The sequence below is a fragment of the Panthera tigris genome, chromosome F3 (genome assembly GCF_018350195.1).
Source record: "Panthera tigris isolate Pti1 chromosome F3, P.tigris_Pti1_mat1.1, whole genome shotgun sequence".
Classification (NCBI taxonomy): domain Eukaryota; kingdom Metazoa; phylum Chordata; class Mammalia; order Carnivora; family Felidae; genus Panthera; species Panthera tigris.
The window spans coordinates 13,275,720-13,419,898 of NC_056678.1; the positions used below are offsets into that span (position 1 = coordinate 13,275,720).

Genomic DNA, 144,179 nt, shown 5'->3' on the forward strand with positions numbered 1-144,179 from the left:
ATAACTTCTGTTACAGTACATTCTAAGAATGATGATTTATTGCCCTAATAACTGACAAATACCTTAGTAATTATGGTAGGCAGAATAATGGTCCCCAAAAGATGTCTATGTCCTAATCCCTGGAACCTACAATATGTGACCTTACATTGCACAAGAACTTTTGCAGAGGTGATAATGTTAAGAATCTTGACAGGGGGAGATTACTCTGGATTAGACCAGGTGGTCTTTTTTTTTTTTTAGTCCTTTTTTAGTAGAAGAGGCATGCAGGAGAGTCAGAGTTAGAAACAGATTTGAAGATGTTATGTTTCTAAATTTGATGATGGAGAAAGTGGCCATAAGCCAAAGAATGCAGGTAACCTCTAAAAGCTGGAAAGGGCAAAGAAACAGATTCTCCCCTAGAGCCTCTAAAAGGAATGCAGCCCTGTCAACATTCTGATATTAGCCTAGTGAGGGACTCTTGCTGAACTTGTGACCTACAGGTGTAGGATAATGAATTTGCATGTTTAAAGTCACTAAGTTAGTGGCAACTTGTTACGGAAGCAATAGGAAATTCATACAATAACATTACACGTATATTCTGAGTGATACATGCTCACTGTAGAAAATTTAAAAGATTTTTTTAATGTTTGATATAAACATCAAACTTCCCCAGCCATGACAGAACAACTAGTACCTGCCTTGCCTTCCTGTCATAAACTGCTAGGAAACTGGAAAAAATGTAAGAAATATAAAAAGCAACACTTTTTCAGACACAGGGCTGTACTCTCTACAAGAAATAAGGAAAATAAAGTGAGCTCTGCAATCCCTTAGCTTTCTTCCTGAAAACTTTTGAGACCACATTTGAATTCCAATCTTTTAGAATGGAGAGAGACCTTTCTGAACACCCACAGCATGGAGTAGAGACTCAAGAAAGATTGCACCTTAGTTGCAGGACTAGACTAACTCAAGACTTCCACTAAAGAAGCCTTAAAAAAAAAAAGCTGGGTGCGCCTGGGTGGCTCAGTCGGTTAAGCCTCTGACCTGTGATTTTGGCTCAGGTCATGATCTCACCATTCATGAGATCAAGCCTCATGTCAGGCTCTGCACTGACAGTGCAGTGCCTGCTTGGGATTCTCTCTTTCCCCCTCTCTGTCTGCCCCTCCCCTGCTCATGCTCTCTCTCTTCCTCTCTTTCCCTCTCTCCGATTAAATAAATAAACGTTTTATGTTTAAAGCCTGAAAGAATTAAGCTGAATCACAATCTAAATCTAACTAGCACTCAAAACAAAATGCAACATCCTTTAAAAAAAAGAAAACAAAATGCACAGATTCATCAAAGTAATAGTCACCATGTCCATCAACCAATCAAAAAAGGACTAGAGAAGCAAAGAGGTTTGGAAATATAACCCGTAAGTCAAAGAAAAATGAATCAATAGAAACAGATGTAGAAATAATGGAGATGGTAGAATTAGCAGACAAGAATATTAAAACAACTCTTATAAATATAATTGTGAATTTAAATTAAAACATAAGGACAAAAAAAGTAGAACCTGTAAAAAAATCAGATTGAACTGTAGAGATGAAGTTCCTCTCTAGAGTTTCACTCGATGGGAATAACCTCAGATTAGACATTCGATAAGAAAAGATCAGTGAGGAGTGCACGGGGGCTCAGGTGGTTGAGTGTGCAATCAGTTCAGGTTGTGATCTTTCAGTCGTGAGATGGATTCCCACATCAGGCTCCACACTCAGGACAGAGCTGCTTAAGATTTTCTCTCTCTCTCTCCTTCTGTCCCTCTCCCCCACTCATGCTTTCTCTCTCTCTAAAAAAAATTTAAAAATTAAGATCAGTGAACTTGAAAACCTATCAAGAGAGACTGTTTAGATTCTAGAACACCAGGAAAAAATGGCTTAAGAAAAAGAGAAGACTTAGTGACTTGTGGGACAACATCATCCCCTTAACATACATATATAAATGGATTCCCGTGGAAAAACTATTTGAAGACATAAAAGCAGAAATTTTCCCAAACTTGATAAAAGGTATAACCCATACGTCCAAGAAGCCTACATAGTCAATAAGCAAAAGAAAAACCATAGGAAAGTATATCATTATTAAGCAGTCAGAGAAAAAGCCCCATTACATACAGGGGAATAAATGACTAATGACTTTTCACTAGAAATAACAAAGCAAGGAGACAATGGAATAGTCACTTTGAAGTGACTAATATAAAATATGTTCATCTAGAATTTGATAGTTGAGAAAAAATAAATTTCAAGCATGGGGGTAAATGAAAACCTTTAAATATAAACAAAAGCTGAGAGAAGTTGTCACTAGCAAACATCTACTAAAAGAAATATTGAAGGATGTACTTCAGGCTAAAGGAAACCAGATGGAAACCTGGATCTGTATAAAAAAACCTTTTTTAAAGCTGGAAATGGCATACATAGATAAATATACAAGATCTCCATTTACTTGCCATTTACTTTGTTTTTTAAAAATCAACTGTTTAGAGTAATAACAACGTACTTGAAGACTTATAATATGTGTAGCAATACAATCTATGACAATATTAGCATAAAGTGTAGGGCACAGCAAATGGAAGTATATGTACCGTGGTAAGGATGTTGTTTTACACGTGAAGTAGTATCATGTTATTTAAAGGCAAACCTTAAGAAGTTAAAGACATGGGCACAGTTTCCATTCAGGTCATGGTCTCATGGTTTCGGGGGTTGAAGCCCTGTGTCAGGCTCTGTGCTGACAGTGCAGAGCCTGCTTGGGATTTTCTCTCTCTCTCCCTCTCTCTGCTTCTCCCCCACTGCCACTGTCTCTGTCTCTCTCGAAAATGAATTAAAAAAAAAAAACAAAAAAAGAAGTTAAAGATGTACACTGTAAACCTTTGAGTAATCACTTAAGAGAAAAAAAGAGATATAGCTTGCTGTCTCAGTTAAAAGGCAGAAATTCCACTGGATAAAAAAGCAAGACAAAACTATATACTGCCTAAAATAAATGCATTTTAAATATAAAGACAGAAATAGGCTAAGAATAAAAGAATGGGGAAAGATACACCAGCAAACACTACCATAAGAAAGGTGATGTGGCTATTCGAATATCAAAGTGTATTTCAGAACAAGAAATATTAGTAGAAATTTAAAGACCATTTCATAATGATAAAGGGGTAAGTTCACCAAAAAGATGTATTCCTAAATGTGGATACAGTCAATAACAGAGCTTCAAAAACAAAAACTCATAAACATCAAAGGAGAAATAGAAAAATCCAAAATTATAATAGGATGCAAAAGCACAGCTCTCCCAGCAATAAAACAAGTTGACAGAAAATCAGTCTGTAAGGTTTGAATGCTATCAAACAACTTGAAACCAATTTGACACATACCAACAATAGCAGGATAGACGTTTTGTTCAAGTATAAATGGAACATTTTCCAAGATAGACCACATACTAGGCTATAAGACAAGTCTAGAAAAGTTAAAAGGACTGAAGTCATACAGTATATAGCTTCTGATCCCAAGAAAATTAAAAAAGAAATTAGTAACAAGATATATGAAAATTCACTATATTTGAAAATTAAACAACATACTTCTCAATAACCAATGAATTAAAGAAGAAAATTAGAAAGCAAGTAAGATAAAATTTCAACTCTATGAAAATGGAAACACAAGCATATCAAAGTTTGTGGGATTCAGCTAAATCAGTGCTTGGAGATAAATTTACAGCTATAATGCCTATCTTGGAAATAAAGAATGTCTGCCATTGGTAATCTAAGCTTTCATTTTAAGAAGGTAGAAAAAAGATGATACTATTAAACATAACAGAAATATAAAGAAGGAAATTATAAAGAGCAAAAATCAGTAAAATTGAGAAGATAAATTCAATAGATAAAAATAAAAAGTCTAAGGGCTACTTCTTTAAAACATCAATGAAAATTATAAACACTTAGCTAGTTTGATCAAGACAAAGATTTTCACTAACCATAATAGGAAAAAAAAAAGATGAACTTGACTTAATCAACATTTTCTTAAAAATCAACTTCTGCTCTTCTAATGACATCACATGGAAATTAAAATGAAAACCACAAATGGGGGAGGGTGTCTGTAATACATATATCTGGTAATACTATACCAGGTAATATGCAATAGATATATTTGGCTTGTAGCCGAGTTTATATATATAGAAATATTTATCTGTCACTCTTGCAATTATATAAGAAAACAATCCAATTTTCAAAAATGGGTAAAAAAAATTTGAACATACCTTTTGGAAAAGAAAATATAAAAATGGCCAGTTAGGGGAAAAGGTTTTCTACATCATCACTGATCAAGGGAACACAAAGTATTGCTACACATGCATTTAGAATGGCGACAAAATTTAAACTATCAATATCCGCTCTTTTTTATGAATGAAAAGCAATGGATACTCTCATATACTGATGGTGGAGTGTGAAATGGCATACACCCTTTTGGAAAACTGTTCAGCAATTTGTCTGACAGTACACTTACCATTTGGCCCAGTGATTTCATTTTTAGATATTTATCAGCAAAAATTGAAAACACATGTCCACAAAAAGTCTTGTATATAACTGCTCAAAACAGCTTTATTTATAATGACCCCAAACTAGAAACAACCTAAAGGTCCAGTAAGAGGTAACTGGATAAGCAGATTATGAGTACTACTCCACCAGAAAAATAAAAGGGGAATGAACTACTGACACGAGCAACAACATGAAGTTTCAGTGACATTATGTTGAGTGAAGAAAGCCAGAGACAAGAGTACATCCTCTTCTATTGTACGTACATTTTATTGTACTGCCGTATATTCTGTTATATGAAACCCAGAATAGGCGAAAGTCATTTCTGGTGACAGAAATCAGGTCAGTAGGTGCATGAGATTTGTTGACAACAAATAGTCACAAGGAACCTTTTTGGGCTGATTTTCTGCATCTTAGCCCAGATGATGGTTACATGGGTTTATATAATTGTCGATGCTTATTAATTTTTCACTTAAATTATGTGCATCTTATTCTATGTAGTTTATGTTTCAACAGCATTCATTTTAAAAGAAAAATATATACAAATCATCTATAAACCTACCACTCGATTTTGTTACAAATACTTGTAATTTGCCCCAAAATTTTACTCATAGTTAAGATTCTATGCATTGCATGATACCATTTTCTCTACTTCTATCTACCACTTATAGTCAATTTACCATGTCACCAATTATTATTTGTAGCATTAAATAACTTATTGATTCCTGCTATGTTAGTTTAATAAAACAGTATCTTATGGTTTAGATTTTCATGTTTTCACTTTATAAATAACATTCCAGTGCTCATCTCTGCACATTAATATTGTCCACATTTGCATCATTCCTTTGGGAAAGATTTCTAGAAAAGAAATACTGGGTTAGGTTAAAAGACAAAGGAAGGAGATATTTTAATATGTGGCTCCTATTATTCTGGAATCTGACTTGTAAGAATTCTACTTAGAAGCTTAGCCATATTGAGAAGCCTAGCCTGAGATTCTTTTGTTTGGAAGATACATTTTAGTTAATTAGCCGCTTAGGAACTAGGGCAAGACCTCAAGGAAGAGTTAACAAAAGAGAGTCACAAAATGCCCACAGAAGGTTTGTTCTGTTGCTGGTAGACCCTTTGCTTTGTTTTGCTGAGTCCCATTAGGATTCATCTATGAACATCCGCGGCAGGAGCTAGAGGGGACGTGAATCGTTCCACTGCCTCCTCATGGTTTGCTCTCCTTAGTCCTTCAGCTTTCTTTCAGATGTCTCCTTATCAGAGAGGTCTTCCCTCGCCTCTCTATGTAATTTAATGACCTCCCTGGCATCTACACACACACACACACACACACACACACACACACACACACACACACATTTTCTTCTCAGCCTGATGCATTTTTTCTTCACGGCACTTACCATCATCTGACACCTACCGCACACAGAGTAGGGAAAGCAGGGATTTTTGTTTTGTTCATCATCGTTATTATTATTATATTATATTATATTATATTATATTATATTATATTATTATATCATCATTATTATTACCTCGAATGTACCTGTTCACAGGAGGCGAGCGACTGCCTCACCATAGGTCCTCAACTATTTGTTGAATGCAAGCTTGAACGAATTGAGGAACTGTAAGTTGCTGACAGAAAATCCTAGAGGAAAATAAAAATAATACAAGATTGTTCTTGTGTTTGAGGAGAAACCAAACCAAAACGAAGCAAACAACTATTGGGGAAGAATTAAAATGTCTACTGGAGATGTTTGTTAGCCAAGCGTTATATTTAAATTCTTTTGTAAGTTTACGATGAAAACCCAAGACCTGCCTCCCACTCTTGACAAAATCTCTAGTTAAATTTACAATGAGTGGATTTAGGGGGCAAATGTGAAATAGGCTGAGTTCTACAGCAAGTCTGACAAGGGAAATGCAGAGTCAAACAGCAAAGCACTTATAAAATAAATTTTTTAAAAGCACCTGTGGATTCTTCAGTTCTTAATCATAGATAAAGTTGTAAAGAATGATTCACCACCTGGGGCACCTGGGTGGCTCAGTCGGTTAAGCTTCTGACTTTGGCTCAAGTCATGATCTCACGGTTCATGGGTTGGAGCCCTGCATGAAGCCCCACGAGACACAGATTCTGTGCCTCCCTCTCTTTCTCTGCCCTTCCCCACTTGTGCCCGCTCTCTCTCAAAAATAAATAAACATTAAAAAAATGATTCATCGCTCATGATTATGAGTACATGATTTTTCATCTATACACATTTCAATTATACACATTTAGGTATAATTACTATACTTTTCAGAATCACACAAGAGATATAAGAAGAAAATGAATTTTATCATGGCAGACACTAGAACAATATAAATAACCAAAGCCACTGAAGGTAACTGAATGATAAGTTAAGGTATTAAAATTTATAAACCATTCAAGTACTAAGTCCATAAACTCTTGAAAGGCATATTGGAAATAGCAGGCTAAGCTCATGATTAATGAAGACAATTTGAAAAGATCATATTTTCTATTTGAAAGTTTTATACGAAAATCAATGTAGTTCCTTCTTTATCCTGACTAGGTAAGACTGAGAACACCATAAAATGAGTATCTTCACAGGAAGGCATTTTCCCATCAGCATAATAACATTTTACAGATTCCTAGATTACGGTAGTAGTAAAAATTCTAGTTGATTGCTTATTAGTTCAAGGTTTCTGTCCAATGAAATTGATAGTTACTATATCTTCTTTTTTTAATTCTTTTAACAGTTTATTTATTTTTGAGAGAGACAGGGAGAGTGAGCAGGGGAGGCGCAGAGAGAGAGGGAGAGAGAGAATCCCAAGCAGGCTCTGCAAGAGATCATGACCTGAGCAGAAACCGAGAGTCAGATGCTTTTTTTTTTTTTTAACATTTATTCATTTTTGAGAGTGAGAGAGACAGTGCATAAGCAGGGGAGGGGCAGAGAGAGGGAGATACAGAATCCGAAGCAAGCTCCAGGCTCTGAGCTGTCAGCACAGGGCCCGACACGGGGCTCAAACTCACAAACTCCGAGATCGTGACCTGAGCTGAAGTCGGACGCTTAACCGACTGAGCCACCCAGGCACCCCTAGATGCTTTTTTTAAAAATGTTTATTTATTTTTGAGAAAGAGAGAGATAGACTGTGAGCAGGGGAGGAGCAGAGAGAGAGGGAGACACAGAATCTGAAGCAGGCTCCAAGGCTCCAAGCTGTCAGCACAGAGACCCAGGTGGGGTTTGAACCGATGAACCGTGAGATCATAACCTGAGCTGAAGTTGGATGCTTAACCGACTGAGCCTAGAGTCAGATGCTTAACCGACTGAGCCACCCAGGTGCCCCAGTATCTTCTTGATTCTACGATGCCTTTGACAGTCATACACACTATTAATTTAACAACAACTGTGGACACAAGAATAAGTAAACAAATGTAGTAAATATTCACATTGAATATGAGATGCATTCCAACCATGAGAAAGGTCAATTTCGGGCAAAGTGCATCTTATCATTGTGGAAATACTGTGCTATGAAAACAGAAGATTTGAATTCAGCACGTTCATTGCTTCCTGGTTTTGAAACCTGTATTTTGAAAACTGAATCTTTTTGGCTCAATTGTCTGACTCTAGAAGACCATTCTCTTCTTCCTTGTGAGGCAGAGGAAAGGAGGACTGAGGAAGGGAAGAGTAGACCAGATGATCTTTGAAGGAAGCCTACAGCTCTAAGGTTGTGGTTCTATGTTTCTTGACAATACAATTACTAGAAGGAAGAAGATTCTAATGTGACTAATTCATACAAACACTTGTGGTGATTTTCATTCTGATCCAAATCTTGATCACACTTCTTACAGAATTTCTACCTTTGCAGCCCCTGATTTTAAGAGGGCCCCCGAAGTTGTTGATTTTAGAGGTCGGTAAGTCATTCTTTCTACATAAAATCTTCGACGACAAGCTCCAATAGCCAAAGTAGACACAGCTTCCAATGAGCAGGACGGCAGCCCCACTTCTAATAAGTTAATCCAATGGTTTTTGTCATGAGCAAAACAAGAAATCATGTTTTTAATCATACTAAAAGGTCTCTGCATCTTGTTAACATCTGGAGTTCAATCACTTCTGTGCTAAAAACTGGGGAATGCTTCAGCAGGGCATAAATCTTGCCCCTCATTGTACATGCGATCCAGATGCTGGAGGAGAATTAACGTTCGTTTGTAACACATCTGGTGTCGGCAGCTTTGAGTAAACTCTAATAGAAAGAGTGCGGAACTAACGTGGCATTACACCTTCCCTCGGGCCAGGGGTTCTAGACTGAAGGTAAAAGCCTGCAGGTGTCCCTTGGGGCTTAGCAATAAACTGCACTAATCAGCTCTGGCATTGTGTTAAGTGCAGGGTGTTTTGAATTTTCCACAGAAATTTCACAGCCCAGTAACTCTACATTCCAACTGTCTGCTTTTGACAACTCTTTAGATGTGCCACCATCTTGAAACTCCAAATAAAGGGAAGGCCCAAAATCACTATCAGGGTTAGGCTATCCCAAAAGATGGGAAAGGGCAGATCACGACCAGAGCAGTGGCAGATCACGACCAGAGCAGTTGTGAACCAGTAACAGGATGCGGCTAACTGTAGGTATCAGAGGTGGCTTCGGTTCTGTCAAGAAAGGCAGTCCCCGGTAGAGTCGAAAGAGCATTGAATTTGAATTGGGACATCTGAGCTTAAGTCCCACCTCAGTATGTGTGCAGAAGTCCAAAATTACCTGGGTCATGGCTTCTCACAAGGATATCTGAGAGCCAAATAAGATGATGGCTTTTTGTAACAAATGGCTCAAGTCCTAAATTCTTAGGATAGCATTTTAATTCACTTTGTAGTATAGCTTTCCTTTCCAAACTCCTTTATCCTCCATATACACTTGGTATTTAAATTACCACAAGTATCTTGCTTTTCAAAAGCCTATTGCATTCTTTTGTGCTTTGGAGACTTTATCCAGGCTACCCCTATGGGTTTTCTTTGCCTCAGTTCTTTTGCTGACCTGTGATTTCCCACTAAGCCCTATGTCTTCTCCACACTCACACGTGTCTCTATGATAGCACTTTGTGCGGAACATCATATATTGTCCACTGTTTTTTTTTGTGCCTATCTCCTTGGCTACACTTTGATCCTGCTTCATGAGAATCTGGGAAAGAAAAGGTGATATCTATCGGAAGTACTTAAATAACTCTGCAGGATACATTTCATTTGTTGCAGATGGCATCTGATTACATCACACTTCCAGGAGAAAAGTATTTATGATAGTCAAATGATAGGGCATAGAAATGCTACTGGGTAATTGGAGGGTTTATGTTAGGATTTAAAAGAACATCTAGTTAACCATGGAAGTGTTTGTATGATAGCGTTGTGCTCTGTTGGGGGCCAGGCTCTGAGGTCAGGGAAGTAGGATGCTTGCCCCACAGAGGCATCTAGAGAAAGATCAGATTCACATTCCCCCATTCACACTCTGCCCGGCTCTTGTGCTCATTGAGGGAAATTGTGGGTGAAGCCTTCCACCCTATTCTAAGTGTTCTTTAAGTTGGTGCAGCATGTATGGTTGAATTTTATGAGTTAAATGTGCATATGATGTGATTTCACCAATCATATGTTTTGAATTTGGTATTTGTAACTATAAGTACATGCCAGAAGAAGCTACTTTCCAATTTAGACTTGAAAACTGCCATACCACCAAGTGAATCATATAGCCTAAAAGAGATAAGACATGAACATTGATACACATTTATAATCTCATTACAAGAAAAAAATGTGAACTAAAACAGTAAGATTGACAAGAGTACTGATGCCTTAAAGAGACAGATCTCTAGCAGTGATAAGATCCTGAAAACTGCCCTTTGCTTTTGAATAGCATGTATGTTTCCCCCAGTACTTTTGTATGTGAGTCATTCATGCATTTGTGTTCTCTGCCCACCTGTAAAGTAATGCTCTAGATCAAGCCTAGGGAAGAAGGAAAACCGAAAAATGATTACATCCATCTAAAAATAGCCAGACAGGAATCATCAGCTGTTCAAAAGAAAAGTTTTCTAAGTATACTTATAAATGCTTATTGTAGAAATACTTAGATTGAACAAGACATCTTCAGTTCAGGTTGGATTGATAAGTAACTAATAGAAGACAAAACCATCGATGTGCTGAAGACACACACACACACACACACACACACACACACACGCTGACCGAATTCACAACCGATATGACTTTAAGAAACACTAAAGAACATATTTTAAGCTGAAGGAAAATAAGAACAGTTACAAGTGCAAGAAGCAACCAACAGTTGTGGAAAGGGTAAATATATACATAAATATAAAAGAAGATTAACTGTTTAAAATAACAATAATGATAATTTCTTGTGAGGCTTACGACATGCAGAAGCACAGAACAATAGCAAAACAGTACAGGCAACAATGGAGGTATACTGTTTTAAATTTCTTGCATTGTTGAAAAAGCAGTAAGTAGATTTTTTAAGTGAACTCTTTCATCCCCATCATGTGTTTAAACCATCCCCCCACCACCTCCCTTCTGGTAACCATCAATTTGTTCTCTATAGTTAGGAGTCTATTTCTTGGTTTCTCTCTCTCCCTTTTTTCCTTTGGTCATTTGTTATGTTTTTAAATTCTACATATGAGTGAAATCACATGGTATTTGTCTTTCTCTGACTGACTTACGTTACTTAGCATTATACTCTCTAGCCCCATCCATATTGTTGCAAATGACAAGATTTCATCCCTTTTAATGGCTGAATAATACTCCAGTGTGTGTGTGTGTGTGTGTGTGTGTGTGTGACTTCTTCTTTATCCATTCATCTATTGATGAACACTTGGGCTGCTTCCATAATTTGGCTACTGTAAATAATGCTGCTATAAACACAGAAGTGCATGTATCCCTTTGAATTAGTGTTTTTGTATTTTGGGAGTAAATATTCAGTAGTGCAGTAACTTTGTGAGGAACCTCCATACTATTTTCCAGAGTGGCTGCATCACTTTGCATTCCCACCAACAGTGCACAAAGGTTTCTTTTTCTCCAAATCCTCGCCAACACCTGTTATTTCTTGTGTTTTTTATTTTAGCCATTCTGACAGGTGTGAGGTAATATCTCATTGTAGTTTTGATTTTCATTTCCTCGATGATGAGTGATGTTGAGCATCTTTTAATGTGTCTGGTGGCCATCTGGAGGTCTTCTTTGGAGAAATGTCTGTTCATTTCTTCTAACCATTTTTTAATTGGGTTATTTGTTTCTTGGGTGTTGAGTTGTATCAGTTCCTTATATATTTTGGATATTAACCCCTTATTGGATGTGTGATTTGCAAATATCTTCTTCCATTCTGCAGGTTGACTTTTAGTTTTGTTGATTCTTTTGCTGTGCAGAAGCTTTTTATTTTGATGTAGTTCCAATAGTTTATTTTTGCTTTTCTTTCCCTTGCCTCGGGAGGCATATCTAGAAAAAATACTAGTATGGCTGATGTCAGAGACATTACTGTCTGTGTTCTCTTCTAGGATTTTCACAGCTTCAGGTCTCACATTTAGGTCTTAAATCCATTTCTAACTTATTTCATGTATGATGTAAGAAAGTGGTCCAGTTTTATTCTCTTACATGTAGCTGACCAGTTTCCCCAAGACCATGTGTTGAAGAGACCATCATTTTCCCATTGCATATTCTTCCCTCCTTTGTTGAAAATTAATGGACTATGTAACTGTGGGTTTGTTTCTACGTTTTCTATTCTGTTCCACTGATCTATGTGTCTATTTTGTGCCAGTACCATTCTGTGTTAATCACTATCGCTTTATAACATAACTTGGAGTCTGGAATTGTGATGCCTCCACTTTTGCTATTCAAAGACTTTGCTTTTTCAAGATTGCTTTGGCGATTTGGGATCTTTTATGGTTCTATACACATTTTAGGATTGTTTGGTCTACTTCTGTGAAAAAGTGCTATTGCTATTTTGATACAAATTGCATTAAATGTGAGGATTGCTTTGGGGAGTATAGACGTTTTAACAATATTGGTTCTTGCAACCCATGAGCATGGAATGTCTTTCCATTTCTTCGTGTCATCTTAAATTTCTTTCATCAGTGTTTTATACTTTTTCAGAGTACAGATCTTTCACCTCCTTGGTTAAATTTATTCCTAGGTATTTTATTACTTTTGGTGCAGTTGTAAAAGGGATTGTTTTCTTAATTTCTCTTTTTGTGGCTTCATTATTAGTGTGTAGAAAGGCAACAGATTTGTGTACAATGATTTTATATCTTGCAACTTTACTGAATGCATTTATCAGTTCTAGTAGTTTTCTATATATAGTACCATGTCATCTGCAAATAATAAAAGTTTTATTTCCTCCTTACCAATTTGGACGCCTTTTATTTCTTTTTGTTGTCTTTTTGTTGTCTGATTGCTGTGGCTAGGACTTCCAGTACTATGTTGAATAAAAGTGGTCAGAGTGGATATCCTTGTCTTGTTCCTAATCTTAGGGGAAAAGCTTTTAGTTTTTCACTGTTTAAGATGATGTTAGCTGTGGGTTTTCATATATGGCCTTTATTACGTTGAGGCATGCTCCCTCTAGACCTACTTTGTTGAAGGTTTTTATCATGAATGGATATCATGCTTTGTCAAATGTTTCTTCTCCATCTGTTGAAATGATCATGTTTCTTAAAATCCTTTCTCTTACTGACCTGATGTATCACCTTGACTGATACGCAAATACTGAACCACCCTTGCATCTTGGGAAAAAAAATCCCACTTGCTCCTGGTGAATGATTTTTTAAATGTATTGTTGAATTCACTTTGTTTGGTTTTTGTTAAGGATATCTGCATCTATGTTCATCAAAGATATTGGCCTGCAATTCTTTTTTTGTGGTGTCTACCTGACTTTGATACCAGGGTAATACTGGCCTCATAGAATAAATATGGAGGTTTTCCTTCCTTTCCTATTTTTTTTTGGAATAGTTTGAGAAGAATAGCTATTAACTCTCCTTTAAATGTTGGGTAGGATTTGCCTGTGAAGCCATCTGGTCCAGGACTTTCATTTGTTGGGAGTTTTTCATTTGCTGATTCAATTTCATTGCTGGTAATCGTTCTGTTCAAATATTGTTTCTTCCCAAAGCAGTAAATGATGTATTAAGATAGACCATACTAAGTTGTGCCTTGTAGTTTTCAGGGTAACCACCAAAACAAGGACATTAAAAACTGTAACAAAAGTCTAACAGAGGGATAAAAAGGAGTATTTTTTTAATTGATTTTTATAAAGGAAGGCAGGAAAGGAATAATTTAAAAAAAAAATAGAAAAAGGGGAAAATAGAAAACAAATAGCAAGATGGTAGACCAAAACGTAGGACTTCCAGACTGGACTTTTTAAAAATTGTATTTTTAAAAAATACAATTACAGCTGCTTATAAGAAACACACCAGAAACATAAAAATACTCAATGCTTCAAAAAACAGAAAAAAGACCAACCAAGTAAGCGTTAACCAAAAAGGAGCTGGTATGACTACACTGATATCAAAGTAGACTTTAAGGTGAGAAGAATTAAGAGAGATAAAGAGGTATATTTCATAACATTAAAAGGGTCAATTCATCATAAGAACACAGAAACCTGCCTAATCTCCAGCAAGTTTGATTTAAATAAACAAAGAAAAGGGAGATGGAGGGAGAAGGAGAAGGTAGGAATGGGGAGGGGGGGAGGGGGGAGTTAGAGCTGGCAGGGGAAGGGACAGACCAGGAGGAGAGGAGAGAGGGGGGAGTGAGAAGGAGAGGGAGAGGGAGAGGGAGAGAGAGAGAACAAGTGCCCAATATCAAGATAATATGGGGGAAGTCATCACAAGCATGAGGATGAGAAGTATTAGAAATGACTTTGCACCAATAATTTAACAACTTAAATGGACAAATGTCTTAAAAAAACATAGCTTAGTAAAGCTTATGATCAGGCAGACGAGAACCTTCTTGGTCATGCTATGCTCAGTCCATCAGAGCTGCACGAGCTGAATGCAGCTTACATTTTTCCTGCCTACAGGCCCACTGGGACCCGCACAGACCCTGCTGTGCCCAGGCTGCCCTGATGTACATTCTGATTCACCTGGGACTGAGAGATTTCCCAAGACACAGGACCTTTAGTACTAAAACCAGGAAAGTCCCAAACAAACCAAGATGATTTCATCAGCCAGTGCCCTCCCTCTGGTGGAAGGGCTTGGCTCGGGAGCTGTCCATGTCTCTCCTGGCATCCTCAAGGGCTGAGCAGATCAGTATCTCATAGCACACCTATGACCAGCTCTTAGCACACCCATATCCTGTGGTGCAGCTTTGGGGAAGCTGACATATGATAACACCTTTAGAGAATTTCCCACCTAATTCACATCATGAAATGGCTTAATCATTGTTAATTGTCAGTAGTGATGGTATTCTCTGTATGAACTCAAAATATCAACATCTTACCCCTCACGCATGCATACATGTGTCTTCTATAGGGAACTTTATGTTCATATTCCCAGTTATCTACAGCTACTCTTGCCAAGCTTGCATCCTCTACCTGTTCTAAAAAGTCTTCCTCCAGACGATAATTACTGTTCTTAAATGTGAACACAAACAGCTGTAATCCTATGCACCATCTAATCACTCTTGCATTAAATCAGTTAAGGGAAGATAATGGTGGAAGTCCCATATTCCCCTTTTTCTGCAGGTTGCATTTTTTTAATGAAGGAAAAAAACCCAACAACTCCTACACAGACCTTTCATTTCAGTTTACCCTGTGATCTTTTTCTGCCCTCGTTCATTTGATGTTTTCCCTTAGACAAGAAATTCAATAGTTAACTGCAGGGTGATTGCATGAGAAATAATTTGGCAAACATTCATAAAATAAGAGCTTAAAGCATTTGGCCCTCAATTCAATGATAGGTTTCTTCACATTAAACAAGGGTAGCACAGGAAAGGAGGGCTGGAGACTGGGTTTAATCCTCTGGGCACTAGGTCATTTAAACTTCAAGAGTCAGGGGGCGCCTGGGTGGCGCAGTCGGTTAAGCGTCCGACTTCAGCCAGGTCACGATCTCGCGGTCCGTGAGTTTGAGCCCCGCGTCAGGCTCTGGGCTGATGGCTCGGAGCCTGGAGCCTGTTTCCGATTCTGTGTCTCCCTCTCTCTCTGCCCCTTCCCCGTTCATGCTATGTCTCTCTCTGTCCCAAAAATAAATAAAAAAAAAAAACGTTGAAAAAGAGAAAAAAAATATATAAAAAAAAACTTCAAGAGTCAAAAACCAAAAGATATGAATAGTCACTCTCACTGGGGGAACTGTATCTGTTTCTGGACATAAGGCCAGGATTCATTTGAACATAAGCAACACTCACTTGCCTCTTTTGCTTCCCCTACATATTAAATCCCTTGAGTGATCAGCAAAGCTTGATTTGCTTTGGAGCAGCTGAGGCAAGGTCACACCCTAGTCATCTCTCAATCTCCCAGTGCGTAATTCAATATAGGCTCTCAAACTTGGAATTGACTTGAAGTGTTTCAAATAAATCGGGACTCCCTCACTGCTTCTTAGCTGGGGCTCCAGAGATTTAAGCTGTCACCAGCCAAAGGAAGAACCTAGGTGTCACTGAAGACTGTTTCCTTAAGATAAAGGGCCATTTAATTCTGGAGATCACCAAAAGACGACACAGAAATGAAGCAGAAACATTGTCTTGAGCCTGAAAGGAAAAAACCTCTACGCTATTATACCTCATTTTGTGGGTGAACGTTTTTCAGTAAAACAGTGGGAAGAGGCACCAGGGACAGCTGGGTTGGAGGAGACTGGCATACAAATATGAGTTTCTCAAAAATGACACAGATTCTCTTTAATCCAAAAAGGGGGAGACAAAATAAAAATGACCTGTTTACAAAAACATAAATAACTAAAGATATATAGGGTATCCTCCTACCTTGAGAAAATTAGCTTGTATGGCAATATTTTAAACTGTGTTTTTTTTTTTTAATGAAAGGTCAAAAAGACATAAAAATTCCTCTCTGAATACACATCCCTGGTTAAACAGTAAAATGTTGTTTAAGGAGCCTTTAGATAAATTTATAGATAATGGATTGAATGTAAGTAAAGTCTGGAAAAAGTGGATTATGTGCCACTTTAAATTTCCTTTGGTCTGATGCAAGTACAGTAAAGGTGTTCTCCTCACTGGTTAATTTTTGCCTGGTGTACTTTTGTCTCTCAGTTTCAGACTTATGTCATTTGGTTTTACTTTTTAAATTGCCTATCATTAAAAGACTTTTTTCTAATGTTTATTTATAGAGAGAGAGAGAGAGAGAGAGAGAGTGTGTGAGTGAGTGGGGAGAGGCAGAAAGAGAGGAGAGAGAATCCCAAGCAATCTCCACATCCAGTGCAGATCCCACCGTGGGGCTCAGTCTCAGGAACTGTGAGATCATGACCTAAACCCAAATCAAGAGTTGGACACTCAATCAATTGAGCCACCCAGGCACCCCTAGAAGGCTCTTCTTTTTGAACTCATTTCCTTTTTGTATTTATATATTATAGATAAGCTCAGCTTTTTGATGCTAATTTATTTTGTTTTATTAATTATGAAATGTTTCTCTTCCTCCTTTCCTAACTTCCATGGGCTACATCACATTTCTCTTAATTTTTATTATATACTTTATTATTTTACCCATTGCCCTTTTTTATTTTTCCTTAAATACACAGTTTGCTTTAAAAAGGGGAGGAAGAATTAGAATTTGTATTTGTTCCCAAATGAGATCAGTACTCCTAAAAATCCAAAATCCTCCCACGAGAGTAAGAAGTCAGTGTTGTCTAGATTTCGATCTATGTTTAAAAAAAGAACAATAATTATGGGCACCTGGGTGGCTCAGTTGGTTAAGCGTCTGACTCCTGATTTTGGCTCAGGTCATGATCTCACAGTTTGTGGGACTGAGCCCTGCGACAGACTCTGTGCTGGGCATGAAGCCTGCTTGGGATTCTCTCCCTCCGCTCCCTGTGCCCCTCCTCCTGCTTGTGGGCTCTCTCCCTCTCAAAATAAATAAAGTTTAAAAAAAAGCAATCATTATTGTTAACAAAATATCGGAATGACCAATGCGTTTTACTGATGCTGACAGGTGCTTCTTGCATTCTGCTCTTAATGAGAAGACAGAATAGAATAGGAGCTAAGCGAGAACTCGGGCTCTACCATCAGCCTGACTAGATGCAAATCTACACCCCTGGTTTTCTATTTGTGTGACCTTGAGCAAACTGTTTCATTCCTCATCTGTAATATAGGGATAATGATGGCACCTACTTCATCAAGTTTTTCGTGAGGAATGAATTCTATTAGATATTTAAAACACTACAAATAATGCCTGGAACATGGCGATATTCATTAGCGTGGAGTATGTTTTTCTTGCTAGAATATATTTTTCATATTTATTTCAGCAAAGGTATGATGAAAAAAAAATTCTGAGCCTTTACCTGTTTGAAATAACTCTGTTTTGTCCCCATTCTTAAATATTTTTTTGGAATGAGTAATACAAATGACACAAAATTCAACAGGCACAGAAGGATCTGTTGTGAAAAGTAGATATACATTCTACCTGTTTCTCCACCCAGTCAAGATCCTTAGTTGTCCTTACAGAAATAACCTATGTAACTACAGATATGTGTATGTATACATGTACACGTGTGAGTCTGTGTATATGCATATGTACACATACATAGTATTGTCATATTTTTTAACACTAAATTAGAATGTGCTACCCCTTCTCTTCAAACTTAAAAATGTTATTTCAGAGATAATGGTGTATCTAAACCTTACTCCTTTTAAGGGATCATATTATTCCATTGTATTTGTGTGCCTAACATTGAATTAGCCCCATATTAAACACTTAGATGGTTTAAAAACTCTTGCTGTTATAAACAATACTGAAACAAATATCCTCAGAAATACACACATTTAAGTGTGCTTGTAGAGTAACTTTCTACAAGCAGAGACATGAAGACAAAGCCCTCTATGCATTTATAATTTTGATATTTATCTCTTTCTCTCAAAATAAATAAATAAAACTTAAAAAAAGAAACTATAAATAAAATGGGAATGATAGTTATGTTTTATAATGCAAGGAAGTATGTTTCTCAAACATTATCTGACTTACTGGGGTAGGTCTACCAAATCTTTAAAAAATTGAAAATTCCAATGACATATAAACTGTTCCAAGGAAAATTTTCTATTGAAGTCACAGATAAGACATAAATGCTCATTACCACTACTTCCATTTCACATTGTCTTGGAGATATCAGCCAACATAATTCTTTTTTATTATTATGATGATGATGAAATTTATTGTCAAATTGGTTTCCATACAACACCCAGTGCTCATCCCAACAGGTACCCTCAATACCCATCACCCACCCACCCCTCCTTCTCACCCCCCATAAACCCTCAATTTGTTCTCAGTTTTTAGGAGTCTCTTATGTTTTATCAGCCAACATAATTCAATAAGAAAAATAAACTAGGGTGTAAAAAGGAAAGAAAGTAAAATTATCATCATTTGCAGATGATATGATTATATACCTGGAAAAAACAAGGGGATTAATTTTAAAAAGTATAACATCAATAAGAGAGCTCTGCAAGGTGGCTGGGTAAAAAAAGCTATGTACAATGTCAGCCCATATACATATGAACGATTTCCAGTTAGATTATCTACAGGAGAAAAGATTCCACTTACAAAAGCAATAACAACAACAAAACCTAGGAATATACTTAACCAGAAATAAATAAGATCAATATTAAGGAAGTTTAAAACTTCTCTTGAAAATCACAAGACACACTCAGACACACACACACACACACACACACACACACACGCACATATACACACTTACACATAAAGAAAAGCATAGAATGTGCTTGGAAAGAAACACCCAAAAATATTTAAAGAGTCAAAGCCATCCACGTTAATTCATAAATTTGATACATTTGTTTAGAGAGTAGGTGTGGGACTAGACTACATGACTCTAAAGATCACCTAGAAAAATAAACAAATAAAAATAGCCAGAAATTTTCTGAAAAATTAAAGCAAGAGAACTATAACTACCAGGGTTTGCTACAAATTATAAATCTAATAAAAATTTAAAATTTGCTATTTTCACATGAATAGACAGACGAGCCTATAAAAAAGAAAATTCAGAAATAGATGCAAACATACACAGCTATATATATGTAAAGATCCAAGAAACATTTCAAAATGGCATTGAAAATATGAATTATATAAAAATTTGTGATGGGAAAGCTGGATAGCCACCTGAAAAACATAAATTTGGAATCATAACTCTTACCAGAATAAATTTAAAATTGATCAAAAACTTGAGTGTATGATTTTAACCTTAAAAGTAGTAGAAGAAACCATGAAAAAAAACTTTATTCCCTTAAGTGAGAGAAGCTTTTGTAAGTACAAACAAAATCCAGAAACCATACGAAATTGATAAATTTGGCTATATAAAGATTTATTTATAAAACATTTTGTATGGCAAGAATCACAATAATCAAGTCAAGATCAAACAAAAAATTGAGAGAAATTGTTTGCATAAGAAACAAAAAACTAAATTCTCTAATATATAAAGAATCTCTACTAATCGATCAGGAAAAAAGCCAAAAACACCAACATTCCATTAGCCTAATGAGCACAGAGTGTGAACAGACAGATCACAGAAAAGAAAAATACAGACAACTCTTAAATACATGACAAAATGCTCAAGGGTTGCTACTTTAAAGCACATTATAATAGCATTTTTTTTTAAATCTAAAAGATTGGCAAAATTCAGAAAGTATGATACCTCTGTTTTGACTAGAGTTCAGGGAAACACTCTCATCGAAATGCATCTCTCATCTATGTGCATCGAAATCAATAATACCTGTTTGCAGGGTTATTTTGACCATACTTACCAAGATTACAAATACACAAACCCTTTATCTGGCAATTCTACTTTCAAGGCTCCATCTTACAGATTTACTCACACATGTAATAAAGATTACTCACTACAACTTTGTATGGAAAAGCAAAATATGATAACCACCAAATTACTCATCAGTTGAGTATTCCTTATGGGGCGCCCCGGTGGCCCCGTCGGTTAAGCGTTCAACTTCAGCTCAGGTCATGATCTCACAGTTTGTGGGTTTGAGCCCCACGCTGGGGCTCTGTGCTGACAGCTCAGAGCCAGAGCTGGAGCCTGCTTCGGATTCTATGTCTCCCTCTCTCTCTGCCCCTCCCCTGCTTGCGCTCTGTCTCTCTTTCTCTCTCTCTCAAAAATAAAATAAAAACATTAAAAAAAAAAAGAGTATTCCTTATATGAATTGTAGTATATACATATAATCATATATGATAAATAGTAAATAAAGAAAAAGAGAAGGGGTGCCTGGGTGGTTCAGTCAGTTAAGCTGCCAACTCTTGATTGGCTCAGGTCACGATCTCAGGGTTTGTGAGATTGAGACCCGAGTGGGGCTCTGTGCTGATGGCTCATGGGAGTCTGCTTGGGATTCTCTCCTTCTCTCTTTGCCCCTCCCCTGCTCACGCGTACTCTCTCTCTCTCTCTCTCTCAAAATAAAATAAATGAACATTAAAAAAAAAAGAAGGAAAGGAGTTTTATGTACAGATACGGATGATCTCCAAGGTATGTTTTTAAAACGCAAAAAAAGGATACAGAATTTTGAGTGCGATATACAAACATGTAAGTAAAAGTTAACTGACAGATTGAGAGGAGCATAAAATATGCATCTTGATTCTGGCCGCTACAGTCCACATTTCAGTAGGACCAGACTACTTAGCACTCTCCACATACACCTTTTTGGCTGGAGCCACCAGACTCTTGGTTACATTTTTCCCTGTGAAGAATATCCTTCATCCTTCTTTTTGCTTCTCAGAATTCAACCCATCCTTAGATTCTCCTGTAAATTAATCTTTCGCCTCTTTTCTTTCAACATTACCATGTGAACCTGGGTTTTTTCCCTAATAAATGGTAGTAAAATCTATTAAATCTACATAACGCTGGAAGAAGAGAAGGGAGGGAAAAGGAACAGCTACTAAATACATGTCTGCCAGACACTTTAATGCCCTACGTCATTTAATTTTATAACAACCATAAAACTGAGGTTTTATTCCAGTTACAAATGCTGAAACTAGCTCGAGGAGATTAAAGAATGTTCCCAGTGTCACACATTAATAATTGGACATGCAGAGGTTTGAACTCAGGTATCTAGGATCCCAAAGGTTTCTCTTTTCCACAATAGAGCCTTATACTTATGGGACTTTTGCCACGTTTCTTGAGGACCCAAACTTTTGAGATCATCTAATTCAACACTCTTGATTTACAAATGAGGAAAAGAAAGCTGGAGAGGTTAAGTGCTTTGCAAACTAGTTTGTTAGTGTCATCAGGGTTGGATAGAAGGTCCATAAAAACACATGTATGTAATTAGGAGTAGGGATGTAAGGTCAACCCGATACTTTACACTTTTATAGCGGAATTTAGAATTAACAGGATAATTGATGGACTTTAAAATTAAAATGTTGTCACATATCATGGGCTGTGAAGGTTCAGGAATGAAAGAATAAACATCTGAGAATGAGTGTCCATCTGTGAAAATTAAAGTCTGCCTATGACATTTATAAAAATGCTTTAGTGTAATTAACTCTTTGCCGAGCATCTTTCCTGTGCAAAATGAGTTCTTGACATTCTGATGCAAAGTCCATGTGCCCGACGATAAAATCCTGAGGTCTCCAGTACTTACTCGCCTCCTCCCTCCAATATCTGGCTCCCATCCCACAGCCTCTACCACTCTGGCTCAGGAAGTAGGCAATTTCCTGCCCTAGCCGAGCCGGATATTAAGACCTCTTTGTTCCTTATCTCTGAGAAATAACACCTCTCTGTAATATTCCAAATGGCTGGCTGACTCATGGTCATACCTACCTAAAAGACTCTCGACTATTCTTGAACATTAGCATTGACCGAGGGAGAGCTATTTGCCCACATTCTAACTGCAAATGTTGTGGGGTGATATGGAGCACACTGGATTATTGCAGTGTGTAGACTGTCTGATTTTAGGATAAAGGAGATGTTTAAAAGAACAGTAAGGTTAGAGGATCTTCCTTTCTCCCCCTCCACTGCCCCCAAATCATTCACAAACAAAACTACAATTTTATGGCAATTTGCATTTATGGAATAATCCTCTCTCATATAAGACATCTTGAGTAAATCCATTCATACCGATATGGACAAAACTGAAACTTCTAGGCTGCGTAACATGGGCGATTTGAGTATTCTCCTTGGAAGCAATACATACAGAGATAACAACTGCTGACAACTTCTTGGTACATCCCAATGTAGAAAGACACGACGTATCGATCTATACACATAGGCTGTGTTCTCTACTTGCCTGATGGTTAGTAATACCATCTGCACATCCACAGCTTGTCCAGTTTCCAGGCTTCTTCCATTTGGTGGAATGTTCTTAATACAATATTCCTATTCAACACTTCAAAGCCCTTTCAAAACATTTCACTTTTCATGTAATGCATGCCCTACATTCCAGCTTCTTCTTTTTGGAGCTCTGATACCAGGACAAGCTAAAAAAATAGCTCATCATGATAACCAACCACAGAAAATACAATTCAGAAGTAAAAAGGTGTGGAGGACAATCTACTCTCTCTGTCTTCATTAGCAGAGTTAAAGAAATCAAAAAATGTTTGGAAGCTAAGAAATCTTAAAGATCACTTAGGCTCACTTTATAATTTTATAATTGTGGAAACTAGGCAGGGTTTTAAGTAGTGGTATGAAAAAGGTTCCAGGTAAAGGGAACCACATCTGCCTGGGCTACAAGGAGACTCTGACTAGATGGGCCAATCAGGAGGGAACAGGACGTAAGATTAAATAAGAAGGGCTGAACAAATTTACAAGGGATCTTGAAATTTCCATTTCCAAATATCCAATTTGGGGATCATTTTTCTACTTTCTTGGAAATTTAGCCATTGAATCATGTAGCTTAGCTTTGGAAAGGAACACAGGATCTCAGCTTTTATTTCTTTTCTTCCTTATATTTTATTTAGTTGTATTTCTTGCTTAATTTAAAAATCTTTGCCATCCACTAGATTGTAATCTTTATAGTATCTGGCACAGTAGGCGGGCATATAGTAAGTACTCCCAAATTATTTGTTGAATAAATGAGGTCATCTGAATTGACCTTCTACCTAGAGATGACATCTTTTTTATAGTTTTCTGAACGGTTGACTCCCTAACTGTGGTCTCTATGAATATCCTGGGTGATGAAGCCTGGCCATCACCAAGGTATCCCATGCCCTTGTCGAGATGCCATTATTGAGAAGAACCAATTTCTTTTGAAAGGAAGGGGACAGACTTTCGATTACCAGGATATTGTAGGTCAAAGGACATGCAGATATTGAACACTTCTTAAGTTTCTGGCAGGCACTAGACTTTAAGTAAGATACAAGGAAATGAAATACATGAGGGCCTTTTAGCACTTCGAAAAAGCCTTATGGAATTAGACATTCCTATTCCCATTTTCCAGATAAAATAACTGAGGCTGACCTTTGAGTACTTAACTCCAGACAACACAGCAGTGAAACTGATCTGAAACCAGGTCTGGCTTGGAAGTTCAGACTCTTCGTAACTTGCTACACTGCCTCTAGTGTATAAAACAAAATTGTCACCTTCAAATTAGTCACAGTACAGCCGGAGACAGATTTGTAAACACCCACCGTAATGTCTCTCGCAAGTGGGTAAAATGCACGAAACACCTAAAATGGAAGCTATTAGTTTGGCCTGGATTTTTGGAAATGTCAAGAAGGGTTTCACTAAAGAGATGGCTTCTGACCTGAGCTGTGAAGGTGATTGTCAGGAGGAATCAACCTGACTCATCGGGACGTCTCCCAGGAGTCAAAGAACACAGTGCAAACGGAAGATTTTCTCATGGGACATACGATGTTCCAGCCAGGCTGAGGACATACCCAAGTCAATGTGTAATATCTTGAGTGAAGTTTTTATAAGGTTTTGTTTACTTGCTACATAAGTACCCCCCTTAAGTCCATCCCCTCGTGAGCAAACTCGTGAGTGCTTGTGTACATGCCCAGACACACACACACACACACACACACACACACACACACACACCACCACCACCACCATCACCACATACATTCCATAGTCTGCCTGGACAAACTGTCTCAGTGTCCTTCCTACTAAACTCATTGCTTCTGAGCGTTAATAAACAATGCACTCAGTTTATGTGATAAGAGCACAAACAAAGGAATTTTAAATGGTAGACATGGTTAACTGACTTCAATGTTACAGACATTTGTCTAGCACCAAAATCTAAGATAGGGAGTAAATACAGACGAGGCAGCAGTAGATGAGATTTCCTGAACCTAAGTTCATAATAGAAATTGATGAATGCCTGCTGCAATTTGCTTTTAATGCAGATGAAACCAGTCTCTCATGGAAACAGATACCTTCCTGTATGTTTAGTGTATGTAAAAAAAAAAAAAAAAAAAAGACTGTCTTTAAGGCAGCCACACAGACCAACTCACTCTCTTGCTTAGAGGAGACTAAACCGGGAACTTAAAACTCCAGTTTATTCACCCACAGAACTCTACCCAATACCAATGGGCTAGAGCAAATCAAACTTGCTGGTATTAGGCAACAACAGGTATTCTGAGTAAGCAGTTAATTTGTGGTTATTGCTTAGTTGTTAATAGGTAAGGTGAGAGTGATAACCTTTCAATGAAAGCACTCCTACTCCAGAGCGACGTCCCTGGTTCCTCAATAAACTTGGGAGTCTTTGGTGGCAAAACATTAAATTGTAAGCTTCCTCCACCCAACACAAATCCATACCGCAGCCAATGCAGCACGAAGTGATAGTATATCCAAGATGGGCTGGATGGACACCCATTTCATAGCTCAGCAATGACACTGAGGCTGAGAGCGGCATACGTCAGGGACTTTGGCACATCCTACTACCAGGTTAAGAAAAATATTGAAAAATGATGGTGGGAAGTGATACGAACAGTGTGTGGAAAGAAGTCTAATTTGAGAGTGGACCTGATTTCCTTAGTGTTGAACTTGATATGCCTCAAATTCCCAACACGCCATCGTTTGTACAACTGGATAGTCTTACTGAGGTCATAGAAGATGATGTGGAAGCGATATTAAATCCTTACAATGAGTCCTATGAGAGCAACTGCTACTGCTGAAGAGAATTCAGAGTTTTCCGATGCAAAGAGCTTTAAATGCGCTCAAAGGAGCCAAATATACTTCTGGAAAAAAGGTCCTAGAAATAGGAAGCACAGCAGTGAACTGTTACAGAAAATGCCGAAAGCCCTGACCTATAATGAAGTGAATTAGGAAGAAAAGAGAAAAGACACATCTTTACAAAAACTCAGTTCTATCTGGATTCACAGAAAGAAGTAAGAATATTAACCCAGGAAGAGAAGTTGAGGAGAACACTAAGCCTCGAAACAGGTTGCCATGTGACTTTTCTTAGGCAAAATCATCTTGCAACTTTAAAACTAGAAGGAGTATCAGAGATTATCGACCTCCACCCAATTACTATACAGTTGGGGAAACGGAGGGCCCAGAAGTAGTGACTGACTCAAGGCTGAGCAGCTAGTAACTCATCAGCCAGGACTCGAGGTCTTCTTTCACACATCTGTCCCCTGGTTGGGGTCAGAAGGCTCTGAACATAGCAACTAGCCACTGTATAATAAAACGATTCTGTAAGTTCTCTACACTCAGTTTTCTCAACTGCCCTGATTCATGGAATTATTAGAATAAAATGAAGATGTGGAATGTAGCAGTCATTGTAAAAGGCAAATAGCACTCTTCAAAAATGAAGAATTCCAACCAGATGCTATCCCCTGGGAGGTTAGGGATGGGAATTAGCTTTGTATTTTTCCCAGGTTCTAACACACATTACATGAATAACAGTGAAATGAACTGAAATACTTCCATTTTAATAAAGTCAAAATAACTTAAGACTGTGTACAACAGGGAAGCCATCTAGTAGGTCTACTTCTAAGAAGGCTGTATTCTATTTTCAAAAGAATAAATACACCCTTTGGAAAAAAGCAGTACTGCTCTGCAACATAGTCTTAGATCTAGCAAGAATTTAGACATATAGAGGTTGTTGGAAAAAATAATTTTGATTACCTTTGCAAATTTCAGAACACAACAAATAATTCCTAATTACTATGAAACTTATTTTCCTTATTCCTTAGTTCCCGATTTCAGTAGGGAAAAACCCTCCTGCAACTAACCTTTCCTCTATTAACAAACAAAATAAATTTAATTTAAAAATTTATACAGGACCACTGAGTTAATAATTCCATGCAATGACATTACTTTAAAATATTATCAGCATTTATGAACCAACTTGCTTAAACTTTTCAGTTTAAACTTACAATTCAGTTTAAGCTTAGCATTTGAATTTTCTAAAAATAGAATTGCCCCATTGATAAAACCTGACATTCCATTTACTGCCGAGTTTTAAGTGGAAGAACATGTATCAGATATTTGAATTCATAAAATGTTGGTCTTTAAAAATTCACTGTTTCTTAAACAATGTCCCTGTATTTTCTTAAACATCTTTTCTTAAGTTTTTATTTAGGGGCACCTGGGTGGCTCAGTTGGTTAAGCGTCTGACTTCGGCTTAGGTCATGATCTCACAGGTTGTGAATTCAAGCCCTGCATCGAGCTTTCTGCTGCCAGCACAGAGCCTGCTTCAGATCCTCTGTCTTCCTCTGTCTCTCTGCCCCTACCCCACTTGCTCGCATGCTCTCTCTCTCTCAAATAAAAAAATCCAGTTAGTTAATACATAGTGTGATGTTAGTTTCAGATGTGTAATACGGTATACTACAGTACTTTGAAACTTCCACACGATAATACCCAGTGCTCATCACAGCAAGTGCACTCCTTAATCCCCATCACCTATTTTACCCAGCCCCCCACTTCCTCCCCTCTGGTAGCCATCGGTTTGTTCTCTATAGTTAAGAGTCTGTTTCTTGATTTGCCTCTGCCTCTCTCTCTCTCTTTCTCTCTCTCCTTTCCTTTGCTCATTTGTTTTGTTTCTTAAATTCCACATGAGTGAAATCATATGGCACTAGTCTTTCTCTGGCTTATTTCACTTAGCATAATATTCTCTAGCTCCATCCATGTTGTTGTAAATGTCAAGATTTCATTATTTTTTATGGCTGAATAACATTCCATTGTATATATATACCACATCTTCCTTATCCATTCATCAGTAGGTGGACACTTGGGCTGTTTCCATAATTTGGCTACCATAGATAATGCTGCTATAAACACTGGGGTGCATGTATCCCTTTGACTTAGTATCTTTGTATTATTTGGGTAATTATCTAGTAGTGCAATTGCTCGATTGTAGGGTAGTTCTATTTTTAGTTTTTTGAGGAACCTCCATACTGTTTTCCAGAGTGGCTGCACCGGTTTGCGTTCCCACCAACAGTGCAGGAGGGTTTCCCTTTTCTCCACATCTCACCGACACCTGTTGTTTCTTGTGTTGTTGATTTTAGCCATTGTGACGTGTGAAGTGATGTCTCATTGTAGGTTTGATCTGTATTTCCCTGATAATCTGTGATACTGAACATCTTTTCATAGGTCTGTTGGTCACCTGTATGTATTGTTTGGAAAATGTTCTTAAATATCTTTGCTGTTAAGTAGGATATCAAATTCCCTATGTTAATATTTATTTATTCTTTTGCATCTTCTCCGGAGAACATTGATCATTCAGCACATAAAAATGATCTCATTTCAGGGGCACCTGGGTGGCTCAGTCGGCTAAGTGTCCGACTTTGGCTCAGGTCATGATCTCACGGTTCATGGGTTCAAGCCCCACATCAGGACCTGTGCTGACAATTTGGAACCTGGAGCCCGCTTCAGATTCTGTGTCTGTCTGTCTGTCTGTCTCTCTCTTTCTCTCTCAAAAATAAATAAATAAACATTAAAAAAATGACCTCATTTCAGATACGGCTTAATTTCAATGGGTACATTTTTTGAAATTCAATTAACTTTCTACCATTACTGTCAGAAAAAAATGGTCTGAATCGCCTCATGTGATTTTACCTTTCAGATCTGGAGTACAGCAATATTAGTTATCTTCATCATCAGAAAGCTCAGGACTAAATTCTACCAAGTGAACTGGCATTGTTGCTGAGGAAATAAAATACCTAAGAAAAATGAAGTTGGTTCTCAAATTTGGTTTCTCTCACTGAAGCAATTCCAGATAGTGTTTTTTAACGTACAGAGCTTTCACTGCCATCAAGACTCTCGGGGTCTTGGGGCCCCTGGGTGGCTCAGTCAGTTAAGTGTTTGACTTTAGCTCAGGTCATGATCTCATGGTTCATGGGTTCGAGCCCCATGTCGGGCTCTGTGCTGACAGCTCAGAGGCTGGAGCCTGCTTCAGATTCTGTGTCTCCCTCTCTCTCTGCCCCTTCCCTGCTGGCATTCTGTCTCTCTCTCTCAAAAAAAAAAAAAATTGACATTAAAAAAAAATTAAGACTCTCGGGTTCTTAAATTCCTGTCAACATTTTTCAATTTGCAGAGATAGCAAAGTGCCCTCAGAGCACTTTGACCCAGACCATGACTCAGAGACATAGTCGCCATCATCACATCTTGTGACACCAGACTGGTTTGTTTGGTTTGTCTGGTTTGTCAAAGTCTGGTTTGTCAAAATGCAGTCTTAGATGGACTTTGCTAACCCATGACAGATAGCAATATTTTAATGTCCATTAACAGCTTCCTGAAGTTTAGAAAAAACATCTTATTTCACTCACAGGAGAAGCTCCACAAGACAAAACAAACAAACAAACAAACAAACAAATGACTACAGGATAAAAGAAGACATCCATAGAATTTGGCCTGAGCAAACTATAACTATAGGGACTTGCTTAGCAATAGTCTCTAGATCAGGGTTAGACAAGGAAACCAGAAGAATGGGGAGCACCAATGTGTGAGCTGCATATTGTCCAGGGAGGTATGAGATGCTTATCCAAAGTCCGGACAAGGTAGATCAAGTAAATTAATTGGCTCCAGAAGTAATTCAATGAGGATCCATAGAATGCTGTAAGCAGGATCAAATATTACTTCTGGAGGCTATATGGAGTGCAGATCATAGGCTTTGGACTCAGACACATCTGGGTTCAAATTCTGCCTACACCACTTCCTAGCTGACCGACCTTGCAAAAGTTACTTGACCTCTCTGAATCTCAATTTCTTCATCTGGAAAGTGGAAATAACACTGACCACTATCCTAGCAGGCTGCTACTGGCTTAGGGAGGCACATAAGTGTGAATGCTTAACAGTCTCTGGATCACAGCAAGAAATTGAAAAAAGAAATTGAGGAGATCAGAGATGTAACCAAAAAATTTTACAAAAGATTATGTAGACTTGGGGCACCTGGGTGGCTCAGTCGGTTAAGCGTCCGGCTTTGGTCAGGTCATGATCTCACAGTTCATGGGTTCAATCCCCACATCAGGCTCTGTGCTGACAGCTCAGAGCCTGCTTCAGAACCTCTGTCCTTCCACCCTCTCAAAAATAAGTAAACATTAAAAAAAAAAAAAAAAGATTATGTGGACTAAACAGAAAGGAGCAACGTCCTATCATTGCAAGTGAGAGGGCATGACAAGTTCAGAAGCTCCATTTAAATCTTCTCGTGTTCTAAGTAAAATGCTGATTACTAGTACCATATAAGCCAAATTCAGGACTAGAATAAAAGGTAGATTTCACTAATAATAGGAGATGATTTATTATAAGTAAAGGATACCTAGATATATTTTCATGATATAATTGAGAAGTTTACCACCTAAAGAGGACAAAGAGAGCTAAAAGCACAATAGTTATCAGAATATTACTTGCTAGTAATGACTGATAGTTTGAAGATGTCCCCTAAGAATTCCTTCCTTTGTCCAGATAAGTGAGGAATGACACAATAGCATTCCTCTGAAATCGTTGCCCATTTTGTACTAAAACCATTTGTTCAAGAGCTAAAAAACTCGATTACAATTTTGAGGTATACATAAAACAAGTTCATATTTTTATCCTCAAAGAGGCTAAAAACAATCCTGTGCTTCAAAAACATAGCTTGATATTTGGGGAACATAGCTATTTCCATTTATCAGGGCAGGCTGCTATAATCTTGCATGTCCAGAGAGGGGTAATACAACCGAAGTGTGGAACATGCATAGTTTGGATAAAATGTGTTCCATGTTAACATCTTCAGTATCTAAAAACAAGTAAAGAACAACAAAAGAAGATTTTTAAAAAATCTACAGAAAAAGTTTGATATAATCTTTGTGGCTGGTGAAGAAACTCAGAAAACAGAAAACAAATGGACCTATCCATCCCTCCCACCTCCCTTACCCATCTCGGTCTTCCCCTTTAGCAGGCACGGCCTAAAATAATTTTCAGAGAAACATGAGATTTTTCTTTATCAAAGAGGGGCAGAGGTTATAAAAAGGTTGAGAAACACCTTTAGAAACCCACCAGCTGGAGAACTATTTAAACATCACTAGGGACAACATACTCTCCCCGTGAGGCATGCTACAGGAAGGAGATGAATTGAAGCCTTTAATCTCCTCTGTGGTAAATGAAGCCCCCAAAATCAGATTATAAACATTGGGATACGAGCTCACGTGGTTCCACCAAAGATTTCATTGCAGTGGCTGTGTCCGACCTTTGCTGTTATGTGTTCTCTTAGGAATATATTTAAGTCAGAGGAACAAGATCCTGGAAGGAGGATTCACTTCTTTACACACTGCTAATCCTATACTCCTTTGAAAAGGAAAATGGAAACATAAATATTACTTTTACAAATGTCAATTCTGAATGGATTTAACATATTGCTTTTGAAAACGACCTTTCATTTCAGTGAGACTTACACTGATAAACACAATTTTTCTGTAAGAGCAAAGTCCTTCTTGCTCACACCAAGAGTCTGATTGCCCTCTGCCATGAAGCATTTGACTTCAGTACCTTCCATCCGTTGAGTTCTCCGTTCGCCATGTTCTTAACCCTATTTCTTCAATGTGGCTCCTCGTTAAGGTTAGATTTCTGAGTTGAAATAATATTTTACACAAAAGAAAAAAAATCACCTCTTTTTGGGTAGTGATGAGCAGTTAAAGATGATTTGCACAGCTCTGAACAACCATAGTTACAGCAAGTTCTGGTATCGGACCCGCTGCTGAATTTCTGAATGTTTCAGGGAAGTTTGTTATTAATGACAGTTCGCGGTTAGAGTACATATTTATAGTGTTAAAATTATCAGCTGATACTTGAGCTTACGTTAACAGAACAACAGCAGTGTTCACATTATGAAGTGAATGAGCACACTAGGGATGACCGAATTGTGCCAATGCTAGGTTGTGGGTGACGTCAAGTGGGTTATGACACCTTGGGTCTTGCTCAGGGCCCGGGAGATAATGTAGTTAGAATAAGGCCAAGGGGACAGGAAATAAAGAGCTCAGATTGCAGAGATCCGTGGAGATGGTCTGTAGAGTTGTGTAAGAGAAATGCCTAAGCCGCCCGATAAACGTGTTCCATCTCCCCGCATGAAGGGTGCTTAAAGACAGTGCTGAACCCACAGAGCGGGGCTGCCATGCAGATAAAGAGCTGGACAAGACAGCTGAGCTCATCAGGGAAGGACTGAAATAAGGTTATAAAATCAGTCTTGAAAAACAAAGCTTTTGGATCATCTGTAGCAGCTGGGTCGATCCTCCCCCTCATACCCAGATGGGCAACTCCAAACTCTTTTGCTGTGTGCAGATGTTTTATCCCAGTGGACAGCCTTTGGACTAGACAACAACCGCATAAAGTGGGCTTAACTCCTGAGATGCTTCAGTGGGCAGTGGGTCCCCGCCATCAAACTCAGAAGACCTCTTTGAAAACCAACTGTCTAACTGTGGGCAATTTGAAGAAGCCATTGCATTTATAAGACTGACCTCTGGATATTTTTGTGACTTCATTGCCTCGCAAGCCCAAACAGGTTCATTATGAGCCAATTTTCTAGTGGATGAACAAAGGGAATAGACATCAAGTATTAGATGCCATTGGTGATCGGATACAGAGGAAGGAAGAAATTATGACATGGAGCTATACCACTAGCACTTCTCTTAAATGGAGGATTAATTTCAAAGGACTCACTATGGCTAGTTTGGTGAAGGAAACAAAATCACAGTAGAATCTCCTAAGGCATTAGAATCTCCCAAGACTCAATTATTTGCTTCAGAATAGTGAATTCAGGGAATCAATCTCGGGCTTAATGATAATTTCTACATTTTCTTTGGAACCTAACGAATCATTTCTGGCATTTGAGTCTCCACATAATACAAAAGGGACCTAACAATTTGGAGATGAGAGAAACAAACATTCTGTATATTGGTTTGCTCTCAATTAACACGGGCTGGATAAATTTGACCGTCTTTTCAGGATTTTGGTGCCAACATCTATATCACTGATATGACTAAGACTAATATTCCATTTTCTCAATCCCTTATGATGCCTTGATTTCAAAAATGTAAGTTGTATTTAACATCTGAGTATCCATTATACCCAAGAGACAATAATCGCATATAAACATAAGTTAGCCTCAAAAGGGAGTGGAACTAATCACTGGGGTACAGTTTCTTAACAGCAGATACATATTTGTACAAGGATGGAGGCAAAATTTGGTGCTAATTCTGTGCATTTTTTCCTGGTAGCTTTCATCCGACTAAAAATTGGTCGAGATCATTGTTTTACAGTTTGAGTTATAGATTCTATTTCTATACAGCACCAGTTGCCTATCGCTTCTGAGATAAGGGAGCTTAGAGTTTATTATATTCCAGAGAGACAATACTTGATAGGATTTGAAGTCACCTCTGGTGATTTTAGTTTGAAAAACTGTTTCTATTGGAGGAACTGGCTGCAAATCTGCCAGTAGATGAAGCTGACTTATCGCTTGGAAATTCAGGAGAGGGCAAGGGGAAAGTCTTAGAAAAAATTAAGGGTAAAAGAAAATCTTAAAATATTAAACATCAGTTAAAAAAGTGAAAGCATGAGTAGCAGAGTATAGTTCTTAACATAAACAATTGAAGCGAATTCAAATTCTAAACACACTTAGGACTAAAAATAGTTTTTAAACTACTTTTGCCAATGCCAAACCTCTTAAGACACTAATTGGTCTATTTTAGGCTGAAGATAGACAGACAGATCATGGATTTCAGGTCATCTAAAATTCAAAGTCATAGCCTTATTTTACTAGTAGCTTTTGAATAGAACAGGCAATTTTAGTAGGAGAAATATTTTTGTTTTATTTTGTCTGTTTTTGAGAGAAAGAGAGAGATACAGAGAGACACAGAGAGCCCCAGTAGTGTAAGTTTACAAATGTGAATGATCTGAAATAGTAGGAGCCAATATAAAATAACAATCATCAGAGGGGTGCCAGGGTGGCTCAGTTGGTAAAGCGTCCAACTCTTGATTTTGGCTCAGGTCATGATCTCACAGTTGGTGGGACCGAGCCCTACATCGGGCTCTGCCTTGACAGCACAAAACCTGCTTGAGATTCTCTCTCTCCCTCTCTCTCTGCCCCTCTCCTACTCACACACACACACACACACACACACACGCTCTCTTTCTCTCTCTCAAAAAAAAATATTTAAGTAAAAAAAAAAAAAAGTCATCAGAGCAATAAAGGGAATTTAATGAAGTGAAGTTTGCCTACCTATTTCCAAGCAAGCCAAAAGCCAGAATGCACTGTTTGAAATACCAAATATATCACTGGGAGCCACCAACATTGGAAAGGAAGGACCATCTTGTTGAATAACATAAGCCTAGACCCGTTTACAGTAGACACTTGATAAGTATTTGTTACATGATCGCATGTGAAGATTCCAGAAACTCCGCAGTCTTAGACCAACTAGCACCGGCCTCCCTGCCAGCACAAAACCTATAGCGCTTTTAAGAGTTATGTCTCGGTTCTGAGATGAATCCACAGGACAGAGAGCTCTTAGCAATATTAAAAAGGGACTAATTTTTCAGAGCTGAGTATGAAGGACGTGGTGACATGGAGAACAGAGGGAACAGAGAGGGAGGACTTTATAAATAAAGTATATACATACGTCACGTTTGTTGGAACACCTAGACCAGCTTATAGCTACAACCAGTATCCGACTGGTAAAGGGAGTAGCAGTGTATTCATTCTTATAAAGACCTGTAGCCGATCCTATCATACATCAGCAAGGCAAGCCTTCCATGATTTAATAAATGCCTAAATATGGATTTTTCTTACATGTATATGCATGCTTGGTAAGGTGCGACATGCATAAATCAGAATCCAATGCAAAATTCTACTCACAAATGACAGATTTTCAACAGTCTGACCTTAACCTTCAGTTAATAAAAGCACTTTTGTCTTCGAAATACACCTATTCATGATATGCAACTCATTTTATCTTGTTTCCATACGGATGGGACTGGCAATGGGGGAAACAATGACAAATCTGTCTCGACTGGAAGTGTTCTATCAACCCTCCCTCCTCTCCACTCCATCTCCTGCTCCCTGGCCCCCAGCCATGGGGCCAAGAGAAGGAGCGGCATTAGGAGGCTAATGGGGGTAACTGCTATTGGCCGCATCTTTGCACTTAGGCCCATGTCCGTCCAGCAGTGGAAACAAAGGTCTGCACCCTGCTAGCCAGCGCCATGGTGCTTCTGTCCCTGGCATTCCTTACCGAGGCGACAGAAGGGCAAAACCGTCCATTTCCATTCTGGTCCTCGATCCCCTCCCCCTGCCGAGCCTGGGATAGGCATTAAGTAAGGCTGCCTTTGCGGAGAGCATTTCCCCCACCCCCCCCGAACACGCTCTCACAAGCCCCCTTTGTTCCCTGCCCTCCGCCGCCCTATATGCTGCAGCAGCAGCCGTCCAGATGTTCTCTATCACAGCCTGAGCCGTGCCAGCAAACTTTGGCACGCATGAAAGTGCGCTGAGTACTGGCCCTCCAGAAATACCTTATCCCCCCTCTGATTTCTGCAAATATTTTTAAATGTTAATGGGTTCCACTCACCCACAACCTAGGGGGAGGTTACAGAACAGGGCTCTGTGTGTCCAGCAAATTAGCAGCCCGAGGATACTGCGTGGCGCCTGGGTTCTGTCCGCCCTTGGGCGTTGGCTAGGGTTCTCCAACCTTGAACTGCGGAGGCCGGCTTGCCAGCGCATAGCTTTCTAGTGACAGAGGTTACATGGGCAGTTGGCAGGAAAGTTACTCCAAGCTACAAAAAAGAAAGGACCCTATCTTACTCTGAAACTTCTGAAAGCAAGAGAGATCCTTTGAGCATCACTGAAATAAGATTTTGAAATGAGTATTTTTCCTCTTACTCATTCTCCAGTTCAATATGTGGGCACAAAACAATCTGATGTGTGCTCTGGTACTTTGGGTGTCAGGCACTGTCTGAAGTACCTTAATGATAGAAAATGCTACATTTTCTCAGTGCAAATTTTAATAAAATGGAAATTTGGATCTTTTATATATAGGTGGGAAAGTGATATGTATTTGGAAAGAGAAGAGTAGACAATATGTTTGTCACAGGAGAGACTTACTCATCTTACTTGCATTGTGACAGCTGTTTTAGGGACCAGCTGGAGGCCTCTAGAAAGCCCTCTATACTCCAAAGATAATTGAAAGCCAAGCTTGAAGAGTCTTTGTTTTTAATCCTGTCCTGATAATCTCGCTGGTCCCTCTGGAGACAAACTGCCTACATGTTATCCACGTCTAGGCCCTTGTCTCTCCATGGCTACAGCTTTCTTGCTTATAAAGTCGCACTGGGCGAGGTGGGGAGCCCACAGGTCCTGTCCCTGCCCACGCTGCGGAGTGGAGGGGCCGGTGCTCAGGTCTTCTGTCTCCCGGATGCAAGCTTCAGAGAATCATACAGGGATCCAAAGACTTCAGAATGTGCCAGGTACGCCATCAGTGTTCCTACTTCAAGTAAAGTTTTGTTCTACCGCTTTCCAGTGAGGAGGAGTAGAGAATGAGGAGAACTTCAGTTTGATCTGACTGCGGAGCAAATGCAGGGTGACACTCCAGAAAACCCTTGAGAATCCTGAGAAGTAAAATCATCTACCCACACATCAGCCGGGGCCCTGAGAAAGGACACCACACCTCACGGCCCACATTCCAGTGATTTTCTATTCTGCTGTCTTCGTTAGCATCTTTTAACTCTTCCCACCCAAGAGGAAGGACTACCCAAGAGGGTAGGACTGTCCTGTGCAACCAAGCAAATGGTTTGAATGTTCATTGCAGGAATTTTCCAAAAGACCCGCCAATTCTTCAATGGGAAGTACTGACCAACAGGCATGCCCTTGGAGTCTTTGAATCCCTTGCCTCAAAATCTTCCCCTTGATCTTTCTACTAATCCTGGACTCTTACCCAATTCCCCACATGGAAAGATCAGATTTAGGCAAAACTTCCAATCCTCAGTACATTCTGACATTACCTTTTCTCCAACCCCTTCTAGACACTGCCAAAGCTCTGTGAAGGGAGGCTTACTCCTGACCACACTAAGCAATAAACTCAGCTCTCTCTTACCAACAGACTACCACTGGGTGATATTTAGGCAGCCCGCTCTGGACACTTTTCTGTTTAACTGTATCCTGAGATGGGACTAACATTTTGAGACTTTGAATTTTATGCTTAAAACTGGGGGGAGGTGGGAGGAATTTTTCAACTATCTATCTTCTTCCTTTCAGAATTATTCTTTTCCATTATTTAAAAGGTTCTGAGACAGGCGCCTGGGTGGCTCAGTCCGTTAAGCATCCGACTTTGGCTCAGGTCATGGTCTCGCGGTTTGTGAGTTCAAGCCGCACATCGGGCTCTGTGCTGACAGCTCGGAGCTTGGACCCTGTGTCTCCTTCTCTCTCTGCCCCTTCCCCACTCATGCTGTTCTTCTCTCTCTCTCTCTCTCTCTCTCAAAAATAAATAAATAAAATATTTAAAAGGTTCTGAGAAAATTAAAAAACTGAAATTAAGAAGAATTTCCATTATGCATTAATTCTAAAATGAAAGTTAAATAATCTTAAGAAGCAAAAGCTTACTTAATGAGCTCAAAATATAGGCAGGGACCATGTCTTCAATCTCCAAATTTAAGTCACAACAAATTAATTAATTTGGTGCAAACTGAAACACCTCTAAATGTTTACCTCAGTGTCAACTCACTTGGATTTTTCTGATGTGGGAAAACCTAGCACACAGAATTTTATTGTCAGCAGTCCCTGCAAGTGTGGCTTGCTCTGGGTCTATAATGATAAGACTCCAATAAAGGGGCTGTCTGGATAACAGGCAAAAGAGTGTAAACCAGGGTAAGAGCACCCATTGAAATTTACTAAACTTATTCTCAACCCACAACCAAAGCACAGTTATAAATGCCTGATACAAGACAGGTGTCTCACCAAAGAATATGATTATAACTACAAAGACACTAAAATCTCCGGACAAGAAGTGCGCTGAGCCAAAAGAAAGAACTAGAGGATGATCACTCCCTATGTACAAATGCCTTTGTTTGAATAAGATAAAATTTTAAAAAAAGGAAGTACAAACCCAGTGGAGATTTTAGGTACAACAGTGTTTTGTTTTGTTTTAATTTTTTTAACGTTTATTTATTTTGAGAGAGAGACAGAGTGAGAGTGGAGGAGGGGCAGAGAGAGAGGGAGACACGGAATCTGAAGCAGATTCCAGGCTCTGAGCTGTCAGCACAGAGACTGATGTGGGGCTCCAACACATGTACCGTGAGATCATGACCTGAGCTGAGGTCGGACGCTTAATGGACTGAGCCACCCAGGTGCCCCGGTACAACAGTGTTTCTAAAGCTAAGTCAGTAAACTTTAGCGAGGAGCCTGCAAAAACTTTGGCTTTTCTTTAAAAGAGGTCTGCAAGTTTGAGCTTTGAGGACCATTGCTACACATTCTAAATCTTAACTGAAGCCAATATAAAGAAGACAAGACTCCTGGTTCAAGAAGGCAGCTAAATATAATTGTTGATGTGTTCCACCTCCCCCCAATCAGAGAAAGCATAAAAGTCAAAATAAATCCACAGTAAGCCTGCAGTGCCAGAAAGGATATCATCAGTGTCCATGAACAGTGAGAATTTTCTGGCAGATGAAATCAGACTGACTGCAAATTCCAAAAGATACACACACACACACACACACACACACACACACACACACACACACACACCCCTAATCCTATAAAAATGAAGGAGAGAATCTCCTGAAAATCTGAGTTTACCTAGTTGAATCCTAGATTAAACCCGTGAGTCAGAGACAGCAAGGGCTAGGAGGAATGGGCCCAGAGTGGGCAGGTAATTACAGGCAGCAGAACAGCTGAGCCTGCCTCCACACACACAGCCACTTGCTTTGGTGTTGCCCCAATGGAAAGCACCGATACTGGTCTCCTGGTTCTGATCCAGGATGGACAGAATGGGCTGTGGGAGAAGTACGTGCCCCCAGCTATCATAAACGCTGGGAGATCTCACAGAAGAACGCGAGTACCTCGTAACCTCCTGCACCCCAGCCTGCCTACGTCATACCTCTCCTTTGCACAACCAACAGAGCCGGGGCTCATGTACTCATTAGCAAGGGACAAGGATCATTCCCCAGGCTGATGGAATTTGTTCTAACAAGCAACTGTGATCAGCCTAGCCTGAGGGGTTTTAACTTGTGCCACATGGACTTCTCTGTCTGATCCTGCCTATGGAGCCCTTCTCAGAATGTTTTGAAATGTTTAATATTAAAAAAAAAAAAACTTATAGGATTATAAAGGAAGCCAATTACATTGGAATGAAAGTATCAAAATATTTTTTAAATTATGATATAAAAATATACTCGTTTCTTTATTAAAACATAAAATGAAAAGATCTAGCAAACGCTGCCAAAGTTTTGAAGCAGCGATGATAATAATCCACAACTTACAAACTAATGTGATATAGAAAGTCTGTGATTTCCATCAGGAACAAAGTCACAGATACTGCTAATATGCCTGCAGTTGTTGCCTATATTCATAATTGAAGGAATTGCTAAATTTCAGTTTGAAGCCAGTAAAATAATATCATTTTTCCAATCTAAATGCATGAACATCCTGAATTCTATCCAGGGACTCCTTATTGGTCTGTGGTCCCCAAGCTAAAAATCTCTGATGGTAGACCTTCATCTACAAATATGAACAGGCAACCAAATATAAAGTGCATGAGAAGGTCAACCAAATGTTTTAAAAAGCACAACATTCCATAAAAGCATTAATTCCCGAGGAAGAAAAACATAGAGTATTGGAAAGAATCATTAAAAACCTACAATTAAAAAACTATGGATGGTTTCAAAAGGAAAAGATGCCAAATTAAAAAAAGAAAAAAAAACACCTCAAAACAGGATGCAATGAGAAAGAAGCTGAGTTTGTAGAAATTATCAAGATTATTGAAATATGGGCTGAATTGCAGAATGAATGAGACTTTGGATGAACATAGTGAATTGGAGGGTAAACTGAAAGATTCTATTGGAATTCAGTGAAAAGAACAAAGAGATTAAAAGGATGACAGAAAAGATGAGATATGTACGTCTAAAAGCTCTAGTCTAAAACTCCCATCTAGTAGGAGTTCAAGAAAGAGAAAACAAAAAATAGAAAGAAAAAATCAAATAAACAGCAAAAACAAGAACAGCAAAACGAAAATTCTGCCAGATGAACAGTCTCTTCATCCTGAAAGAGCCCATAAACAGTAGTGCAAGAATACCATGAAGACACATTCCACTAAAATATACAAGCTCCAACAAGAAGTAGCACATTGTAATAAACTATGAAAAAGAATATCACCAAGCGGAAAAAAAAATTAAAACAGCACCAGACTTCTTATCTGCAATACTAGATGCTAGAAGACAACACATCAATACTTTAAATTAACAAGGGACAATTAGAATTCACATACAAAACTAAACCATCACTTAAAAACTAGGGCATATAAATGAAATTAAAACCAGGGCAAATAATAACATGCGAAGTCCGAGTTGAACACCTACAACCTTTCTGAAAAAATACAAAATAATTTTTTATAACAAACTAAAAACTGAATTCAAGAAAGAAGATAATGTAAGAAAAAAATTGTAAGCAAAAATAAAACCCGCAGATAAGTTCCAATAGCAACTGATAATTGACTAAAGTTAACTCAGTTGCTAAGAAATTATTCCTAAGGAATCAGGAATCAGAAACACAATGATAGGAGAGAATGCAAATACACCCAATCAATCAAAAGGATTCCAAAAAATCTTAAAATGTAAGTTGATAGCATGGTGTTAAAAAAAACGTGCTAAAGGAGCACCTGGGTGGCTCAGTTGGTTGAGCTTCCAACTTTGGCCCAGGTCATGATCTCAGAGCTCATGGGTTAGAGCTCTACGTCGGGCTCTGTGCTGACAGCTCAGAGCCTGGAGCCTGCTACGGATTCTGTGTCTCCTTGTCTCTCTGCCCCTCCCCTGCTCATGCTCTGTCTCTCTCTGTCTCATAAAAATAAATAAATGTTAAAAAATTTTTTAAATATGCTAATGGATGTATGTGCTCTGGAAGATGGAAGATTTTCATAGGTTCTGATTAATTCTAGATGTTAATAGTAAAGTTGAGATCACTGTTATTATAAATATATAAAAATATTTCTAAATTAGCATAATATGAACACCACATATTATTTTCCCCCTTTGCTTTGGGCCTAAAAGGTTTCAGAGACAAAATTGGGATGAAGCTCTAGAAAGTATAAGACTTTGAAACCTGGTTTTTGTGTACTATTCTCATTCTTGATTCCATTTTTCTTATCTTTATGTTCCTTTAATTTGGATTTCCTTACTTCTTTAAAAAATTTATTTGCACATGTGTATATATGTACGTATTCGAATTTATATGTGTGTATATACATGTTTAAGGTGACATATATGTATCTGGCCTAGATAGAAAAAATATACATTTATAGTTTGATAGATGATTTAATTAACTAAAGGCAAGGGTATAGTTTAGCTACATTACTATTTAATCGCCATCTTATTAATGTAATCCAGAGATCATCCAGCCCAGAACTGTCCTAACCTTAAAATGGTTTTCAAACTGCCTACTCTTTTGAATACCAATGATAGCTTCACTGTACCTCTTAGCCACATGTTGAAAGAACCTTAGGTCAATTAAATTACATAAAAGAAGAACCTTAAACATTCAAAGCTCAGCTAAGGACAGTAATGAGTACGTTTCTTTAACACAAAACCAAACCAAACCAATACTTGAGGCATAAGAGTGCATTGATTCTTGTATGGAACCAGAAAAGATCCAAAATAGCTTAAGTAAGGTTGAAAAAGAAAACCAAAGCTGGAGGCATCACAATCCTGGACTTTAAGATGTATTACAAAGCTGTAATTGTCAAGATAGTATGATACTGGTACAAAAACAGACACACAGATCAATGGAACAGAACAGAGAACCCAGAGATGGACTCACAAACATATGGCCAACTAATCTTTGACAAAGCAGAAAAGAACATCCAATGGAAAAAAGATAGTCTCTTCAACAAATGGTGTTGAGAAAACTGGACAGCGACATGCAGAATGAACCTGGACCACTTTCTTACACCATACACAAAAAATAAATTCAAAATGGATGAAAGACTTAAATGTAAGACAGGAAGCCATCAAAATCCTAGAGGAGAGAACAGGCAACAACCTCTTTGACCTCAGTCGTAGCAACTTCTTACTTGACATGTCTCTGGAGGCAAGGGAAACAAAAGCAAAAATGAACTATTGAGACCTCATCAAGATAAAAAGCTGCACGGTGAAGGAAACAATCAGCAAAACTAAAAGGCAACCAGTGGCATGGGAGAAGATATTTGCAAACGACATATCAGATAAAAGCCTGGTATCCAAGATCTATAAAGAACTTATTAAACTCAACACTCAAAAAACAAATAATCCAGGGAAGAAATGGGCAAAAGACATGAATAGACACTTTTTCAAAGAAGACATCCAAATGGCTAGTTAACAGATACATGAAAAGATGCTCAACATCACTCATCATCAGGGAATTACAAATTAAAACAACAATGAATACCACCTCACACCTGTCAGAATGGCTAAAATTAACAACTCAGGCAACAACAGATGTTGGTGAGGATGTGGAGAAAGAAGAACTCTTTTGCACTGCTGGTGGAAATGCAAACTGGTACGGCCACTCTGGAGAACAATATCAAGGTTCCTCAAAGAATTAAAAATAGAACTACCCTATGACCCACCAATTGCACTACTAGGTATTTATCTAAAGGATACAAGAGTGCTGCTTCAAAGGGGTACATGCACCCTCAATGCTTATAGCAACACTATTGACAATAGTCAAAGTATGGAAAGAGCCCAAATGTCCTTTGACAGATGAATGGATAAAGAAGATGTGGTATATATATATATATATATATATATATATACATACATACATACATACATACATACAATGGAATGTTACTCGGTGATCAAAAAAAGAACGAAATCTTGCCATTTGCAACAACGTGGATGGAACTAGAGGGTATTATGCTAAGCGAAATAAGTCAGTCAGAGAAAGACAAATATATGATTTCACTCATATGTGGAATTTAAGAAATACAACAGATGAACATGGGGAAGGGAAGAAAAAATAAGATAAAAACAGAGGAGACAATCCATAAGAGACTCTTAAATACGGAGAACCAACTGAGTGAGGGCTGCTGGTGGGGTGTTGGGTGGGGGGGATGGGCTAAATGGGTGATGGGTATTAAGGAGGGCACTAGTTGGGATGAGCACTGAGTGTTATATGTAAGTGATGAATCACTAAATTCTATTCCTGCAATCATTATTACACTGTATGTTAACCAACTTGGATTTAAATAAATTTTTTAAAAAAGTGCATTGATTAAAAGCCCAAACCTTTGAGGCAGACTGCCTGGGTTAATCCCAATTACTAGGCGTGGCAAGTTGGGTAAGTTATTGAAACTCTTTGTTCTTCAGTTTCCTCATCTGTAAAATGTAGGGAAGTGGGGTGAGTAATAAGAAGGTTGTAAGGATTCAGTAAGATAATGTGTGAGAATCTCTTAGAGTAGAGACTACTGGGGTTAACATTAGCTATAATTATTTTAATATTTTCCTGGAAAACATTTTTCCCAGGACCATATTAACATTCTGTAATACAAATGATGATTGCTTTGAAAAATCCAGCTCAAAGCTCACTCAGAGCAAAACAGATTCTTTATGAACCACAAGTAACATAAATAAAAAGTGACTTCTTCAACTTTTTCTCTTTCCGTTCATTTTGTCAGACCACATATCTACTAGCCACTAACGTTTATAACAGGAATTTTCTTAAAATGCTCCATCTGAAAAATGACGAAGTCCTGTTGAAACCTTCCCAGGTGGTTTATGCTCACAGTAACCATACTAGTCCATCTTACCCAGTTAAACCAATTTTCCCGTTAATTTAGGCTTTTATAACTGATGACTTCCATACTGCATGCTATAGCAAATATTCAGTGGTTTGCTGCAGCAGGCTCGCATCGATTAGTAAAAGGTGATTTACACATCTCTTACCTCCACATTTTATATTTGCACTATTAGGAATCATCAAATCAAAGTGGTTATTGGCTTTTTTTTTTTTTCCTGGAGAGCATTTGGATAAAGGTCACCAGTTCATCACCGCCTCTTGTCCAAAAGAACCAGCTTTGTAAAGTCCCAGAGTTAAGAGTACACTCAGGATCTTTTACAAGGCAGCTTTTATAATGCAAAGAGCAGGTAGGTATAAGACATCCTGATTTACATATATAAAAGAGATATAGCGTAAAAACAAAAAAAGAAAAAACCAAAGTGTTTCTATCTGGAATATCATTTTCATGAATATAACTTTCTATTCTGGTTTAAAAATCTTTTCAGACACAACAGTAACTATTGTGGTAATGATGTAGTTTGATTCCACATACTAAATTAACTTGGAAATATTGATACATGATGTAAGTGCTCTTCGAAATTCAGTCTGTTTTATTCAAAAAAGTTTAAATTCAGAATATTTTATTTTGTTCTGGAAATTTTATAAAGGGATTTTGCCAAAAGCATTAAATATTTGATTCTACTTGTTAAGATTTGCAGGAACTGCTTTAAATTTATTATAAAAAATAACAGCAACAGCAACACATTTTCCCCTTTCATTAAGGTAGTGAAAAAACGAACTTTAAGAGCTTTTCCATAAAAATGCTCTAAAATATTCCATTAAAATTAAAAGGCAACTGCCATTTCACACGTGGTCAGATTTAACTATTCAAAGCTATTTTAGGTATATCAGCCCCCAAAGACTAAAGTACCTGAGAGTCCAGCTGTGTTCAAAGATCTCCAGAACGCAGCCTCCAAAGCTGGATAGGCCTGATACAAAGGGTTGTTAGACCTGAAAAGGAAAGGATAATTCTGGATTCCATATAGTATTTTATCTCCTAAAAGCCCATACTTGATTAGAGGTTTCTTTTTTTTTTTTAAGTTTATCTATTTATTTTCAGAGAGAGGGAAAGCATGAGTGGTGGAGGAGCAGAGAGAGAGAGAAGACAGAGAGAGAGAGAGAGAGAGAGAGAGAGAGAATATCCCATGCAGGCTCCACACTGTCAGCACAGAGCCTGACGCGGGGCTCAAACCCACGAACTGTGAGATCATGACCTGAAACAAAGTCGGCCTCAACTGACTGAGCCACCCAGGCGCCCCTTGATTAGAAGTTTCTTAAGGAAATAATCATCCTGCAATGGTCAAGGGGAAACCTAGAATAGAGCAAGCTTAGAACAAAAGCCCAATCCAACATTGAGAGCGTGTGACCACACCACCCCCACCCCCGCCTGTGTCAAAATTGATGAATTGGGAATCTTAATAGCAAGCAGTCTTCCAGGGTTGTGAGAAATAATGGCATTTCAGTTGAAATCTTAAGCTCCTGTGATTATAAAAAGTATCTTTAAAATGCTACAATAATATGAATATTGTCGTTAAATATTATACTCCTCCTGGTAGGGTTCTCCTTGCCCAGTTGTGTTTTATAGCAATATTTATGCATTTGAAATATGGTTCAAACATTGGTTTGCCACAGAGATATGTAGTTTCCTGCGTGAGTAACTTATTTATGTATTTCTTAGGGTGGTCCATTACACATATGTTTAATTAGCCTGAGAAGCAGATTGTTAAATACTTGTTTAAATGTCCCAAATATCAAGAAATAAGAGTACCCTATATTTTTCAGGAATTTATTATTGACTTTTGCACTTAAACCTTAACAACCTTTCACCAGCATCCTTGTTAGGGTCTCCCAGAACCCCAACACATTTTGACATAACTTACTTTTACCTTAATACCAGATGCTTATGTCTTTGGAATTTCATTTTTTGGTATAAATGAAAGTTGTCCCAAAAAGTGAACTAATGACTACAAGATAAAAAAAATATGGACACAAATGATACAGAAAGTACATTTAAAGGCCAAGAGACTTGTCAGTGTTAACATCTTACTCCCGGAACCGGTGTTAGAAATAGGATTTGGGGGTGAGAGTGTTTTTGTTTAGTTTGTTTAATGTTAAATGAAAAATACAGGCCTTGAGGCCATCCATACTTGGGGTAAAATTCTGACTCTTCCATTTACTCATTTATTTGACCGAGAACATCACTCCTCTTCAAGTGACTTAGATTTCATCAGATTTCCTTCCAATTCTATCAAAAAATGAAAAAACAAGACCCTTTTAATGATCTTATTTACACAGATATGGCATTAATACTGAGAAAAGCTAGACCAGCAGCAACTTTCAGTTTTGGCCTTGCCTTTTCTCAAAACATCCCCGTTAAGGACCTCTGGGCACTTTGCTCAGAATCATTTCTTATTGTCAAGTATGGCTATACTATTATTTAAAGTGAAGGATTTTCTCAACTTCCCACACACCCCCAGTACTTGCTCTGTAGGCCACTGGCTTGCCTTCCACCTGAATCAAGGAAGGGGCAATTTCCAGTCTACTCGCCTGTGCGTTTACTGTGAGCTTAACTCTGTTTGTTGGAAAGCCGCCATTACATTTACGAGAGCCTAAGGGATATTGGGTGGCTGTCATCTTTCTCTGGCTCCCTCTCACCACACCAAATGCCCTGGCAAGGTTGCTGCACCTGGACACTGCGTTCCCTGCAGAGCACCTTGTTACCCAAATTATCGAATATTTGGACCGAGTTCAGAGAAGAGTTACTAAAAGGATTAAGTGACTGAGGGGACCAATTTATAAGGAACTCAGAAATGTTTGGTTAAGTGGTAATTACCTTAAGAAGGTGGGGTGGCTCTGACATTAAGTTTGAATTTCAAGCCATACTTAGCCACAAGGCCTCTTTTTAGGCCTCCACATTCAGAAATACTCTGAAGAAGGGGCAGAATCTCCCTCTTGCTCGGCCCTCTGACCACTGCACAGGCTGCTTGGGTGGTATTCACACTCCAGTGCAGTGACTTATACATACAGGCATAGCAGGCAACATTACAAAGCAGAGAGCTCATTTACAAAGGCCAAAGGATGGGGCGCCTGGGTGCCTCAGTCGGTTGAGTGTCTGACTTCTGCTCAGGTCATGATCTCATGGTTCATGGGTTCGAGCCCCAAGTCGGGCTCTGTGCTAACCACATGGCACCTGCTTGGGATTCCCTGTCTCTCTCTCCCTCTCTCTCTGCTCCTCCCTGACTCACACTTTCTAAGTAATAAATAATTAAAAAAAAAAAAAAGGCGGCCAAAGGATGCTTAAAGGAAAGTCTTCTCAGGAATCATAAAGAACAGGCCTAAGCTGTGAAGGGCTGGTCCCTCCATCCCATTTAAGCACTGACTTATCCACACCCCATTGCCAATCTCTGCTTGATGGGTGGTACCATTTAATAAGGGCCGCTGAGCCCAAGTGTGCAAGTCTGTATAAAATACACTGCTTGGAATTCCTTTAAGAATGACAGTTCCCACTTGGCCAAAGAGGAAAACCTACCACCTGTAACAGTTAAGGAGGCTGAAAGAGATAATTCCTCATAGCAGCATTCCCCAAAATGTTTTCCAGGTGATCTTACTGTGTGTTACACACATTTAAAAAGAAAAGAGCTAAAAACTGGAATAAATGAGGTCAAACTGTGTGTGTGTGTGTGTGTGATGTGTGTGTGTTTAAACAGTAATATCTCTCAGCCATTTGTATGCTGAAGTCTGTTGTGTCCCACTAAGAGGGGTGGTGTATATACTATTTCCCAAATTCAGATTGGGCTTGGAATGCTTCTTAAGTATGGATTCTTTGTGTTCACAGCCATCTCCACAATGCCTTCTATAATACTGCCCTCAGTAAACAAATAATGAAATGTATGGACCAGCCTAGGCTAGAACATGGGTTCTAAATCTAATCCGCTCCTCTTTCTGCCACATTGATATTCTACTTACTCTTCACTTACAAGAATCTTTTCATCTCCTATCAATGAAATGAAATTTGTTAACTAGAAGCAATGACTTGAAGCTACTAAAGGTCAAGCTTAAGGGCCTTCCACTTGCTTGAGGCTTCCAAGTGTGTTACTTATTTTTTTTTTAAGGAAGCCCCACAACACTGTATAGTCTCCATGTCCTGCAAACCCTGCTGCTACCATTGAGGATGAAAATGGCCCGATGGGTTTTCACCAAATGTACAAGTTGTGATTGAGACCGTCTAACTAAAATTACTAATGCATGACAGACTAAAATGCACTTTGGATTACTCTGGGGTCACCTTTGAGAGAGAGGTATTTGTCTTCCTGTGACGCTAAAATGTACGTCTAAATGAGAACTAAACCTAGATTCATTCTTTCTGTAATCTTCATAATTACATTAACTTCAACCATTCACTTCTTAGCATTCCTGTTAAGACATTTGTCACATCTACTATTTTTTTAACTTGTTTTATTTTTTATTTTTTTAAATTTACACCCAAATGAGTTAGCATACAGTGCAACAATGATTTCAGGAGTAGATGCCTTAGTGCCCCTTACCTAATTAGCCCATCCACCCTCCCACAACCCCTCCTATAACCCTGTTTGTTCTCCATATTTATGAGTCTCTTCTGTTTTGTCCCCCTCCCTGTTTTTATATTATTTTTGTTTCCCTCCCCTTATGTTCATCTGTTTTGTCTCTTAAAGTCCTCATATGAGTGAAGTCATATGATTTTTGTCTTTCTCTGACTAATTTCACTTAGCATAATACCCTCCAGTTCCATCCACGTAGTTGCAAATGGCAAGACTGCATTCTTTCTGGTGACTAATACTCCATTGTATATTATATATACCACATCTTCTTTATCCATTCATCCATCGATGGACATTTGGGCTCTTTCCATACTTTGGCTATTGTTGATAGTGCTGCTATAAACATTGGGGTGCATGTGTCCCTTCGAAACAGCATACCTGTATCCCTTGGGTAAATACCTACTAGTGCAATTGCTGGGTCGTAGGGTAGTTCTATTTTTAGTTTTTTGAGGAACTTCCATACTGTTTTCCAGAGTGGCTGCACCAGCTTGCATTCCCAACATCTCCTATTTTTTAAAATAAGTACCTTACCCTAGTCTTCTTTCCACTCTCCCCACCTCTCGGTATTTTAAGACAATGAATAACCACTCTGAAATCATCACGTTGTAAATATTACCACAGCTCAAATTCCTTCTGACGACCATCTGAAGTTTTGCATCAATTTTTCCCGTGAGTGGGGACTGACATATTTAAGCTTGAATCTACAGTACTATAATTTGGTATTCTACTTCAATTCTTTAAAAGCTTCATTTATATTGATTTTGTCTTTTGGAATTTCCTGTAGGCTGCCTCAGATAAAATAATTTCCAGCCTGATCTTCATCTTGTCTGATCTCTGGTTTGACACTACGCCTTCAAAATCACATCTTATTACTTAATCCAAAGCAAACTCTTTATTAAGAATATTCAATCAGTAACATTAACAGACCGGCCTTGGTAATTCATTTTCACCATGATTGATAAACCAATGTTTAAACTTTGACTATTGATACTCAAAGCTTTGCAAATTTATTACCGACTATTCATAATTTAACAAGATATGCCAACAACCACACACACAAATCACTATCCAACCACTCTGTGTCTTAAACCAAATCCAGGCTTTACTCTCTCATTTTTTAAGTAAACTTATAGCACAAATTATAAAACTAAGACTGAGTGTAAAAGCCAAACATTTTACCTTCCTGTGTTTCCTTCCCACATCTTCCTGAGTTGGTGACTATGAAAATATGCTAAGCCCAAAATAGCAGTTGTATTCTGCCAGGTTGGCCTCAGTCATTTCCAAGCCAAAGGGGAATTGACAGACACCCCCTTTACAAGTCTGGTGTTTGTAAATATCCAATGAAATGACTTCATTCAGTCAATTATTTCTGGAGAAAGCTGGCAGAATAACGTAGTAATTAAACTGAGGACTGATGGAAACTGTTAAACAGGAGAGTTATTTTGCACAGCAATTCACGTTAATGCTTTTAATGGATTTTCATTTTCAAAAAATGCTTGAAATACTAGGGCAATTAAAAGGAATTGCCTCTTCACTGAGAAACATGTTTAAAATTCCAGTGAAGATAGCATACGGAAAAGAAGGAGAAACTCAGTTTTCCAGTATCATTTTAGAGTCGGTATGATTTAAGTATGATGAATTGTGAAATCAAAACACAACTGTATTCAGATGTAAGTAGAAAAGGTGTCCTAAAGCCAGAACATATACACTCAAGCCTCAATTGCCTTTGTGCTAGGTATTCACTTCAGAATGAATATGCTCTCTGCAGTATATGTTTGCCCTGTCCAGTTTCCCTTTGGTTCCTCCAACTGGCCACCAGCATACCTTGATTCATCCAACCAGTCATTCATTTAGGCAACAATATTGAGCCACCACTTGAGGCACTGTCCTAGTTACTTGTTATGTAGAAAAACTACGTTCCCATATACCTCTCCTACCTGCCCAATGATTGTGTACTTGGAGACAGACAAACATTTTAATACAAAGTAATAAATTGGAATCCAAAAGCTGATGGAAAGAGCTCCGAATACTTCCCAAAGGAAAATGCAAGCTGTTAAATTAGTTACAGCACTTCATTTTTTAATTAAATTTTTAATTTTAATTCCAGTACAGTTAACTTATAGCATTATATTAGTTTCAGGTGTACAATATAGTGATTCAACAATTCTACATATTACTCAGTGCTCACTATAAGTGTACTCCTTAATCCCCATCACCTATTTCCCCCAATCCCCCCCTCCCCTCTGATAACCATTAATTTGTTCTCTATAGCTAAGAGTCTATTTCTTGGTTTGTCTTTCTCATTTTATTCCTTTGCTCATTTGTTTTGTTTCTTAAATTCCACATAAGTGAAATCATATGGTATTTCTTTCTCTAACTTATTTCACTTAGCATTATACTCTCTAGCTCCATCCATGTTGTTGAAATGGCAAGATTTCATTCTTTTTTATGGCTGAATGATATTCCATTGTGTGTGTGTGTGTGTGTGTATACTGGAATCATCTTATCCATTCACACATTGATGGATACTTGGGCTACTTCCATAATTTGGCTATTGTAAATAATGCTGGCATAAACACAGGGGTGCATGGATCCCTCTGAATTAATGTTTTTGTATTTTTTTGGTAAATACCAAGTAGTATGATTACTGGGTTGTAGGGTAGTTCAATTTTTAACTTTGGGGAGAATTTCCATACCATTTTCCACAGTGGCTACACCGGCTCACATCCCCACCAACAGTGCATGAGGGTTCCTTCTTCTCCACATCCTTGCAAACTCTTGTTTCTTATGTTTTTGATTTTAGCCATTCTGACAGGTGTGAGATGATCTCACTGTAGTTTCGATTTGCATTTCTCTGATGAGTGATGTTGAGCATCTTCTCAAGTGTCTGTTGGCCATCTGGATGTTTTCTTTGGAGAAATATCTGTTCATATCTTCTGCCTATTTTTTAATTGGATTTTTTGTGTTGTGGGGGTATTGAGTTTATCAGTTCTGTATATATTTCAAATAATAACCCTTTATCGAATATGTCATTTGCAAATATCTTTTCCCATTCAGTAGGTCGCTTTTCGGTTTTGTTCATTGTTTCCTTCGCTGTGCAGAAGGTTTTTACGTTGATGTAGTCCCAAAAGTTTTTGTTTTTATTTCCGTTGCCTCGGGAGACATATCTAGAAAAATGTTACTACAGCCAATGTCAAAGGGTCACACTTCGTTTTTAAAAGACTCTAGCACACAAATAACCACCATCTTTACTAGTACCTGATGCCTTAGCTGCAAAGTCTAAAAAAAGGGAAACTTTTAGATCATCTGTAACAATCTAAAGAATAGACTAAAAACAGGATGGACTAAATGGGTAAGGGACATTAAGGAATCTACTCCTGAAACCATTGTTGCACTATATGCTAACTAATTTGGATGTGAATTTAAAAAATAATAATAATAAACAAAAGAAAAAAAAAGAATAGACTAAAAGAAGTTGGCAAAAATCAAGACCAACTTAGAGAAACCAAGCCAGAAAAGTACAAGGTAGAGTAAACTGGAAGAGTCAGTAACTAAAAAGTTTTTGTTACACTTCAGAAATATTACTCATTTCTCTGTTGTCAGATCTCGTGATATTTAATTTACTAAAGATTCTTCTGTATGAGGAAGCATACTCCTTTGAAACTACAAATAACATGGGGGTGTGGGGTTAAGGATTACCAGTCATTCACATTCTACTTATATGAGCTACATAAGAATTTAATGAAATATTCGGCACAGCTATTTTTTTAAAATTTTTTAATGTTTACTTATTTTTAAGAGAGAGAGAGAGAGACCGAACACAAGCAGTGGAGGGTCAGAAAGAGAGGGAGACACAGAATCCAAAGCAGCCTCAGGCTCCGACCTGCCAGCAAAGAGCCCGGCGTGGGACTCGAACTCACAAATTGCGAGATCATGACCTGAGCCAAAGTCAGACGCTTAACTGATTGAGCCGCCCAGGTGCCCCTCGGCACAGTTGTTTGTAAACTGAGGAATGCTATAAAATCAGAATGGCAGGAGAGTTAAGATCATAGATTCTGGAGCCACAGTGCCTGAATTTGAAACCTAGCTCTACTACGAAGCTATGCAAGTTTAAGCAACTAACTTAATCTCGATGTCTCAGTTTTCTCATCTACAAAATGGGAATAACATTTGAAACTATTCCATATGGTTGTTGAAAGATAAAGAACTTAAAACAGTGCTGGGACTCACCCTTTTAGCCAAAACAGAGTAACAGGGACTGATTTTATGCTCCCACCTAAAGCTACCAAAAACAAATAGAATATATGAAATAATGATTTTCAAGACACAGTAAGTATATCAGGCAATGAAGGACAGTGATCCCTGAGACATGGGAAACAAATGAAGCAAGTCTGAATGATTGCTCCAATTTATTGCCTTGAGTTCCCAGATCGCAGTATAGAAGGAAGGTGAGGGGAGGATCCAGGCAAAGCTTGCAAGACTCCCTAAGTTGAGAAGATGGAATTCAGAGTATGAGGAGAAGAATGGGGCTAGCGTTTGCAAGACAAAGTACCAGAAAGGAGAGAGCTGCAAACAAACAAACAAACAAACAAACAAACAAAACCCCGAAATCATGGGAACCAGCAGAGCATCCCCTCAAGTATTCAGCATGTGCCAGGTGAGGAAACTATGCGAGGTGAGGGCAAGAACTGTCCAAAAGCATCAGAGAGTACTCAGTACTCACACAGGACCAGGAAGAGTGGCCATTGCCACCAGTCATACTGGACAATCACACAATTCACAGAACATTTGGTAGAGTATTCAGAAGACTTTTACCTCAGGAGCAGGAAATAACTAATCTTGACTAAATTATTTCTCTGGTCACATTTAACATATTTTAAATTTTTTTTTTTTTCAACGTTTTTTATTTATTTTTGGGACAGAGAGAGACAGAGCATGAATGGGGGAGGGGCAGAGAGAGAGGGAGACATAGAATCGGAAACAGGCTCCAGGCTCCGAGCCATCAGCCCAGAGCCTGACGCGGGGCTCGAACCCACGGACCGCGAGATCGTGACCTGGCTGAAGTCGGACGCTTAACCGACTGCGCCACCCAGGCGCCCCCATTTAACATATTTTAAAAACAATTCTTAAAAAGATAAAACTATTTCCAAGTAGCAACTGCATCTCAAAACAAAGTTCAAAAATATTTATAGGAAGGGGCACCTGGGTAGCTCAGTCAAGCATCTGACTCCTGATTTTGGCTCAGGTCATAATCTCACACTCCTGGGATAGAGCCCGATGTCTGGCTCCTCACTGAGGGTGAAGCCTGCTTGAGGTTCTCTCTCCCTCCCTCTCTCTCTCTGCCCCTCCCCACTCATTCTCTCTCTCTCTCTCAAAAAATAAATAAACATTAAAAAAATATATTTATAGGAAAACAAAAATAGCAAGCAAAATTCACAACAAGGTAAAATTCACAATGTCTTGAACCAAATCAAAGATTACCAGGTATGCATAGAAGCAGGAAAACATGAATCAAATGGGGAAAAATTAATCAACTGAAACTGACCCAGAACTAACACAGATGTTAGAATCATCAATGACATTAATTATAATTAGTAATGACATCATGATTATATTCCACATGTTCAAAAAGTTATGGACAGACATTAAAGATATATATAAAAAAAAAAAGGCCCAAGGTGGACATCTACAGATGAAAGCTACAAAGTCTGTGATGAAAAGACACATCAGACGAGATTAGTGGAAATTAGACATTAGAGGAGAAAATATTAGTGAATTTGAAGACACAGCAATCGAAATTATTCAAAATGAAACAAAAATTTAAAAATGAAAGGAGCATCAGAGAAGTATAGGAAAATATCAAGTGGCTAACAAATTGCATAATGGAAGCCCCCAAAGAAGAGACTGGGGAGGATGGAAAATATATTTGAAGAAATAATGGCCAGAAAATTTTCAAATTTCATGAAAACTATAAATCTACACATCCAAGAATCTCAAATAACCTCCAGCACAAGAAACATGAAAAAAAGTACACCATGGAACATGATGCTCAAATTATTCAAAAACAGTGATAAAGTACAAATCTTAAAGGCAGACAGAATGAAAAGATAAATTATATACAAAGAAACAAAGATAATGATAATAGATTTCACATCATAAAGAATACGGCCTAGAAGACATGGAGCAGCATCTGTAAAGTATTAAGAGAAAAAAAAGGCAAACTAGAATTTTATACTCAGTAAAGTATCTTACAAAGACAAAAGCAAAATAAAGACTTTTTCATTCAGAAGGGAAATTACACCTGATGGAAATAGGTATAATCTGTACAAAGGACTAGAGACTGTAAGAAATTGTTACTATATTAATAAATATACAGACTTTCTTATTTATATCTTTGAAAAAGGTAACTGTTGGGGCCCAAGGGTGGCTCAGTCGATTGAGTGTCAAACTGTTGGTTTCAGCTCAGGTCATGATCTCACGGTTATGAGATCATGCTCCAAGTTGGGCTCTGCACTGAGCTTGGAGCCTGCTTAAGATTCTCTCTCTCTCCCTCTGCACCTCCCCTGCTTACATGCTTGCACATGCACGCATGCTCTCTCTCTCAAAAAAAAAAAAAGATAAAGATAATTGTTTGAACAAAGATAGCAATAAATTGTGAGGTTTATGGGGCGCCTGGGTGGCGCAGTCGGTTAAGCGTCCGACTTCAGCCAGGTCACGATCTCGCGGTCCATGAGTTCGAGCCCCGCGTCGGGCTCTGGGCTGATGGCTCGGAGCCTGGAGCCTGTTTCCGATTCTGTGTCTCCCTCTCTCTCTGCCCCTCCCCCGTTCATGCTCTGTCTCGCTCTGTCCCAAAAATAAATAAAAAACGTTGAAAAAAAAATTTAAATTGTGAGGTTTATACCAGGTAAAATTAAGATGTATAAAAACAATAACATAAAGGCCAGGAAGGAAGTAAAGATATACAGTAAAACCTTGGATTGTGAGTAACTTGTTCTGTGAGTATTCTGCAAGATGAGCAAACATTTCTAATAAATTTTAACTTGATAAATGAGTGAAATCTTGCAACAGTAGTAAGTGATGCCAAATGTCACATGATCACAACTGAACCAATGGTTCTTGAAATTCGCTTTGATATACAAGTGCTTTGGATTACAAGCATATTTCTGGAATGAATTATGCTAGCAAGCCAAGGTTTTACTGTACAATTTTATTATACTATATGTTAAGTGTTATATTACCTGAATGTCAACTGTGATGAATTAAAAATGTACACTATGATGCCAAATGACCACTAAAATAACAAAACAAAGAGTTACAACTAATAAGTTACCATAGGAAATAGACAGAATCTTATAAAAAAAAATCAATACAAAGATGATAGGGAAAGGGAACAATGTCCTAGACAAAGACAAAGACTTGAATGTTTTGGTTTAAGGTTCAGCTTAGAGGCGTAAGACCTAAACATAATAATCACATTAAATGTATCAACACACCAATTAAAAGGCAGAGATTGTTAGATTAGATAGAAAAGCAAGACCCACTAGATGCCACGTAAAATAAAGGTACAAGTAGGTTAATAGTATAAAAAAAAATAAGAAAAGGAAAAAGAGATAAACCAAGCTAATATTAATCAAAGAATGCTAGAGTGGTAAATTAATACCAGACTAAGATTTTAGACTAACATTATCAGACAAAAGAAGGGAAGATTTTATAATAATAAGTGGGTCAAATAATCAACAAGACATACAATCCTAAATGTTTAGGCACCTAATAGCAAAGCTTCAAGGCACATAAAACAAAACTCACAGAAATGCAAAAAGGACAAATCCACAATTCTAGTAGATTTCAATTACCATCTCTCAATAAATAACTGAATAAATAGAAAACCAATAACGATATAGGAGACATAAAAATTATAATCAACCAAAATTGACTTGATTGGTGCTGACAACGCTCCATCCAACAAGAGTAAAATACATGTTCATTTCATATGCACACAAAACATTTCCCAAGAGAGACTACATTCTGGGCCATAAACAAGTCTCATTAAGTATAAAAGGACTCAAACTACACAAACTACTTCTCTGACCACAATAGAATTAAAAAAAAAAACCTTCTACACAGCAGTCACCAAAACTTAAAGGCAATGGATAGGAGAAGATATTTGCAAATGACGTATCAGATAAAGGGTTAGTATCCAAAACCTATAAAGAACTTATCAAACTCAACACCGCCCCCCCCCGCAAAATAATCCAGTGAAGAAATGGGCAAAAGACATGAACAGACACTTTTCCAAAAAAGACACCCAGATGGCTAACATACACACAAAAAGATGCTCAATATCATTCATCATCAAATCAAACCCACAATGAGATACCACCTTACACCTGTCATAATGGCTAAAATTAACAACTCAGACAACAATAGATGGTGGCAAGGATGCAGAGAAAAGGGAACACTTTTGCAATGCTAGTGGGAATGCAAACTGGTACAGCCACTGTGGAGAACAGTACGGAGTTTCCTCAAAAAATTAAAAATAGAGCTACCCTACAACCTAGCAATTTTACTAGTAGGTATTTATCCAAAGGACACAAATATGCTGATTCGAAGGGGTAAATGCACCCCAATGTTTATGGCAGCAATATCGACAATAGCCAAAATATGGAAAAAGCCCAAATGTCCATCGACTGATAAACAGATAAAGAAGATGTGGTATATATATACAATGGAATATTACTCAGTGATCAAAAAGAATGAAATCTTGCTATTTGCAACAATGTGGATGGAACTAAAATGTATTGTGCTAAGTGAAATAAGTCAGAGAAAGATAAATACATGATTTCGCTCATATGTGGAATTTAAGAAACACAACAGATGAACATAGGGGAAGGGAAGAAAAAATAAGATAAAAACAGAGACAGAGATAATCCATTAGAGACTCTTAAATACAGAGAACAAACTGAGGGTTGCTGGAGGGGTGTTGGGGGAGTGGATGGATTAAATGGGTGATGGGCATTAAGGAAGGTACTTGCTGGGATGAGCACTGGGTGTTATATATAAGTGATGAATCACTAAATCTACTCCTGAAACCATTATTACACTATATGTTAACTAACTTGGATTTAAATTAAAAAAAAACAACAACAACAGAATAAATAAGAGAGGTCTCTAAAAATCTCCAAATAGTTGAAACTAAACAAAAGAATTCCAAATAATAATAAAATAAATGAGTAACTAAAAGATGAAATCAAAAGAAAAACTAAAAAACATTTTGAATTGAATGAAAACAAAAACATATCAAAATTCATGAGAATCTGCTAAAGCAATGTGTAGGAGAAAATTTATAGTACTGAACATTTATTTAGAAAAGAAGAAAGGTTTTAAATCAATGACCTCAATTTCTACTTCAGGAAAAGAAGAGCAAACGAAACCCAAAGTAAGCATAAAAAATAAAATAATAAAGATTAGAGAAAAAATCAAAAAAGTAGAAAACTAATAAAGAGAAATTCAAAACCAAAAGCTGGTTGCTTAAGAAAAATAGAACTGTGGGGCACCTGATGGGCTCAGTCACTTAAGCATCGACTTCAGCTCAGGTCATGATCTCGTGGTTCATGAGTTCGAGCCCCTCACTGGGCTCTGTGCTGACAGCTCAGAGCCTGGAGTCTGCTTTGATTCTGTGTCTCCCTCTCTCTCTGCCCCTCCCCTGCTTATTCTCTCTCTCTCTCTCTCTCTCTCTCTCAAAAATAAACATTTAAAAAAATTAAAAAAATAGAATTGATAAGCCTCTAAGGAAAGTGATTAAAAAAAAAAAAAAAAGAGAGACAAGATACAAACTACCAATATTAGGAATTAAAGAAGTGATCACTACCTAGTCATTAAAAGGATAATAGATATTAGGGGTCCCCACACCACACTTAGTTTTGATAATTAGCACTAGAAAAAATCAAAGCACTCAGAAAAACTGTTATACTCACAATTACAGTTTATTACAGTGAACAAATACAGATTAACATCAGTAAAGGCAAAATGCACCTAGTGAAGAGTCCAGAAAAAATCAGGTATAAATTTCCAGTGTCCTCTCCCTGTGTAGTTGTAAGGACCGCACTTAACTCTCCCAGCAACTACCTATGACAACACATACAAAGTACTGCGAACTAGGGAACCTCATCTAAAACTTGTTGTCTAGGGTTCTTATTGGATCAGTCATGCAGGCATGGAACACCCACATGACTGACCTTAGCTACCCAGTCTCCAGTTGCTCCAGAGATCAAACTGATAAAGCATGGGCTAGGAATTCGGGTAAACAAAAACAGGCCATTCACCATAAATCATATTGTTAGCAAAAGCCACATGATGAGCACAAAGGCCCTAGGTATTTAGAGACAATTTTATCACACAGGATATTCCAAGGGTTTAGAGGTTTTCTCCAAGAAGCCAGTCAATGGCCAGTCCTCTGTTTGGAATGTGCAGGGTTTGAGCATCACAAACCCTCTAAATGAACTCTTTACTGCACAATAACAAAATATTATGAACAATTTTATGCCAATACAGTCAATAACATAGAAGAAACAAATATCTTGAAAGAAAAACTATGAAAAGTCACTCAAGAATAAATAATCTGAACAGCCCCTACATCAATCAAAGAAATTCAATTTGTGCTTACCTCACACGTGGAAATTTCAGATGGCTTCACTGGTAAGTTCTACAAAGTAGAATTTATATCAAAGTAATGTAAGTCTTCCAGAAAATTAAAAAGAAAAAGTATTTCTCATTTGGTGAGACCAGCATTAACCTGATCCCTAAACAAGGCAGATACCACACAAAACAATTATACACTAGTATCCTTCATGAACACATGCAAAACTTCTAAACAAAATTTTAGCCAATCAAGTCCAAAAATATACAAACAGCATAATATATTATGTCCAAGTAAAGTTTATCCCAGGATTCAACAGGCCTGTGTAACACAGGCCAATCAATGCAACTCACCATACTAACAATCTAAAAACGAAAAATCCTATTATCACTTCAACAGACCCAAAAAACGAAAAATCCTATTATCACTTCGACAGACCCAGAAAAAGCATGCAAGAAAAATCATTACTGAATTCTGATAAAAGGCTTCAGCAAACTAGGACTAGAAAGGAATTTCATCAGCATGATAAAAGGCATCTAGCAAAAAACCTAAAGGTAACACAATATTTAGTGAAAAACTTTATGCTTTTCCCCTAAGATCAGAAATAAAACAGGGTATCCGATCTCATTTCTTCTATCCAACATTATACTGATGGGTCTTGGCCAGTGCAATATGACAAGAAAATAAATAAATGGCATGCAGATTGGAAAGAAAGAAAGAAAATTGTGATTTGCAGACATGATCATCCATGTAGAAAATCCAAAGAAATCTACCTTAAAAAATTCTGCTGTAACTAATAAGTGTGTTTCTCATGATTGATCAACAAACATAAACCAACTTTATTTCTATATAGTAGACACACACGCACACAAAATTGAATATCGATTTAAAAGTGCTATTTACAAAGGAGCATGCTATTAACTACTTGGGGATAAATTTGACAGAAGATGTGCAAGATCCATTTACTGAAAACTGCAGAATACTGTTGAAATACTATTTTAAGGCTTTATTAAAAAATAAAAGGGCATATTGATTCTTCTCAACCTAATTTTAGTTTTTTATTTACTAACCAATGAGTCCATGGGTGCAACTAAGCAATAAGTAATAAATGGGGTTAATGTTATTCACCATCACAGAAATTCATACTAGAAAGGAATCTCAGAATACAGGAAATGTGGGGATGTTTAATCTCAATACTTAACTTGGAAAGGTTTAGTCTTTCAGCATTTATCTGAAGGCTCAGTAGGCATCAAACATTCTGTAACACACTTGGTGAATAGAAGATGCATCCTCTGATCTTATGGAGCTGTTACCTAACAGAGGGAAATAGAAAATAAACAAGTAAACAAACAAATGCAAATTACTTAAGAGTCGTAATTAGTGCTATTAAAGTAAAAGACCACGGGAATAGGAATGTCACTGAAAGTCTAAGTGGACATTCAAGTCAAAACCTGAAGCAGGAAGAATCAGCCAGACAAGGGAAAGATTATTATGGCCAAATAGAACAGCCTTTGGGAAGGCCCTGGGTAGGACAGTAGGGGTTTGGGGAGAGCCTGGCATACTCCAAACCTCTAAAGAAAGTCAATTTGTCGGGAGTATAGGGACTGTGGAGTAAAGGGAAAGATAAGCCTAATGGTCACTTAGGAGAGGTAGACAGGTGTCAGATTGTGCAGGCCTATGTAAGAACTGGTATTTTATTCAAAGCGCAACAAGAAGCCATTTTATAGTTTTAACCAGGCACACACATTAGATTTTCATTTTTTAAAATATCCTCTCTAGTTGCTCTGCTAGAGAATCAATTGGAGGGAATATAGTGGTCTAGGTTATCACAGATGGCTTCCTCTGGCCATAAACAAATAAAACCGGTGAGTAACATATAACATGTTTTTATTTAAAAATATATATATATGTGTGTATATATACATGTACGTATATGTATACACATATATACATATACCTACGTGTATATATGTATACACACACATATATATATACATATACATATATGTATATATATCCTAGAACTTAAAAGAAAGAAAAAAAGATGTAGAAAGCAAACCCCAGGGGGACTCTACCTGAGTATAAGTGCTGGGTGTTGGGATTCCTATACACATTTGAAGGCAAGATCACTGAAATAAGGGTTCAGAGCCTGGAAAGGATGATCCATGTGAAAACAAAGGATTAAAAAAACTCAGCCTACTGCTCTACAAAAGCAGTAGGAAGCCTGCTGTTAACTATATATGTAGTTACTATACAGAAGAAATATATACATGTATATTTTAAGGGCACCTACAAAAAACTGATACCTGACCCCTGGATCATACACAGGGGAAAAGATCCAAATTTATATCACAAGTTGAAAAAATTACTTTAAATTTGACTTAAAGCAACTGAAAGTTCTAGCACCCAGCAAAATCAATCTGCAAAAACAGTCTCTCAATCCAAGATACAGAGGACTTTCATAAAACAAAAAACTTCTTTGAGGCTCAGCTCCCAATTTACATAACATTTGAAGAAAACAGTCACCATGAGGGAAAGCCAAGAGAAACAACAAACAAGAGTTAGAACCTTGTAAACTGGAAACTGTAATTTTACAGAGATGTTATTTTTACTATAATCTCACTCTCATTTTGGTTCTTATTCAGGGCTGACACAAACCTCTTGAAGTGCCATAATTTCCACCTCTATTAACGTTATTGAGAATTCTGGAAATTCACCCTCAGCTAAAAAAAAAAAAAAAAAGTTTATATATAAAAGCTAACAGGGGCCTACAAGGTGCTTTGTTTTTATTAGATGAAACTACATGGGTGACGCTTGTAAATGGGAAACTGAATAACCATTGCTACTGATCCCCACCTGCTAGAAAATCTGTACCTTTCAAGCATGTAGTCTATGTTCCAAAACTTGCTGATCTTTCTCGCCAATCCTTTTGAATGGCACTTTAATTTTTAAATGTGAAGAAAAATGAGTTCACATTCAAAATGAAGAGTTTGTGCACTCTTAAATTTCAGAAATCATTTTTAAGTTTAAAAGTTCAAAGGTTACAAGAGGAATTCCAAATATCCTTCACTTTCTAACTACCTATCTAAACCTGAAATACCGACTCCAACTCTTTTCTTGGTACGGTATTTTATTTTGTCTACTTCATTTGAGTTTGCTTAAAAATATTGGCACACTAAAACCAAAATCACACTCGGGATCTTGCAATATAAGCCAAAATAATGCTTTTTTTTTTTAAACGCATTTTTAGTGATGAGAAACATGAAAAATGTAATAACTGATCCTTTTTAAATCGTCCCATTTCTACGTATTCTGACAACGCTTGCATCTTGGCGTTTGAAATCTTGCTTAAAATGAGAAAACAGAAGCCCAGAGAAGTGCTCAGGATAGAACCACAACACTGAAATCAGGACTCCAAGCGAGAAAAGCCTAGTATTTCTCCATACCCCAGCGCCGATACTGTTTTACCATGGTCTCCTCTGAACTTAAAACTGATAAGGAATCATTTTTAAGGGGAAAGACTTAAGCATTCCTTAGATAGGCTACAGGTCTTCGAGAACCATTCACAACACATGGAAACAGCCCACAATCATGGGAGACAGGTATGCAGAGAAACCCTGCTGAACATGTCTGCTCCCTCCCCATTGTTATATCCCGGCCCTCTGAAATGTTTCTTCACAATTAGAAGCCTAAATCCGAACATTCTCTGGGGTCAGTTCGGAGGACAATTCCGGCGCAGTTTTGAAAACACCCCCCAGGAGCCCCGACTCGCACCCGGCCAGACCTAGCGGGTAAGGGGTACCGCCCCCGTGACTTCCCCGAGGACCCCGGAGGCAGGTGCGTCCGCCCTTTTCCGCCGCCGACTTGTAGCCACTTCCTAACTGCCTGTTTATCTCCATCCTCATCCGCGTCGCCAGTCCCTCCCTTATCTCTTGAAGCGATTAACCGAACGAGAGCAGGAGACAGGGAGAGAGAGCAGACTCGGCTCGGAAGACAGGAATGTCGGAGCGGCCGAGCTTTCCCTAGGCCGGCTGTCCGGCACCGCCGGAGGCAGCTCCAAGGGAGCAGGACCCCCGCAGCAAGCGACGGGGGCCTTGTAGCCAGAGCTCGACGCGCTGATTGGTCGGTCGCCGCGGCCGGGAAGAACCCGGATGTGACTGGGTAGTCGTGTTGGCAGTCGGGGCTCTGAGGTGTGGGCGTTCTGGGGGCGCTGGCAGCCGAGGCGGATGGCGCGGGGTTGGGCCGGCTTCTCTGAGGAGGAGCTGAGGCGACTGAAGCAAACTAAAGGTAACGGGACGTGCCTGCAGAGGTTTCCTCCTTGGGTCTCTAGAGGGGAAGGGGCGGGGCTGCAGCTTTTGAGGGGGTAGGGGGCGGGAAAGAGGGTAAAGTGTTGGTGTTTGGGGAGGGAGCTCTAACGGGAGGAGGGCATTGAGGGGTTCCAGAGGTGGGAGCCTTGGGAGTCACAGCGGGAGGGGCGGGTCCAGGGGACTGGGATCTTTCAGGTAAGAAAGTTCCGGAATCCACTTCAGGAATTTGACTTTTCCCGTGAAAGGGACGGGACTTGGGAGAGGAAGTGAGCCTACTGCCTCGGCGTCTCTTGTGGGAAGATTGCTGCCTTAAGTCCACGGCTGGAGGGTTGGGGTTGGGGTAAAAGAAGGGGGAGGGGCACACACGAGCTTCGAATTGTGATGAATGTATGTATATAAGTTGACAATGGTTGGGAACAAGGGAGTACAGGGATCTGAATAAACGCAAAACGACGATGCTTTTCTTAATACATCTGGAGTCTTGCATGCACTTCTGGTTGCCAGATGACTTTTGAAATTGTAACTCTTGAGAGTCAGAAAACCAAGACTTTTTGAAAGGTTAGATGTGAAATTATACCTATTGACTGTTGTAAGCTACAAGGTGCCTCCCCCGCTGGCTTTGTAGGGTAGTTATTGGACGGACTTGTACTATTTTGTTTTCTTTTAATGAAGGAATGAAGTTTACTGTTATTTGGTGAGAAACCCTTGGTGATATAAACTATGAATGTAATGTCATGAAATTCTGTATGGTGATCCTGGTACTGCACACTCCTTCTGTGAGTTTACATCCCTCTTAGTACCATAATGTATATACTTTGGAAGAAAATTCAGTAAGCCCTGGCATGCTTTTTGTTAGAGTTTGTTTTCAAATTGGATGTTGTTCAGGTAAGTCTGCATCTTTAGCGTAGATGTAAAAATAAGGCTAACAAGTGGAAAAGGAAGTAAAGAAGGAATACAGGACCAATGTAGATTATACAGATGGAGGAAGTTTTGACTGGTCCAGAGGCCTTTAAAAACCATATCATAAAAGTTACACTGCGGTGTGTAATTAACTATCAAGCTTAATCTCAGTTTTTTGCTCTATGTTTTGAACATCCATTCCCATATTCGTATGTACAGAGTACAAGTATTCCTGTTTCGGGTCTGACCCAAAGTTAGAGGCATCAGCTTCTGTATTTTGCATACTAAAGCTACATCCATGCTACATACATAGTACATACTGTGTAAGTACATCTACATACTAAGATGAACAAGGCATCATCCTTGTATTCAGAGAACTGATAGTCTACTGAGGAGACAAGCTATAATGCAATGTGATAATAGATAGTTTACAAGAGCTTGTTAACAGAGCTAGCAGGAACTTGACTCTGCTGGGGGTTGGGTGGAACTTGGGAACATTTCACAGACATTATGTGTTAGTAGAGGTGAGTTTGCCAAGGGAAAGAAGACTTAATATAGACTAAATTGTAACAATAGATTCATTTTGTGGAAGTACATTTCTAGATATCTTTACAATTTGGGAGAGAGAGGGGCTGGAAAGACCTTAGCTTCAAGGCCTATAATTTCGTAGTGAGATGTTAAAGCATAGACACCAACCCCTAGTCTATGACCACCATGAGTAAGAGAACACGTTAGCATCTTTGTACTCTCATAACCAGACACAGTGATTGGCATATAGATCTCCTAGCTCTGCCTCTAAATCTTTTTTGCCTTGGATTTCTCATGTGTGAAAGTAGAGGAGTTGGATTTTTCATTTTTAAGACTCCTTCCAGCTATTCTCCAACCTTAAAAATAGAATTAATCCATGAAGGTAGAGTTGGTTGCCAGCAAAAATAAGGATGACCGTACTCTAGAGAAACCCCATGTGCACATTGGGAAAAATCAAGAATGTTCTTTGCATTCTTATTTATAATACTGAAAAGCTGGGAACAAACCAAGTGTTCATTAATAAAAGTGGATGAATAGGGGTGCCTGGGTGGCCCAGTTGGTTAAGTGTCCAACTTTGGCTCAGGTCATGATCTCACAGTTTGTGAGTTCAAGCCCCTGTGGGGCTCTGTGCTGACAGCTCGGAGCCTGGAGACTACTTGTGATTCTGTGTCTCCCTCTCTCTCTGCTCCTCCCCTGTTCATGCTCTGTCTCTCTTTCTCTCAAAAATAAATACACGTTAAAAAAAATTTTTTTTTAAGTGGATAAATTGTGATACAGCCATTCAGTGGGCCAGTATAAAGCTAGTGGGAATATATGAACTATACCCACATACATTAACATGTATAAATTTCATAAATATAATGCATGAAAAGAACAAGTTACAAAAATACATACAACCTGATACCATTTGTAGAAGGTCAAAATCATACAAAGCAGGTATATTCTTCTGGGAATATAGGAAATCAAAATACCCAGTACTAGAAAGGGGGAATATGATCAGGAAGGGGCAAATACGTAGGAAATTTTAAAAGTATTGGTAATAATGAAATCAAGTTGAGACAAGTTATGCTGCAGTTAACAAATAGCCCTAAGATATCAATTATTTAAAATAATAAAGATTTATTTTTCTTTATAGCTTCATGTCTAACATAGACTGGCAGGTGACTCTTCCACATAGTCACTCGTCATTGTGTTTTCATGTTGTCATATGGGAGTTCACCATGGCACGAGGAGAAAAAAGTTGAGACTCGAGCATTGGCAATTAAATGCTTCCATCAGTCAATGATAGATGTCATTCATACTTACGTTTCATTTAATAAAAGCAAGTAATATGATTTGGAGGGCAATAAATACAATTATCTTGAGTGTTCCAAAAGAGAGGATAACATGCCTATCTTTAAATAGCAGTTGTGTCTACTCTAGCCATGTTTTATTTTTTTAAATGTGACTGTTTTTTTTTAATAATCCATACAGGTTGGATGTGTGTCTGTAGCAAATACATGTATTTGATGTGTGACTTATAATAAAAAATAAATTTATTTCATAATACAAAAATTGGAAATAGAAAAACAGTGCAACTACAATGCTGTCAATGTCTAAAGAAAATATTCATGAGTTCTTTCTTTATTCTTGATACTAGTTCTTTTCCAGGTATATTATGAATATGGTCTCCGATAAATATCTTCTCCCAGCTTGTAACTTGTCTTTTAACGTTAATCTTTTGATGAACAAAGTATTTAATTTTAATATGGTCAAATTTGTACACATTTTCTGTGTCTTCACTTAGTACCCTACCATGAGGTAGTAGTACCCTTCCATAAGATGTTAGTCCTTATATTCAATTAAGCATTTTTAAGAATCATTTTTGTTATAAGCTATATAGATTCAAAACACTGTATAAAGCAATGTGTTTCTAATAAGAGTTTTAAAATGTTGGTTTGACATTTGAATCCTTAATCCATTTGGAGAATGTTTTGTTTGTTTTTATATGGTGTGAAGTATGGATCTGATTTTACCTTTTCCATATAGCTGGGTTTTTTTTTTCAAGTCGATTTATTGAATAATTCCACCTTTTGCTGTTGATAGGCCATGCTATCTTAGTCATATACCAGTGCTTCATACACGTATGAACCTGTTTCTGTGTTCTTTTGTTCTATTCCGTTGGTCAGTTTGTCTATTATGCACCAATACCACACTATTTTAAAGCTTTATAATATTCCTATGGTCTCTATTCTGTTCCATTGGTCTATTTGTCTATTCTTTCACGAATGCCCACGGTCTTGATTACTGTAGTTTTATAGTAAGTCTTGAAGCCAAGTAATGCCAGTTCTCCAGTTTTGTTCTTTAATATTGTGTTAGCTATTCTGAGTCTTTGGCCTCTCCATATAAACTTTAGGATCATTGTGTCAGTATTTGCAAAATAAGACAGGATTGAATCTTCTTTTCATGAATATAGAATATCTCTCCATTTATTTCTTTGATTTCATTATCAGAGTTTGTGGTTTTCTTCACAGATCTTGTACTTTCTTTTCTTAGATTCATTCCAAAGTATTACCTTTTTTTTTTTTTTTTAAGTGCTAATGCAAATAGTATCATGTTTTTAATTTTAAACTCCACTTGTTCATTACTGGTACATAGGAAAACAGTTGACTTTTGTATATTAATCTTGAATTCTGTAACCTTGCTATAATGGCTTATTAGTTCCAGGAGTTTTTCTATTTATTGTTTCAGGCCTGATTTGTTTACTGTTTTGTTTATTATTTTATTGTAGCATTTTTAATCTCCTGTGCAGTTTCTGTGAAAAGCAAAAGAATAATTCAACTAGTGAGTGTAACCAGGAAGTAAGCTCAATGGCATTTTCTTTTGGTGTACATAAAGATCAGTAGTCAAGAATAAGTTCCTGTCTCAAGATAGAGGAGGTTACTTTGTGTTCCTGGCTAAAGTCAACAGTAATAACATTTTACTTGTGATGGCACATCTATGTTTTAAAATATTTTACCTGTCTCATTTAATCCTTACAGCAACTTTATGAGTTAAGTAGAGCAGGTAAATTTTCAACCCATTTGACAGTTGGAAAAACTGGGTTATGGAATAATTAATTGACTTGTCTACGATTATTGAGCTGAACAAAAGCTGTGCCAGAACTATGACTCCAGAGCTTTTAATTCTCCTTTGGGAGATTTAAATAATAGGCTTGTGTTGCTTCATGGGTCAATACGCAGAATTTTAAAAGCCCTATTTGAGTTAATTAATAAGAACTTACCACAATTTCACTTCCCAGGCATTTTATAAACAATACCATTTACAGTTCTTATTAAATATAGTATGAATGTGAGTCAAATTCTCCAGTACTCTGCCTTACAAGGTTAACACTGGTTGGACAAACCAAGAAGTATAATAGGGGTATTATTTATTTTATAGTGCTTTTGTAAAAAAAAATTCTCCCTGTTTTCTCTTCCTCTATTGGTTTGTTCAGGCTGCTGTTAAAACTAGCTTGTATACATTGACTCATGGCTAGCTAACTTTGGGGAAACAACCTTGCACTGCTCTGGAAGATGAAAGCTAACATCTGAGGGTTAACTAGCATTCTTAGAAATAAGAGACTTCATTCAGTTATACTTTATGTATAACATGTACCTATGTATCAAACTGGCTTAAGATCTGTTATTTAAGAAGAGTGCAGCCCATTTGTAACTGCAACCACCATTTTATTTCAGGAGAGCAAATAGAATCATAAGTCAAATTTAAGACCTATTAGAGAATTCATTTGTCTGCTTTGCTTGGTCAGATTAATTGCTTAGTCAGTTATCAATTCAAGTTGAAAAAGAAACCTTGCTTTTTATTCCGAGGCTTAACTCAACAGACAAATGGACTTCTTTTAAGCTCAGTTTTGAGTTGGGATAGTTTTTGTTAAATATTAAGAGTATGATTATAGAAGAACTGTCAAAAATACTACAGGAAGATGGCTGTTTTTCCCTGGGTTTTAATGGTAGAGAAGGGGGAGAAACCCTGTGGAATTATTATTAATGTTAATGCTTTATTTTCTTAGAGAAATTCTAATTATTTGTTGCTCACACAAAGGAATTCTCCTCTTTTTCACATAGATCCATTTGAACCACAGCGGCGTCTCCCTGTGAAGAAAAGTCGACAACAACTTCAGCGAGAAAAAGCCCTTCAAGAGCAAAGCCAAAAACTTGGACTTCAAGATGGATCAAGCTCAGTACCTCCAGAGCAGCTGCTTTCTGCACCCAAACCAAGATTTAATACTCAAAAACCACACTCTTCTTCCCCTGTTCCTCCTAATCCTCTTACACTCACTTCTCCTGTTGGTGATGGAAAACCACAGGGGATTGAAGGTCAACCAAGGGAACCGGGACTTGAGAATTCCCATGATAGTCACAAAAACACTGAGGTCCTACCTCCAAAGCCAGATTGCAAAATGGAAAAAAAGAAAGTGGAATTGTTAGTAAGTCTATATATCCCTGAGACTTTTTTCCATTTTACCTTTTTTTTTTCCCTCCACTGGGCTTTGAAGAAATACAGTTTTAACATTTTCTCTTTCATATTCTAACCTAGAAACATCATGAATAAACTATTGAAGAATAGCTACCACCTAAATATGTTGTAAGCCAGTCACTGTTGGGCATTTTATATGTTTTATGCCATGTAGTCTTCATAGCAGCCTTATAATACACGTTCATTATTTTCACTTGACAGATGAGATTTCTTGGACTCAGAAAAGATGCTTTATTCCCAAAGCAAATACATAGCTTAATAAATGGCAGAGTTGAGGTTCACATACAAATCTTTCTGGATCCAAAGTGTCTGCCCTTGACCCTCACTAGAAGCAGTTCTTACATGCATAGTGCTCCCCCTCATCCCAGATCGAACCCCTTCTTCAGCTTCACTCCATCTCCACTGGCCTGGAAAAGGTTGTTTATGAAAAGATAGGAAGGGATGGTCAAAGAAGAGTGTGTAGGAAATTGAGAGGACTGATAAAACAATTCAGCTACATCATTAGATTTCTTTTTATTCTTTATTTAATGTGTTTATATTAGAAACCACCTCCAGAATTTAGAAACAGTTTTGTGGAAATTGCTGTTCTATGTAGGACTTATGAATTCTTCTCAGAATTTTTATCCTATACCTTTTGTTTTGATATCCACTCGTATTTGTTTCCTCCTGATTTATCAGGTTGCCATTTGTTTCTGTTTTCCATTTTCTGAGTCTTTCTATTTCGATGTAACTTACGATTTCTCTGATCCAGGTTCTGTACTATGAGTTTAAAGTGTTTCCTGGCCCACCAGGGGTTTACAACCAAGAAGTCATTTTTACAGGAGATCTAAAGCCATGTAAATTATGAGAGCAACATTGAACAAGTGCATTTTTTAAAAATTTTTTTAATGTTTATATATTTTTTGAGAGAGAGAGATAGTGTGAGCAGGGGAGAGGCAGAGAGAGAGGGAGACACAGAATCCGAAGCAGGCTCAGGCTCTGAGCTGTCAGCACAGAGCCTGACTTGGGGCTCGAAACCACAAGCTGTGAGATCATGACCTGAGCCTAAGTCAGACGCTTAACTGACTGAGCCACCCAGGCGCCCCAAACAAGTGCATGTATTTAAATGTCTTTAAGTGTAGTTTACCAGCAAAGGCCTGAGATAAGTAGGGGAGGGTGGGTTTAAATTGAGTTGGATAATTTAGATTGAACGTTGTTGGGAAAATAATTTTTTTTTTAGATATTTGGGAAAATAATTTTTTTTTTAGATACTTGGGAAAATTTTCATAGACATGTAATCTCAGGAACTGTCATTGAAAAGGAGAAATTGGAGGTTGCAAGAAGGGGAAAGGAAAGCTGTATCCTAGAGAATGCTCAGAGATGACATCTCCCTTCTCTGAAAGAGGCAAGAGCTAAGCCAGAGAGTAGTAGAGAATTAGGGAAATGAAGAAGGATGTGGAAGCTGAGAATTCCTACCTAGCGAGTTCCCCCATGCAGTAGAATATCACCCAGGCCTCTGGAGGAGAGATGCCCTTACCAAAACAATGGTTAGAGAAAACCCACATGTCAGGATTGCAGCCCATTTGGGGGAGGGTGCTGGCTGGGCTGGACTACTGCAGTAGTCAAAATGAGAGAGGACCAGTGCCTGTACCAAGATGGAGACTCTAGGAAGGGAAAGAATGATAAATTTGGAAGTGGTTAGTAGGTCTGAGAATAGAGATTTTTGACACAGTGGCCATAAGAAATGACAATAATAGGAATAAATAGCTTTGTCGTTACTTTGAGTTGATATCAAGTTCTTAAATTTCTGGGAAATTTTAATATACTTCTTTCAGAATTGGACAGATTGTGGAGTCCAGTGTTCAAGTCTTAGCTCATAGTGTTTCACTCTCTTTAAAAATGTCTCAGAATGGAAAGAAGTGAGCAAATTGAAAAAAAAAAATGAAATAAACATTGGTTATTGTCTTGAGGGTGTTAAATGGTAGAGACTTTCATTATAGAAAACTCTAAAAGATATGACATTAGCTACATGCCAATTAATTTTGTTCTCCGTTTTGCATATAATACATAATTAACTTACACAACTTTCTTTGTACTCCTAATAAATGCCACAGTACTCTGGCTTCCAGTTTGTGGCTTCCTAGATTATATACATATAATGGATTTCAAAGGGCCAATTTATGTAAGACTTCTTGACTTCAAATGATAATCTTTGTTCCTATTAGAACAAAATAATGGGCTGCAGATGGGTTCCTTTTAAGAGGGCTTTTGAAGGAAAATATACATAATGTGGTTGATTAAATTTTATACATAGAGGCCTGAGACTGGTAAGGTGTGGCATGGGGTTTCTGAAACTCATTTTTATACTCCGCTCCCTAGGCAAGAAAAATCTCGTTGGGAAGTCCTCCAAGAAGAACAACGGCTTATGGAAGAGAAAAATAAACGTAAGAAAGCTCTTTTGGCTAAAGCTATTGCAGAAAGGTGAGGCATCTGAACTAGGAGAGGTTGTTTGTAACCTGCAGTCAGTTCTGTCATGTTTTATGTTTATTTTCCCTTGTCTGTTCTGATAAGTTGATATTTTCTCTACAACATTCTTTTAAAAAATTTTTTTAAAGTACGTTCTACGCCCAGTGTGGTACTTGAGCTCACAACCCGGAGGTCGGGAGTCCCATGCTCTACCGACTGAGCCAGCCAGGTGCCCCTCTACAGCATTACTTTTAAGGCTCACTAAAATAATTCTCCTTTATAAATGATACAGAAATTCCAGTGTTAATTCATTAAGGAGGACTTTGTAAGCATAGATTATACCAAATTTGTTTGGTATAAATAAATTACATTCTAAGGGAGCAGTGAATAGCCATCAGTGTAAGTGCATTAGCAACAAATGCAGGTTTTAATTTTGACATGGGGAGGCCTTAATCCTGTGACATGTAGAAGAATAAGACTATTCCACATAAATGACTTCCACTCCAGAAGTTTTAGTTGTGTTTTCTGTGGACATTTTTCTTAAAGAATTTACCCTGCCCCCACTGATACACGGTATAATTTAACTTTTCATCGATGACTCGGGGTCACCATTATGAGTACTCTGCCATACTGTGTGCGATTTGATTTTTCTGTCCCTCCTGGTGTCGGTTTGTCAGCAGTTCCTTTTCCTTCACTGCATCATGATGGCCTCCAGCAGCAATGTTCCCTTTTGAGCCACTTTCCACCCCTCACCCACTCTTTCTGCCCTTTTAGTTTGTGCTTTCCAGTGTGCCTTAGGAACCCACCCAAACTTCGTCAGTGAAGCAATGATTGAGAATAGTGAGAATTAAATGCAAGCAAGTTTTCTTGGCATTTTCTTCTTAGATCTCCAGAAAAGCCTGGCAAAACTATTATGTATTGAAACTGCCGTGTGTATCAGGGGGAGGGGAAGGGACAAGGCTAGAGAGAAAGGCAGGTAGGTAGAAGAGTAATGGAGAATTTTATCTGTCAAAAGGATATATGTATTTGAAAATGATTTCTCCCCCCTCCAGCTGGTCCCACTTGATTTGCATGAAACAGGAAATGTGCAACTTACTGAACTTAGGTTTCAAGAAAAAACCATGATTATTCAAAGTGAAAAGTGATTTTTGAAAATCACTTCAGTAGTCTTCAGTTTAGAAGTGGTTGGAGAGGCTGTTCACTAGGGATTTTATAAAAGGATTTATAGGCTCAGCACTTGTTCTTGATGTGCTTTTGGTTTAAGACGAAATAGTGATACAGGCTGAAATGTGAGAAAACACACCATGGTTAGATTAGTGATAAATGCACCAGTGAAGTCCTTGAAGTAAAAGAATCATACTGTTAATTCTGTGGGCAGAAAACAAGGGGAAATGCATAATGGAGTAAAAATCAGGAGAATATAAGTTTTAAGATAGCGGTTTTCTGTGGGAGTTTTATTCTCCTGTGAGAATGGGTGTGAAATTCTGAAGTGAGTGAACTCAGATTAAAGGCTTTTGTATCTGTGTATTCTGTTCTTCAGTGTGTACTGTGTTTGGGGTGCTGAGAGGACTGAGCTTAGATGTGCTTTTAAGCTGTAGTCTTGCCTAAAACACAGGAATCAAAGCAATAAAAGTTTGGGGGAATGAGTCCTAGGAATGTTCAGACCGAATAGACATGAAGAAATGGTGTTTAATGTAAGGGTCCATTCTTTCTGTCCACTAAGTGTCGGACAAATGAAAGTGGCCTGAGCAAGAATTTAAGGCTAGAAATGTGGAAAGTTTTTTTAGATGTTCTGTGTAAAGAGAATATAGATAACGTTCTTTTAGTGCTTATTCTCATCCTCGTGGAATGAATATAGAACTATAAGTGAACTATTGGTATTTTGAAAAATCTTACTCTTTGTGTATGAAAATGTAATATACTAATAGAAAGCTTAGAATAAGGGAAAATAGCACAAATGCAGTCTTAGAGATATACCAAAATTTTACCAGTGTTTATTATATTTTGATTTGTGGTTTTTTTCTGATTTTTAAAAATTATACATTATAATCCTATCGTATATATAGTATCATATATATAGTTGGTTGCTTTTTTCACTTCTCTTGCGTATGGATACGTGATTTTAAAATGTTTTTATTTTTCTATTCATTTTTCTAGATCTAAAAGAACTCAAGCAGAGACCCTGAAACTAAAGCGGATCCAAAAGGAGTTACAGGCTTTAGATGACATGGTGTCAGCTGACATTGGGATCCTCAGGAACCGGATTGATCAAGCCAGCCTTGAGTATTCATACGCTCGGTGAGTTGAGAGAACTCTGAATCAGGAGTGAAATTTTGGAAGTATTTACTGCTGGCTGGGCCAAGGGCTTTCATCTGTGTCATCACTTAAGCCTCATAACGGTCCCATCAGGCCATCAGGTGCTCTGTTTATTCCTGTTTTGTACTAAATCCAGTGCCTCTTCTTATTGAAGTCTTCCTTCACTCTGGCCTACTCTTGTTCTTGTTAGCGCATTTCTTGCATTATTTACTTACGTTTTAGTCTTTTTTGCTAAACCATCAATCATCTGTATAATGCTTGGGACTCTAAGAGTCTTAATGACTTGCCCCCAAATTCTGCTATTTTAACACCAAGTCTATACTCTTTCTGTTAAGAAATTTTGATGATCTGAGATGGTCCTTAGAGATGAGCCTAGTTCTCATGTCAATTTTCACCAAAGAAAGAAGATCCAGCTTTTTTTTTTTGAAAGGCTACAAGTATTTTATTTATTTTTTTTTATTTAAAAATTTTTTTTTTTCAACGTTTTTTATTTATTTTTGGGACAGAGCGAGACAGAGCATGAACGGGGGAGGGGCAGAGAGAGAGGGAGACACAGAATCGGAAACAGGCTCCAGGCTCCGAGCCATCAGCCCAGAGCCTGACGCGGGGCTCGAACTCACGGACCGCGAGATCGTGACCTGGCTGAAGTCGGACGCTTAACCGACTGCGCCACCCAGGCGCCCCAAGGCTACAAGTATTTTAAAGAAAATACCACTCTGTCTTGAAAGCTTGAAGTTTTTCCTTTTTTTTTTTTTTTTTTCAATTGTATTCTGCCTATAATAGTTAGCTATCATGTGTTTCCTTGGTTTCAGTCATTGGCATTTTAGAGAAAAAAAATCATCATGGAATATTTTAAAAATGCATGAACACATGTAAAGAATTACATGAACCTTGCAAGCAGATAAAAGGGCAAAAAATTAAGTCCAATTTCAGGGTTTTCAGTCCTTCCCGCATTGCTTTAATCATCCCAGTTTGTCTTTTCTCACAAGGGAATGCTGTGTTAATGACTCAGTTTTGCATCTTTCTCTGTAACACTAGAAATCCATCCGAATGCCTCATTAGTCCAGGGTAAACCACAGCAGCAGAATGTTTATAGAACAGTTTAATAAAGCGGAAATGCTTGATTGTGTTTTCAATTCACCGTTTATTAAGAAAGAGGTTTGTGGTGTCCTTGTGATTTTTGTAATTGTTGTTTGACCACATGCTATTAGACTTAATGGGCTGCCTTTATTAATTAACTGCTTAAATTAATGCCATCAGTAGCTGATAACTGGAGGTTCCTATTTCTATTAATAAGGACATTAAGGAGGTAACCAAGATTTTATTAAGATTAAACTCAGCCTAGTTTTTAGCATATGTTATTCTCTGTAACTTAAGTTTACCAGAGGAACATTCTTAGGCCTTTGTAGACCTTAATATGAATAATTCAGATTGTTCTAGATACCTCAACCGAAAATCATTTGATTATGTTTTAATTCTGTCCTGGAGGAGACTGGAGAAGGATACATTTGTATATTGAACATTATATAAGAAATGTCATAGTTTTATTCTTCAGAGAACCACAAAGAAAGTGGGTTTACTGGTTAAAAAAGAAAACATCCAATCATATAAAATGTGCTTAATGAAACTTTAGTTTCTGTAGGAAAAAAATTTGACATAAATTTTTATATTTCTTAAACTAAAGATGGCAATTTCTCATGGTACTGATATTGGCATAGTTGTATGTGAATATCCATATTTGATGTGTGAGGCTATTTTTAAAATCCTAAACTCTTGAGGTAAGTCACAGAGAAGCCATAGACAGTTGTGACTGGGACCGGCATCATACCTTGTTCGTGCATAAGATTAAGATGTTTTCTAAATTTACATCTGCGGTTATTGAGAGATTAGAGATTGGTGATAACAGTATTGTGATTTAGATTTCTACTGGTAGCCAGTCCCCACGACAGTCCATCTCTGTGGGAGATTTCCTTGACTCCTTGACTTCTTTTTTTTTTTAATAAAAATTATATTGTAGTTTTATAGTACCTGGTACAGTGCTGTGTCCACAAAAGGTTCTTGGATACAGAATAGGCCAGAATTTGCTTTAAAATCGGCTTCCGTAGAACAGCATTAGGGTAGACCCCTCCAAGGAGACCAGAGCTTCTGGGAGCCAAACTGAGAGTTATTGCCACTATTCATACCTGTGACTTCAAGGATGCTGTATGCTGCATAGACCAGCTTGTAAAACAAGAGTGGATGTGTGTAGAGTATCTCTTTGACCCCTAGTGTACCAGGAAGAACTAGGAGCACTGTTTGCCATCTGTGTTTAATAGACACTCCTGTTAACATAGACACATACACGCTCATATACATATGCACACATGTACATAAATGTGTGCAGTCATTTTATGTCTAATTTACAAAAGTAAAAATAATGATTGTGGAAAACAACTTCATTAAAAAGTTTAATAAGAATATAAGCACAGCAGTCCTCTTTTTTTCAAGTAATGTTTGGCCCCCAACATTACAAGTTGAAAGAACAGTTACATCCTTTCACAACATAAGATGGTACAGGTACTTGTAAAATACTGTGTGATCAAGTTTGTTCTGTTGAAATTATTAACTCTATGAGAGTAACCTTGCCTTTTTGTCCTTAGATACATATTTTTCATTCATTGGTTCTGAATTTGAGAAAATTCACATAGGATGTGTTTTCTGAAGTCTCATACTCTTGAGATTTCACGCATGTGATCAGTTTCACTATCTAGAACCTAGGTTGTCTGTTTCTGCCTTGTATTGTTTCCTAGGGTTGACATAACAAGTTACTACAAACTGTGTGGCTTAAAACAACAGAAATGCATTCTCTTACATTTCTGGAAGCTGGAGGTTTGAAATCCAGGTGTTGGCAGCGTCAGTCTTCCTTCAGAGACTTGAGGGAAGAATCCATTCCTTGCCTCTTCCAGCTTCTGGTGGCTGCAGGCACTCCTTGGCTTGTGGCTGCACCGCTACCTTCTGTGCCTCCGTAGTCACATTGCTTCCTCCTCTTCTCTCAAAACTTCCTCTGCCTCTTTTTGTTTTAATATTTATTCAGTTTTGAGAGAGAGAGAGAGGGACAGAGCGTGAGCGGGGGAGGGGTAGAGGGGGGAGGACACCGAATCTGAAGCAGGCTCCATGCTCTGAGCTGTCAGCACAGAGCCCGATGCAGGATTTGAACCCACAGACTGTGAGATCATGACTGGAGCTGAAGTTGGATGCTTAACCAACTGAGCTACCCAGGTGCCCCCCTCTGCCTCTTTCTTAAAAGGACACATGCGACTGTATTTAGGGTCCCACTGGATAATTCAGAATAAACTCTTTTCAAAATCTTTAACTTAATCACACCTTTTGCCCTGTAAGGTAATATTCACAGGTTCTGGGGATTAGGAGGTGAATATCTCTGGGTGGTCATTTTTTAGCCTACCACAACATTCGTCTTTTGATTTGTCTAATAGCTGCAAAATATCTTCATCTGTCAACTTTATTTTGCCACTGTGGCTAGAAAAACTAATTCTGAAGTGTGTTCAATGAAAGCTGAGAACAGATTACAAATATCGTGTTTCTAGTCCTTTTTTATACCTTTTTAAAAGGTGACATAGGGGCCACCAAGGTGGCTCAGTTAAGCATCTGACTTAGGCTCAGGTCATGATCTCACAGTTCTTGCATGGTTCGAGCCCTGCATCTGGGCTTTGTGCTGACAGCTTGGAGCCTGGAACCTGCTTCGGATTCTGTGTCTCTGTCCTCTCTCTCTCAAAAACAAACATTAAAAAAAAAGTTAAAGATGATGTAATACTTCGGATAACACAGTAAGGCTAAACAGTGATTTATTTTACTGTAAACAGTGATGATTTATTTCACTGTGGCATCATCCTTTAGGTTATTCCATCATTCTCTGTTTTCTTATTAATCTTTTTTCTGCAGAAACGAGAATAATTGATGAGTAATGAAGAAATAATGCCCGGGGTGATAAAATGGCAAAATGTTTCAAGATACAGGAAAAATGCTATCTCAACAATCCCGTAATGTATCTCAGATTTATAAGAGGGTCCAATGGGCACATATAGTAATTGCAAAATGTAGTTTTAGTCTATCCTTTAAAATACTAGTAGTTTTTCTGTTTGTTCTCTGGAAGACATCTAAGAAAGGATAAAAACCTTTATATGTTGATACTTACAAAGAGGTAGAACTCAGAAAAGGAACCGAAAACTAAAAGTAGATTGGTGGAACCTAAGGGAATGCTGAGGGTTAATCATTGAACTCTTAAAAAATTTCAGGATCCCCAACCCAAGAGACAGTTTCTAGAATTCTTTAAATAACATTCATTAAATCACTCAGTGTCTGTTTAAAATAACAAAGTAATTCTGTGAATACATTTCCAGTTCAATTTGTCTTCCTGTGTTATGTATAATGCTCTTATTATTCTGTCCCAAAACATGTCATCATATTCTGATTTGGTATTATCCACCTGACCCTCAGGCTCATAGAGCAGTTTGTGAAATTAATCAATATTTTAAACATAAATCACTCTGTACAAGAATATATATGCATGTTTCTGGCCAGAAGAACTTTAAATAAATAAACAAAATGCAAAATCTTCAGTGATTTATCCAGGGTGAAAGATCAATGGAAACCTAGGGACCTATTTGCGAATTTTAATTTCAATTCAGCATTCATGAGCCCGGCCAGTAAATCTTTACCAACTGACTTTGGCTGGCTGAGGGAGACCACAGGCCACAGAAAGGAGGTTTGAGTCGGGGTAGGGGACAAGGTATTCATATACCTGTAGAGAATGTTGTCAGAGCTCTTAAGCTTGATGGAAGAACATTCTTAAATAGGATATGTTATAAAGTATGGAAAGCAGGGATTCACATGTCCAGCAGAGCTCCTTTAGAATAGTTCTTTTAACATAGAGGGTAATTGAAAAACAGCTAGTTTTGTCATTCTTATATTTACTAGATGACAGTAAAAAAAATGAAATACGATAAATGACCATGATGTAAATAAGAGTTTTCAAGTATAAACACCAGGTCCTTGAACTTTGCCTAATTTTAATTTTAGATACAGTACATGTTTATAATGATACACGAACAATGCATTTCAATTCTGGTGCTCTGAAGACGTTCTGTTTCTTGAGTGCCTACCAGGCACTGGCCCTTGTTTATCCGGTTTAATCCTTAACACTCCTATGAAGTGTCCTATACTCTACTCCTATTAGTATCACCATTGTACAAATAAGCCAAAATTCAGTTGAATATACTGTCGAGGGTCACCATACTGGAATTTTCAGACATTGCACACGTATTCTCCAGCCTCTTCCTTCGAAACCTGTCTGTGTTTTGTATTCCGGAAGCTGACCCTGGGGCATACCTGATTAGAACAAAGATGGGCTGCCAACTCCAGAACATTTAATCCATAGACTAAATAGGGTTTCGTGGCATGGCTGGACACTAAGAGCTCTGTTTAAACTGATAACTAGCCAAGGTAAGCCAAGCCAAGCCAAGTCCTCCTCCTGGAAGTGGAGCTCTGAGAAATTGGAGTGAATTTGATGTGGAGCCACAGCTGGTGGCCATATTGGGCTGTGTGATTGGAAAGCCAAAATGAGAGAATTAAAGAGAATAGCTTTTGATTCTGATGACCTGCCTGGGAGATTGCCTCGTGTATCCTACAGTAAAACCCACTTTTCACCTGAGCTAGCTTGACTGGGTGTCTGTCCTTTCCATCCAAAAAAGGCCTTGACCAGAACAGGTACGTACATAGTAAATGGCAAAGGCAGGTTTTGAACGCTGGGTTTTCTCAAATCAAAGCCTTTCAGTTTTTTCATCACATTTCAAGACAGAATCTTGCGTCAGGAGCTGTACCTGTTTTTGTGTTGCTGTAACTGTAGCACCAGAAGTTACTTCTCTCTTTGAGTTGATGTGGGCAATCATAACAGCAAGGCAGCAAGGCTCTCACAACTGTTAGTGGCTTTTATAATTCACTGATAAATGTGGGCCAGTCTCTTTTCCTGATGAAACAAAACAAACAATTTGTGTGGAAAAGGCCAAAGACCGTGAACCAATGTATGATAATTGTTCTTTTTGTGTCAAGCTAGTACAAAATAAGAGAGATCACAGAGAGAGAGTGAACAGGGGAGGGCCAGAGAGAGAGGGAGGGAGAGAGAACCCCAAGCAGGTTCCACACTGTCAGCGCAGAGCCCAACGTGGAGCTCAGACTCACAAACCCTGAGACTGTGATCTGAGCTGAAATCAAGAGTCGGCCACTAACTGACTGAGCCACCCACACGCCCCAGAATTACCTTACTTCTAAGACAGGCATTGCGTATCTGCAGAGTTTTTATGTAAATAGATAAGATACCCTAATCAAAGTCTAACAGTCTGTTGCAAAGTGGAGAGAACAACTTAACGCAGGGATTCTCAACCGGGGGCAGTTTTGCCCCTTGGGAGACATTTGGTAACATCTGGAGACATTCTTGGCTCTTACAAGTAGTGGGTGCTACCAGCTTGTGGGAGAAAGCCAGCGATGCTGCTCTGCATCCTACAATGTACAGGACAGCTCCCCCACGACAGAGTGATATGGTCCAAGGGGTCAGTGCCAGGACTGAGAAACCTTTCCTAAACCCGGCCTGAAGTTTTTCTGTTCTTACTCGACGCTTGCTTCTTGCCTCACCTAGTATCATTTACATTCGCCTTGGACCCACCGTCCATATCCTTCTCCACCAAAATATTTCTTCCTTTTCTAACCCATTGATCAAGAGGTACAGATTTTCTGCTTTTCACTTCTCTTACTTTTTACCTCTCCTACATTTTAACCAGCTGTGTGCTGGAGCCAGGCTGCACCAGTTCACCAGGGCCAACGTCGCGTATCTCTTCCCAGTTCTGCGTTCAGCTGCGCCACATGGGCAGCCTGAAATTGGCCCCGGTGGTGGTAGTGTTTGTGCGACAGAAATCGACAAGCACTGTCCCATCAGGGCTCTCGCTGGAGCCCCACTGGAGCTGGTTTGCACTGAGTTAACCTTCAAGCACAGCTTCGGAAAGAGGACATGAGTGCAGAAGAACGTGCTTACGTTGGGAGGGTCCAAGTGTGGATGTTGTGGAAGTTTCAGCAGCGACAGCCTGGCTTGTCTAGCATGTAGGACAAGTGTTCACAAAGTATCACTATCCATATCTTCATTACGTCTTTCCAATTCTGGAGCTTAATTATTGTTTCTAGAACCTCCTTTGAATATCTTCTTTAGTGGAAAACCAATGGACCAATCTGTGTACCTGTCCCCACAGGAAGCGCTTTGACAGGGCGGAAGCGGAGTACGTGACGGCAAAGCTGGAGCTACAGCGCAAGACTGAGATCAAAGAGCAACTCACTGAACACCTCTGTACCATCATACAGCAAAATGAGCTCCGCAAGGCCAAGAAGTTGGAGGACTTGATGCAACAACTGGATGTACAAGCTGATGAGGAGACCCTGGAGCTTGAGGTGGAGGTGGAGAGATTGCTGCGCGAACAAGAAGCCGAAGCAGGGAGACAGATGGTTCATCTGGAGAGGCCACCTCAGCCTTCTGGGGAGAGTGTGACTTTAGGATTTGCCAAAGAGAGCAGAAATCATCGAGACCCGGCCGCTTCTCAAAAGGTAGATGAACGGTGTGAAAATTCCAGTAGCAATCCCCTTCTGAATGCAGACCAAAGTCAAGAAGTTAAAATTACTGTAAAGGACATTTCAGCCGCTCTGACCACATGAAGTGCCAGAGTTTGTACCTTGCGGCTGGTAAACGTCTGTTGTGGATTATGCCGTGAGCTCTGATAAAACGGTGTTAACTTTGAATCCGTGGTTAGTTTCAGTAGAACATGTTTGACATTCCGAACCCTCGCATTATGATTATTTGATCTATAGGCACACGTTCACCTTGATCCAGGGCCAGGTCCTCCTGGTGCACTCTTAATACCAGGTGGAAACAAACCGCCTAAACAGACGGAAGAGACGCTACACGATTGAGAGTGTGTTGCACCAGGTAAATCTAGAAGAGTAAGATGGAAAGTGATACTCGACACCTAATCAGACTCCTGTGACTTTTCCTAGGAGAGGTGTTGACGATGAGATACCTGTTTTATGTAGTCCATAAAGACATAAAAATTAGCATGTGAAAGAGACAGAAGGAGAAAAAACTAACAGAAGTAGCATATTGAATTGTCTGTTGGATCGTGGTCGAGCTGCAAAACCCAACTTGGAAGCTGCAGTTTAACAGAAGGAACCAGACAGCTTCAGTAACATTTTCGTCTTCAGTTTGCCTGTTAAATGGCTTTAACTTACAACCTGAGTTTTGATTAGTTGCTACACACACACACACACACACACACACACACACACACACACACACAAACACAAACAAATACACCATTAGCATGCGTAATTTTACTGTTAATGTATTGTCTTTTCTTTAATCAGCACATTGATTAAATTTAGACAATGAAAACGTTTCTGTAGTGAGGCTAAAATAATACAGAAAATCTATTACTATTGATTATCAAAAAAAATTGATGTATTTTCTTTCTAAAGTTGTCTGTAAATATGTGTTATATACGTTGGATATAAATTATCCTGTCATAAAGCATTTAAATTGTCCAAATGGTGATTTTAATAGTCTGTTAATTACTATCACTTCACTAATACTTGACCACCACATTGTGCTATATGTGAATATATAAATAAATACTGTTGTTTTGTCACAAAATCTGTGAATTTCACAGTAAATTATGATCTATTTATCAGGAATTCCAAAAGTGCAAATACTAAAGTCTTGAAAAAAACCTATTATAAAAGAGAATAAAGACAAATGTAATATTGTATTTATAATACTGTCGAAAAAGTTGGGGACATCCTATTTTTAAATGAATTTGAGGTTATTCATGTGGATGAGCGGTGTATTTTTATGTTCTGTAATTTGGGTTGAAATTATAGCCTTCCAGTGCTGACTTCTCTGAACAGAAGCATTTACATAGATAGTTGTGTTTTTATTTATGAATGACTTTCATAAAAACTAAAAGCATCATTGTCCAATACTCTTATTTTTCTAAGGAATAAACAAGTCTGATACACCCATAACGTGGTCTTCTGTTTACTCTTAAAAATGTTCAAGGCTGCCTGGGTGGCTCAGTCAGTTAAGCATCTGGCTTTAGCTCAAGTCATGATCTCGCAGTCCATGAGTTCAAGACCCACATCTGGCTCTGTGCTGACAGCTCGGAGCCTGGAGCCTGCTTCAGATTCTGTGTCTCCCTGTCTCTCTGCCCCTACCCCACTCATGCTCTATCTCTCAAAAATTAATAAACGTTAAAAAAAATTTTTTTTAATGTTTCCAACAATTTAGTATGTATCCTGAAGTGTTACATGGCGGTCATGTATTCCATATCTCTATGTGGTAGATACAGCCATCTACTTTTATATAAGCCTCTGTTAAGGACAGTTCATCATTAATGAGGTTCTGTAACACTCGCTTCATACAGGTAGCCGCAATCTAATTCTCTGTCGAAGTATTTATAAGGTATACAGAAAAAGGAGAACCATGAAATAAATGAATTCGAAGGGACCTCACAGGTCATCTGATTTAATTCTCTCGCTTTACGGAAGAGGAATTTGAGAGCCTGAGATTTCACTTACGGCATGTTGGCCAACTGGCTTCTCTTAACTCAAGTGCTAGTAACGTTGCCATTCTAAAACTCTTGGTGTATCTCTTATATGCATCAGGCCATAAAGTTCACTGCATCCCTCCACTTGAAAATGTTGCTTAATAACCCATTCAGGGATTGTGTTCGTGCTTGCGAAATGCTTTCAAATATGTCTATAAAAGGTCCGCTGATACCATTATTTTGAAAAACTTGCCTTGCTCGGCTTTCCCAGGGTGGTATCCGAGTGCTCAGGTGATGATATAAGCGACAAAGTTATATTGCATCAGTTTTGTACAAGGCAGCTGTATCCCATGTGTGAGAGGAGTTCGAGCAAGAGAAGTGGGGGCTCACTGGTATGAGGACCATATGCACCGGCTTTAGTAGGATAGCCCTGATATCTTTTAAAATCATAAAACACATTCAAAAGACTTTTGATATATGGATTCACAAATCCACAAATAATTGTTACTTTCTGCGAAGGAAATTATTGGTTCAAAATTACAGCCCTGAGTTTATTGGAGCGCTTTGTCTAGCTGTCCCTCCCTGGTCAAACTCTTCTTCTCTTGCTCCTACTTCTCAAACAGTTCAAGCGTAAGCTTACCGGGGCTCTCGATGTGATACGCAATTTAGGAGTTAACTACTTGGGGTTCTGTCGCTTGTTCTGTTTAAAAGATAGCCAACCAACGGTGGTACTTTTTACTCATCATCTTTAAAAATTACACTCAAAAGGGTAAACTTGAATTCCCAAATTTAAGTGTTCGTACGCCTTGATGCCCCACTGCTTTCTTTTAAATTCTTATAGGCTTCAGAGAAGCAGAATGTCTTAAAGCACAGTTCTCCTTGCATTTAAAATATAGCAAGAGTTTTTCTCGCTTTTCAAACCTCTGCATAATTCTACTGAATTACAGCAATTGCAGGTGGTAAATCTTTATAGTCACTGAGAGCACAGCTGGTTTCCAAGTCAGATGATAGAAATCTCTGATTGGAATTTCTAGAACGTATTTTATTGCTGGATTGGCATTTGAATTATAGAGTAAAAACTCAGCTATAAACCTTGCTCATTCTTTGTTTGGATTTAGCAACATAGTACTCTCAAAGAGCTTTATGTAAGTATTCAGCAACTTCCTCTTCGAAGACACTGGCACAAAGTGGACTCAAGTTATTCTGACCCAGGCCATTCCCAGTGACCTTTATAAATGATGTTTTGGGTTTTGTATTTCTAAGAAGCCAAGTCAGCATTTTAAAAGACCCTGATAGATATAACTCAGTCTGCCAGACAAGACCTGGGGCCACTCTGGACCCAGGGTAATTATACCCTCTCTCAACATAGATCTACCCCAGGCCTGACTTGAACTGCTCTCTGGAGGAATGAAGCAGGACACTATTCTCCAGTCTGCCTTTACCTTCATGTCAGGCTACTTTTGCAAGCTCCTAATCCCAAACAGCTGTCTTGAAAATGCAACATTATCTCTTCATGCAGTTGATCAAACAACTGCATGTAGCTACATGTATGGACAGAGCTGTGTGAGAGGTGTGTGATCTGTGCCTTTTGTCCTCAAGCTCGTGTAGTCTACTTGAAGGACCCGGATTTACATTCAAAGGCTGATAACAAAACATCATGTCTTCTTGAAGGGGGACAAAATGAGTGGTTGGAACACAACAGGGATGCACGCTCCAGAAGTCCACAATTTTTAGAACATTCCTCATTTTAAATATTCCATCCGGTTGTCTCGCAATCTGTGAATGTATCTAGGACCTGCCGTATCTTTCAGCTTGCCTTTAGCAGTGAGGAGTGACGCACAACTAAGACAACAAAAAGCCTGTGTTAAACAACATGTACAGATTCTGAGTTAAAAAAAATTGTCACCACCACAACAAGAGTATTAGAAAAAGAGGTTTTTGCATGTTACTGATTTCAAAGAGGGGGCTGCTAGGACTTACCAGTACAAGAAAATCCCAGGTGTTAGAAAAAGTAACTTTACACGCCTTTCTGACAAAGGGTTGATAGCGTCTTGGGACAGTAGCGTGAATGTAAACACTCATGACAGTAACTCAAGGGCTTGCTGAATCAAGGGGCAATAATCCCTACCCAAGCCAGAATAAGGTGGCGATAGAACAGCCTCGTGTGGACTCAAGGGTAACTCCACATGGACGCGTGTTCCGAGATCACATATAAGAGGGGTCTTTCCAAGCCAAATGACTCTAGGAGCCTAAAATAGAGCCATAATTAAGCAATAAGACGTGACAGGGAGCACATTTCTCAGTGATTATAGCATGCCTCAAGGGATAAGTCACTAGGCCCAAGGTTCATAACGATGAGTGAAATAATAACCCTGCGATGTATAGCATCCCACTGGGAGGGTCGAGGGAGAAGAAGGAAATGAATAATAAGAGTTAGAAGAGTCATCTCATGAGCTGTTATTTCAGTCGTTGGGTTAGACTTGCACGTGCATAGTACACGTGGCCGTTAGTTGTGTCCAGCATCCGTCTTGAAGTTCTGCGTGTGCACCAGAGCCTTCACTTACTTGAAGACCCCACAGAATTATCCACCTTCTCATTTTCTTAGCCAAACACAAACCAGGCAATTAAGTCACAAACTTGAAAGGCCACAGGCATATCCATGGAACTGCAGTCTGGTATAATTATAATGGCAGTTGCCTAGACCTGGCCTTAATAACTGACAAATGGCCGAAGCAGTCACACTGAGTAATTATCAATATCTTGGCTTATTTACCTCATGTGCATTTCCCTCAGAAACTACCAATAGACGCGGCCCCAGTGTCACACAGGTCCAGAAACATCTCTGGTCTTCTAGCCTGAGCTTTCCCTTCCCTTACTGCCGTGCTGCTGGTGGAAGACAGCGAGAATTCTGGAGCCAGTGGCCAACTGCACCCTAAGCTGTGGTAGAGGCCGGGCTCTACCCAGGAGAATCCAGATACCCACTAGCCGTAGTGGGGTGAAAATTTTCCAAACTGACAGATGCCCTGAAGAGCAAATCGAGGCAGTTGTCTTACTGCCAGATCCCTCTCCATGTTTCTATGATTCTTATTCATCACTTCAGAAGATGGTTAAAAAAATCTTCTGACCCAACCTCTGAGAACGAGATTTTTTGTGGTTCTTCATGTCTCCCATGGCACAGGCCCTGGACAGAATTCTGGCCAAACAGTGGTTTATCTTAGATAGCCCAGGTGACCAGTACTCACTCTCTCTCTCAAAATCTGCTCTTTAAGAAAAGATCTGAAGATAGTGCTACAGACTGAATGTTTGCATCCCTCCAAAGTTTGTATGTTGAAACAACCCCCATGTGATAGTTGCGACTTTGGGGTGGTAACTAGGTCATGACGGTTGAGCCCTCACGAATGAGGTTGGTGCCCTTATCAAAGAGACCCCAGAATGTTCCCGCGCTCCTTCCACTACGCGAGGACCCAGCAAGAAGGCAGTCGTCTGTGAACCAGAAAACAGGTTCTCACCAGACATCCAGTCTGCCAGCACCTTGATCGTGGACTATCCAGCCCCCAGATTGTGAGAAGTAAACCGTTCCTTGGAAATCGCGCAATCCGCGCTATTTTGTTACAGCAGCCCAAGCGCACTAAGACAACAGTTGTGTCTTGGGTTGCTAAGTCAGTAGGTCACTTTTCCCAAGAGTGTCCCTTTTTAGTGAAATATTTTAAAGCAATGCATTTTAGCTTGTGCAATGGAAGTCTTAGCCCCCAGCTGAAGGAACTTCAGGCATCAGAGAGCAGGTGTGAGAACGGGGGTGTATGCCGCTGCCTGGAGAGGGTTGGAGGAGATCCTGCCATCATACTCCACTACGTGCGCTGAGAAATGAGTCCCGGGAGCCTTTATTGCCCGTGGCGTAATAATCTCCATTCGAGGGAAATTACCCCAAGCCGTCCTCCCCTGACTTCCTATTGCTAGTGCAACCTGCCCTTTAAGAAGGGAAACCAAGTCTGCCGTTCTAGGCACACAGGTCAGTTACTTATGGCCGCATAGTAAACCATCCCATAATTGAGTGTCCTCAAACAGCAACCACTTTTTTGCGTAAGATTCTGTGGGTTAATAATTTGATCTAGGCTGAGCAACTCGCTGATATCGCTGGAGATCTCTCATGCGGCTGAAGTAATTTGGTGGCTTCCCTGGGGCTACAGGGTCTAAGAGAGCCCTGCTCACGTTCTGGCAGTTGGTGATGCCTGTGCCCTGAGCCTCTTCTCCAGTTAGTTTCTTATTTGCAAGAGGACTAGCTTGAATTTCTGTTCATGGAGGTGCCAGGGTTTCAAGATGGCAAGAGCAGGGGAGGCTTCTTGGGACCCAGATTCTGCAGCCACATACCTCCCTTCTGCTGCATTCCGCTGATCAAAGCGAGTCACAAGACAAGCCCAGATTCAGGTTGGGGGGGGGTGGGGAGTGGACTCTACCTCTTGATGAGAGGAGCAGGAGAGTCACGTCGCGAAGGCACAGTCATCTAGGAACAGGGGGAATCGTGGCGGCCGTCTTCACAGACCGTTGACCACAATTTGCCCCCCCGCTTGTGATCGTAATTCACATTTGTTCCACACGCAACTTGCACACACCACCTCCCTCAAAAGTCTCATCCCATAATGGTTTCAGGCATCAGTCCAGGATCTCCTCACCTGATCAAGTGTGAATGAGCCTCCTCAGGTAGAGAATCCTAAGATTCTTTCTCAGTGCTGCCAGCACGGAGCCTGATGTGGGGCCTGAACCCATGAACAGTGAGATCATGACCAGAGCTGAAATCAAGAGTCGGATGCCTAAGAACTTGAGCCCCCCCCCACCTTGCACCGCCAGCATTGTTCCTCTTAATCTAAAGACCCGTGAGCTAAAATGGAAAGTTCCCCATTCTCACCGCACCTCCACATGCAAATGGAACAGCAAATGGAACAGCGTAGCTTCTGTGGACCTTCCCTTTTAAAAAGAAGAAGAGCGGAGACCAAAGGCATTCTGAAATCCAGCCCGGGGCACATTGCCAGGTCTGTTCCTTCTGGGCCTGAGTTCTGATCTCAGGGGATGGCTCCCTAGTTCAGGGTTCTCCACAGTTCTGGGCTCTGTACTCAGAGATAGCTTCCCCTTTCCCTAAGAAATGACCCACGTTTGCCACTGAACAGCTTTACCAGCCTGCTTCCCATCCGTATTAACTAGAGGGTCCAGAGACCTCTTTTCATTTTTGGAAAGTCTCAGTCTCTTTTAGTTCAAACTGATGGTGATTGTTGTCCATTTAACTCTCTTAAAACTGTGTTGGTTCTCTTTGACTCTTAATGGGGTTCACTCATAACTCCAAAGCCACATTTATAATTATTTTTTATGAAAACCTCTATTGACTTTATATCTGTCTTTATATTGTCTTTGTATCTTTGTATCTGACTGAATTTGTCCCCCCTCCCCCACCACTCCGACAACTTACTTATGTTGAAACCTTAACCTTCAGTGGGACTGTATTTGGAGATAAGGCTTACTTATAAGGAGGTAACTAAGGATAATTGAGGTCACAAGGGTGGGACCCTGATCCCACAGGATTAGTGTCATAAGAGGCAAAAGAGAGCTTGCGACATGCTCCAAATGAAGACACAGCAAGAAGGGAGCCATCTGCAAGCCAGGAAGAGAACTCGGGGGCCCCGGGGGCTCAGTCGGTAGAGCATCTAACTCTTGATTTCAGCTCAGGTCATGATCTCACGGTTCATGGGATCAAGCCCCACATTGGACTGTGCACAGACAGTGTGGAGCCTGCTTGGAATTCTCTCTTTCCCCTCCCTCTCTGCCTCTCTCCCGTTCGCACGCACACACGTGCGCACGTGTGCTCCCTCTCTCTCAAAATGAATAAGCATTTAAAAATAAATAAATATATATCATCTAAATCAGGTATGGCTTACAAAAAACTATGCATCTCAAAGGGATAACTCTCATTTTACATAAATCATGCCTCAGAAAACAAGACTTTGAGGAAAAATAGTGACTTAAAACCATTATTTTATTTTCTCACCATTCTGCATCAGCAATTTGGACTAGAATCACATGGGCAGTTAGTTCTTTTGCCGTTTTATCCACAGAATAGGAAACAAATAAAATGATTGTTGTTTTAGGAGAAGAATTTGGGGGGTAGTTTTTAATGCAGCAATAGATAATTGATATGGCACAGGAGATTGAATCAGGAGCTCTTGTATTTGTGTGAGGCAATGAAATACAAGCTGGCCATAAAGGAGGACATCCCCCTTAGGGTGATTAGCAGAAACTCTGTCCCATCTAGGGAGGTGTATGCCATATCTAAAAGATGCTTAAACCATCTGACCAGATCATCCATTTGGGGAAATATTTAGTGCAGAGCGCAGAGAATTGTGGGTCCAGCTCAAATTGCCACCTGAAGGGAGGCTAAGCTACTTTCTCAGAATTGCCCCTACATGTCTCAGGATCTGGTCCTTGGTTGATATCTGTCTAGGTTGGCATTCTCTAAGTTCTATATGGTACCACTCGTCCATCATGCTCAATTCTTATAGATTACATCTTCAACATCCCTTAGACCAGAGAGTGGGAGTCCTCCAGGGCTGGCCTTCTTTTGGCTACTTCTACACGTCGCTAGGGGCCACAGAAAATACTAGGCTCACCTCTTTTACGACTCTGGGACCATGGAAAACTCTGAGGCAACCCACCCCCTTTTGCTCCAGATGTGCCAGAAAGCTTCTCTGGCAATGTGCTGGGTAGAGGGGATCTCTCTGAGGTTTGCCGTCTTTTGGATTCTAACTTGGAAATAAGGCACAGGTCTTGTTCTCAGTAGCTGAAAACCCCACATTCATGCCAGGGTTCAGCCTGCTGAGGGGGGCAAGAGTAGAGAGCAAGAACCGCTTTCGGGGACTCACCAGCATCTAACCCTTTTGCTCTCCTTAGAAGAGCCTCTTGTCTTCCAGCCAGGGGAATTTTTATTTTACGTGGGCAGGAAAAAATTGGCTCAAATTGATCAAATATTCTTCCAAATCTTTTTTGTCTGAAGCCTGAAGCTCAGCCTTTTAAACTCAAAAGCCAAGAATTTGTCTCTTTTGTTCTCTGGTTCTGCTGTGACAACCCTCCCTTGAGGCAAGGAATGACTCATGGTCTAGCTGCCTGGATGGGGGAGGGTCAAGGGTAACAGGAAATCACAAGGAAAAACACATTTGTTAATACATCAAAATATGATCCTGCAACACTAGGATTTCTATTCTCTTTCTTATTCTCTGTTAAGTGGAGACAAACCCATCCTTCTCCTTTCTTACAAAGCCTTCCGCATTAGATAGGGTTCTTTGGGATGTAAGTAATAGAAGTCAACTCATTCTTGCCCACCCTCTCTCTGAAAATGAAATGCAGGTGTTGGGAGAGGGGGTGGGGAGGACTGGAGGCAGAGACAGAAATGTAATCACGACTTACGAAGGCACCGAAGTCCTGAATCCCCACTAAAACCATGCCTTCTCTGATTTCTGCTCTTCTCAGCCTGTTGGTTTCATTCACTCTACACTTTCTGGCCCCACTATAGGTAGGGTCTAAATTTCAGCTCCTTCTACTATGCAGAGACAGAAGTCTCTCGCTCTACTACCTAAATTCCAGTGGAAGGGCTACCGATCAGACCATTGTGGCCAATGGTCAAGTACCTGAGGGAGGTCTAGTAGGGAAGGGCAGAATCGCATTTCACAAAAAGGCTGTTGACTACCCACCACCAAAGGAGGAGAGGAAAAGTCTGGAAAAAGTGGAGGCTGACCAACAATTCCTTGGATGTCCAGTCTACCATTTCTTGCATGGAGATGATTTCATCCTTATTAGCCTATCTGGGCAGCTTACCTGTACCTAGCATGTAGCACTTACCATAAGTCCTGTTTATTTTATAGCTATTATGGATATATAGCTATTTGATAATGGATCACCAGCAACTTGTGGGCAAGAACTGAATTTCCCCTCCCACAAGAGTGCCCTGCACATAACAGGCATTCAAAAGTATCCATTGAAGGGTCAAATGAATCAATGAATGGGAATGAAGGAAAGTTCATTGAATCAATAAGCCCCTCGAGTCAACGGATACTATAAAGGGAGAATAACAGGGCATTTATATGGTAGGTATAATTTTGAAAAAATATCCAGATAACTTCTGTTATGTACTATAATTTTCTTTAGGCAGGGAAAGAGTTAAGCAGTTTTGCACCATGTTCGTGGACTTCTGACATGATATAAAACACTACAATTTTGGCTTTTCCATTTTAGCTGACATGGTTTAAGTTGATGAATATTTTGATTTGTGCCAGTCTCAGGCAGTTTTAAATGCTATCCCTGCAGGAGTCAAGAAGTCCAGTCATAATCATAACAATATGCTTGTCAGTCAAAAGCACCGGAAGATTGTTTAGGTGCAAAGAAAGCATTTTCCCCTGAAAGGAAACAGGGCAATTGAAATCACCTACTTTTCAAGGCATTGAAGTCAAAACTGTTACCAGCTTCATGGTGTGAAAATCCAGGTCTCGGCACCCCCTTGGTCAGACTCCAGTATGTCCTGGGGCTCTCCAGCCAAAAAACAAGTTACAGTCCAAAGTTCAGCAGAAATTAGACTAAAGAGAAAGCACAGCGATCAAGCTTGATTTCCCCATCATCATTTGCAGGTCACGATCTCAGCAGGGAATGTATAATGAGTTCCCTTCCATCCCCTCAGTCAACGCACCTTGGAATAGATTTGCAGAGCCAACGAAATCAGAGAATTCATGCAATTACACAAGGTCTAGGCAGAAGAAAGTGATTTTTTTCCCCCCTGAACAGACTGAGCAAATAATACTTGATAGAATTGACCTAAAGGTTATACCATAGGAGCTATTTGCATTATAGCAGGCAAAATTAAAACATTCACATAAAATTGGGTTCATTAGGAAAAGGGAAAAAGCCAGAAACCCGTGTGGGAGAAAGAAAAGAAGAAACGAACAGCCTGGAGAAACGGATTTCAAAACTGGAGGCAGCCCAGAATTATTCAGATCTTTGGGTATGTTGATGTCAGGACCTTCTCTTTTCAGTGTTAGTGTGACCTTAGCCATCGCAGCTGCTCAATAAATTTGCTCAGCAACACTGCCCCCACCCCCCACCCAGGAAAATTAAAAAACAAGTCTGGTACGCCCCTTCTAATTTTGTTGCATTAATAGCAGCTTTTATGTGGAAATGAACTGGTTAAATAAAAAGTTACTGTAATAGAAAGAACACCTTTCACCCCCAAAGAATTCCATATACCCCATGCTGATATCAAAAGACTCTCCCCATGGGAAAGAGCAATGTGGAAAGCAGAGGGAACAAAAATCTGGTGTTCAGAGTCCGCTGGGAGCTTCAGACAAATATGAAACAATGACTTCATGTAGTAGATAAATTTCTCACATTCTTCAACCAGTTTTATTGGCTACATACTCATGTATCCAGTTGTACGCACACCAAGCCAGCCCAAAGAAGAATCCGAGTGGCCATTAAAAAAATACATCCAGAGCGGAAAGCTAATCATACACTAGCTTTTCTATCCAGTAATTTACCAATGTTTCTATTAGTTGGTCATTCTTGAAGTCACCTAAAAGCATGCTTGTCCCTTTCACTGACACGGGAATGATGCCTTTGCAAAGGTAGACAGCTTTCAGTGGTCATAGAGCAGGAGGGCACATACGGTCATCGCGTCCGAGTCTAACCTTCCACATTGTCCACCGTCCTTCCAAAGACGCAGCACCGACTCTGGCACACCACAGTGTGGCCCAGCCCTGCCTCCGGCTCTGTCTCCCAGTTCGCGCCTAGAAGAATCTTGCTTTTCAGTGAAGCCATTAGCACTCATTGTCCCTACCTGGGCTGTGCACACCCACACATGTGCCTCCTCACCTTCAGGTGCGGTTCCCCTCCCTTCCTTCCATGTCTAAGCTCTGTCTTGGAGCCTTCAGACCGGGTGCCTCTGTGCGACCCTCCTGCGCGGCTCCAGCCTTTGCCGGGTTTCCCTCCTCTGGGTTCCTGTCAATTGGTACCTCGCCTGGTCTACCTTACCCTGTTGTATCTCATGATTTCATTAGTCTCTGAAGGCCATGTAGGATAATAGAAAGTACATAAGCTTTGGACTCAGATAGACTTGGTTGGGGATTGAAGCTCTTTCCCTAACAAACCGTAGTGATTTAACCTCTCTGAAGTTTCATTTTCTCACGTGTGAACTGGAAGTAATAGTATCCAGCTGACAGAGTTCTTGGTAACATCGAATAAAGTCGTCTGCACAAAACGCTTGGTCGCTTACTGTACAAAGTGTATCACAGCTCTCTTTTGTTCCCTGTTTTATCTCTGACACCTAGGAAAGTTCCCAGCACCGAGTAGGTGCTCAATTAATGCTCATCAACTGAGTTAATGAACACGTGTAGTAAACATTGACCTTCTTCTATTTTGTTTTCTCCACTAGTCTGTAATTCTTGGAGGACGGGGATTATGCGTGTCTTTTCATATACTCACTGCTGAGGAGCTTTGATGAGTGTTTTCTCCTAAGTGCTTGGCCTCTCTATTAACTAGATTAACTCTCAATGGCACATAAAGATCCATTTATCATGGTAATGAGCCCATTTGTCTATGAACTTCAGTGTTACTCCCCACTAATGGAAATCATCATCATCATCATCATCATCATCATCATCATCTTAGGAAAAAACAAGGTAGCTAGAAGAAGGCATTTGACAAATATGTACATTTATTAACCTCTTCTACCTGCCCAGGATGCTGAGCTATACCAGGAGACTAAAAACTAAAAGTCAAGCTACCAATAATAAAGGTATTGAAGAAGGAAAGGAGGATGTAAGGGAAAGAGAGAGGGAGGGAGGGAGGAGTGGGGGAAGAGAGAGGAAAGGAAAAAAAAGAAGAAAAACAGAAGAAGGGGGGAAAAAAAAGCCGTGAACACATTGTTGTTGCCTCAAGGCTGCATGTTTTATGTTTGTTCCCAGGCCTCTCGTGATCATTCTGGCTCAGGCTGGGAACAACCTCAGAAGAGTTCTAAAATCCCAAAAGGATAGTGGTATTTAAAGTCCAGAAATCTCATAACAGAGTCTCTTCTTCAGAGATCATGCCAAACCACCAAACACCAGCCTCTTCTATCGGAATGAGAAACTAGGTCTGAGATCCTAGAAGATCCCTTCTTGATTGTAACCCAGGGACTTCTCTGTAATTTTTATAATCAACTTGGGCTGTGATGTCATACACAGGAGAGACAGTTTGGAGTAGTTAGGACAGGCTTTCCCTTGGCATAATGGAAACCACACGCATCATTATGGATTTCTAATGCTCCATTGAGGTTGGTACACGTTGCTTTGAAGAAAAGGAAGCCATTTCCAACCACATTTCTCCTGATTTATGCACGAGCCTCAGAAGGTCCAGACAGGTTGGAAATGATTTGGTAACTGGAGAAGTGACGGGGTAAGAAAGTATACTTTGTAAAAGACTGCGAACTTGACTCTCACTTGAAATCCTTGCCTTAGGCGGTGTGTGCACTCGAGAGCTTACATCATGTTAGTAGTTCACATCAGATTGAGAGTGAAAGACTACATAGCTCTGTGAATTAGGGCTGGATCGCTCTGGTAAAAAACATTCTCTAAGTTGGCCAAACATAAATCAGTCCTACAAGGCACCTGTGGTTACAAGCAAGGCTAAAGCCCTTCACCACCATTCCCCCATTCTTATTTCTCTTCTATTCATATTTTTTCCCTAACCAGAAAAGTAGAAAGCAATGAAGATTTTACAAAAACGTGTTTGCAATCAGCCCCCAAAGAGAACAGAGGAGTCCAGAATGACATGCATCCAGAGCACAGGACACAGGGTCAGCCCAGAGCAGACAGAATCTGATTGTGGGTTCTAGAGAGATTTTCAACAGTCAGCAAGGAATGGAGTCCAAGGTTTCAGCATCATGTCTAAGAGCTGGCATCTGCTGTCACCTGGCGGATGGTTGCCACTCTCCTGCCCAGGGGTGGCGTATTTCTGCGACCACACACATGTGCCTCCCCTTTCTCCTCCTCTCACTCTTTGACCTGTAAACCTTCTGGTTCTAGAGAGTCTCATCACCCATCTTTTCAGGTAACTCTTGTTGATCTGTGGAAAATCTTTACACAGATTTTCTTATTAAACCTTGGGTTTTGCCCTCAGTACATTTCTTCATGATCGTGTTATTCTTTATTGCTACCTTATGAAAAGTTATCTTAGCAAATGCCTTTCTTCGAGTCCCATCAGAGACCATAATAACACAGAAAAAGACACCAGGGTAATTTTGCCCTTTTGCAAATCTTGTAAACTAGTCAAGTAGCCTTGAAACTTTTTGCCCACCAAATCCAGCAGTCTTGGAGAAAGATTGTGTATGCCACTGTTTCTAGCCTTTTATCTGTTGTTAAAAGTTGATTTAAATTGTTGGCTCTGGGGCACCTGGGTGTCTCAGTCTGACAGTTAGGCGTCTGACTTTGGCTCAGGTCATGATCTCGTAGGTTTGTGAGTTCGAGCCCCGCTTGGAGCTCTGCACTGACGGTGTAGAGCCTGCTTGGGATTAATTCTCTGTCTCTCTTTCCCTCTCTGTCAACCCCTCCCCCACTTGTGCTGGCTCTCTCTCTCTCTCTCTCTCTCTCTCTCTCTCAAAATAAATAAGTAAAGCTAAAAAAATAAATAAATTGTTGGCTCTTACCATGTCCTCTGCCATTTGTAAACATTTTTATGAGTAAACCTTATTTTTATTGTAGGTCATTCATCACAGGTGATTCATTTTTTCACTTGACATATGCTCTTTTTTTTTTTTTTTTTAATGTTTTTTTTTCAACGTTTTTTATTTATTTTTGGGACAGAGAGAGACAGAGCATGAACGGGGGAGGGGCAGAGAGAGAGGGAGACACAGAATCGGAAACAGGCTCCAGGCTCCGAGACATCAGCCCAGAGCCTGACGCGGGGCTCGAACTCACAGACCGCGAGATCGTGACCTGGCTGAAGTCGGACGCTTAACCGACTGCGCCACCCAGGCGCCCCGACATATGCTCTTTTAATATTCCATGTCAGCTATTTCTCTAATTAGTTACTGAGTGCTGGGATCTGATGGAAAACAATTATTCTGTTTGTAAGCATCATGTGACCAAGGTACTGCTAACTGCTTCGAATTTCTTGGGTTCCCTTGGGTCTCACCACAAGTCAGAAAACAGATTATGGCTTCATCTTCAGGGACTTAATTTAGTTTGCATGACATATTTTACAAAGTTTTGCCATCTACTTTAGTAAATAAGTGAGAAGTTTCAATTTGTCAGACTCTTGAATTGAAATATTCCACAAATGTCCGTTTGTTTAAAATGATCGCATTTTAAACCAAACTTACAAGAACAAGGCATCCAAGTGCTACGTCTAGCAACACGATGGCCTTTTATTGTCACGTCCACTCTAGTATGTATGATTAGACACATTTTAAAATGAAGAACAGAGGCTCAGAAAAATTAAATCACCCAGCCAAGATTGTAGAGTTCTAGTTCAGGGACTTGGGATTTAAACTCATGTCTGTCTGATTCTAATGCCCCATTACCTCCTCGGTAGATTGTCATGTGAACCAAATAGCGTTTTATAGCTATACAGAACTTCAGAGTTCTACCAGTTAAGATTGACAAAGCAATTACTATTGCCTCTGTTTTATAGCTGAAGACGTAGAGGACCGAGAAGTTAAGTAAGTTATCAAAGACCCCATCCCCTGATTCCTAATACAGTGCTTGTTTCCAAGCACATCCTACTGTCTCCGGAGACTTCCTTCCTGTCTCCACCTTTGCCTCCTCCACCGTCCTCTGTGGTGTTTGTTCGCTCACAGAGGATGATGAGGACCGGGATCATCACATACCAGAAGAGGAAGATAATGCCCTATTACACACACAAAACCCGTGTGTGTTTTTTTTCTATGAAAAATTATATAATTGCTCCCATCATACGGTTCTACCTGTGGTCTCTTATTTGCCTGATTAACTGGAATATACTCTTCCAGGTAAAAGAACAAAAAGGAATAAATGTTAGGTCTCAAAATGATATGCTTCAAATAGCTTAGTGCGTAGCCTGAGACCGTCTAGATTTTTCAGGCTAGGAGATAGTTTCAAGAGATGTAATCCACTGCAGTGATCTCCTTTCATAAATTTCATTCTTTGAACATGCCTTTCTTGAATATCTACCATATGTCAGGGGCTGTGATACTAGAAACACCTCAATGAAACTCAACCAAAGTTTGATCCCTGGGTTGAATGAAAGAAGGTATAGTGACAGGTGGGGAGGGGATGTGTGAGAGGAGAGGCAGTAATGAACAGCGATGAACACTATCCATTTGTAACTTTTGTGTATACATAATAACATATGTGTGAACATATCACAGTTGAATATCTACTAGAATGAAGCAGTAGTAATAGATCTATTGACCATAAGATATTGAACCTTAAATCTCATGTCATGTGTGATAATTTTGACATTTTGTTGCTTTTATTCAGTATTTTTATTTTAAGATTAAAATAATGGTGACCCTTCTAACTACTCAAAGAAAGGGTTAGGAGGAAAAGAAAATCATACAATTCCAAAATAGGAATTTCATGAGCATAGCTGGTATGGACTTTTGAGCTACTTTGGCTGGGTTGTAGGGAATATGTAGGGAAACATTTGTTTCATATCGATCTCCTTGCTGTACAGACACTTAATGCTGTGCAACCGGGTAGGCCCCTCAATTATTCCTGGACTTGGAAATTGTGGGGTGCCTGGGTGGCTCAGTTGGCTAAGCGTCCGGCTTTTGACTTCGGCTCAGGTCATGATCTCACGGTTCATGAGATGGAGCCTTGCATCAGGCTCCATGCTGACAGTGTGGAGCCTGCTTGGGATTTCTCGCTCTCCCTCTCCCTCTTCCTCACCCTCTCCCTCTCCCTCTCCCTCTCCCTCTCCCTCTCCCTCTCCCTCTCTCTCTCTCAAAAATAAACATCTAAAAAAAGAAATGACATAGATAATTTAAGATTTAAGGGAAGAAGTCGTTTGTTCTGCCTTCATTCTTACTTAATATCAGCTCTCAAGTACAAGTTCATAGCCGTTGTTTTGTTTTTCCCCATAGTCACTTTTTTTTAGCTTAATAATCACTAATAATTTCTCAAACATAGTTTGAGAGTATCTGGAAGTTGCCTTTTGTTATAAGTAGAGAGCTTATAATGTGTTCTGGGAGCCCTACCCCAGAACACATTATTTTTTTCAAGTGTCTAGTTATCAATCCCATTTTCCCCAGAGCTATCATTTGAGAAGCATTTAGCTCTGAGTATGTAACATGAAAGTCTTATTTAAGAAGACTTAAATGATGTCGGTGTTCATTTCTAACAGAAAGGGAACATCTCATGGGTTGATAACTGGGCTTTGGATGCAGAAAACAGATAATAAGGTCAAGCGAATCGTGATACATCCCATTAGCAAATGGCCCTCACCAACTGTCACACTGTGCCCTACAGAAATATGGCTAAGGGTACATAGCAAATAGTTATCACAGGGTGGCTAGCTCACGGAGAATGCCGTTAGTCAGTTTTACCCAACAACTGCATTATAAAAGTTGGCTTTGGTCCAGCTTGTATTGCAGAATCTTTCAGCCTTCCGTCAATCATCGCCTTTCCCAAATTTCCAAATAGTTCTAAAACTTCTAAGAGGGGCTTCGCAGGTTCTTCTGAACGAGTTCTCAAACCCCCCGTGTACCACCCGTCATACTCTCCCCTTCTGTATTCCTCTTTAGTGATCTTCCTATGACGATTCGTCATCCCAGCCACGAGGGCCGGGCTGTCTCCTACCCCAGTGGTCCCTTACTCCCCAGTGGTGCCCAGAGTGTCCTGCTGAATTGCTGCTCTGGGGAAGTAGAGAGACTTCTCTTGCCCTTCTGCCCTCAGAGGCGTGTATCTGTGCCACCCTCTGCTACCCGGATCTTAAAGGGGGACTGTCTAGAACTCCCAGTTCCTCGGAGAGATCTCCTAACTTGCGTACCCCTTTCCTAAGATTCAAACAGTGGTCTGTGAGGGTGGTTGAAAAGCCTAGATTTTTCCGAAGACTTCATGCCACGCCCTTGTTTTAGCTCTGGCTCCCTATTGGATCCTGAGGCCAGGGGTAAGGAACTGACAAGGCTTCGCTCCGGGAAGTCAGATGGAGAGAGGAAGAAACAAGGGAGGAGAGGAAAGAATAGGAAACCACAGGGCACTGGCCAGTGCTTTGGGTACCCAGTCCACAGTGGTACAGAGACGCAGGGGTGGACAGCAGGCAGCCGCAGCAGGAACTTCGGCAGATGGGCTTTAAGAAACGATGCTCCGAGCAGGCCGTGGCATGAAGAAGACGAGGGAATTCATCCAGCCAGCTCCTCCCTGTTTCCCTTTCTCATCGGTCGAAGTTCGCCCCGTGGGGTGGGGATCCCCTCCTCCTGGTTGGGGCCGCCTCGGTGGCTGCCGGTCTGTCGACGGGTGACACGTGTGTCATATGTGGAGGGCGCCCGTGGTTATAGGGCTCTATCCAAGTCGGGAGGTCTCGGGCGGAGACGACACTCTGGCCTCCTGGGAGGCAGCTGAGGGGGAGGCCTGGGCGGTCCCAAAGCGGCAGACTGCCCACCCCAGCAGGTAAGCGGGCAGGCCCGGCTGTGGCAAAGCAAGGCAAGTCAGAGGTGAGGGTCTGGGAAGTGAGAGGCTCCCGGGTAGTCTTGAGAGGTGCTTAGAATGTGCCAGTCCCCCTCCAAATCCCTCCCCCAACACCTCCATCCTGTTCTTTCCCTAGGGTCCTGCGGGCGTCCCAAGCCCCCCGCCCCGGAACTCTGTCATTCAGTACAAGATTCGGTTGGCTCGAAGGTTTGTGCTACAGAAACACAGTCCATTGAATTTTGACAAAAGTGCCAGGTAGGAATCAGTTATGAGGCCATTGAACATCTCTTTTTAGCAAAGCTAAAGGTCTCAAATGAATGGAGTTTTTAACTGTTTCTCAGGGACTTGTTATATACTTATTTTCAAGGTTGGAAAAAAAAGGTCTGTCTGACGTGTTACCTAATCATCAAGATGGCACAATGAAGACTGCGAATATAAATGACCTAGAAAAAACGCATTTCCATCCCTAAGACACCTCAGATTCCTTTAAAGAGAAGCAAAGTGGATGGCTAAATGTAAATCAACTCAAATAAAAACCAATACGCCCCGAGGGATGGGATTGTTTAGCTCACACAGTGGAATGAAAAGTGGGTTTCGTTTGTTTGGGTCTTTTTCATTTGTTTTATTGATATGGTTTTAACTCCTCCACAGTTAGGGCTCAAGTGACTTTCTTCTATTATAAATTGCTGGCGGGCTGGGAAAGATTCAGTTTCATTCCGATGTTTGGAGAAATTGATCTTCCTGTTCCATATTCAAAGATAAAAATATCTCCCAGCTAAAGAGATTGTCAATGCCAGGGCCAGGGCCCTTTCCAGGAATTTCCTTCCGGGACTTGGCCATCCAACTTCCGAAATAACAATTGTTTTTCAGCTTTTCTGAAGTCAAAATATTTACCAACAGGGTTTGGTTTTATGACACCGCCTCTCCCTCTTTGGCCTGCTCTGATAGTTACATCAGACTAGCTGACGCTGAGCAGGGGAGAAGCCCCAAGGAAACCGCAGTCAGTGGGCAAAGAGGGAGGGAAGGAGAGAACGAGCAGGAGTGAGGAGGGAGCCCTGACTATTTGACATGCGTATCGGAATTTCAAAACAGGCCATAAGGCCCAGGATCTGAGCAGAGAGGAAATGTGTATCAGATGCAACACCCACACTTTGATCTCTCTTAGAATGTAATTCCTTCTGGCAAAAACTCTTTCTCCTCCATACCCATTACAGAAACTAACTTGTCGTTGCCAATCAGTAAGGATAAAACAATAACGGTAATGTTAACACCTTCCAATGGGCAAACAGCGTTGGGAACGGTGTGCTATCTGGTTTTGGCTGGGTTTCACATTTAAAATGGAATTTGGCAAAATAACTATGGTCCCCTGTCTACCTCCCCGCTCTCCCTTCCAAACACGGTGCATCTTAATAAACTGATGTCTGAGGAATTTGGCGGGGTGCTTAGTGATAGCCTCTCAAGTTAATGTATACGTGGGGCAGAAAAGGCCTTTCTGGAGGATACATCCTGTGTCATTCCCTGATGTATTAACAATTAAACGCCCAGTAATGCTCAGAGCTGGGGTCAAGACGGGATGAGGTGGTGGGGGCGGCGGAGATTACATCATTCCAATATGTTTTTTTCTGACAAGAGTGACATCCTTCAAAAGGCAGAAAGTACAACCTAGATCCAAAATGTCAGCACCCCTCAAAAAAGAAAGCGGTTTACAACAGGAAAATATTTTCATCTGTGGGCTAACCTCGAGACAATCTAATATCTGTTGGCTCTCCCTTTTGTGAAACTATCCCTAGACACAAAGAAGGATTATCCGTTAGTAAGAGCAGACGGCAAAGCATACATTATGTGTCAGGCACTCCACTAGGGGCTTCACAAATATTATTTCTTTTAGCCTTCATTATAACTGTACCTGGTTCTGTTATTATTCCCAGTTTGGGAACGAGCAAAGTATGGGTTAAGAAGACAAAAATTAAGTATCTTGTCTAGGATCATGCATCCTGTAAGAGACAACTCCAATAACAGCCATGAGAACAGACCCCACCTTTGTCTTCATGGTGGATACTGCCAGATGACCCTTCCAGGGCCAAGGCCTCTAGTCCCTGGTCCCTCTCCAGGGGGAGTGTTGGCCACTAATGGCTCACTGTAATACTCTCTCCAGGAGTTGCCCTAGGCTAATGAGAATGGCCTTGCCAAAGGAGTGCCCCCTTCCTGGGAGGCAGCCTGCAATCAAGGACTAATAGTTAAGGGGACACAAAGGCCTGGCCCCCTTGCCTCAGTTGAGAAGAACCGAGGCCAGAACTCCTCTACCGTCTGAGGCCTGTGTTGTGATGCGTCACAACACAACCTCTCCCTGGCAAGTGCTATTTCCTTGACCCCCTTCACCATTGTTGTCCTCAAACGTACCCTCCAATCAACTTTTGCTCCTCCATCTCAGAGTCTATTTTCTGGAAAGTCTGACCTATGATGCCCTTCTGGAATGCATATTAAAATGAGACAACAACAACAAGAAGTTTAATACCAGGACACAAGAGGAACAAAAAGAAAACAAACAAACCTGCCTCGTCATTTCAATATAGTGGTTCTAGTATTCAACATAGGGATATCTAGAAGTGATCCTCTCATTCCAGGTAGAGTTTCATAAATCATAGGATTTTACTCTTTTTAGAATCAACATGAATGTTAAGGAGTCTTTCTCGCCCATCCCACCCCCTTCCAGCTGCATATCACAATTCAAAAAATAAATGAGGCTTAAGTAACGGACTTGGCCATGATCACCCAGCTATTTGGTAGATTAGGACCCCATGCTGAATCCAAGACCTCACTGTATACAACACAGCCAAGGTCGTACTTAACTTCTAATTTGAGTTTTAAAAAATGCTTTTATAGTACATATTATGTGCAAGAAAGTACTTAATTCAGAGATGCTTGGTTCTCTCATCCCGATTTTATTTATTTTTTATTTTTTTTATTATATGAAATTTATTGTCAAAATAGTTTCCATACAACACCCAGTGCTCATCTCAAAAGATCACATCCCAATTTTAGAGTTAATGGTCTATAACTATTATCTTAAAGTAATAAAGCAACTGTTAATATCGTGAAAGCAAACATTATTTATTCTTGCTTCAACTGGATCATAATCGATTCTATTTACTTTATGTTTTAACCACAAAGTGACTTTTGTGTAATTCACACAGTTTTAAGGAGAGCATTTTCCCTCTCTCTCTCTCTCTCTGCCATCCTTTGCTAATTTGAATTTGAATTTCACTATATTACGTGATGAATTGTTTATTTTCCTTAAAAAGAACAACTTCAAGTGTGCCTTCTAGGGCTCTGAGAGTTCTTTTTTTCCTTCAGTTAGCTTAGTTTTCAAATGGGGGTCTTGGAAACGGAAAGAAGTTTCTGTCGCAGAATGGAAACGTTGCCCCTCCATGCTTCTGACCCACTCCCCCCTCCACACGCGCATGTGAGCACACGCACACACACAACCCGCCTCCTCCATCAAGAGTTAAAGGACCGTGGCCTTTAGTTTCATGGGATGGATTAGCATAGCTGGGCTTCGAGCAGGGAGAAAGGACTTTCCAAGCTGTTACACGCTGGACGTGTTGAGAGTGCATGGTTATGTAACACCATATTTTTTAATACAACTGACAGTCTGTCTTGAGATTTAAGTGTTTTTTGACAGTTTTTATGCACCTGTTAATTCAAAGCTCTTAACATATGCCAGTTAAAAAGAGCCAGGCACTAAAACATCTAGCTTTAGAGGCTAAATATGGCTCAGCTGCAATCGCAGGCAGGCAGGCAGGCGGCAGGCAGGCAGGAAGGCTGACGGGAACCATTCCTTCCTCCAAGATGGAAATCAGCTGTAGCCTCCTCTCTGTGACCTGCACAGACTATTTCTAGGCGGGGTGGTTGGAAACACCATTTGGATTCTCGGGGAGCAGTTATCAGAGCCGACTCCGGTCTTCAACACGATTGGTTACCCTGGATAACGTTCTGTTGTGTTTAGCTGGACACCTCATTATACACGTTCAGGTGAGCATCCTTACACGTGGAGTCGGTTTAGTATAGCTCCCCACTCGTCTTCTCCACATCACCCCTCAGTATCCACCTGCCCACGCCCAGCAAAACTGGGGACAAATGCCTGAATTTTTCCGTGGCTAACTTCATGGGTCTGAGGGGCGAAGGCCATGCATTCCCCTGTAACACAAAGAGCAGTATTTCTGGTGTAAATAAAGATTCTGTCAACCCTAAACAAGGGTGGATAAGGGATAGTCACTTTACCAATAGCCACGCCCCAGTCCCTCCGTGCATACAAAATAGCTTTTATTACTCAAAGCGCTAAAGCAGCATAGATTGGAAGAAAAACAAGCTTTTGCTTTTATTGTTCTCTGAGACTATATGGGGCAAGGTGTGGATTTGATACATTTCAAACATCTGCTACATTCCAGGCTTGAGGGTACAGAACAACAGTTGTGCAATAGAAATGTGATGTCCGCTGCAAATGTAAATCTATACATATGGAATTTAACATTTTCTGGCAGACATGCTTTAAAAAGTAAAAAAGTGAAAATAATTTTCATAAAGTAATTTTTCATATCCAAAATATTATCATTTCAACATATAATCAATTAATACATAATTCTGTCATTTTTCAAAAGTATTATTATTGCTGTTCTTAGGCATGAGGTCTTTGAAATACAGTGTATATTTTGCATTTACATCTCAGTTTGGATTAGCCACATTTCAGATTATTTTTAATTTTTTTAACATTTATTCATTTTTGAGAGTGAGAGAGACAGAGTGTGAACAAGGGAGGGGCAGAGAGAGAGAGGGAGGCACAGAATCCCAAGCAGGCTCCAGGCTCCGAGCTGTCAGCACAGAGCCTGATGCAGGGCTCGAACTCACGATTATGAGATCATGACCTGAGCCGAAGTCGGACCTCAACTGACTGAGCCACCCAGAAGTCCCTCAGATTCTTAATAGCCAGATGCAGCAAGCACAGTCCTAAAATGCTGGTCACGAAAATGTTCCAACAAATGAGGACATAACACTTGGTGACCTTGGGGAATATTTCTACAAACTGGATAATGGCCAGGGGACCTGTAGAGAATTCAACAGCTTCTTCTCTTGTCTACTCCCTCTTAGGGCACATTTCTTTGCATGCAATTGTTTAAGTGTCCCTCTCGGCTTCACAGTGACAACCAATCAGATTCCAATTAAAGATTCATAGAAAAACACAACCGTCAAGAAATGGAATGAGTTGCCTAGATGGCAAAGTGAATTTCATGTCATCAGAGTATTTGAGTAGAGTCTAACAGATGATGTGCGCCGATGCATGTTGAAGTTCCGTACTGTGTTGTCCGGGAGCATAAGGCAGCATAGATAGCAGTCGAGAGCTTAGGATTCAGAGCCAGACAGAACCGGGTTCGCATCTCATCTCACACTATTTGTGCGGTGGCAAACATCTTTACCCGTCTTGAGCTTCCACCCTGCCATTTGTAAACTATGAAAAACGACTTTGTAAACTTGTTATGTGAAATAAATGAAAACACATATCTGTAGCTCTCAGCACAACATTCAAAAATAGGTTTACGATTATTACAGCGTGAGAAAACTGTCTGTAGATACTTGGCACAAAGGCAGATTACAGAGCAGGTTCAGCATTTGGTCATCGTGTCTTCTTTAACTTCAACCGTGGTGGTCTATGATGGCATAACAAGGGCATCAGTTGTTAAGGAGAGATGAGTACTGGACCTTAGAATGATTTGCGACAAAATGGCTCCCCTCGAAATTGCTGTTCTGTTTTATTTTTAGGGGAGAAGAAAGAACTAACGAACTTCCATTGAGTGTTGAGGTTATTTCCTCTGTTTTGTTTGTCTGTTTTAACATGCCAAGCACTTTCTGTATCTTATCTTAAAAGTCCCATGAGGTGGTGTTCACTTTAGGGATGAGGTGTTGAGGATCAGAGAAGTCAGGGGTCACACAGTTAATATTGCATAGTTAATGTGTGAATCCAGACCCGTCTGACTTTAAAACTCAAGCTATTTCCAAGACATGGGAGTGGCCAGATTTGAGTTTCAATTGTTTGAAACTTTCAATCAATCGTAGAAAGTGATAGAGACAATATTTCAATTAATATTAAAATACCAACATTCTGGCTTCTTCTTTGACTGTGGTTAAAATGATTAAAATACATGTGCCTTAGCTACCACTATCTACCTCAGAAAGGGAGTTAGTGCTGTACCTGGGAATCGTTACCATCATCCACATCAGTCTGCTTGGATTTCATCTTTTTCTGTACTACTGAAAGGTTTACCCCTTGGAAGAGCTCACCTCTGATGTAAAAAATGCTAGAAATTGGGACACATAAGGTAGAATAAATATTCCAAGAGATTCCTCTCAAAGGCACAGGGAACTTGCATGTTATCATACAAATGGTCTCAGGGCAACCTGAGGTCACCTACACACTTCTCTAGAGTGACTTCTCCGGAGTGTCTATCCTGACACAACTTAGTGAAGTTTGGTTGGGGAGGGGGGCGGGGGGTGAGGGGAAGTAAAGTGGCAAGGGAGAAGGACAGAACAAGGCTGATTGAATGCTACTCTTTTGGACAAAATCATTTATAATAAGTCACTGGCAGGGCCTTTTGACGATGTCAGTCACAGAAGAAAAGAAAAGTCCCTGGCAGGTGTTTGGAGGGTGTTTGCTTCACCAACTCTAGTCTTTGTAGCCTTGCAGAGAGGGGCCACGTAGGAATGTCCACACTGTTTCCTGGCTTTCAGAACTGTCACAACCCCCCCCCCCCACCATGTTTTGATCATGGGACAGAGGGGAATAATCCAGTTCAAACTGCATTTGTATTTCTTATCTAAAAGGTATTCAATTAGGTTTAAACAAACTTCCATGTTTCCCTTAGGTTTTCTCATTGCAGAACGACTGTTTCTACAAATTATATATGTAATTACCCTTTCTGGTCAAAGGTGAGAGGGAAATTAGCATCACAATGGCAAGTCTTCTCTCTGGGTGTAGCCAGCTCCCACAGTTCCACGGGTGATTTGAGTGTGTTAAGCCTCCGTTTACAAGCAGGAGAGCGCAGCAGAGCCCGTGAGGACAGCATTAAAAATTTCTAATCATAGACAAGCATTTCAGACATTCATTACCACACGAGCCATCAGTGGATTAGATCAAATAAGCCAAATATGTGCAGACCACAGCCCTGGGGCTGCTTAGACTATTCAAAGTAATACAGAATCAAAATTGGCCCACGTTGCAATCTGCCTCCTTTTGAAACAAACCAGGGGTCCTCTATTTCCTCAGAAGGGGGTGTTAGGAAATTAGTTGAAAGACAGTGAGCCCAGACATTTGGGGTTTAGTACTCTGTTTGCTCAGAGACCATAGGAAGCCATCTAGTGATTCAGCACAAGAAAACATGCCTAAAAACTATATGAAGTCAGAGGAGGTGGACTTTTTGAGGGGAGATAGGGGTGCCCCTCTGTACTATACTGAATGAAGGAAAATAGCTCATCTTTTTCAGTAAAAAGAAATTACAAACTATTCTTCCAGAAACAAAAATGAAAAACCACACATACACATACACAAACACGAAACTCTGAGATAGTTGCCAAGTACTGCTCCAAAACCATGTGAATTTTTTTCTCGTGCATTTGTCAGCCTGACTCCAAACCATTTTATTCTTTCCTCATTTCCCCTCTCTGTTCAGTCTGTTTTTAGTTAGTTGCTTCTTGGCATAGCTTCCGTTGGAGCTGAGAGGGCCTGCTCTTTCTTCTCCCCCACCCTTTCTTTTTCTTTTCTTTCCTTTTAAAACTTTTTTTTTTTTTTTTTTTTAGCGTTTTCAGTGTTCTTCTTTGGCGTTCTTTCTTCTGGGCTCTGCAGTGACTCTGCAAAAATTGCTAAGACCAGAGCAAACCTGAGGCGTGCCTCTGGAGCCCACCCCGTCTGCTCCCATCAGGCCTTCACGCCACATGTAAAGAGCAGACTCGAGGAGTGGCCTGGGAACGTGTTCACGAATGCAATTTCGTGTTGCCTGGGATCGACTTCTCTGGGAGGGTTTGTACCTCTCCCTACACTTTCCCCTGTGAGCAGACTTGCCCAATGCCGCCATTTTGTGTGGAGAACCTCCTTCAGAGGAATCTTCCCAGCTGCTGTTAAGAGCTAGTTTTTTGAGACTCAGAGAGTAGAGGTTACTATATTCATTTGTTTACAGATTGCTTGGGGAGCTGGAGTGGATTTAGCTCGTGTGATTGTTTCCATCAATGTGCGATCAGACTGGAAAGGACATTTAACATCAAAATATGCTCCTAAGTGTGCTTCAGATCGGGCATGTTAATCAAAAATAAAATAAAAGGCCAATCAATTCCTTTAACAAATTGAGTTACTTGAACTTGCTTTGTGGTTTAATGTGACAGTAGAATCAGACTTTTTGTTCCTGTTAGACCCTGCCCAAGTTCAGGGACATTCTGTATCTTTGAAAGACTTACCTGTGAAGAATGAAGCCCACTCTGTTTTCAGGTAAAATTTGAAACAAGATTCTTTTTCTTTTACTCTATCAGGAGCACTTCTCAAAAAGACATAGAAACACAGAACCATTTATCGATGATGTGCCTAGGGTTTATGAGCAAAATTTAAATATCCGTTGTGTGGAGGACTTTTAAAAATAGTCGTGTTAATTGCAGGAAACAAAACTAAAGGCATTAATATACACACAAGTGCAAAGACCAATGTGGGAGAAAATCACCTGAGGTGTAAGAAGAGAGATGTGAACGGGAATGATTTGGCTTGGCTAACCGCAAGGAAAGGTGGTCAGACCTTCCCCTCTTTAAGTATGTGGCCTGGGGGTTGTCATTTCAACCACTCCTGCAACTGCTCTGCCGAGTTCTTTTGAAATATCCCGTATCTACAGATGATAAGAACCCACAGCCAACAGGGAACAGAGCCTGTGGCCATGTCTACATGATGCCAAACACTTGGGTAAAAACTGAAACCATTAGTTCAGTGCCTTGATGATTTTCAGACACTCAGTGCTGTAGCCTTATAAAAGGAAACAATTCAGATTTTTTTAGTTTTCATTCTGATACAGTCAATGACTACAATCAATGGCTAGATAAGTATATGTTTTCTCCACCAAAAAAAAAAATAGTTTAAAATATATATATATTTGTGTATATATATGTACACACACACACACACACAACATAGGTAATACAAAAAAAATAAATAATAGAGACACACACACACACACACACAAAAACAGTTCAGTCACGATGCCATGGTCACCTATGTGTCTCTTTTATACACAAACACATAAACACACACAAGTCCATACACACTCAAGCACCAATTAAAAAAAATCCAGTTAGGCCAGATTTCCCTCTCTGTCTTTTGTTATTTGATATGACATTATCTTAATCTTACTCATCCGTAAGCCTGACAACTCCTACGAGAGTAAAACTTTGCAGAAGTATATGATTTCTCTTTGTAAATCTGCAAACCATTTTTCCTTCTATTAGTTGAAATATTGTCACTGTGGTTTCAGTTATGTGCAGAGTATATTTTAAAAGCACTGCTCAAGCCCAGAGTGCTCTGGACTTGTCTGTTATTTTAGAGATCGTATGGTTGCCGAAAATATGAGATAATTTATGTGCAAAAAATTTCCAGCTTCAGTTTCTAAAATTTACGTAACATTTTTTCAACAGAAATGAAAATTGTATCTGAAGAGCACAATTAATAACCTTAGATTAAGGGATCTCAGATCAAGATGATGAGAATAAATGTTTCGTGTTTTAGTAGCATAAAATATTTGCCAACAAACTTACCTGAATGTATATTGATTAGGAGATGGAGAAATGAGGGCGTGCATTTAAGGTGAAGAACTACTTTACAGTCGACTTACTTAAAATGGATTTTTAATGATTTCTAAAATATTTTCTTAAAAAAATGGGAAGAAAATGTTTCAACTATTTGATAAAAGCTGCTTTCAAGAGGCACACAGTATACTACTGACATTTTCCCTGAGCCTGGATTTCTCCAGAAATTCTCCTGGCTATAAGGCATATTCATAAACACCAGACCCGTAGAGACATACTTGTCACACCCAATCTTGCTGTCTTCCTCGTTGTTCACTTTACAGAAATATTTCCTCTTCCTAGTTCCTCAATTTTTAAATGCAACTGCCTCTAGGTAATAAACACATGCAATGATATTCATTTCCAAGATATTAAATGTCATAGCTGAGGTCATTTTAAGATTAGAAAGAATCAGTGTTTTCAAAACAATGCACTTGAATTATCTGTGCAAAGACATACATGCGTTTAAATAAGGTTGTAAATTTGCAGGATTATCTATAAAGTTATAAATTACAGTGTTTGTGAAAACTCTTGACATGGGCACTGAGAAACCATATAATTAAATAAAAATTGAAAGCCTTTGAACATGTCCAGATTAGTATAAATGGCTTCACAGACACAGATTTCATGTTTTCATTTTAATGGCAATAAAGTATTTTGTTTATGTACATGCACTTTAAAACCCTACTTAGCATGGCATATATGGAATTTATGCACATGTTTACCATATATTTAAAGACGGATTTTAATGAGCCATGGCTGGAAATCCATAAAGGTTTGCATGTCCACACTGGATCCATTGTAGAAAATACTTTCCTTTCTCTATTTCACTTCTAAAAATATGAAATGTTTGGAGAGGTTGGAGGATAAGAGGGAAGAAGTGCTCTGAATAAACACATACAGATTCTGAAAGTGGGCTTTCTTTTTTTTCTCTCTTGCTTTCTCGCTTTCTTGCTTTCTCTCTCTTTCTCTCCTTTCTTTCTTCCTTCTTGTTTCTTCCTATTGAGAACAAGAATCGATCAATCCGTGCGGAGGTGAAATTACACAGAAATTGAGGAATAGGATGTGGCGTCATGGCAGTGATAATACAGAGATGCTGTTAGCTCTGTGCTCCTCAAATGCCTCTGGGCCTTTAGAACGCCCTCAGCGTATTTGCTGGGACAGATAAACTTTTGAAAGTCCCTGTTTGTCAGAATATCAAAATTTAGAGCTTCGTGATTTTTTTGAACAAGGAAATGTCAAGTAGTTGCAAACCAAATACTATCGCCGAAAACGGACACATAAAAAACAAAAATCAGAAAGGAAGAAAGAAAGGAGTTATAAAATGAGAACAAGAATATGGAAATAAAGGGAGAAATAACTTTGGGGAAGGGCAAAGACGATGAAGTTAAAAACAGAATTGAAAGGCTCTGGTAAAAGAGTCCAACATAAGCGTAAAAACATGGGAGCACAGTGAACATGCAAATATGCCCTTTGCAAACCCCAGTTATGCAGGCTTTTCTACTGCCACACAAAAGTGTGTTTTTTGGGAAAATTGGTTACAGCAGTGGCCATGCCTTCTAATAGCCGCAAGTAGAAATAAGGCAGTAAGTGTGGAGGGGCCTCCGCAGAGCTGCGTTCTCTACCTTTCCAATCCCCTGCCCGTCCTGCGCCTGACCATATGGAATCCATCTCATCCAAGGACATAGACGAGAAGAGGGGTTTGAGGAAACCAGGGCTGCTGCTGGCTGTTTTAACGGCATGCCACAGGAAAGTTTTATTTCCAATTGATTGGTTACAAATCAGATAAATATCGCTTCTAATGAAAGCAGCTTTGAACTGCTGGAAATGTTATCTATAGGAGTCTGGGGTTTATCAGAAGTCAAATGTAGCTTTAATCACATCAACATGCTAATTACAGGCAAACAATAAAAGCTTTAAGAAATGATTGTGCAGGTTTTATTACTATTGACAGTCACCAAGGTATATTTATTTCGGGAGGTAATTGTCAGAAGACTTTCTCCAGAAAGACTTGTTTGTATAATTAAGCCCGTGTTATGCAAGCTTATCTGCTGATCAGCTCCTGCTAGTTATGGAGCTCCCCCAATGCCTCAGAACACAGAAGCGATTAAAACAGAAAGGCTCAGGGAGAGGGTTTTTCAGTAGTTCATTTGTAAGGGATAAAAAAAATAAAGGCCTAATGTACTCTGAAAAAAACAGAATGTACTAGAGTGAGAAATGTGATCAGTCACTAAAAACTAAAGGAATAAAAACAATAAGGGTAATTGAAAACTTTTCATGACCAGTGATGTAAGAACAGGAAAAAATTAGAATGGAGGGTGTATATTTCCATTTGGAGTAGAAGCTGGGGGGCGGGAGCGGGGGGGCAGAAATTTTCTCTTTATATACAAAATATTCCATGAAATGGGGCCTTCCAACCTAAAAACTATATGGGATGAGAATGAGACAGAATAGAAAATAGCAATCAATGGCTACATAGACCCCAGCACCACTGGATTTATTATTTTACTGTGGAGTTTTTACATAATTCCCCAAAGTGCCTAATTGAAAAATAAGAGCCTGAAAGTTTGATAACATCATTTCAAATCTACACAAACACACATGCTTTTCCATCCAAATAAACAACAAAGGCACACTTACAGTTGCCGCCCTGAGCATTTTTTTTTTTTAGGCTAGGACACCTGAAATGTATTTTTTTTTTAAATATTTCCATCTTATTTTTAATGACAAACTGCATTGTGACTGGACTAGAGGAAAAAAATAAACCTTTCAAACTATAAACTATTTTTTGTGCCATAAAGAATCATTCAAGTCTAAAAAGGAAAAACCCTAATTTAAAAAATATCATTATTATATTGAAAGGTGTTGGACTGGGTTTAATTCTTTCCATTCCCAAATATTGGCCTCAGTTCAGTTTCCATTTCATTCAAAGCAATTAAAAATGTGGCAAATCCTTGATCAATTTTCTTACCCTTAAACAGGGTCAGTTCTGAAGTTGTTGTCACATTTTAATGGGTTCAGAGTCAGTTTATGCAAGAGACAATCAAATGTTTGCTTTTAAAAGCCCTATAAAAAGTAAGAGCTTTTAACCTTTTGAATGCATTAATAAAATGCTAATGACATCATGGCCAAGACCACATTTGGAGGTTCCCCAAAACTCCAAATGACCGTTGTGAAAACAGAATTTTAATCAAATGATCTGTTATTTTAATGGCCACTTACAAAACAGAAGATTTATTGAGAAGCATAAAGTTTGTTTGAAGGCAAAGCTTTTAAGAATTACCTTCTTCTGGGTTTTTCCCCCCCAGTTCCTTGCAACATAATACTACCAAATATTTGTGAATTGTGACTCAAGTCTGCAGAATTATTTCTAGCAGAAAATAAAAAAGAGGCTGGAAAGCAAAAACGTGGTGCCAATTTGTCTGCCCAGGCTCTGATTATCGGATGCAGAATTTTTTTTTTTTTCTTTCAGGGGAGAAGGATTTGGTGGGAATGTTTCTCCCTTCAGGGTGAGATATCTGATATCCATCCTGAGACCAATCATAAGGCTAAACTTTCATGCAAAACTGCACAAGGGGAAAAAATTAAGTCTTTGGGTAAAATTCTCATCTAAATTTGCAGCAGATCTCTCATTTCCGCTGGGCAATTATGGCGCTTTTTGCCATTTCTGATTGCAAGACACGTTGATTTTTTTTTTTTTTAAGTTATTTCTGATAACTGGAGAACCTTAGGTCCCTAACCCCCTCCCCCAACTCTTCTTCCTCTCTTTTGAATCTCTGTTCCTCATTTCTGTCTCTCCTGTCTAGAAGTGCTATCCAGTGACCCCTGGTGCTGATTAAAGTTTCACGGGTGACCCCTGAATGCATTTTATTACACTGGCTGGTCATAAAACCTGCCTAAACTGCTGGCTTATCCAAACTCCTGCCTCTTCTGTGGAAAGCCCCACAGTCAGCCCAACCTCAGGCAGGGAAAATCCAAACAAGCACACCAAGGAAGGGCAGAGAGAGCTTGACACAGACTTTGTCAATACCAGGGAGACGCCCAGCAGAGGGGAAGGAACAGCTTAGAAAGAAGACAGACACTCGCAAGGCCTCTGGAGGAAATCCACTCGATACCAGTGTAGGTGGGCCACAGGGAATGGCAAAGGAAAGAGGGAAACATTAAAACCCTTTGGTGTTTTGTTCTTTTTCTAAAATGATATACAGCACTGAAAGGGCTTACAAGGTGAAAGCAAGACACAAATAGCATAGGTTAGCATAAGGCATCTCTGAAAACATCATCCTCCTAAAATGAATCCCAGGAAGACATTTATTCAACTTTTGGAAAGGAACATGAATTGGCTAGAAAGTTGTTTTTTTTTTTTTATTTAAAAAAAATTTTTTTTCAATGTTTTATTTTATTTTTGAGACAGAGAGAGACAGAGTATGAACAGGGGAGGGGCAGAGAGAGAGGGAGACACAGAATCCGAAATGGGCTCCAGGCTCTGAGCTGTCAGCACAGAGCCCGACGCGGGGCTCGAACCCACGGACCGTGAGATCATGGCCCGAGCCGAAGTTGGACGCTCAACCAACTGAGCTACCCAGGCACCCCAGCTAGAAAGCTTTTAATATGTATATACCTACTCTAGGTAAAAATAGGTACTATTATATTTACATGGTTTAGGAAGAACTAACTTACACTTAGGCTCAGTTTAGCTGGTGTGTGTGTGTGTGTGTGTGTGTGTGTGTGTGTGTGTGTGTGTGTGTTTTCTGGGCTGCCTGGAGGTGAAGGAAGACAATCTGTAATATCCACAGTCCTGCATGGTTGGCATTTCTGTGGCAGAGACAAGGCATGGCAATTACTGGTAGGAGAGGCCAGAGTTCTCTCATGCTAAACCTGAATGTGCACGTGTGTGTGTGTGTGAAATCCAATTTAGCATTTGGAAATAAAAAATGTTTTCAATTCCGTTCCCATTTGCAAAGTCTGAAAATAAATCGGCAAGGTTTGTTCTGATCCTCGAGCCAGAGAAGACAGTCTGGAAATGAGCTGAGAGACGTCCATCTTCAGTTTGTCGAGGAGGAAAGTGAGGTGCCTCACGGGCAACAGGATGAAGACCTGGCCCCTGGCAGTTGTCCAGCTAGCCACAGAGGAGAGCCACAGGGGAGGGCCACAGAGGAGAGCTGCAGAGGCAGGAGAAGCACACAGTTTTCCCACTGGTCAGGCCCCCATTTCAGCAACACTCAAGCTGGATTAGGGTCAGAGTCTGTTCGGAGCCCTTGGTGCTCCTAACATCCAAATGACAGACTCCCAAATTGCTGAGCAGTTTTTCCAGTACTGCAGTGGTCCACAGCTTTGGTCATTGTCATACCGGCCAAATCCTTAAGAAGGCAAAATCAGGGGCCTGAAGTGAATCATTGGTGACTATTTAATGGTATCTGGTGGTTAAAAAGCAATTGGTGACAGTTACTCCTGAAATTACTTCTTTTGCGCCTGTGTTTTTTTTTTTTAACCCTTAGAAAACTTGCTGCATTCTTCTCCCTCTTGCTAAAATAAAATAATACAAAACAACCATGAGTTCAACTCCACTATGGATCACACGTGGCCCCTTTTACCTGTGTATTCTTTTAACGTAAGCCACTAAGCAAGTCAAGCATTCCCTCTAAAACTGTCAGTGGAAGCTGGTGACTTTGTTGATTATCTTTAACAAACTGGTGAGTTATGCTCCGTTTATTTCAGCCTTGACCTGATTTAATTCATTCAGAGATTCTTCATAACGGACGATAAATCTGGTAACCAATGACAGCATTTTTTTTCATACGCAGCCTGCATTGCACAGGGAGCAGGACTTTGATGTGCTGCTGTCCCTGCTGTTGACCGTGCATCCACGGCACATGGTGATTTACAGATGTCAACACTTTACTTCTTACTATAACCATATGAAGTACATTTAGCTATTTCTGGTTTGTAGATGAGGAAACTAGGGCTTAGAGAAGTTAGGTAATGGCCCAAGTTCCCAAGCTAGTAAGTGACAGAGTCAGGAATGCCTCTCGGTTCCAATTCAGTCCTTAACCAGCATCTCTTAACTTTGCCAAGTCCCAAACATAATACCTAGAAAGAAGAGATCTCAAGTACAGCTGGCTGCTTATCCTATCGGTTGAGCATCCGACTTCGGCTCAGGTCATGATCTCGCGGTTCGTGAGTTCAAAGCCCCACATCGGGCTCTCTGCTGTCAGTGCAGAGCCCGCTTCAGAGATGGGGACAGAGGTGTCCCTCTCTCTCTGCTCCTTCCCTGCTTGTGCTCTCTTAAAATAAATAAAACATTAAAAAAAAAAAAAAGACTTCCTGGGTAAACTAGCTTATTCTCCAGTTGATAAATCTATTTCTTACCCTCCTTTTCTTGGTGGAATATAAATTTCTTTTAAATTCTATATATTTTAGTTGATTACATGCAGTATGTCTTCTTAAAGCAAATGATGTGTTTTTCTTTAAACAGTGGAGAGGTTAGTAGTTTAAAAAAAGAAAGAGTTTGTTCCATGCCTTTAGACAGAGGCTTTAAGATAGGAAAGCAGGTTCTAGAAGTGCCAAGTACTAGATAGGTTTTGGGGTTGAAGCTGAAGCAGGGAAACAAAGGGTAGGTAAGTCAAAAGCAGTTGTCAGCCTTCTAATTTTTGTTATTTCTGATTAAAACTTTGCTATCATTCTTATCTTTTTTCTCTTTTTGTAACGTGTTTTCTTTGACTACTTGCAAGAATTTTCTCTTTATTGATTTTAAGAAATTTTATTCTGATGTCCTTTGGTGTCATGATCCTCATACTTTTGTTCTTGTTTCGGATTCTTTCCATTCCTGGATCTATGGATTTATAGTTTTTATCATATTTGAAATTGTTTTGACCATTATTTCAGCATTATTCAAAATATTTTTTCCATCTCTCCTCTCCTCTCCTTTGGGTACTGGGATCATGTGTATATTAGGTTGCTTAAAGTTACACCACAACTTACTAAAGGTTTGTTCTTTCCTCAGTATGCTTTTTTCCTCTCTGTTATTAATTGTAGATAGTTTCTATTTCTATGTCTTCAAATTCACTAATCTTTTCCTAGGCAATGTCTAATCTGCACTTAATCCTGCCCAATGTCTTTTTCATTTTTGACATTGTAGTTTTTATTTTCATAAGTTCAGTTTGGTTCTCTTTTATATCTCCCATGTCTCTACTTAAAATATTCAAACTTACCCTTAACTACTTGAACATACATAATGCAGTTATAATTGTTTCAGTGCCCTTGCCTCTTAATTCTATCACGTCTCATTTATGATTTGTTTTTTTTAATGTTTTCCGTATTATCAATCAAAGTAGTTGCATGCTTGATAACTTTTTTAAGGCTTATTTTTATTTTTATTTTGAGAGAGAGAAAGAGAGAGAGCGTGAGTGAGGGAGGGGCAGAGAGCAAGGGAGAGAGGGAGAATCCCAAGCAGGCTCCACATGGTCAGTGCACAGAGCCCAATGTGAGATCATGACATGAGCTGAAATCAACAGTTGGATACTTAACTGACTGAGACACCCAGGTGCCCCTGCATGCTTGATAATTTTTGATTGGATGACAGACATTGTGCATTTTACATTGGTGGCTAAGGAGGTTTTTGTTTGTTTCATTTGATTGTTTTTATTTCTATAAATACTCTTTTTTTAATGTTCATCATTTTGAGAGAGAGAGAGAGAGAGAGCATGAACAGGGGAGGAGTAGAGAGAGCAGGAGAGAGAGAATCCCAAGCAGGCTTCCTGCTGTCAGCACAGAGCCTGATGGCAGGGTTCAATCCCAGGAACCTTGAGATCATGACCTGAGCTGAAATCAAGAGTTGGATGCTTAACCAACTGAGCCACCCAGGCACCCCTATTTCTATAAATATTCTTCAGCTTTATTCTGGGACATTGTTAAATTATTTGGAAATGGTTTGATCTTTTGGATCTTGCTTTTAAGTTTTGTTTGACTAGAACATGACAACATTGATTCAGGGACTGATTTTTCCATACCTTGAGACAAAATCCTTCTGAATACTCTAATCAAAGCTCCATGCATTATGAGGCTTTCCTTTCTGACTGGTGGGATTGTTATCTCTGATCTCTTCAGGTGATTTTTCCCCAGTCTTGGGTATTCCATTAAAGGCATGTGCTCATCAGTATTTAGCTACATACTTGAGAAGAATCCTTTGCAGATGTCTAGAATTTTCTTTGTGGAGCTCTCTCTTCTCTGGCAAAATCTAGCCATATTGTACTCCCCAGTCCCCCAGCTCTGCTTCCTCAAATTCCTCCACTGCCACTATCCACCTGAATTTCCCTATCTGTGCCCTGGTTGGAAACTTTCTCTGGGCTGTAATCTGGATACTTGTAGAGCTCCCCTTGTCTCCCATCTTTCAAGAATGATTTTCCTTTGGGGCGCCTGGGTGGCTCAGTTGTTTAAGCGGCTGACTTCAGCTCCCGTCATGATCTCGTGGTCTGTGGGTTCAAGCCCCGCATCGGGCTCTGTGCTGACAGTTCAGAGCCTGGAGCCTGCTTCGGATTCTGTCTCCCTCTCTCTCTGTCCCTCCCCCGCTTGCACTCTGTCTCTCTCTGTCTCTCAAAAATGAATAAATATTAAAAAAAATTTTTTTAATAAAAAAAAGAATGATTTTCCTTCATTGCCTCATCCCTGATGTCTTGAAAAGTAATTTTTCACATATTTTCTTTGGTTACTTAGTTGTTTTATGTGGGATGATCCATTTTGATGGGAAATAGAAATCTCCATATCCATGGGCTAAAGCTACGGGTTTCTTTGGCAATGTCCTTAAAATCTTGATAAGCTTAACATTTAAATGTAGTAGGTTTCTCATCCACTCACACGGTGCTATGTGCCAATAACCATACTCTAAATTTTTTTAGGCATAGTTTTCAGATCTGCTTTAGGTCTTTGCTTTCTTATCTCTACACTTGTCTTTTTCAGCTTAACAGTAGCCAAGTGGAGGCTTTCAGGCTTGAAGGTGAGAAATCAGAATGTGATCACTTTTGCCAACAGGGAGGTTTTATGGAACATTTACCCTTACACTTTTTGTCATTACTATCTCATACTCTTTGAGGTTGATAAAAAAAAATCAGTTTTTCCAACCCTATATGATCTAAAATTTCTCTTCTCTCTGTAATTCTTTTCATTTCTACTCACAAATTGGCCCATTTTTTTCTGAGTTCATCACTTATAATATTTTGACAAAAGCAATTAGCAATAGCCAATATTCATTTCTAATTGTTATGTTTTCTAATCTCTTCTGCTGTGCATGTGGTCTGGCCTAATGCCCAAGTTATCACAAGTGATGGTTTTACGTTTTCTTTTCTTTCTTTTTTTTCCCTTTTCTTCCTTTCTATCTTTGCCACTGAATAACATCCATTTTTCTTTCTTTCCCCTGATGTCAGTTTCCTCACTGCCTGCTTCACACTAATGCAAGGCATATATTTTAGATTTTTTTTTTATTTCAGCAATCCCTCGTTTCTCAAAATATTAATCTCTGGATTAGGATAATTAATATAGCTGCCATAAGGGGAAAAATGTCAAAATCTGAACGGCTTAGTGAAATGAGTTTAATTTTCTCATACAAAGTTTAATGTGGATTGGCAGTCTTCCTCAAACTTGTAGCTATGCCATCTGGAACATGTGGCCTCCAAGTTTTCCAAGGCAAGGGAAGAGAGAGAGATGCGGGAGGCACATCATTTCTTAACTGCCTCATTTTTACTCACACTCCATTGGCCAGAACTTGTCACGTGGCCCCAACCTAACTGCAAAGGTGGTTGGGCAATGTTGGGAGGCACAAGGAAGAAATTGGGAGAAACAGAAAAAACGCAATTATTAACCAACTCTGCCATACCACGCTCATAACTTAGCACCGTATCATTCACATGTCCTCTGGTCACATCCTTCTATGTATAAATGTACATATTCATAGATACCCATACATATAGCATCTTGTCATTGTTTTATAAAAACGGAATCATTTATACTTTCTTTATCTTTCCTTGTATTCAAAAACACCTACTCAATATCTCTCCAAATTAACTTCTAGACCTCTAATTCATTCTTTTTAATGACTCCTTCCATTATATTCCATGGTGTAGTTACACCATAATTTACTGTTTGTATGCTCAGGTATATTTACTTTATTATGTGATTTTTGTTTGCATCAACTGTGCTTCAATAGATATCCAATCATATAAAATCCATTTTTAAAAGTTGATGGTTTTTTTCCCTCTGTGGGATAGATTTCCAGGAATGGGATTTACTGGGTGAAAGTGTACATGTCTTGTTCATTTTAACATTTTGCCAGAGTGAGGTCCATAAAGGCCGAAACTATTCACATTTTTACCAGCGATATAGGAGAACCTGTGTCTCCATGAACCTGATATCAATAAATGTTTCAACACTTTTTAATTCTGTCAGTTTAGTGAGGAATAAAGAGAATTAGGGAAATAGAAATTAATGTAAGAATATCTTCATATGTTGGTAGGCCATTTGGTTGACTATTCAAATCCTTTGCTATTAGGATTCTTATCTCATATTTGTCAATAAGTAAGAGATTTGGGGGGCATCTGAATGGCTTAGTTTAACTCTTGATTTCGGGTCAGGTCATGATCACAGGGTCATGGGATTGAGCCCCAGGTCCGGCTCTGCGCTGAGCATGAAGCCTGCTTGGCATTCTCTCTCTTTCTGCTCTGGCCCTATCCCCCACCCACATTGTCTTTCTGAGATAAAAAAAATAATAAGTAAGAGCCTTTTAATTATCATAGTTGGTAAACTTCTGGTGATCTTCTGAATTGCAAGTATTTTTCCCAAATAAGTTCTATGAATGTTTTGGGATATATTATGTGTAAATATTTAATATTTTAATACATGATAGATGATAGATAATATTTTGTCATTCAAAAAATTTAATTTTTGTATCGTCAAAATAATTTTTATGCTGCTGAGTCTCTCCTGTCCCTGGATTATACTTGTTGTATACTAAATTTTCTTGCTCTATTTTATTATTTTTATATACGTAAAGGTTTTAATCCATATGGAATTAATATTTGTATAAAGTTCAGTTTCATTTTTTTCAGATGGGTAACTTTTTGTGCCAGCACTATTTATGAAATACTCCATTATTTTCCCTCTTTTCATATATCAAATCATGTATTTTCCGGGATCCTCTATTCTGTTCTGCTGGTTTCTTTGTTTCTTCCTATGCCTATAACCATATTAATTCAATGTCAACTGTTTTAACAGTATGTTCTGATTGTTAGGCAAGTCTCTATTCACTATTCATCTTTGTCAAAACTTGTTTGGCTATTCATTGAAATGTTTTCTTCATTGTAAACTTAGAAGTTTTTCTATCCGCTTCCCCTAAACTTCTGTAATGTTAAAATTGATATTACATCAAATTTAAGCAATAATTTTTGGCAAATTGACATTCTTATTATATTTTAATCAAAGAATATGGAAAGATTTCATTTGTGAAAATATATCTTTCAATTGATTCTATGTTTTTTTCATGTATGTTCTATTTCTTTAAAAACATATCTACACCTATTAATAGTTTCTTCTAACTGATTTACTTGCTAGTGGTTACCTCTACAATAATGTTCCATAATAACAGGGTTTGTACCCACACCTATCTTGTTCTTGATTTTATTGAAATGTCTTTAGAGTTTTGTCACTTAGGATAACCTTAGCTGCTGGTAAAGTTTTTCAAAATTGGGAAATACTGCCAAAGTGATGAAATGACTTTTTAACATCTAGTAATATAAATAAATTAATATAATTTTACCTTCAGATTTCTTATTATGGATTATCTTGATAATTATTGAAATATCCCTTCATCCTTGCAATGAACTGTCCCTGTAAAAATAATTGTTTGTTCTTTTCATATAGCACAAGATTCTGTTTGCTTATATTTTGAATGGGTTTTTTTTGCATCATTATCTATAGATGAGATTGGTCTTTACTATTACTCTTTTGTATTTCTAATTATTAGATTTTAATATGAAAGCCATGTGTAGGCTTTGAAAAATAATTTGGAGGGTGGAATAGTAAAACCAACATTGGAATTATCTATTTTTAAATGGTTAGCTAAAATAGTTATTAATCCAGCTGTTCCTGATACTGTTTTAATGGTAAATCTTTAATCATTTGGTGATCTCTTCTGTGGTAATTGATTGCAGTTTTCCTGGATCATGTTCAGTAATTTTACTTTGCTAAGGAATTATTCTTTTTGACATCTCCAAATTTATTGTTAAAAGTTGTATGAAATACTCATTTATAATTCTTTTTATCTTTTATGAATATATGATATCTTTTTAAATTCCTGATAAATATTTATTTATACTTTATCTCTTAAAGTTTTAGCAGTTTTGTGAGAAAATTTTAATCATATTACTACTATTTTTCTTTTTAAAATATCTACTGGGTTTATGTCTTCTCTCATCAGTCTTTTTAATTTGCAGATTAGACCTCTATTTGAACTTGAGGGAAATCTTCTATTTTTTTTTTATTGCTCTCCTCTTTTTGTGCCTCCTTCTTCCAGAACTTCTATCATTCACATGTAGGGCTCCTGCTGTATCCTTCAATTTCCTGTGTGTGTGTCTGTGTGTGTGTGTGTGTGTGTGTGCGCGCGCGCCCGTTTTCCATATTTTTGAGATACGATTTTGTGCTTTGAGCTATTACCTTTACTTGATATTCCAGGCCACTAATTTGAGTCTCAGTGGTAACCAACCATTCCATCATTCTTTTACTGACTTGCCTAGTTCAGAAATTAGGATTTTACATACAGGAAGTATTCGAGCGCTGCCTGAATCTTTACGAATTGTCATCTGTCCTTCAACACCTGTGTGAAATGTACACTGTATTATGACCTACCGTGTTCTTGTGAACCATTGGACTCTCCTCAACTGATTATTTTTCACGATGAACTCATTGTCTGGTTATTGGAATACAAGTGATTACAGCTCTTGAAGTGTAGAAGCAGCCTTCACAAACAAGAAGCTGACTGCTCTTGAGAGACTGTGAAAACCATCCTGCTTCTAGCTATCCTCCTCTCTTCCAGTCCTAGGGATAATGAGAGTTTAAACAATCTGCTTTGCTCCTCCTTGGCTCTTTTTTTTTTTAATGAGAGAGAGAGAGAGAGAGAGAGAGAGAGAGAGAGAGAGAGAGAGCGCGGGAGAATCTTAAGCAGCAGGCTTCACAATGAGCATGGAGCCTGATGCAGGACTTCATCTCACAACCCTGGGATCATGACCTTAACCGAAATCAAGAGTCAGATGCACAATCGACTGAGCCACCCAGGAGCCCCTCTCCTTGGCTCTTACAGGCCAGAAGACCATACACCTTCAAAGGAATAATACCAAACTTCTTCCAAGGATCCATGGAGGCTTAGAACTAGGTGCTTTCCAGGATCCATAGTTTCTCAGTCTTTACCTCGGGGAACTCCAGGTTCTCCCAGACACAGAAAAAAAAAAAAGCCCTGTGTGAGATTTCTCCTCTGGGTGTCCCCTGGAGCTTGGGTTTATTAGCACATGAGAGTATATCCGTCAGCTTTAGGGGTCTGGAGGCTGAAAGCAGAATACACTGATGCCAAACTAAAAGGGAAAACAGAATACATTCAGGTTGCTACCTTTCTAGACACTTTCCACTCCCTTCTGTAGAAATCATTGAAATTCGGAGAACAAAGTAACAGATAGGGACTGTGAAAAATGGGGCACACCATCCAGTTATTTCCAAGTGACAAGGAAGGCCCTGTTGTGACATCTTCTCATTTTTATTTGTAAAAAAAAATTTTTTTTAATTCTTATTTATTTTTGAAAGAGAGAGAGAGAGGGCAACCGGGGACGGGAGAGAGGCAGAGAGAGGGGGAGACACAGAATCTGAAGCAGGCTCCAGGCTCTGAGCTGTCAGCACAGAGCCCAACACAGGGCTTGAAACCATGAACCACAAGATCGTGACGTGAGCCGAAGTTGGATGCCTAACCTGACTGAGCCACCCAGGTGCCCCAACATCTTCTCATTTGTAAAAGAGAAATCATAAATCCAGAATTTTGTGTATTATCTTCCCATTTCAAAATATTGATGACTTCTGTGTGTGTGTGTGTGTGTGTGTGTGTGTGTTTTGTAAATACTTGTGAAACAAGCCAAATATGTCTTTAGGTTGAATTTAGCCTGCGGGCTCCCAGGTTAGGATTTCTGGAGCACATAGTAGATCTCTGGATGCTAGATGGCCATATCTAACTCTGCAGTTCTGCATCACGAAGGATAACTGTCATGCCTTCTTTTTAGGCAAGCTTCTTGCAGGCAGAGCCATATCCTCTGCTTTGTATTCCAAGGTTCCAAGTATAGCAGAAGGTAGGCACAGAACACTTAATGTATATTTATGGAACGAAGAAGGACAGTTGTTGGTTTCACCATCAGGAACTAATGGACCATTGGTCTGGCTTTTGTGAATATAAACAGTCTTGCAGTAAAGAAGCAGCTAATGTGGCGATCGAAAATGAAAGAGGGATGAGGCCTGTGTTGTGGAAAACAAACTCCCTGAAATTGCTTTTAGTGGAGGTGAGGGGAGCATACACTTGTGAGTTGCACAGAACACCGAATGTTTGCAAAATCTCAGCTGTCCAACTTTTCTAGAGCAAAGAGCTAGCTGAGCAGTGAAGACTGATTAAGGAGAAGGACAGGAAGTTTTGTCCCAGCCATGTGGACTTGAAGATTTTAGAGTCTAACAACCACCTAAATGCAAACTCTTGTCCAATAAGGTAGGGTCTGAGGATGAACTCAGAACTGTAGTTTTTGGTTTTTGGTTTTTTGGTTTTTTTTCCTATTTGCCATGCTTCTCTCAAGAGACTTCTGTAGGGAAAGAAAAACAATGGAATCATTGTCAGGAATCTATTATAATGCTGCAAAATTGATTGTCTGAGATGAGGGCTCAAACATGATTTCAAAATTTGAGGGAGAAAGGCCAAAACTCCAGGGTTTGAATTGCAAACCTACCTAACCCCTGATTGGTCTCTGATGGTCTATTCACCATAGTTCTGCCTGTATTAACCTGAGCCCCAGTCCTAATTACAAGCTGCCTTTTGTGTTCCTAGACAACATCAAGATGTATGGGATTAATAGAGAGTACCAGGCACACTGAGTAACATTTGTGACAAAACACCATTTTCCCCCAAGAGCATGGAGAGAGGTCAAAATATTAATGTCTAGACTTTCGAGCCTGCTGATATTATTCTGAAAAAAAAAGTGTCATTCTGTTGAGTTAGTAGACTTGTCCTGGGCTTATCATTGAACCCATCTCATTTTACTCTCTAATTTTAAATTTCTTTGTTAATTTTCTCTCTCCGAGAGTTTGAAACACGAGTTTCAAAACAGACTTATTAACCTCAGAGAGTATTGGATCCACTTATCCATGAGAAGGAATATGGAGTGTATAATAATACTACACACTTATAATCTGCCTACTTTCAAAGAAAGGATTTGAGGCATGCTATTCAGAATAAATGAAGAGATTCAATCAGCCCTTTCTGTCTGGGAATTTGAGAATCTGAGTGTACTCAAAGAATGCCCAACATGGCAGTTTTCTCCAGGACTGTCACATTGCCCTACTTCCAAAGTCTATGACACCCAAGGAGTTCACAGCTGTGCTGTCATCACAGTTTCAGATTTGATACTGGTGATATCATAAGCACGGAAAATAATTTTTTAGAAATGTCATAGGTGAGTGTTTACGTCATGCAAATTGTCCTTAAGAACTGAGCTCCGTGGAGTTTGATAGAGTCTACCAACACTGAAGGCATACACAGGAAGGGGATTTACTTTATTAAAGAATCTGCCGTGTCAAATTATGTTAGCCCCGATCTCATTTAGCTTCCTAAGAACCCCATTAACTAAGTGCATTATTATCTTTATTCTATACATGAGCAACTGGCGGTTCCAAGAGGTTAAATACCTTCCCCAAATTCGCACAGCTGGTAAGTGACAAAACGAGGAAGCCGACCTAAGTCTACCTGATTCCGAAGCATGTGCTCTTTCCATGACAAGTGGAATGTTTGGAATTCAGACTGAACTCTGGTCGGGCCTGAATTAAAGACCTACCCTGTGGCACCTCTCAGGAATCGAATGAAATAGAAGCTAATGAAAAGAGCTGATTCACCTCCTAACAAAGCATAACACAGCACAGTAGCAAGGGATAGGGTCTCACTACTGGCCATAAAAATTAAGGCAGGAATGAAAACTCTCTCAGCCATCCCTATTATAGATGCCATGAGTTCTAAAAGTCCACTGCGAGCGTCCCATCCTTATGCCCTTTTTAAAAAAAAAAGAAAAGAAACCACAATGATTTCTCTGAAGAACAGGAAAGGCTTATGCATGAAATAAATTCACACTCAGGTATTTGGTACATTCTCCGGTGTAAATATGTCATCTTATGAGAGGAGGAGAAAAGGTGGTCGAACACATTTTGCTGTATAGAAGGCCGTGGGGGAGAAAAGAAGGATGGAAATCTGGAAATGAGAGAATGTCGTTTTATCTCCTGCTTAGGTCAAATCTTAGATTCAGTACTTGGGGGAAAAAAGGAGAAAATAAGATTCTGGTGTATTTTTCTGTGGGTAATCTAAAAACTTGCAATGGGTCTGAAATTTATAGCCATGTCCTTAATTTGAAGGAAGGCTGCCTGAAGATAATCATAATTTTTTTATTCTATTCTAGTATTCACTGATGATTTGTATCGTTTTAAAAGTCAAGCGCTAGCATCAGGTTTTTTTCTGAATTATTTGCCTTTACAACTTTTATAATCCTTTACACGAAAGGTACACTGTGAAAACCTAGGAGGTGATATCTTCCCCGCAGCCTTGTGAATTTGACCTTTGACTATCATTAGGTTTGAAGCCCAAATTATGGATTTGACCAAGACAGGTACTACAGGGCAAATTATGTAAAACCACAGGGGAAAAGAACCCAGTGAGTCGTTCTGTCTCACTGGCTTTCCTACTCAACTGAACTTTGGGTGTAACGGAACTAAAAATAGACGGTACCACAGACCGTAAGGGTTAAAAGACAAGAGGCAAATTCTGAGCGCTGCCCGTAGTTGGCAAAACGCAAAGTTCCAGTTTGCAACAACTTTTTTCAAGGCTTCTAAAGAATTGCTCTGCGCTTCAGGAAGCACTGCGGAGCCCTGTCACCACGAGACAAGCCTATGGGGCTGGCAGCCATCTTGTGCAGTGAAAGACGAAGTGCCTGGCCCTGAGCCAAGGAAAGCCAAAGTGATCAATATTACATTCTGAAGGCACCAATGGGCCCTTTGTCCCAGGACTAACGCTTCTGGGAGATGTGCCAGAAGATTCACGTGTGCACATATGTGCACACACAGTAACATGATGATTCAGGAAATCCAGTCATATGGGAAGATCAAAAGCACAGCAGGATATTCCTGTGACTCTGGCATCGGTCAGCAATAGTTCAATGTCCACATCCAAATATGAAGGCAGCTTAAAGAGTCTACAGATGGAAGATAAACAGAAACTTGAAAAAAATGCACCAAGGCAGCTTATTTTTCTCCCGTTGTCCTTCCACCCACCACGAGCAACCCCGGTGCATTGTCAATCACTCCCTCGCGCCACTTTGAAGCATGACTGCGTCCCCGAATCCTACAGAGTGGATGCCAGCCTGGCCTGATCTCACCTCTTTAAGCCTTCTGCCCTCCAGCGCGCTCACAAGTGTTTGGAACATATATTGGGGGTGGAAGGGAATCTGATCCCAGACCCAAGTCCAGACGGCTACTAGAACATGTCATGTGTCTGGCACGAAACAGGATCACATTGCCAATTTAAAACCAACTAAATGACCTCAGTTTGCTTGGGAAAGAAAAAAGACCGTGTGGCTGATGAGCGAACAATGAAAAAATATCTGACACACACAAAGATCATTCATCTGAAAATCAAGGCCACATTTGGGGTTGAAAAATTCATATTTAATGGATGGCGTTATCAGAAGGGCCTAATGAGACACCCTTGCTACTGTTGTCCTTACGAATAACTTTTAAGGACACATTGAGCCAGGGAGGAAATAGATACTCAATTAAGAACTTTTTCATACATTTAATATCTGCGTCTCTCATCGTGTTCACAATTTTTACAGTCTTTGTTATGAATAGCTTCTCATCACATTTCTGTGAGGGAGAACATCATAATTACAACCTTATGTTATGGGAGAGCAGAAAGAAGTGACTTGGCAAAGGTCATGTGGCAATGCAATGTCCTAGACAGGAAGGGAACCGAAAGATCTGGAAACCATTGTGAATTGTACATTCCAGTGTGCCTGGCAGAAAGCAACGCTCAGGTTGCCCCAGCCAAAGCTTTGAGCTTACTGAGAAACATGAGTGCTTGATGCGGATGTGATGTCACTAAGCAAAAGAAATCAGACTTTAGTAGTAATAACTTGAGCAAAATCTTATTGGAAACAATTTCCAAAATTACTGGTACCATTGTGAGCTTTAGAAAGAAGACAGGGAAAGGATGAACTGCCCTTTAATACTGGGGGCATTTGATTTGGTATTTAAATTGCTACAAAATCTACCCTTACCTAACAACCACCCTTTGCCAAATCGTTACACTAAGTTTTGTGAAGGTGGTATCTCTTTCCTGAGACTCGCCAAGGGGCTGCTTCCCTGTGTTCTAGTGTCATCCACATGGCCTTTGGATAAACTAAAGCTTCAATCCCGAAATGTCACTTAGCAGTAGGAACTAGGTGTGTAAATAGTTTTAGAAATGAAATATGAAGTTCGTAATTTCTGAACAGTGAATGAGCCTTTTCTTCAAATCTTGCTCAAACTGATAGCGTTCTTTTCCCGGCGGAGACTTAAATAAAAAAAAAATTTTTAAACAAGCAAAACAAAATCCCAGAAAACAACAACAAAAAGAAACACACACATACACCCAAATTTCCCATGTAACGTAGAAGAACGTAAGATTGAAAACTGAAGTGAGAGAAACATAAGGAGCCTTATAGTCGATATCATTTGGGAAGTAGCTAGAAATCCCTGTTGTCAGGTGAGTAAATCTCCTTAGAAATAAAGTTGATTTAAAAAAAACGGCACTTTCAGGGTGCCTGGGTGGCTCAGTCTACTAAGCATCCGACTCTTGATTTCAGCTCAGATCATGATCTCGCAGTCATGAGATCGAGTCCTGTGTCTGGGTCTGCGCTGAGTGTGGAGCCTGCTTGAGTCTCTCCCTTCCTCTGCCCCTCCCCTGCTCGCTCGCTGTCTCTCTCTCTCAAACAAAACAAAACAAAACAAAACAAAACAAAACAAGACAAAAAAAAAACAACAAAGCCCCAACAAAACAAAACAACACTGCACTTTCTGTGTGAACTCAATGTGTAAAGTGGAAAAACAAAAGTTTTCTGTAATTAATATTAAAATTCTGATGTATGGAAGTAAACATTTAAATTCTAAGGTACAGGACAAAAATTTCATTGGAGAAAGAAAAAGTCTGCTAAAGGAAAATGTGTCTCAAATTGGACAATGAACTCGTCTTCCTTGACCAGCTCTGAACAAGTGGCTTTCCCCAGGTGTTCTGTGCAGAGGAGTTAAATGTCAATATCCCATATAGTTTGTGTTTCTAATATTTTTAGAAAGCTGACTATTAAAGATTGCAAACAGTATATAGCAAACAGTATACTATCGCCAGCTACAGTTTACGGATCTTAGCATCTTGCCAGTTTGCTTTAGATGTAATTGTTTATAAAGAAGAGGACGGAGCAGATACCCTTGAACCCCACAATGGAATACCGCCCTCCACACGGCACCCTGCAATTCAATTCCTTTTTGTCCCTCCTCAGCAATGACCTGATACGGGTGTGTATTCTTATTGCTGTTTTCATGCTCTACTTGTATGCATCAAACAATATTATATAGTATCGTGTGCACATTTTTAACTTTGCCCAAATGGCATAATGTTTACATTCTTTTCTACTTTTTTTTTTTTTTTTACCTCTCCACAATGTTTTTAACATTTATCCAAGTTGGTGTACGTATCTAGTTTAATCATTGTGACCATTAACACTGGTCTGCTTATGTGTGGGTAGGGGTGGGGGCAGGGAGATACCATCTAATGATAGTCCCCTATTATTATTTTTCATGTGTATTGTACATTTAATTTTTCTATTTTAGTTTGTGTTTCCTGGATCATAATGATGCTGATTCTCTTCCCCTGGGTTGTTTGACTTTTTGAAATTAGTTTGCAGGCGTTCTTAATAGATTCTAGATATCAATTCTTTGACAGTTATGTGTCTTGCAAATAACTTCCCTGTAGTATGCCTCTTTCTGTACATAATGTTTACATATTGATATGCCCCACCTCTATTCTTTAAGACCAATCCACCAAGAAGAAATGCAGCAATTCCACTTTGCTTTTCTGTCAACTGTATTCTTGTCAATTCCAGTTACAACTTGCGTTTGACCCTTGGCTCCCTATTCTTTCTGTGGGCCTCAAATGATTTTTTGTTTGACATTTGAACTTAGATATTTGATGTTCTATGGCCCCTAAAAATGTTGTCCAGTGCTTAAACTTTGTCATCTCGGCTTTTTTCCTCATTACGGATTTTTCTGGATTTTCTATAACTTGTGTCCCATGTTCTCATGATTGTGGTAAGCTAAATCCTTTGGTCTAGCCTTGAACTTCTTAGTAAATGCTCAGTGTTTATCAAGCTGGTTCGTTTTCTTCAGACACACCACTATCCTAAATCATCTTGTCCACATATTCTTTCATTCTTTATTATCTGTTTCATTCCTTTCCATCCTTCTACCGCCATCTAAGCTTCATGAGATCAAGGACTTTGTCTTTTTACAACTGTATTCTCAATATTTGTGGAATGAATGAATGAATCCAGATGTTCTTTTAAAAATTTTTTTTTAATGTTTGTTTTTGAGAGAGAGAGAAGAGACAGAGCATGAATGGGGGAGGGTCAGAGAGAGAGGGAGACACAGAATCCGAAGCAGGCTCCAGGCTCTGAGCTAACAGCACAGAGCCCGACGTGGGGCTCGAACCCATGGACCGTGAGATCATGACCTGAGCCGAAGACGGACGCTTAACCGACTGAGCTACCCAGGCACCCCTGAATCCAGAAGTTCTTTGCACTCCTTCTGAATCTTGGAAAGCTAATTCTAGCACAAGTCTTTCCAACTAAAGCTCCATACGACTCTTACACCATAAAATATACCTAGTTGATCTTAACTAATCATTTTTGTTATTATTTGATTCTCTCAACACCTTTAATAAGTATAGCAGTTTTTAAAAACATGGCTGTAGAGTCTTTGGTATTTTTCCCATAATGAGTCTATGTCCCCTCCCCTTGATTTGGGTGAAACTGTGACACACATGACTTCTCAGAATAGGTGATAAGAGGGCATTACATTCCCACCTTGCTGGGACACTTGCTCATGGAATCCTGAACCATCAAGAGGTCCTGCCACCTAGAGGCCTCCCTGCTGGGAGGAAATCCAGGCCATATGGTCATATGTAGGAGTTCCAGGTGACGTCCCCAACTGAGTCAGCCTTTGCATTATCCCCGATGAGGTGCCAGACATGTAAGAAGCCTCTGCATGATTCTGTCCCCCTGCCGTTCAAGTCACTCCCAGTCATTGGAGTGTCTCCAGCTGAGGCCACACATGCCGTGGAACAGAGACAAGCCACATCCACTGTGCTCTGCCTGAATGTCAAAAGATACCTGGATGAGAGGGATGCCAAATTAATTCTTGAGGTCAACGTTCTGGTGTTTAAAGTGGATAGACCAGATAAATAACATCTTAAGATTTCTGACCAAGTTGATGATCATGTGGATTTACCCCAATAAAAACTCCACTGCAATAGATCCACCATCCGAAGAAGAAATACTGCTTTCTATGCTTTTGGGCTATTTTCCTACTTCAGGAGGTATAAAAGAAAAATAAAAAATAGAAGAGCTCAGAAGATCTAGGTCTGCGTCTAAGATTTCTGATTTAAACAAATCATCCTGAAAGAACACCTCATCAAGTTGACTATGACTATGATTTGCCGACGTGACTACGCCTCCAATCCAAAAACACTCTAGAGCTTGTGTATTTTAGGTGCAAGACCTCATTATAATGATAGAAACTCATTGTTTATCGACACCGAAAATTCCCAGAAAAGTTCCGTAATATATACATGGATGAAAGGTCAGGAAAGTGAACCAATATTCGGGTTTTCCTGATACCTGTCTGGCTTTTTCTTCTAAGTCTTCTGTGGGACACCCCTTCCTAATGCCTACTCCAAGCACTATTCTCAATCTTCTGTTTTTCTCAATGCTATTCGCATGAGTGGCTTAATCTACCTCCTCTATGCTGATGACCTTCACTTTTCTACACTTCCAGCTCAGAGTTCTCTTTAAGCCAGATACATAGTCCACTTCTGGGCCTGTTCTCCTAGGGATAGAATCTCCTGTCCCCCAAGGGTGGCTTGCTGCATGGTTACTAGTCAGAGACCAGAGCTTGGCTCTGTGTGTGGACTTGCCTAGACCAGAGAGAAGGTGAATGGAGTCTGAGGCATATTTCAAGGCTTAATTCTGGACTTGGACTGGACATCTAGAAAGAGGTTAATTCTCCAATAAATTTTAGAGAATCGGCAGGAAAGAAAGCTATCTACAAAGCTGCTTCCTACACATGTCTATATTGATGATCCATAGGTGCCTCAACATTTCCAAAAAGTTGGATTTGTTTTTAGACTGTAAGGTGTATGAGAACTTTGTCTAATTTGCTCAGTATTATATATATATCCAGCACTTAACAGAATGCCTGAGCCTTCTGTAGGTAGATTGTCAGTACTGATGAACAGAAGAATGAACAGATCAAGAATGAAGTATTCTCAGAACAGTTTCCTTCCCAATTTTCCCTGTTTTCAGAATGGAGTCATCGGATCCTTCCATTTTCCCATGCCAAGGACCTCAGAGTATTCTCAGTCGTCCTCCTCTCCTTGTCCTCCCATACCCAAGTGGTCATCAGTTCTGCCAGTTCTGTTCGCTGAATATCTGCCCTTCCTTCCTATCTCCAAGACCACTGCTGCCCACCTCATCTTCTGCATGGCTATCAGAGGGTAACTCTAAACAGAAGTGCCACTCCGTCACATTCCTACCCAGCTCTGCCACTGAGCTACATGACCTTGGGCAAGTAGTTTAACCATGCTGTGCCTTAGAGTGGGATGTGGTGGGGCTTAAGTGAATTATTATGTGTAAACCATTTAGAACCGAGCCTGGGATATGGTTGAGAGTCAATAAATGTTACCTAGTATTTTTGTTCTTATAACTCGGTGTTCTTCAGTGAACCTGCACTGCCTGTAGAAAAACAAAAACAAAAGAACATAAAACAGCCCCTTTGCCAGGCATGCAAGACCTTTCCCATCTGACTCTGCCCACTGGCCCAGCCTCACTTCCCATCCTTCTCCTCAGTCGGAATTCTTTTTTTTTTTTTTTAATTTTTTTTTTTAACGTTTATTTATTTTTGAGACAGAGAGAGACAGAGCATGAACGGGGGAGGGTCAGAGAGAGAGGGAGACACAGAATCGGAAACAGGCTCCAGGCTCTGAGCTGTCAGCACAGAGCCCGACACGGGGCTCGAACTCACGGACCGCGAGATCATGACCTGAGCCGAAGTCGGCCGCCCAACCGACTGAGCCACCCAGGCGCCCCCTCAGTCGGAATTCTAATCATACCAAATCGCTTTGCTTTCTCTATACATTTCATGCCATCTTTACAATGTGTCATCCCTTTGCAGGCTCCTCCTACCGTTAAAGTCTCAGCTTTAACGCGGTGTCCTCTCATCAACCTTGCTAGACAACTCTAGATAAAGTCAAGCCCTTCCCAGAAAGCACCACTTCCCTTTGTGCTTACGCCACGTATAGCTATTTATTACCTTAGCGTACTATTAAATGGCAAGTAGTATTTCTCTACCTTCAGTAAATTGTATACTTCTTTTGGGTAGACATAGTTCTTTTGATCTATTTTTTCCTTTCCCCTAGTGCCAGGGTCTGGCATTTCGTAGATTTTCAATAATTATTCATTGAACAAAGAAATAAAGCTCCGGGAATGACCTATAGTATTGATGGGGAGTAACATTTCGAACAAAGGAAAAACGTACCGTTGTTATTCATGACTCTCTGCTGAAAGAAACCCCAGTTCTGCACCCTTAGTGAGTTTGGTAGGTCCATAAGCACATCCTTTGAAGAAGAATCCCACAGTTGGTGATGTATTTTACCTTCATACATTCCTTCTCTAACACTTTCTTTCTTTACGTAGATCCAGGTTTCTGAGCTCCATCAGTTTTTTTCCTTTTTCCTAAAGAATTTCTTTTAATAAGTCTTGCAAGGCAGCTCTCCTGGCAACAGATTCCCTCAACTTTTGTTTATCTCAGAAAAATCTTCGCTTCTCTTTCACTTTTGAGGGCTCATTTCACGGGGTAAATAATTCTAGATTCGTAGATCTTTTCTTTCAACACATTAAATATCTACTTTCTCTCTACTTTCTTCTTGGTTGTGTGACTTCCGAGGAGAAGTTTGATGCAATTTCTACCCCTGCCCCTCAGTAGGTAAGGTGGATTCCCCCCACCCCCACCTTCCTCTGGTTTCTTTCAAAATTTTCTTTTTATCTATGATTTTCCACAATTTGTATTATATGCCTTTGTGTAAATTTTTGGTTTTTATCTTCCTTGGTGTTCTCTGAACTTTCTGCATCTATGGTTGATGTCTAATTTTATAAAATGCTCGGTCATCATCGCTTCAAATGTGTCTCTGTTCCCTCTGTATGTATGTTACGTGTTTTTTATATATAGTAATATATATATATAAAATTGGCAACTACCCCGTGGTTCTTGGATGTTCTGTTGTCTTTTTCATTCTTTCTCTTTGCATTTAAGTTTTAGAAGCTTCTATAGACGTGTCTTCAATCTCACTGATTCTTTCCTTGGTTGTGTCTGGTGTATTGAAGAGCCCATCAAAGGCATTCTTCATTCCTGGTGCAACGTTTTCACTTCCTGGTATTTCCTTTGGATTCTTACTTGAAATTCCCACTTCCCTGCCTCCATCACCCATCTGCTCTTGCATCCCGTCCACCTTTTCCATCGCAGCTCTTTCCATAGTGACCGTGGCTGTTTTGAATTTTCAGTCAAACAATTCCAGCATCCTTGCCATGCCTGACCCTGTGGTGCTTGCTCTGTCTCTTCAAACTGTGGTCTTTGGCTTTCAGTATGCTTCGAACATTCTTTTTTTTATCGAAAGTTAGACGTGATATACGGGGTAAAAGGAACTAAGGTAAACAGGCTTTTTGCGCGAGGTTTTACATTTGCCTCACTAGAAGTTAGGTTGTGTTTAGTGTTTGTTGTATCTGTAAGCGTCAGAAGCTAAAATTTCCACAAGGTGTCCTTGTGTTTGTCTCCCCGGCTGACTTTGGGTTTTCCTTCTTAAATAACATCTGACGAAGGCTGTTCTTTCCATTGTATTCCCCACTTATTATACATGAACTTACTGGTATGGTGGCAAGGTGTGGGGAGTGGGGAGGGTCTTGTAGTCCTGTGATTAGGTCTCGGGCTTTGAGTGAGCCCGTGCCCCTGGGCTGTGACCTTCATAAGTGCTTCTCGGTCAGACCCTCCCCCCACTTAGGTAAGTCAGGAAGACAAGAATGGACTGGGTTGGGAATTTCCCTTCTCCCAGGCCATTCGGTCTCTGATAAAGACCCCACTTAGCTTGGGGGAGAATAGTTTATTTTGAGGGCAAGTCTTGTTGAGAAGTACAGAATACTCTGGGTGAATTTCAAAAGGGTCCATTTTCCTCTCCCTCCGCTGAAAACACAAGGAGAATTTTACTGGATCTTCACTGTGAGAACCCGGCAGGACTGCTGGAGGTAAAACTCTCAGAAGTGTGAGGGATCCCCTGAGATCAGACCCCCTGGAGTTTCTAATGCTCAAATTTGCCACCGACTAAGCCTTCAACGATTGTCAATTACAGTGTAAACTCTCTTATGCTACTGCTTGTTCTCACAGAGGTCTTATGCTCCCAGGCTTCTGCTCTGGTAAACTGTGATTCTCTGTATTCACTTGTTACTTCAGTTTGGGGGACAGTGGTTTGCCCTGTGACGTTAATTTTCTGATGGATCTAAAAAGAGTTGCTTTCAGTTTGTTCAGCTTTCTCCCTGTCGTGAGGATGGGAGCCGTGGTTTCCAAGCTCCTTACATGTTGGACCAGAAACCGGAAGTCTAATTTATGATACATAAAATTACAAATACATGCTTGTTACAGTTGGCTAATTGTTTGTTCCTGAGATAACAGTGAGCCCTTATTTATCCATCTGTGCCCAGATGACATTATTTCTGAGAGGTGAAAAAATAATATTCCAGTGTTATCTGTAATTTCATCTTAATTTCAGTTCCACTACATCAGACGAATACTTTTAGCAACAGTGCTTATATCATATACACTATGATGTCAGAACGGAGATTCTAAAGTCAGCAACTCTTTAACAACTTAAAAATGGTTCGTTGGGGGGCGCCTGGGTGGCTCAGTCGGTTAAGCGTCCAACTTCGGCCCAGGTCATGATCTCACGGTTTGTGAGTTCGAGCCCCACATCAGGCTCTGTGCTGACAGCTTGGAGCCTGCTTCGGATTCTTTGCCTCCCTCTCTCTCTCTGCACCTCCCCAGCTCATGCTCGCTCTCTGTCTCTGTCAAAAATAAACTTAAAAAAAAATTAAAAAAAAAATGGTTCGTGGGGCACCTGGGTGGGTCAGTCAGTTAAGCGTCGACTCTTGATCTCGGCTCAGGTCATGATCTCACAGTTCATGAGTTCCAGCCCTATACTGGACTCCACACTGACAGTGCAGAGCCTGCTTGGGATTTTCTTTCCCTCTCTCTGCCCCTCCCCTGCTCACTTTCTCTCTCCCTCTCTCTCTCTCTCTCTCAAAATAAATAAACTTAAAAAAATTTAAGAAGACGGTTCTCATTCTGGTGAGTCAAATGCTATGGAATGACTTTTTCTGGTAGACAATGAAGCAGCTAAGGAATGTGTGGCTTTTGGGGGGAAAAGTATGGAATAAATGAGTGATCCTTATAAGGCCAGCATTCTTTGCATACACACACACACCCACACACCCACACACACACACACACACACACATATCTCACACCTTTCACAGGGTGACTCCAGTGCAGACTGAGACATGCAAGTCTGAAAAGCAACTGTAATTTCCAAATTACTTCTGTTTTTACCGGAAAATCTGATGCTTCGATAGAATGGAGAGTATTCCGTTGGCCCATCCTTTGCTGATGCTATGACCAAGATGTCAGTGATATACACGTTACACATAGATTCTAGAAAGTGGGGTCTCAGTGAAGCACTGGGGAATTCCGGAGTCACCAGATTCTAAACTGAAGGGACTTAGCACCTGCTCAAAAGATGAAAATAACTATTGGTAGGTTTTCAATTAGGTCAGATTTCATTGGTCCTTACCCCAGCGAGACAATAAACAACTTATTGGCTAACTCTGGATATGATCTCTTTCCACGATGTTAGCTTTCATATTAGTCTTGGTTGTCACTTACCGTGTATGACAGTAACTGGATTGAAAAGCCTGTGCCTTAATTGTGTACCTAGAATAGTATTTTGTGGTATTAACTATTTTTTTCTCTTTCCATTTTCCACCATTTCTTCTCCACATTCAAGGTTGCCCTGTTTTCATCACTTCAGGGGAGATGGCACAGAGTAGGGAAGGAACCAAAAATGGACCCAGAGGCATTTTGCCTATCGTTTTTCCAAAAGCCTACACTTTAGGAGAATTGATTGGTTATGGAGTTTTATGAGGAAGTGGAAAGAAGGAAATTCAAGGGCACAGAACAGCATGGTGCAATGGAAAATGATTTCCACCGAACTGAAAATAATCCTCTCCCCTCCCCCCACACTGCAAGCTCGGGGATGGAAAGAGAAGACAGAGACTTGTGAGCCCACAGAAAAAGTATCTACATTCTGCTTCTCAGTAGCAGCACAGGGAATGTGCTGATATCTCCCGAGAGGGAATGGCTGGAAGGCGGAAGAACAGCCCATCTCACCAAGAAAGGGGTACACCCCCCCGATATGTAGGGGAGCGGTAGGAATCTGTTGGTACTTTCTGAAAAGGTCATGCAGCCATTTCAGTGGCTATCAGTGAAGCGGAAAGACTGAAAACCAGATGCCCCCCCCCCACCCAATATCTTCACTCTATATAAAATTTAAGAACAAATATAACACAGGGTGGAGAAGTCCAGGTGCTTATGTTTTCTGCCTTATGGAATGGAATCCGCTTAAGACATGAATTAAATTGATTTATGATGAGGGAGAAGGAAGTAGCAACATTTCTTGCTGACCTGAATTTGTAGACACATTTACACTTTTATAAGATCCCTATGGTCTTGTTCTTTAAAATAAAGGTACACATCTAGCATGTAGTGAATAGTTTCAGAAAGTTGTTTATCTTTCTTTTATGCAAGATTTTTAAAGTGTTTACTTTTTGAGAGACAGAAACAGACAGACAGAGCGCAAGTGGGGGAGGGTCAGAGAGACATGGAGACAGAATCTGAAACAGGCTCCAGGCTCTAAGCTGTCAGCACAGAGCCCTTTGCGGGATTCAAACTCACGAACTGTGAGATGATGACCTGAGCCGAAGTCGGATGCTTAACCGGGACCGAGCCACCCAGGCGCCTCTCTCTAACTTTCTTTTAACAGGATTCACCATTGTCAGAAAAGTAATAAATATGGAACACAGAGGGCTTCAGCAAAATAGACTTTATTTCTGCAAAATCCCCTTTGGATTAAACCCAACCTAAATTAAATCAGTGTAAAGCTATAGGAAGGAGCTCAAAAGAAACAAGAAAAAAACCGAACAACCAAATTATAACCAATAAGGAACTCAGAAGGGTCAAACATGCTAATACCAAACGGTACTGTCATCTCCTAATTATGAACAGTGCCACAACTTGGCCTTGTTTATGTCATTACTACCACGGTTCCTCCTCCTGTCCAACGTCTCTGCCCCTTCAAATGCTCTTAACCCAAACATTACAGGGGCTATGTGCATCACATAAAAAGTTATTGTAATCACTGCCATTTCAGCTCAGGACTTATTCCAAATTTCTGATCATTCTGAACTCTTTGAGCCCCCTTGCAAATTGGTTATCTTAAATCTCAAATCTCCCCTTGCCTTTGGATCTGGGATTTCTCATCTGTTGGTCACCTGACATCAAACCAACCCTCATTGTGTCTTTGTGTTGCCCCCTCCCAAAGATGTGTTGGAGTCGTGCCTCCCAGTAGCTCAGACTCTGACCTGATTTGGAGAGAGAGTCTTTAGAGAAGCGATCCAGTCAAAATGACTGGTGTTGACCATGACTTAGTGTCCCTACAAAACGGGGAAATTTGGACACAAAGACACAAGTGTACGGTGGGGAGATGGTAAGAGACACGGAGAGAAGAAGGCTAGCTACAAGCCAAGGAGGAGCCTGGAACAGAGCCCTCCTTCCCAGCCCTCGGAAGGACTCAGCCCTGCCGACACCTTCATTTCAGACTTTAGCTTTCAGACCTGTGAGATGACAAATTTCTGTTGTGTAGGCCACACAATTGTGTGGCACTTTATTGAGGCAGCACTAGCAAACTAACGCACCCGTCTTTATCCGACGTCACCTTAGGATGCTGCTTCTGATAACTTCTTTTTTTTTTTTTTACTCCAGGCACAGAAATCAGATGCAGGATGCCTCCCACCCCACGAAACACAGCAGCACAACATTCCTTAGGCTCCCACTATCAGGAAAAGTAAACTGAATAGCCACACCTTGGGCTTCAAAAGCAGTTTGCTTTATGCCTATTTACTACTGAGAGTGACAACTAGTCTTTTTCAAAACACATGACGGGCTATTGTATTTACTAGCAACTGTGGTCGAAGATGTTGTTCGCCCGTCACCATTATCACATGAAATCCCGCGTGAGAAACTTGGGAAATTTCGTGCTTCACAATTTGGCAGTATCTATAAAAATGAAAAACGTGATGATAGTCTATGAGCAAGCAATTCCTCGTGACCCTCACGGTGAATACAAGTTTGGAGTGTGTGAAGATCAGGGAAAAGGCCAGTCTTCGTTTTTAGGCGTGTCACGATGTGAATCTTTCGGAAACGGTCCGCTCTTCCCCTTAGTGAACGATCAAGAGCAGAATGGAGCGGAGTGAGAAATATCCCTAAAACGACAAATATGTTCTGCTCGACCCTTTTGGCTCCGCGGAATTTAGAAGGTTTAGAGTGAAGCCTCAGCTGAACGTAGACCTCTCTCACACCAGGTAGCTGTGACCTTTCACTCTGCAGTTCCTCAAACATGAGAGGAACGATGACGCTGTGATAGGACTGAAATGTTCAGTCCCAGACCCCCATCGGGTGTGCGTTTCGAAGGAGTTCTATCGTGTAGCTAAGACAGCACTCACCCCACACATATGACCGTAATGATAGGCTTCTTATAAATTAGTAATAGAAAAACTCAGAGGCCTTATTACACACCCAGAAGAAACAAATAGTGTGCACCTGCTTCTGTAATCCTTACGTGAGGGAAGAGCCGTGATTTAGACCGTTCTGTGGTTTCTTTGGCCTCTCTTTGCCCCCAAAGAAAACAAATACACACACAGCTGTTATAGCACTTGCTTTCTGCTCCAGAAAAGGGTAAGCATGGAATAGAAATTTTGAGTGCCTGCAGACATTGCCTAATAACTAAAAAGTGACAACACAGCAGGTCTCTCCTGGTTCCCAGTAAGGAGGCAGTAATTCATTGTAAAAGCATCTCTGCACCTGCAGTGATGGCTGTTTCATGTTCATTTGTGCAGCAGAAGCTGTCCTTGCATAACTGCGTGAGTCTGAAGCTGAGGAAATAACATCACTACTATAGACCTGGACATGGAAAGCACAAGGATGATCCCAAGACCAAAAGAGGAAGGCGTCCCAAGCGTCTCCGGTTCAGAGGTAGTGAGCCGAGATGAGGTCAGTGCAGCTTTTAAGAAATTAAATATAAGCCAAAGATTTGAGAATTCTAGACCGTGCCCAATTTCAGTCCTTTCAAAGGGCTGTACAACTGTGATACCGTATGGTACTTGGCTAAGATCGGTGATGTCAATGAATTTAACCTTTATTTTGACTCTTATTTCTTGTTGTTGCTTTTGGTGGTATTGGTCAAAGGCTATGGATGCTATTTTAACAAATCCCATTGATTATGGAGAAATGAAATAGCCTTCGAAGATTCCTTTGGAAACCTCTTGTCTTTTTTTCCTACTATGAACTAAATAATCTTGTGGCGGTTTTTAGTAAGAATCACTTGACATAAAGTGAAAGTTTAAGTCACAGTGCTATGAAGCATTTCAGAGAAATGCATTTATGCATTCATCCAATCAGCTCCAACCGATCATTGAGGGCCAACTATATGTTGTGCTAATCATGGGGGAAATAGAGATGAATGAGAGCCATCTCTAGGGGGAAAAAGACACGTGAACTAATAAAGAGCAATTGAATGATAGATTCTGAGAAGACGGTGAACTGTGATTCAGCAGGACACAAAGATATGCATAATCAACACTACCAGGTTTTCTAAAGAAGTAAAACTTGAACCCAGCCATGAAATATGACCATGTATTCATCAGACTTTCCAGAGAAGGACATGAATGGTCCAGATGGAGGAAACTGAACGTGTGAGGGTAGAGGCTGAAACAGCTCAGTACATTCAGAAAGCTGAAGCTAGTGCCATTTAGAATAAGGGCTGATTCATTTATTAAACAAACTCCTTAAAACAGTGAAGAAGATGTGGTCAGCCCATGCCTGCCCAGATTTTAAAAGTGCAATGTAAATAAATATGTAAAATTTCAAAGCACTAATTATAAGTGCTTATAAAGAAAAAAAGTGAAGGCTAAGGTGGAGAATAGAGAGGAGATGAGGAACAGAAAAACTCTTTGAAGTCCAGGAAGTACTCTTGTGAGAGGTGACTTTGGAACTGACGAAGAATGATCAGAAGCTAATCTTAAGCCAAGTAGGTGGGATGACCATTACAGATGAGTAAATGGCTTAGGTACTGATATGTTAAATGGAGGGTGGGAGGTAAGGTCAGTCTAGTTCATGAAAGGAAGTGGATGCAATCACTTTACTAAGGTGTTTATCCTCCCGTAGGTAATAAGGAACCACTGGATAATGCCAAAAGAGGCAAATATGATCATATTTGCAAGTTAGGAAATCCACTTTCTTGGCAGAGTAGAGGGGTATTGGCCACAAAATAACCAGTGAGGAAATTGCTGCAATGGTCCAAGCAGTGGAAAAAGGATGAAGACAAGTGATATTAAGGAAAGAAAGGAAAACTGACATTACTTAGTCTCCTATAGCTATAGAATGGTTTCTTTCTATTTCCTTTATTTGCCTTTTGTGTTTTGTTTATAATACAAGAAATATATGTAATTTTGGAAGAAATAAACAATCAAACAAAAAATAAGACAATTAAAATCACTAAAAGATTCCGGCACTTAAAGATGACTCTTCAATATCTCGTGTGCTTTCTTCTGGTCTCATTTTTATGCAAACAGAGATTGGGTTTATAAATATTTTTGCCTAATTTTCACAAGACTCCTGCATTGTGGAGAGAGGCTTGGGGAAATGGTGGAGTAGGAGGACCCGAAGCTCACTTTCTCCCACGGTGCCAACTAGATACCACTCACATCTGAGTAAATAAACCAGACTGCGATCTAAACACTGGCAGAACAAGGGCCACAACTAAAGGTAGAGAAGAAGCCACATGGCAGAGGTTAGGAAGGGCAGACACAGTGCTCGGGAGCTGCCTACAGACAGGAGGGAGCCGCAGGTGCAGAAAGGGGAAAGCACCAGGGAGCCCACATATGGAAAGTGAATCCCCATAACATCTGGCCTTGAAAACCAGAGGGGCTGAGTTTTGTGAGCTTGTATATCCAGCGGGACTTGGAGCCTGGAGCTTTATTAAGTCAGCTGACATGGCACCAGGCAAGCCAAGAGGGTGAGTGATCACTGGCTCCCTCCCATAAAGAGACAACAGCCTGAGGAGAGGCAATGTGCAAGCCATCGTTTACACAATGGGCGGGAAAGCTGTTCATACAGATTTCAGAGCAGGTCGGGATAACCTCTCCAGGAGCAAAGTTGCTGGCAGGTGCCACTTTCCTCCCCCAGTCCCCTTCATCTGTGGGAGGTGGCACTGCACAGACACGAGCTAGTCTGCCAACACCAACACCGAGTGCTGTGCCCCTGGCAGCCACCAGGCTGTGGGGGATCTGACCTAGGCTCAGGAAAAATTGTTCTACACCACCACCCTGCCTCCAAGCTCTTTTAATGTCGCACCTCCTCAGAGCTGGCCTGCCTGGGTATCACTAGCAACACAGCAAGCACAGCCATGACGGGCAGAGAGTCAGTGCATATGCCTGAACTGAAAGGAAAAGTGACTCAGGCACAGTGGCGGGACACAAGGAACACACATATGAGACTTTCCTGAAGTGCCAGGTTCTAGTGAGCAAGGGAAACTGCACCCCAGGGCATTACAGGACCTCTTCCTCATAAAGCCACTATTTTCAGGAGCAGAAGATGTAGCTGACTTTCCAAACACACAAAAACAGAGACCTAGACAAACTAAGGAGACAGAGAAATATGTCTCAAATGAAAAAAAG

At 39.7% G+C, this 144,179-nt stretch overlaps 1 protein-coding gene and 3 long non-coding RNA genes across 6 annotated transcripts; 1 reads left to right on the top strand and 3 right to left on the bottom strand.

The window, feature by feature from the left end:
* Positions 1–6,060: 6,060 nt before the first annotated feature.
* Positions 6,061–59,334, bottom strand: LOC122235874. Its single transcript, XR_006213972.1, has 4 exons — positions 59,305–59,334; positions 44,936–45,015; positions 43,515–43,604; positions 6,061–6,167 (listed from the first exon to the last, which is right to left on the bottom strand). It is a non-coding gene; the product is annotated as an uncharacterized LOC122235874 (long non-coding RNA).
* Positions 59,335–60,046: 712 nt separating this feature from the next.
* On the bottom strand, positions 60,047–62,307 carry LOC122235873. Of its 2 annotated transcripts, none has more exons than XR_006213971.1 (3): positions 62,152–62,307; positions 61,353–61,426; positions 60,047–60,590 (listed from the first exon to the last, which is right to left on the bottom strand). It is a non-coding gene; the product is annotated as an uncharacterized LOC122235873 (long non-coding RNA). The 2 variants fall into 2 exon arrangements; XR_006213970.1 differs by lacking the exon at positions 62,152–62,307 and adding an exon at positions 61,936–61,994.
* A 937-nt stretch (positions 62,308–63,244) lies between these two features.
* On the top strand, positions 63,245–83,390 carry GORAB (golgin, RAB6 interacting). 2 transcript variants are annotated; one of them, XM_042976283.1, is made up of 5 exons: positions 63,245–63,564; positions 69,116–69,473; positions 71,886–71,987; positions 74,130–74,270; positions 81,581–83,390. In XM_042976283.1, the coding sequence occupies exons 1-5, from the start codon at positions 63,504–63,506 to the stop codon at positions 82,035–82,037; spliced, it is 1,119 nt and encodes a 372-aa protein (XP_042832217.1). In that variant the 5' UTR covers positions 63,245–63,503; the 3' UTR covers positions 82,038–83,390. The 2 variants fall into 2 exon arrangements, with proteins under 2 accessions (XP_042832217.1, XP_042832218.1); XM_042976284.1 differs by lacking the exon at positions 63,245–63,564 and having other exon boundaries at positions 69,385–69,477.
* LOC122235875 lies at positions 80,188–86,754 on the bottom strand. The gene is made up of 2 exons (XR_006213973.1): positions 86,694–86,754; positions 80,188–80,310 (listed from the first exon to the last, which is right to left on the bottom strand). It is a non-coding gene; the product is annotated as an uncharacterized LOC122235875 (long non-coding RNA).
* Positions 86,755–144,179: the final 57,425 nt, after the last annotated feature.

Bases quoted from the DNA above. Each gene is read 5' to 3' on its own strand.
- GORAB (XM_042976283.1), top strand. From the start codon at position 63,504: ATGGCGCGGGGTTGGGCCGGCTTCTCTGAGGAGGAGCTGAGGCGACTG. The intron at 63,565-69,115 runs GTAACGGGACGT...TTTTTCACATAG, and splicing joins GCGACTGAAGCAAACTAAAG to ATCCATTTGAACCACAGCGG. The intron at 71,988-74,129 runs GTGAGGCATCTG...TCATTTTTCTAG, and splicing joins GCTAAAGCTATTGCAGAAAG to ATCTAAAAGAACTCAAGCAG.